Source organism: Schistocerca cancellata, chromosome 2, assembly GCF_023864275.1.
Source record: "Schistocerca cancellata isolate TAMUIC-IGC-003103 chromosome 2, iqSchCanc2.1, whole genome shotgun sequence".
Lineage (NCBI taxonomy): Eukaryota > Metazoa > Arthropoda > Insecta > Orthoptera > Acrididae > Schistocerca > Schistocerca cancellata.
The window spans coordinates 420,047,555-420,169,450 of record NC_064627.1 but is presented as its reverse complement, the minus strand read 5'-3'; the positions used below and the strand labels follow the sequence as shown (position 1 = coordinate 420,169,450).

Genomic DNA, 121,896 nt, shown 5'->3' with positions numbered 1-121,896 from the left:
ATATCGACAAAAAAATAATAACAATAATAGCTGAACGGTCAGTGCGTTGGATTGCCACGCAAGGGGTCTGGGTTCGATTCCCGGTTGGGGTGAGAGGTTTTCTCCCCTGAGGGACTGCGTGTTGTGCTGTCCTCATCATCATGTCATCCCCATTGTGGCGTCGCACTCAATAACGCTTGCACTTAGCGACCGAACTTCCCACCTGGGAACTTACGGCCACTGACACCATACGATAATTTCCATTACTTTTTTTTATACTGCATACAGGGAAAGCGAAACAACGTCATCCGCTGAGTTAAAACGTGGACGAAAGTGTATGGCGTGTGATTGTGACAGAAGGTCGTTGAAAACTGTGACGAAAAATAAGACAACGACAGACGCGAAAGTCACTGCAGAACTGAATATCACGCCCCCGAGTCCAGTCGGCACTAAGACAACACGAAGGGAGCTGAGGATTGTAGGGCTAGCTAGAACTCCAAAACCACTCATTAGTGATGCAAATGCCAATAACAGGAAAATCTGATGCTGAACCCATAAAACCTGGTTGGTTTAAATGGCTCTGAGCACTATGGGACTTAACATCTATGGTCATCAGTCCCCTAGAACTTAGAACTACTTAAACCTAACTAAACTAAAGACATCACACACATCCATGCCCGAGGCAGGATTCGACCCTGCAACCGTAGCGGTAACGCGGTTCCAGACTGAAGCGCCTAGAACCGCACGGCCTCGCCGGCCGGCCATAAAACCTGGACTTTGGAGCAATGAAATAAAGTTATTTGGTCGGATAAGTCTTGTATCATACTGTTTCCAACTTCTGGCTGAGATTACTTCCCAAGAGTGAAAGATGTCAGGGGCTCTGTGATGATTTGGGCAGCCACCTCGTGGTATTCCATGGGTCCCACGGTTACTCTGCGAGATCGCATTACTCCCAAGCATTGTGTAACCATGTTGGCTAATCAGATTCATCCCATGGTGCGATGTTTGTTCCCCAGTGATGATGATGTGTTCAAAGATAAGATCTCTGTTCACACAGTTCGCATCGTCCAGGAATGGTTTTGTGAGTACGAGGGTGAATTGTCACAAGACTGCATTAATTACAGCAAGCTCGGAGGAATTTGAAAAAAAAAACCGTTCTCTCCACGCACCACAAGAGAATTGCAGAGGAAAAAACACCAATAACTGGTGCTATGGAACATATCCTGTACCATGCACTTCACAGTGGTTTGCAGAGTATGAATGTAGAGGTAGAAAATCTGAGCCTTTAAAGTCTCACAACAGCACTTTCTTAAATGCTTCGATACCAAATGTGATTGTTCTTCATTGGATGAAACACGTGACATATGGATCTGTAAATCACTTATGAATCTACAAGAATGACTTACGCTAAAGCTACGAAATAAAAACCGTACGAGTCTATTTGCACGCATTCACATTGCTTTAGAACGGTCAACTCCAAAAGCAACATGCAAAAGGCCAGTAAGAAATAAGACTGTGCTTTAACGTACCCAGAACTTGCGAACAGACCCGAGCGTACTACCGTTGGCAATTCTTTTGTGCGCCTTTCCATATGAAAGGTAACTTTTCACCACCGTCTCGTAGTCAACATCATCGTAAACATTTTAGAATTATCTCTGACAGTTTAATAACAAACTTTGGACATCTTGGTGACGATTCAAAGATAATGATATATAATTTATCGACACATCGCTGATTTACGCAAATTAAAAAAAAAAAAAATTTTCACGTTGTTTAAAGCGTAAAGTACTTCTAAAATGGCATTTACGTCGGACCCGGAATGTAACGGAAAGTGTGTTTGGAACATGATAGTTAATACACGCCACAATACTCTCTAAGTTTATGATGCATTTAACTCACATTTTTAGACATTTCGCTCTTTTCTACCCGATTCACGTCCAATTTATTAACACTGAAACGTATGACGGTTTCTCTACAATAACAGCACAAAACTCCACAAGTAAGTAGTTCCTGTCTGTTGTGTGCAGTCAGTACGAAATATGAATAAAACTCTGCAATGGTACTGTGGTCGTTTGAAACCTTTTCCTTTGACTTATAACTAGCGGTAAGTATTCTTGCTGTCTCCGACGCACAATATTCATACACGCAACATATACCTTTTTATCAACTACGGTCCTAATTTACACATTTGTCGTCTATCAATTTCTATTGTTTATTTACTTGGCCTTTAGCATGAGTACACTATTTAGCAATTCAGATTAAAAGAAAGATTGAAATTCCTTTAACTTAGACATTGGCCACATACAAAAGTCGCCATTCAAGTGTTGATCGATTTGTGGTTTCTCAGAAACAAGCGACTGTTGTATAACTCAGGAAACTCTTTGAATCCATCAGTTCACCCATTGTCGCCGTCAATAGCAGTCGAGTGTGGAAATACCTCAAAATTTTTTGAAATTATTTTCTGCTTTTTGGCTGACATACAAATAACTTAGGAACTTGCATCCCTCTGTAAGTATTAGTTTCAAATATGTACATTATAGTGCAAGTGAAAGTTTGGCTGTTACCGCGTCCAAGATAGCCAAATCTATCCCTCCTTTGGCTAGACTGTGATCACAACAAATATCTCGTTCTCTTCATGTAAGCGCTTATTTATCAATTTTTGAATTTCGTTATCTAAGAGTATTTTGAATAACATTGACCACAGACAGTGTACATGAAGTCAACACAAGGAAACGTTTTCGCCTTTTACTTCGCATGTAAATGAATTTGAAATTATGATAATCAGGATTGGAGCATTAGTGCGTGATACATTGAAGTGACTCGTAAACCAGATTCATTATCTGACTTAGGTTTTGAACACTATTATCCGTCTCTGTTGATCCGTTGTGCATTTTTTTAGAACTTTTCATACAGTTTCGCGTAAATTTCTTTAATTTTATCCACAGTGTTTATAAAACCGTGACTTGTTTGCATTTTGCACCGGTACATAGAACACAGTTCAAAATGTGAATATGTGCTATAAAGAAGTGTAATATGTCAAATTTTGTTTCCACTATGTATATTGTCAGTACCTATGTACATCTTAAAAGAAACACCGGCGGTAACTGCCATGTACAGATAACGACGAAATCATGTTCAGTGTTATTCCTTTACATTTTACAAATTTCTTTCCTATCAGGACAACTATTTGTAATGTTTAGCATATGCCGTAATCAATTCTTATATGTTCCGTTGAAGTGATGAAACTAGGCTCGTACCGAGAACCCAAGTTTAAAAGTTTACACGAGGGACTTCTGAAGGAAGTAGCTGCATTACATTGCCTCTTTTGCCATTACCTTATTAAATATTTTTCTATTTCAGGAATATGGCGGCTCTTGTTGGTATTAACGGTTTTGGGCGCATTGGACGCCTAGTTCTACGTGCGTCTCTGGAAGCTGATGACGTGAAGGTAAGGATTTTAAAACGTCAATTAAACATTTTCTACTTTATTTTAAAAGCTCAATTAAACATTTTCTTCTAAATTTTCCACAGCGGAAATAATTAGAGGTTCTACGCTACTATCATAAGTAGCAGATTCACATAGCAGCATGATTCCACTGTTACGGACGTAACATTAGTACAATTGAAAGTGAATTATTAACATTAAAATAAAACCCAAAAGACGCAAATCTTTTATAGGTAGACATCGATATGATCCAGGTTTGATGAAGCAAGCTATGTACATTTGCCTCTAAAGAAATAACAAAATGTAGTGTTACACGTGCTCAGAACACCGAAGATATGCACGCGTGTTTGAAAGTCTTGTAATATATCTGAAATTCTTAAGTACAAAGAGAACCTTCAGGTATTTATATGAAGTACAAGAGACTGCTATGAAAATATATTTGATATCAAATAATTTACCAATGTAATAATAAAATAAGGCAAACATTACGGATATTGCCACTCGAATGTCAATAACGGCACATAGATATTTCGACTCCGTGCGCGTCCTCGGCCATGGAAGCGGATCGATTATATTTAATAATTAAGGTGGAGAAAATGAACCGTGTTGTGAATTCAAATGCACTCGGTTTACGTAGGGTATATCTGATGTTATTTTGACATAAAAATATTCAAAAAAACGAAGATCATAAATTTATCGGAATGTAATATTTTGCTTTGTTTCTCGCAGTCAGTTTTAAAGAAGTCGTGTAAACGACAACGGCACGTATTTATTGGGTCGTTTGAAATGACTTAAGGTCCAGGTGTCCTCATAAATGTAGGTATTCCTTTCAATAGTTGGAATCGTTCAGCCTTTCACATATTTAGCAGAAGACAGGTCGAACAACAATTGTTATACCCATTCAGCAACCGTAAACCGGCGGTGACGTCCAGGTTGCCATTCGAGTCTTGATAATCGTCAATTGTCTCTCAGAATTTTGATGCTTCCTACAGACTCACTGCGTGTAGAGTTAAAGAAGCTTTGTGAAATTGCTCTTTCAATTACAGACGACTGTTTTTGTTTGAGAGCTAGTGTCTACTGGGTCTATTGGCGAGTAGGTCGATTTATACGTTGTAACCAGAACTCTGGCGTAGGTAAACTTGGACGTGAACAGCTTACTCATGCGGAATGAAATTACTCAGCATTACTGTACGAGTGAGCAAGGACGGTTTGTACATGCGAGATCCAAAGTAACGGGCGCTATCAAATTTCAAGGGACTATTTAGCGTTTTTCTTTTTTTTTTTCGGTCAATTTAGGATAACGCACCGTCCCGTCATCCGCCAGAACCGACCGAACATCTGAGAAAAAGGGGGTTCCTGAAAGATGGTACAGTTAAAAGTGCGCGTAAAGTACTTGAGTGCAAGATAGGATCAAAAGATGACAAACATTACATTTTTGCTCCATTTAATGAATTGCGGTAAAATCAGCGCTATTGTAACGTTACTCGACGTGTCTTTATCGATTTTTGTCCCAAAAGGGCCGGAAGTACTTTCCTGCATATTATACATAATGTTAAGAGTTTGAACTTTGGCTCGTTTGTAACAAAAAAAGTACATATATATAGCCAATGATACTACGTGTGTAACTGCAGATCATTCACAACTGACTCAAGAGGTGAAATACGGGTTTCTTTTTCCTTTGTATACAATATAAAACTCCGTAGTAGCTTTTTTTCTATACAAGGTTAAATATGAACTCAATCTATGATATATACACAAGAACGGGCAAGGCAAACTCTAGATTGCGGTTTATTGGTAGAATCCTGAAGCGATGCAGTCCTTCAACAAAGGAAATTGCTTGCAATACGCTAGTTCGTCCAGTCTTAGACTATTGTTCGTCACTATGGGACCCTTACCAGTTGGGTCTGATTCAAGAGATTGAGAAGGTCCAAAGAAGAGTGGCAAGCTTCGTGACAGGCACATTTAGCCATCGTGAGAGCATTACAGATCTCATAGAAAGTTTGAAGTGGGACACACTTGCAGACGACACGCTAAATGGACGGGGCTGCTCACTAAATAAATGCGATCCTCGCCATAGAGCATATATTATTACCACCAATTTTCATACCGCGCAATGATCACCATTCAAAGATAAGGGAAATTAGAGCTCGTTCTGAGGTGTTCAGACAGTTGTTTTTCTCTCGCGCGATCCGGGAGTGGAACAGAGGGGGGATATGACTTTGGCGCGAATTGTGCCCTCCGCCACACACTGCTTGGTGGCTAGCGGAGCATATATGTAGATATGTACCTATGATCGCACATGCCCATGGCTGTAAGAAGGGTGTACTACCATCATCAGTTTTAAATAACAGAGCCCAAGAAAATTTTGGTTGAACAGCTTGAACTTCTGGGTGCTTCACATCAGTTTCTTATTGTTTTAGCCCTGTGGGATGTCATATACTTCCCACATCATGCTAGTGTCCATATGCAGCTGATGTACTCTATATTTATGATGCAAAATCGCAGTATTCTTGTCTGAGGAGTATCTGATCCACTCTATCATACTTTTATAATTACCTCTTTTTTTTCCCAAATCACACAGCATATTGCCACTGGAATATTGAGTCTTTTTGAATATACAGAACAGATCAGTTTTTCCATGAGTATTTCTGACTTATTAAATTCCCTCAGAAAAATGTTCCTATTGGAGCACAAAAAATGTGAACCCATAACTCATATGGAAAGAAATGTATTGGTCAGTAAAATTTAGTTTACTTATGTGAAATTGAAATAATGCAAAAGTAATTCTACATCTCAGACTGGATTTCGCACTGACAAATTATTGCATGTGTTTCAGTAGTACAACATGGGGTTCCCAGTGCTACATCACTTAAACTATGTTTTTGCCTCACACCAGATTCTACATGCATATTTTGTGTGTTCCAAGTAGTGTAACTAAAAATATAGAAATGAATAAAATTTTAAGTTTATTCAAGATCGGGATAGGAGGACATTGTAAAAATTAGAGACTTAATTTTGTATCCATAGCTGTCTCATAATCTGCAGCTGGGATTTGGTTTGCTGGTGACGATGAACCACCCATGAACTACAGATGCCTCCATAAGTCCCATTGAGCCCATGTTTACCACATCAAATGCAGAAAGAACCAACTGATTTGTTCTGTTTGCCTAAGCAGGAGGCAGTATGCAATATTCATACTTTGGCCATGTACTCTAGGGTATGATCCTCCCATTGGGTACTCGAATGATCCTTAGCTGAAGAACTATTCAAAGCAATGTATGAGCACCAAAAAATTCCATTTTTATGTGTGATATTTTTGGAGCATATTAGGTATGCATGCTGTCCCTTGCATACCTATAATGAAGTCAACCCCATTGCCAAGGATGTGCACAGAGTGGAAATATCCATGTGACACTGTTGCCACCTGAGTGGCAATATCCACTGCCAGAACATTAGTGTTAACAGAAGTAATACATCCATTTAACTTACAGTGAAAGACTGAAATTATGTGTGTACATAACAATCTTAAAATCAGTGTGTAGTGACATTTATGAATAGATGAAGAGCTTTAGGATAACATTTAAGAAATTTAATTTAAAAAGTTAATTTCATTTTAGGAAAAGCTAGCCTTTCCCAAGAACCTGCAGCAGGGTCTAGTTAATGTCGACTTTATTAGTGTCATTCTTGTTCGGCCATACATATTTATTCCTTACCGTCTTAAGGAATTTAAATGTTATTTTCACATTCTTCACTGGTTACTTGTTCAGCAAATTTGCACAAATATCTTTCAGATTGTAGTTTAACAATACCCCACTGACCAAAGGCAGGGAAAAGTTTTCACCATTGCATCCAGTTATGAAAGAATTTGGATGTTTCTTTATGAACACTGATCAGCAATAGGTTTGAAATGAGAGTCCCATCTTTCTACCTCTATATCTACAACTATATTCTGCAAACCATCTTGAGGTGCACGGCAGAGGGTGCATCCAGTTGCACTAGTTATTGAGATTTCTACCTGTTCCATTCATGTATGGAGTTTGGGGAAAATGATTGAATGCCTCTGTGTGTGCAGTCATTATTCTAATATTATACTCACGATCCCTACGTGAGTTATGCTTAGGGAGTTGTAGGATATTCCCAGGGTCACCATTTAAAGCTGGTTCTTGAAACTTCGCTAGTAAACTTTCTCAGGATACTTTACGTCCATCTTCAAGAGTCTTCCTTTTATTTCCTTCAGTATCTTTTGTGACACTCTCCTACGGATTAAATAAACCTGTGCCCATTTGTGCTGTCCTTCTCTGTATTCATTCAATATCTGGTACATGTCCCATACACTTAAGGAATATTCTAAAACCAGTCATACGAGTGATTTGTAAGCATCCCATGCACTTTAGCAATATTCTAGAATTGGTCGAACACTGCTTTAGCCACGTCTTACCCTATGTGATAATCCCATTTCATATTCCCAGAAGTGTTACACAGACGTATTTGTAAGAGACGACAGATTCCAGCAGTGACTCATTGATGCTGTAGTCATAGGATACTACGTTTTTTTCATTTTGTGAAGTGCAAAATTTTACATTCTTGAACATTTAAAACAAGGTTTTTTATAAATCACGATCTGACTGAATATTTATGCAGCTTGTTTCAGACAGTACTTCATCATTGATAAGTGCATCATCTGCAGACAGCCTGATTAATATTGCGTGCAAGGTTATTAACCCTTTGACTCCTGAAGGTGCACCACCTGCTTGGTGTGCTGAGGCACTGCGGCTTGTGCTGCATGCCTGTCTGTCCCTCGGAGCCACCGCCTGGACCGGAATGGTTCGCAGTGCCCAGCCCACCCTGTGCTGAATACTTCTGGACTTATTGCTACTCCTGCAGAGCCAGCACGAATTTTTGGTGACTTTGAGCTGTAATATCTTGGGCAATAGTTTTTGTAAAGAAATCAGATTTGGCCATCTTGTACAACTTTATGCGTTCTCTCAAGAATAGCACTGAAAAGAATTTTATGAACTGTACTGAACCAGGAAATGTAGGTAAAAACGGCCAAAAAAATAGGTGACCGAAAAAATTTTGAAGTTCGGCTTCTTGCATCTCCTGGACTAATGCTACGACAAACCTGAAACTTGGCATGCAGTAACTTAACAACGCAAGGTTCTCAAATACAAAGTTTTATTTGTGCAGCACCCTCCAGTACTGAATGAATTAAGCACAAAATTGAAGATTTTGTAAAAATGTCAAATATGCGGTATTTTCATTGTGACTTTGATAAAAAACCATGTTGTATAAAACATTCAAAGCTATATAATTGGAATGAAAGTTGGGTATGAAAACCAGGCCCGAAAACAGTGTAAACTTTGGATTCGCATATCTAATAGAGTGAACACATGATGAAAATGAAACTTAGAATGCAGTAGATTGATAGCACAAAGTTATGGAATAAATTTTTTTATTCCTCTACTATTTTCCAATAATCTACAAATCAGTGGAAAAGATGTTGATTTTTATGAAAAGATGAAAGTTGGGTATATTCGATACTTCTTTTACAAATACTGTTTTCTATTAATGCTTCAAAGCGAGTGTCATTCCTACAACCAATTTTAAGCCACACCCCCTCCCCAGATCAGTGAGTTTAATTTCCAATATTGGCTAACAAAGAGGCAAAGTAGACAGCAAAACTGCACAGAGAGCAGTCTTAACTTTGGCATGCTATTTCTTGTTGATCAAAGGTGTTTGAAATTAGTTATGCAAAACAGGTTTTGCACAAGTAAACTGAATGTGATCTACATTTTTACTACTAAGGATTAAGTATAACTGTCTATGTTTTACGTATTAAAAATTTAAATTTATCATACGTAGATTAATATGTGGGTTTCGTTACACTGACGCGGTGTACTCGACGAATTACATTTGCCATAGTACAGATACTGTAGAATTTTAGAACATGTCTTTTGCTCGAGTATCATGTCGTTTTTGGAAACTCAGAATCTACTATGTAGGAATCAACATGGATTCCGGAAACAGCGATCGTGTGAAACCCAACTCGCTTTATTTGTTCATGAGACCCAGAAAATATTAGATACAGGCTCCCAGGTAGATGCCATTTTCCTTGACTTCCGGAAGGCGTTTGATACAGTTCCGCACTGTCGCCTGATAAACAAAGTAAGAGCCTACGGAATATCAGACCAGCTGTGTGGCTGGATTGAAGAGTTTTTAGCAAACAGAACACAGCATGTTGTTCTCAATGGAGAGACATCTACAGACGTTAAAGTAACCTCTGGCGTGCCACAGGGGAGTGTTATGGGACCATTGCTTTTCACAATATATATAAATGACCTAGTAGATAGTGTCGGAAGTTCCATGCGGCTTTTCGCGGATGATGCTGTAGTATACAGAGAAGTTGCAGCATTAGAAAATTGTAGCGAAATGCAGGAAGATCTGCAGCGGATAGGCACTTGGTGCAGGGAGTGGCAACTGACCCTTAACATAGACAAATGTAATGTATTGCGAATACATAGAAAGAAGGATCCTTTATTGTATGATTATATGATAGCGGAACAAACACTGGTAGCAGTTACTTCTGTAAAATATCTGGGAGTATGCGTGCGGAACGATTTGAAGTGGAATGATCATATAAAATTAATTGTTGGTAAGGCGGGTACCAGGTTGAGATTCATTGGGAGAGTCCTTAGAAAATGTAGTCCATCAACAAAGGAGGTGGCTTACAAAACACTCGTTCGACCTATACTTGAGTATTGCTCATCAGTGTGGGATCTGTACCAGATCGGGTTGACGGAGGAGATAGAGAAGATCCAAAGAAGAGCGGCGCGTTTCGTCACAGGGTTATTTGGTAACCGTGATAGCGTTACGGAGATGTTTAACAAACTCAAGTGGCAGACTCTGCAAGAGAGGCGCTCTGCATCGCGGTGTAGCTTGCTCGCCAGGTTTCGAGAGGGTGCGTTTCTGGATGAGGTATCGAATATATTGCTTCCCCCTACTTATACCTCCCGAGGAGATCACGAATGTAAAATTAGAGAGATTAGAGCGCGCACAGAGGCTTTCAGACAGTCGTTCTTCCCGCGAACCATACGCGACTGGAACAGGAAAGGGAGATAATGACAGTGGCACGTAAAGTGCCCTCCGCCACACACCGTTGGGTGGCTTGCGGAGTATAAATGTAGATGTAGATGTAGATACTGCACTATCTCAATCACCAGTCCTTCATTTGCCAGCAAATTTCTACATATGAAGAAGTCGGGCACTGTCTGAATACTTTTACACCTGTTGCATGTATTTCCCATCTTTCTTTTTTATGCGAGCTTTGGACGGGCACTGACAAAGTTAAAAATAAATTTATATATTTTTTACAATTTTGCCTTCTTTTAGTAATTCATTTCAGAAGTGACAGTAAATTTTTTTCACATTTAGTGCCCAATCATTAGTAATGCTTCTTTGTGTGATAAGTCTCAAAGCAGGATACAACACATAATGGAAAGTTGCAAATTTTGCACTGGTATCTAGTTTCCCAGTGCAATTTTCTGTTTCATGCAAACCACACATCTACACATTACCGTAGTTTTCTGTGAATGTCCACTGACAATAACAGCCAGAAAATGTCTGCCTGTGAATCACAGAGGATTCTCGTCATCGTAGCGCCATCCAGTACCAGCTTTATTCTGTTCTGTAGCATATTTTTCTACAATCTCCTTTTGAGAGAAAGATGAAAGTCTGCGAGAGCTATTTTTCGCCCTGTTGCCGACCGGTGGACAGCATGAGCATTTAGAAAGCACAGCTCCAGAATGTGAAAAAAATAATTTCTTGTACCATTTCAGTCTTACGAACTGATCCCACTGAGCTCAGTAACATGTCACAACAGTCAACTGCACCCATACTCGAATTTTAATCTACAATATAGTGTGGTTTCTTTATTTTTCACCAGTATTTCTCTCAGTCTTCTTTGTTTCACCATTTGTGTTCTGTGACTTGTGGTCAACATGCGCACCTGTCTGTTATCGCACCACTTGATAGCAAGGATCTTGTCAGTGGACTTAAACTCAGTTTCTCCTCATTTTAATTTCTTCTACAGTTTTGGCATGTTGCACCTATTCTTATGAACAGTGTCACGTGTGGCTGTTCCATGACTGTGAAGCCAGAGGAACAGGTCATATAGAATATGACCCTGTTCCAAATACGGCCCCGTAAGATTTGCCACTTAATCACCGTTTTTCCTTAAATTTTGGAGCCCAATTTCTCTTGTTGTGCCTGTATATACAATAAAATCCAAAAAATACCCACACTGACAATCACACAGAAGAAATGTCTTTATTCTGATTCTGATTCTGCTTTGCGTGGTTGGAATAAATACCTTAAAAGATAATCATCCTATGAATAGCAAGAGACTTTCATCTATACAAAGATTGTGATGTGGACAAAATGAATTATGAAACGTCTTACAAACTTCGTCAACAATTGCCCTAATTTTAAATAGACTGTTGCCTCCAGTACTTGCAGAGTTTTCACTGAAGTGTAGCATGCTCGGAAGTAGACAAAAATGGTCTCTGGATATAATTTCACTGAAGCTGGTGTATTCAAAAGTATATCTCTGGACCAATAATTGCTTAATTTTAACTTCTCAACTTGCACCATTAGAAGGCAGATAGCTACAAAACAATAAATTTTCTCAAATCTACTGTCTTTCCACTTTGACAGTGTAGGATTCACAGATTCTGTAGTATTTTCTCTCGTGCAAACGTAGAAAGGATTTGTTTCGTCTGCAATAAATAGCGACAGTTCTTCAGACATAAATATCACAAAAAATGAAAGAATAATTGGGTCAGTATCTATTTGTCCTGAGCTTGTAATGGTTTAACAGCTGGAAATTGGCTTCTTTCTACTCAAATGTGTCATTTAAGTGTGCTCTTTTTTGAACCACTTCGCTGTCTTTCTGATTCTCGGATTCAGAGAAACTGCTGACTGTAATTCTTGCTCTCCCCTCGGACGTAAAGGGCTGAGGACCACAGCTTTGAGATTCTGTTGAAGACTCATCACTGCTAGCAACGTCAGATAATTCGCACTCGCTGTCTCTGTTAGTGAGCATATCCAGGATCTCTTTATCTGTGCAACCACAGTGACATGATATTTCTCCCGTTTCCAGGGCGGAGAGAGAGCTCTGCGTGTTTACACGTCTGTAGCACTCCGATAGCTGTGACTCAGAGTGCCTAAACTCGTCCCTAGCGATGCGAAGGCCGGTGACATGGTATGCAACAACACATCCTTAGCGCTGTAGGAAAGACCAAGGGCCGCGCTTAAATACGTCGGTTGCACCAGGGAAACGGTGAGGCATGATGAGTTAACATGTCCCCAGCAGTCAAAGGGTTAATATACAACATGAACAGCAAGTGTTCCAACACAGTTCCCTGTGGCACACCGGAAGTTATTTCTACATCTGGTGATGACTCTCCAGCCAAGATAAAATGCTGCATCCTCCTACCAAAAAGTCCTCAGTCTATCACAAATTTACCTTGGTACCCCATATGATAGTTTGACAGTAAGGGTAGGTGTGGTACTGAGTCAGATGCTTAGTTGAATGCTTTTCGGAAATCAAGAAATACTGCATCTACCTGACTGCTTTGATCCAAAGCTTTCAGTATGTCATGTGAGAAAAGTGCAAGTTGGGTTTCACATAAGTGTTTTCGAAATCCATGCTTTTGGCATTGAGGGAGGTCATTGGGTGGTAATTTTGTGAATCACTTGTACTACCCTTCTTGTAGACGCGTGTGACCTGTGTGTTTTTCCAATAACTGGGCACTGTTTTTTGTTCAAGAAATCTACAATAGATAGTTGGAAGAGGGGCTATCAGCTGGAAATTCAATGTAGAAGCTGACAGGGAGTTCCTTGAGCTCTGGAGCTTTGATCAGTTTTAACGATTTCACAGGTTTCTCAACTCCACTGACACTAATACTTATTTCATTCATCTTTTGAGTGGCACGAGGATTAAACTAGGGCAAATCTGCTGGGTTTTCCTTTGTAAAGGAACATTTGAAAATGGGGTTAAGCATTTCAGCTTTTGCTTTGCTGCCTTCAATTTCACTTCCTGCCGCATTCACCGGGACCGGACACTAACTTTGATGCCACTAACAGCCGTTACATACGACCAGAAATTCTTTGGGTTCTGTGGAAGATCACTTGACAGTATTCTGCTAAGGTAGTCACTGAAGGCATTACACATTGTTCTCTTGACAGCTAAACACATTTCATTCAGCATCTATCTGTAACCTTATGCTTTGCTTTATACCTATTATGCAGTAATCTCTGTTACCATATAGGTTTCTTTACAGTTGCTATCAGTTACTATACCACGAACCATTCTACTGGATACATTTCTATTCAGTGTTTGGTCAACTATTCTTTTAAACTTGAGCTAGAGTTCTTGCATGCTCCTGTTCCTCTGCTTAGCTGAGTGGTAACTTGTTTGCCTCCCATGCAGTGGGCCCGGGTTCGATTCCGGACCAGGTTGGAGATTTTTCTTCTCTCGTGGACTGGATGTTGTGTTGTCCTCATCATTTCATCCTCATCACCAGCAAGCAAGTTGCCCAATGTGGCATCGACTGAAATAAGACTTGCACTCGGTGGCCCAACTTCCCCGGATGGGGCCTCCCAGACATCAATGCCATATGCTCATTTCAATTCTACATGCTCCTGCCCTGTGCTGAAAGTTTCTTCCTCCTCATTGAGGTATGACACAACTGGTTTTTATCTACTTTACTGACCATGTGTATCTTTTTGTGTGTTTTAGTTGTCCTTTGTGCTTTGGTAACCATTGGTGCCACATACTGCAGTCATGGTCACTGATACGAGAAATATGGACATTCTCAAAGAGGTTAGGTCTATTTGTTGCTGTTACATCCAATATATTTCCTTCTTGAGTTGGGTTCCTGACTGTGTTCTAAGTAGTTTTCAGAGAAGGCATTTAATAAAATTTCCCAGGATGTCTTATCATGCTCACCACTTTTCAGACAGCAAACCTATTTTAACTGTATATTTTGCAATGGAGCAGACTGATGATTGCCTGGGAGAGATCTGATATCACTCCAGTCTGCCATAAATTGTCAGGGTGGCTTTTTACTTCTTCTATTGGAAATGCTATTATATTGACTATATCAGTTATGGATTTCACACGTTGTACAAAAGATAATCTGTCAGTAATGAAAGCTTGAGTAGTTTTTTATACACAGCCCCACATGGTGCTTCAGCATTCCTCCATCACCATCAACAGCTCTCTTTCCATGGGATGTACAAAATAAACACCAATTTAACGCAAGAGCATGATCGTCTTTGCTGAAAGTCACACTGGCTAATGTGCGGGTGAGAGTAGTACACAGTGAAACACTCCATTTCAGCTGTTTCTAGTAATGTTATTTCCTTCAGCTGATGTCACTATATGTTGACGTTAATTAAGGACGTCTTTGACCATAATCGTTGGAAAACTTGGGAGCAGATATACACTTTTAGCTAAATATTGACCAGTTTTTGATGTGGTGGATATGTAGGTTATTAATCCTAATAATTTTTTTCTGATTTGTGGTGTATTTAGTACACAGAGAGACACTTATATACAGTACACATTGAAACAGTGTAGACTCGTGGATGCTGAGAAATTAAAGCCTACGACAATTTATCAAGTTGTAGAGGGTGTTTGTGAATGTTTTCTTTAGGCAGTGACACCAATGAATGTAAATTCTGGGTTTAGAAAGTGTGGAATTTTTCCACTTTATGTGAGCATCTTCAATGAATTGAATTTCCTTATGTCGGTAATTTCAGACCTTTCTCTGAATTCTGGTGGTGAGCCTAATCCAGTAGATCCACTGGATTTAATCAGATGTGTGATCCCTCCAAACACTTTGGAATATATTGTACAAAATCTTTAGGCAGCCAGCTGCAGTTTATACACTGAACAACAGCACCACCAAATGATACATCTCACCAAATGAGTTTTGTGGTTACCCAAAAGTGCCTCCTAAAAAACAACTGTACACTTGAAAGGGAGAAGCACCATATTGACTGCAATGTCTGAGCAGTTATTGAAGAAAAAACATGAAGAAAAGTGTAAAGTCAGAAGAAAGAGAAAAGATGTTTGAGGGATCTAAGAAGCTGAAAACTAAGCAACTTGAAAATAAAAGGGCTTCAAGCAAAAATAATGAACAAAGCTGTGACTCAGTGGGAAGCCCATCACTTTGTGATGATTCTGCCCCCATTGTTGCCTGTAAAAAGTTATAACTGATTCACTGGTACATGGTACACAATGAAATATTTGCAATGTCCTTTTAAAATAAGTTCATTTGTTAATAGTTGCAAAATTACGTGTTTCATTCCAATTTCGTTAAAACTTTTACCATAGCTGCAGTCACATCTCAAAGGAACTTTGGCATAGTTTTAGATCAAGATGTGCTTTACTTTCTACACCAGAGCTATCAGCTTGGAGGTCAGCCAGCCAAAATGTGTGGTGTTGTGAAAAAAATCATCAAGTTTGTCAGACTGACTATTACAGTGAGAAATCTGCAAATTGGTGTTTCTACTCAACTTTTGGTCTAAGTTGAACATGGGCTATGTCAGTGAGGTAGCACATTTTCCTTAATTGCTGCTCAAAGTAGGTGAAAAAAAACCTCCAACCTAAAACATTTTTTTAATCAAATAAGGTGTGGAAGGTCATATAGTATATTAACTTTACCTTAAAAAATAACTGACTTTGGCACAGTAAGTGACTTAAGCAGATGTATGAGAATTTATTTTTTGTCATAAACAAAAAAATGATAATCCCATTGCCAAGGAGCCAGACCCAATTGTCAGAAGGTTAACAAAAACAGGTAAACCAAGCACTGCCTGAAAGGAAGCAAGGAAAATGTCATCGGGCCTCCCGGCAGTGACCACCCTACCGGGTGGCCTTTGCTGTGGCTGGGTGGTGCCTGTGAGGAGGGCCCCTGGTCGGAGTGGGTGGCATCAGGGTGGATGACACGCCATGAAGCGTAGTACATCATCTCTTGCTGGTGGTCCGCCGCCAGCTGTCTCTAAGCGGGCAAAGTCTAACTTAAATGCTAAGAAATATGACCCCAAGTCGTTCTCTCTGGCCGCACCATTGGAGGAACGCCAGACTAAGGATGGCAGTGAAGCTTATTCAACCTGGTACCTCGTATGTTCGAGAGTTGATGGGGAATCTTTCATATCCATGAAGCCTCAGTTTTTTGTGGTGCATTTGGAGGAAGAGTTTGGGGAGGTAGAGAGCTTGTCCAAAATGCACTCTGGGTCAGTATTGATAAAAACGGCATCCTCTGCCCAGTCACGGGCATTATTCGCTTGTGGAAAGTTAGGGAATGTTTCTGTTACCCTCACACCTCATAAGAGCTTAAATACAGTCCAGGGTATTATATTCCATAGGGACCTTCTTTTGCAGTCTAACGATGAGCCGCGTGCCAATTTAGAGAGGTGAGGTGTCCATTTCATCCAGCACATCCATCGGGATCCGAGGGATAACCAGGTGGCCTCCGATGCCCTCATCTTGGCCTTCAAGGGTGGCACACTGCCTGAGAAGTTCAAGGTGATTGTCTACCACTGTGACGTCAAGCCATATATACTTCCTTCGATGCGGTGCTTTAAGTGCTGGAAGTTCAGCCATGTCTTGCTGCTATACTGATAGCCCCACCTGTCGAGATTGTGGACATGCATCGCATCCCAATACTCCGTGCACCCTGCCTCCCACCTGTGTCAACTGCAGAGAGCATCATTCCCCTTGCTCACCAGACTGAGGGATTTTACAGAAAGAGAGGAAGATCATGGAATATACTGACTGACCTACACTGAGGCTAAGAGGAAATTTGTGTGCCTACATCCTGTGGCTATGACCTCCTCATATGCCGCCGCTACAAGAACAGTTATCGCTCCATCAGTTCCTCGAATTCCTGTTGCCTCTCAGAACTGGGAGAATACACCTGCCGCCTTGGTGGGGGGCCACTTCCCTCCCTGTTGCTCTCGCACCACCTACTTCGGGAGCAACACCTCCCCAACCATCAGGGATTTCAGTCCCCACTTCTGAGCCAGAGAAGTGTAAGGCTTTTCAGCTCCTCTCAGTAGGAAGGGGTCCCTTGGGTCACTCCCTTCCCAGGTTTCTGCTAGTGGGAAAGATTACACCTGCCAGTGGCAAAAGAGTACAAAAGCAGCTGGTCGTAGAGCTTCATACTCATCCTTAGTCCCAGAGACTGAGTCAGTGAAGTCCTCCCAGCCAGGGAAACCCAAGGAACAGCACGAGAAACCGAAAAAGAAGACTCCTAAGAACAAGGAACTTGCGGTGGCACCCACACCACCACTACCTTAAAGCTCTGCGTCTGAGGATGGGGTGGAGATTCTGGTGTCTGCTGAGGACCTGGATCTTTCTGGACCCTCAGACACAATGGATATACGAGGTGCGACAATAAAGTAATGAGACTGATGTGAAAAAAAATTTGCTTACTGTTTTATTCAAGTTTAGTGTTATCTCCTTCAAAGTAGTTCCCTTCTGATTGCACATACTTTTTCCAGTGCTTCTGCCATTTATGGTAACATTTCTGGAACTCATCTTTTGTAATATCCTCCAAGTCCCTTTTCACAGTTTTTTGTACATCTTGTGTTGTTTGAAAATGGTTCCCTTGACCGCCGTTTTGACTCTTGGAAATCGAACAAAGGCGCACGGAGCAATATCTGGTGAATAAAGTGGCTGTGATAGTACTGAAATTAGTTTTGAGGTTAAAAATTGCTGTACTGACAGGGCAGTATAAGATGGCACATTATCGTGTTGCAGAATCCAATTATCAGCAATGTTGGCACGGACATGAATAAAACTTTTACAAAGTCTTTCTAAAATTTCTTTGTAGTAATATTGGTTAACTGTTTGTCCAGGACGCACCCAATCTTTATGGACAATTCCCTTGGAATCAAAGAAGCACACAAGCATGCATTTCACTTTTGACTTTGACATGCGAGCATTTTTTGGTCTGGGTGATCCCTTTGAGCACCATTATGAACTTTGGAGTTTTGTCTCTGGATCATACTGAAAAAACCAACTTTCATCACCAATGATAACAGGGCTCAACAATTCTGGATTGAGTTCTGTTTGCTCTAACAGATCGGCTCCCACATTTTACCATGTTTCTAGCTGTTGTGGTAAGAGATTTTTGGGGACCATTTTTGCACAAACCTTTCTCATACCAATATCTTCAGTTATTATTAGACGAACTGTTTCTCTATTGACATTCATTTCTTCTGCAATCATTTTCATGGATAATCTTTGATCACATCATACGAGTTCATGCACCCTGGCCAAATTAACATCCGCCCGTAAGGTTGATCGTCGTCCACTGCGGTCTTCATCTTCAACATTCGTTCTGCCTTCAATAAACATTTTACGCCAACGAAAAACTTGAGCTCTTGACATAACCTCCTCTCCAAAAGCCTTCTGAAGCTTACCGTAAGTTGTCGCATTTTCATCCAATTTAAAGCAAAAGGAAATGGCATACCATTGCACAATATTATGCGGGTTCCATTTCCGTGTAGAGAGACACAAACACGTGTTAACTTATTACAGCACAACTCATGACTGAGCAGTTGCATCGATGTGCCGCTTGGACTAGAAGCAGCTTATAGACCAAAGTCAAAGATATTGTGCCTATGCCAGCTTGCAGGGTTGCCACATCTTGCAAAGAAAATCAGCCGCATTACTTTATTGTCGCACCTCGTAGACTGCTCAGGCAAAAAGTCGGTGGCAGCAGGTGACCCTGAGGCATAAACTGCCTCATTGAATGTTCCGTGCTTTCCTAGTCTCACAATGATGTCATGCTCCAGTGCAATTGCGGTGGTTTTTTCCATCACCTGGCTGAGCTACGGCAACTGTTAAAGATTTACACCCGCTTTCTGCATTGCCCTCCAGGAAACATGGTTCCCGGCGATGCAGACCCCCTGCCTTCCATGGCTATAAGGGATATTACAGGGACCGTAGTGACTATAATAGAGTGTCAAGTGGACTTTGCGTTTATGTCCTAAACTGTCTGTAGTGAACCTGTGCCCCTCCAACCTCCAAACCCCTCTGGAAGCTGTGGCTGTCAGAACACAGATGACACAGGAAATAACTGTCCGCAATGTATATCTTCCTCCAGATAATGCAGTACCCCTGAATTTATTAGCTGCACTGATTGATCAACTCCCTAAAGCTTTCCTACTTGTGGAAGATTTTAATGTCCATAACCCCTTGTGGGGTGACACTGTGCTTACTGGCCGAGGCAAAGATGTTGAAATGTTACTGTCTCAGTTCGACCTCTGCCTCTTAAATACTGGGGCCACCACACATTCGAGTGTGGCTCATGGCAGTTAATTGGCCATTGATTTATAAATTTGCAGCCCAGGACTTCTCCCATCTATCCACTGGGGAGCACATGACGACCTGTGTATTAGCGACCACTTCCCCATTTTCCTGTCACTACCCCGGCATCAGGCCCACGGACGCCTACCGAGATGGGCTTTAAACAAGGCGGCTGGGAAACTTTCACCTCTGATGTCACCATTGACTCTACCCCATATGGTAACATCAATGTGGGGTCATTCCATGCCAAGTGGTCTAGAGGCTCCCACATGACCCTCATGGATTTTGATGAAATTTTGTATGAACATTCACACATGTTCTCAATGAACACTGGTAAAGCTTCAGTTTCAGAAATTCAATACTTTCGGAGATACAGTCACTTATTTAAGACCATAGCACAGCTTTCTATAGTGTGTCCTTGAATTTTCAGCAACTTTGAGATATCTCTGTAAGTATTTGCATGAAAGAAACAAAACTTGGTAATTTTATACAACTTTTAGAGCTCTTTAAAGTAAAATATTAAGAAAAGGATTTCTGAGCAATTTTCATATAGATAATTTGAAGGAAAGTTGGGCGAAAAATGGCTGTTTAAAAAAAATGTGAACTTTAGTTTTTTATATCTCCAAAAGTAATTGTGGGATGTACATGAAAATTTGCACACCATAACTCACCAACACAAGGTCTTAGAATATAAAATTTCATTCTCCTATTGCTTTCCATTATTTTTCAAATCTAGGGTAAAGTTGACGATTTTTCAAAAAGTGCTAAAATGGGTATTTTTAGTCAAATTTTTCAAAAAAGTGTTTTCTCCAAACTCTTCTAAACTATGGTCATTAGAAAGAGCATATTCTAAACTATCTAGAAAAGTGGATTTGGTTTTGCAATGCAAGCATATAAGGCCCTAAAAAGTAGCATCATCAAAGAGGCGCACTGGAAGTTTGAACACATTTTTCTGGCACTCAAATTATACCTGAAATCTTTTATTTTGCCTTATACATGTTTATTAATATCTGGGATAAGTGAAATAAGAATTCCTGATGATGAATAGTACCTAGCTTATGTCCAAATAGCAAAAGAATAAAAATAGAACCCCCTCCCCTTGCTCTCTCTTCTCTCTCTTCTCTCTCTCTCTCTCACACACACACACACACACACACACACACACAATTATTATTAAGAATGAATGTAAATCGTAAAATTTATTTGCATAATCATCTAATTATTAGTTGTCTGTTTAATGAACAACACCAGCTTACTGATGGAAAAGAAGTGTATAAATGAGTTGCTATGGTGCATGGTGGCTTAACCACTGCTAGTTTCATTTCACCTGAGAAAACCAGCATTCCCATTGCCATAGGGGCCACACCCGATAACTTAGCAACAACAGCCTCGGGTAGGTTTCTTTACCACAGGATCCCAAGCCTGATAAGGGTTTCTTTACACAGGTTCCCAAGCCTGATAGTAAAATTATTTAAGTGACCTGTGTAAAATTAGAAGGCACTCTTGGGTTCCTTAGATTGTTTCCTCTAACCCATTTCAATTTTTGATATGCTACATTAATTTTCTGACGAATATCAAGAGGAATGGTGTATTGCCCACCAGACGAATTTACTGATGGAGCTGGAATAACTGCAATAATGTGGTGTTCCGGAACCCAGCACTTGTCACTCCTTGGTGGCCAATAAAATGAATTTGCTGGACCATGTGGGTGCATAAAGTTTATTAATGCATCCCTTAGCTCTGTGGAGGTTTCACAGATATTCCCAATCCACCACACGTTTTCATAGATGCATGCAACATATTGTCCTCGTTGGAGAGCAGACATTAATAAGCCTCCTTTATTACTGTGACCCATTTTAGCTAGAAAAGATGAACAATCATTTGAAACTCTGCTGACCTGAATTGTTGTTTCATCAATAGGTAAAAAGTGATGATTTTCTCTAGTGCCTGCTACAGTTTGTCCAAGTTTAAACCTCTCTTCTTGTGACACAATATTTTTTTTTCAATTTGATCTTTACTGATGAAAACAAATTTAATTCTATTAATGTTTTCAGAGCAGAAGCGAAACAGATCTAGGGGAGTAACAATTTGTCCATTAAGTGGCCGTTGCAAGCTTGCTCTTTATGCTAACCGCTTTGTTTGTACCTCCAATCCCATCACAAGGTGATTTCCCGAGACTAGTAGCAAAAAAATTCCATTTGGCTGTCATTCCAAAATCACTCTCATGATAGCACAAATTTAGGAAATTCCTGAAATTTTTATATTGAGCACTGGAGCCATCACTGAAATAATGAATGTGGGATATCTGTGCAAACCGTGCTTTTATATATTTGATGAGCTCCTTGATAAAAACGTGAACTGTAATAGTGTCATGCCGCAAACAATCACTGATAATGCAAAAACTTAGATTCTACTTTCTCATTTTGACGAAAGTAGATAACAAATGGATGAATTGTTACTTGACTATTGTCCCAGTGGAAGCCTTGCACAGCATCCTGAATAAAAGAATAATTTTCTGCAAAATCCATTAGGACAACAAGCTCTTCATCTTTCATATGACATTTAAGGCCTTTAAGATGCAAGCTTCGATGCTTGGCAATGTAATGATGGCATGACAGACTCCATATTTTATTTTTTACATCTTAAATAAATTCATCCACTACCATTTGCTTCGTGCCCAGTGTGGCCTGATCGGTATGTATCCATTGCTTAAACACAATAACGTCCTGTGGCTCATGATCTAGGAAATAGCTGGCAATTTCAGATGCTATAGCTTCGGGCCCAGGACACCTTTCACAGCGATGTAGCATGCACTGTTTAGAGTTCAAACTGCTTTGCTGAGAATCTCCTTATAATTTTCACGTATACCAGTTCCGCTAAGCATTTTGGTGAATTGCACAGATGCAAACTGCATGCATTCCAGCTGATCCTACTGTTACACACCATTTGGGTCTAAGTTCACAAAACTTTGAGAACCCTATTTCTGGACCATTTACATTCTTATAGATAACATACATTTCCCGTAAATTGCAAAGTAACAATCTTTTCTGCATGTATGCCTTTATATCAAAAAGTCTAACTGAAATACTATTTTTTTTTCCAGTGCACACCCTACTATACTCATCATCTTCAAAAAAATTTCGCACTCTACTAGCAACTTCTGCTGGTAATTTCCTGCTTTGCCAATTTTCGGGAAGTGCCAGAATGCCCTTCTCTGCCTTAAGCTTCTGAGCATTCTTCACTATTCTTTCGGACACGCTGAACTGAGCTGCTGTTTGTCTGACTGTCCAACTTACAGGTGCCAAGGTTAAAATTTGCATCTGCTCTTTATGGCTTTCAGTTCAGTCAGCAAATGTGCATAGTCAGCACAGTTTCCACATTCCTTAATTTCACTAGCATCTTCAATTTGTCGGTTTACTCCCATTGCATTTACAATTCTGGTTTTAATCACATTTTGAGCCTTTTGAATTTTCTTCTTCACATATTGGGGCTTATCTCTGTAGCTTACTGTTCTCTTCAGGGGTGAAATACAGATAGACAATAAGCTACTATGTAATTCTTCTTTTGGTGTAAAGTCCTCATCAGAATGTGATGAGGAGGCTGATAAAGCTTCGTTGAAGTGTTTAAGGTAGTCCTGCAAGCCGGACAAATTTTCTGACCTGGCTTTGTTATTAACAAGCTGCTTCTTCAACATATCAGAAGCCTTATTAGCTGTTTCAGTATCAAGAGTGCGAATTCCTGCCTTAACATTATGATTCACCTTCCAAAGGGATTGAAACATTTTTTGTAACCTCTCATTGTGTCAATAACAGGGCTTCATGGTGTAACCAAACTTGAGAGATATTGTCCAGCTTTGCTTCAGAACGTCAGACCAACAACTCTTTTTCCTCATCACTAAAATCCGCAAACCATTTTAAAGCAGCTTTTTTGGCAAAGAAAGTGACATGACACTTTGTTCCGCTATCTCCTTGCCCAATTGAGCAGGAAGGTATGCTGTTCCCTTCTGCATCCATCTCTAATCAGTAACTAAATAATGTATTGGGCCTCTTAAGTGCAAATTATAATCTGCTTAAATTTCAGACAAATTGCTACTGAATGAAATTATACACTATGTATAATACCAATGAAAAAATCTAATAAGAGATATATGCTACAAAAGACACAATCAAAACAATTTTTTGTAAATTAGATTACAAACTTTGATGGTCTTAAGAATCATTTAACAAGCCACACTCAGTCAAGAGAACCCACTCACTATGCTGCAAGCACACCACTGAAATACTGATTGTTCAAACAAGGCTCACAATAATGAAACAATCTGATTGTTAAAGTAATTGTTGCCATTATATTTTCTATAAACAGTGAATCTTGTGAATTTTCTCTGTGAAACTAGTGGTTACATATTTACCAAGGTAGTAGGCTACATTTAAGTGTGATTAAATACAAAATTAAAGCTCTTAGATGTTTAACCAACCAATTTCACATGTTTCTCTGATAACTTTAAGACAAAAATTCACAAGTTACAACACCTAGGTATTAAAATCTCTGCAATATTGATTGGATAATTTACATCACTTGATGCATGATTCAAGCAAACTGATTCTTTTTTAAGAAAATGTTTTATACATTTGAATCCAAAAATTAGGTCTTCAATTTCTACTTGTAAATATTTACAATTTTGAGAAGTACAAAAAATATGAAGCTATTATTCATTGAATTCTTTATGGTCTCTCTCTCTCTCTCTCTCTCTCTCTCTCTCTCTCTCTCTCTCTTTACAAATGAGAAGAGTTTTATGCAGATGAACACTTACAATAAAAGCAGAAGGGCTACTTCTCATAGTTTTCAAGTTTTTCTGACAGTCTCATTGCCTATTTACCAGATATTTTTATTTCAATTATTCAAGGCACTAATAAACATTTATTAGGCATAATAAAAGGTTTCAGGTATAATTTGAGTGCCAGAAAAATGTGTTCAAACTTCCAGTGCACCTCTTTGATGATGCTACTTTTTAGGGCCTTATATGCTTGCATTGCAAATCAAATCCACTTTTCTAGACAGTTTAGAATATGCTCTTTCTAATGACCATAGTTTAGAAGAGTTTGGAGAAAACACTTTTTTGAAAACTTTGACTAAAAATACCCATTTTTAGCACTTTTTGAAAAATCGTCAACTTTACCCTAGATTTGTGAAATAATGGAAAGCAATAGGAGAATGAAATTTTATATTCTAAGACCTTGTGTTGGTGAGTTATGGTGTGCAAAGTTTCATGTACATTCCACAATTACTTTTGGAGATATAAAAAACTAAAGTTCACATTTTTTTAAACAGCTATTTTTTCGCCCAACTTTCCTTCAAATTATCTATATGAAAATTACTCAGAAATCCTTTTCTAAATATTTTACTTTAAAGAGCTCTAAAAGTTGTATAAGATGGCCAAGTTCTGTTTCTTTCATGCAAATACTTAGAGATATCTCATCCCAAAGTTGCTGATAATTCAAGGATGCACTATTGGAAGCTGTGTTATGGTTTCAAACAAGTTACTATATCTCTGCAAGTATTGAATTTCTGAAACTGAAGCTTTACCAGTGTTCATTGAGAACATGTGTGAATGTTCATACAAAAATTTCATCAAAATCCATGATGGTCATGTGGGAACATTTCTCGATATTAGACCACTTGGCACGGAATGGCCCCTGTGATGGTTGAGCAGGTGACTACCACAATCATTTCTGTGGCAGAAAACGCAATCCGTCACTCTTTTGGGGTGCCCCCGGCAAAAGACAGTCCCTTGGTGGTCGCTCAAAGTCGCTGAGGCAATTACAGTGTGTCGGCAAGCTCTACAGTGACATAAGTGACAGCCTTCTCTAGAGCATCTGATAGCCCTTAAGCGGCTCCATGCCCGTGTACGCCAACTTATAAAACGACAGAAACAGGTGTGTTGGGAGAGGTACGTGTTGACCATTGGGTGCCATATGTCACCTTCCCAAGTCCGGATAAAGATCAGACGTCTTTTTGGGTACCAGACTCCAACAGGTGTCCCTGGCGTTACCATCAATGGCGTGCTATGTGCCAATGCAAACGCAATTGCCGAGCACTTTGTTGAGCACTGTGCTCGAGCCTCTGCATTGGAGAACTACCCCCTCAGTCTTTCGCACTCACGAACGATGGATGGAAAGGAAAGTCCTCTTAGACTACACACCACAGTGAACCCTATAACACCCCATTTATGGAGTGGGAGCTCCTCAGTGCACTTGCACATTGCCCCAACAGAACTCCTGGGCCAGATTGGATCCAGATTAAACATCTCTCATCTGACAACAAGCACCATCTCCTCGTCATCCTCAACTGGATCTGGTGCGATGGCATCTTTCCATCACAGTGGTGGGAGATCACCATCATCCCTGTGCTCAAACCCGGTAAAAACCCACTTGATGTGGATAGCTATCGGCCCATCAGCCTTACCAATGTTGTTTGTAAGCTGCTGGAACGTATGGTGTGTTAGCGGTTGGGTTGGGTCCTGGAGTCACGTGGCCTACTGGCTCCATGTCAGGGTGGCTTCGCCAGGGTCACTCTACCATTGATAATCTTGTGTCCCTCGAGTTTGTCATCTGAACAGCCTTTTCCAGACGGCAACATCTTGTTACCGTCTTTTTTTTATTTACACAAAGCGTATGTACCACCTAGCAACATCGTATCCTTGCCACACTATTCGGGTGGGGTCTCCGAGGCCCGCTCCAGATTTTTATCCAGAATTTCTTGTCGCTCCATACTTTCCATGTCCAAATTGGTGTCTCCTATAGCGCCCCCCCCCCCCCCCCCCCCCCTTCATCCAGGACAATGACGTCCCACAGGTCTCTGTATTGAGTGTATCAATATTTTTAGTGGCCATTAATGGTCTAGCAGCAGCTGTAGGGCCATCAGTCTCACCCTCTCTGTATGCGGACGACTTCTGCATTTCATACTGCTCCACCAGGTCTCGCCCACGGCTTCCAGTTTTCGGCTTCTAAGTCTTGTGTCATGCACTTCTGTCGGTGTCGTACCATTCATCTGAAACCAGCGCACTACCTTAATGACGATCCACCCACTGTAATGGAGACATATGGATTCTTAGGACTGGTTTTTGATGCCCGATTGACTTGGCTACCTCATGTTCGTCAGCTTAACTGGAATTGCTGGCAGCACCTCAATGCCCTACGCTGCCTGAGCAACACCAACTTGGCTGCAGATTGCTCTACTCTGCTGGAGCTCTACAAAGACCTTTTTCCATCCCGCCTTGACTATGGGAGTCTGGTTTATGGTTCAGCAGCACCCTCAGCATTGCATGTAGTTGACCACAGTGCACTACTGTGGCATTCGTCTAGTGACAGGAGCTTTTAGAACGAGTCCAGTGACCATTGTCCTGGTGGAGCTCGGAGTACCTCCATTGCAGATCCAACGTGCACAGCTACTTGCCAGTTATGCTGCACACATTCATAGTTCTCCTGAGCATCTGCTTACCATCTCCTTTTTCCACCCCCGGCAGTTCATCTCCCACTTCAGCAGCCCCGGTCAGGGCTAATGATTGTGGTTCACATGGGATCCCCTCTGTCTGAACTGGAGTCCTTACCTTTACCACCTCCCATCCAGGTCAATCTGCATACACCTCCGTGGTGTACACCTGGGCCGAAGATTTTTCTGGGACTTTCGTATGACCCTAAGAACTCAGTTACTCCTGCCGCTCTCCACTGTCACTTCCTCTTGATTCTTGACATGTTTCGGGACTCTGAAGTTGTTTATAGCAACGGCTCAATGACTGATGGTCATGTTGGCTTCACCTACATCCACAGAGGCCATTTTGAACATTCCTTGCCTGATAGCTGTAGTGTATTCACTGCAGAGCTGGTGGCCATCTCTCACACACTTCAGTATATCCGTTCATGCCCTGGGGAATCATTTCTTCTGTGTACTGACTCCTTGAGCAGCCTACAAACTATCAACCAGTGCTGCCCTCGCCATCCTTTGGTAGTGTCCATCCAGGAGTCCATCTATGCCCTGGACCGGTCCCGTCGTTCAGTGGGTTTGTGAGGACCTCAGGACACATCGACATTCCAGGCAACGAACTTGCCGACAGGCTGGCCAAACAGGCAAAGCGGAAACTGCTTCTGGAGATGGGCATCTCTGAACCTAATCTGTGTTGTGACGTACGCTGTAGGGTTTTTTGGCTTTAGGAGACAGAATGGTATAACAGTACACACAAAAAACTGTGTGTCATTAAGGAGACTACGAATGTGTGGAAGTTTTCCATGCGGGCCTCTCACAGGGAATCAGTTGTCCTCTGCCGGCTCTGTATTGGCCATGCTTGGGCGACCCACGATTACCTCCTACACCATGAAGACCCACCTGAGTGTCAGTGTGGCGTGCCCGATTGACAGTAACCCATATGCTGAAGCACTACTCCACTTTGACTGCCTCCCGATGAAATCTTTGGTTACCGGACTCGTTGCTGCTAATTTTATCTGACATCGCCTCATCGACTGATTTAGTTCTACATTTTATTTACAAGTGTGGGTTTTATCATTTGATTTAAGTTTTAGCGCATGTACTTTGTCCCTCTGTGTCCTCGTCCTCAGTGCTTCTAAGGTGGAGGTTTTAATGTGTTGCAGAGTGTCTGGCTTCTCCTTTTTTATTCTCATGCTCAGCCAGCCATGGTAATCTGCTTTGTTGTTTTAATCTCTTCATCTCGTTTCTTGCGATTCTGTGGTTTTCTTGTTCCATTTTGTCCACTTACATGTTTGTTGCCCTTCATCGTTCTTGTGATTTTTCTTTTCATTCCGTTTTGAGTTGTCGTCTCATTTGTTTTATTCTCACATTTGTGGCATTGGTTTATTCAGAGTAGGGGACTGATGACCTCGTAGTTTGGTCCCTTTCCCCCTCTTTTAATCCAACCACCCATGAAATATGAAGTTATGAATGCAGGAAAACTTTTTCCATTTAATTCATTACATCTGTAATAGTAAAGAAATATTATTTGAAATGGTGTAGAGATGTCTAAATGATTTAAATACAATGAAATGGCAAATTAATGCATTTTGTATAAAAATATAATGTACCAAAAGTCCCTTAGTCTGGGCTAGATGGTAGCAGTTGATGAGTAAATCTTTACCAGTTCTTCTTCAATAAAAATATAATATACATCAATTTCAGAAGTTATAAAGTCTGACTTCCAAATTTATGTACAGTAAGGCAATCTATTGGCTTTCAGAATTTTCCATTAGTGTTTCACTTTTTGTGGAATTACCAACCAGTAGTAGTAGTAGTAGTAGTAGTAGTAGTAGTAGTAAGTTCTGCTGTTTGAACATTATTGGTGCATTGGTCATAATTTCTTAGGTTCCTAGTGGTTTTGATCTGCCAACGGCAAGGCATAATTTGTATCTTTTTAGTCCTGAACTCCATTCACCATTTTAGTGCATAATCCTTTCCCATCCATTTTGTTTTCTTCAAAATTGTTGACAAATTCATCTTTGTGAAAAATAAATACTACTACTTTGTTGAATCTTTCTAAAAGGGATATCACTTTTAGAACCATTGCTTCATCATCGTTGGACTATTCTGATCCATTACACACTTTTATAGTACTGTACTCATCAAGTAAATGCAATTAATGTATATGTACTGTATGACATTACCATTCACATTAATGAAAATAAACTAAGAAAAACATTCATAAAGAAATATTTAGGTTACGTATGTAGTTAATCACTCACATTCAGAAAGCCTTCAAATTGTTCCTTGTAGGCTGTTACTGTCGTCTGCACGATAGAATTGGCAGTTTGTGTTTCTGCAGCATACTCATGTTTTGGAGCCACATTTAGCTTCCATTTATACATTGAATCCACACATTTTCCGTAATTAGTTCTAATTCAGTTTAGAATTACCCAGGATTTTCTTGGGAGGTCAAAGTCAGTCGGTTTTTCAGAGATATATTGGAACAGGGTTGCCACAAGTTCTGGAAATCAGGGAGTACCAGGGAATTTCAAACAACCGGGGAAATATGAGGGAAATTTGAAGGGGGGGGGGGGGGGACACTGGAAAAATTTAGTTTCTGTCTCAGTAGATGATATGGTTTGTTTACTGAGATGTCGTGCATCATCACTGGCTGGGTGCAGCAGAGTACATGAGCCCCTTCCCTACTCCCTCATTCTTATTGCTTCTTCCCTTTCTGCCACTCCCCTCAGCTTTGTCAGTGCTGCCACCACTTCTGGCTGCTGACCTAGCAGCTGCCGACAAGAGGCAGGGAGGTGTGAGGAGAGGTCTGTTTGGATCTGATTCTCAGAGACCATTGTGCAGCAGCCAGAGATAGCAGTCGTGTGCGTGAGTTATCTGAATGATTGTGTGAATGCATGTGTGCTCTCATGTTCTGACAAAGGCTATGGCCAAAAATTTAGTTGTGAGAGTGTGATTGTCTTTTCTATGTGCCTGTCTGCAGCTCAGTTCACATTGAATGAAGCAGTATGAGCATGAAGACAGCGGAGCATGAGACTGTTGTTGTAACGTGGACTGTCATCATGATCTACAGTTATCTATACAATGCTGAGACAACTGCTGGAATGCTGTAATAGCATCTATGTTCCCTTGCAAACTGACTGAATGCAGGAAGGGGTGAGAGGAACTGTTTTCTGAAACTTCTGACCAGGCTTCTGTCTGACAAACTGCAGATGACTGAGCCATATTCAGTTTTTCTGTGAGTGTAAGATTTTTGCACTGTAGAGCTCACTCTCAAACTTCCCCATCAGGAAGCAGTGTTGCTGCACAAGGCTGCTATGTGTAAGGTACAGATATCAGTACTCGAGAAGTAACCTAGCTGTACCTTAAAATACTGAACTAGCAGTGCACCTGCATACATAATGAATAAATTTGTATGAAAGATAATAATGCCCATACTCCACCCATGATCATAATAGAAATTTTATTATGGTCTTAACCTGCCTGTTTTGTGTGGCATTATGAAAAATGAAAACTCATTTGTGCCATATATGTTTCTTGAAAAAGTACCACTTTTTTCAAATGTTTTGTCACTTTTTTTTCAAGTGGCTCCTCACTCTGTACATGATAGCTTTTTGAATGGTAAATGCAGGTGACACGTAGATTGTCTCTTAGGTTTCTCAAAAGTGCTGGACACTGTACCACAGTGTCAACTACAAACCAGGTTACAATCAATGTCTTGAATATTTGATTAATAGAACCCTTTTTGTTATATTGGAGGCCGACTGTTGGACAGAAATGAAAGAAACCTTAGGTATATCCCAAGAAAGCTCAGTAGGACCTCTTTCACTCTGAATAAAGCCTACAGAAACAATTGATCAGATAGGATCAGCAACACTATAAGACTGTTTGCTAACAGTGCATTTACCTATAGGAAAGCATTTTAAGGAAATGAACAACATGTACAAGATTTTCACTTGAGGTAATGAATCACAGCTTTCTTTAAATTTGGTTTAGTGCAAGATAATGACAATAAAAAGAGACGGAACCTTACAACATCTACGGTAAGTGGGAAAGTCCTTGAGCACATAGCACTGTATAATTATTTGGGATTATTACTAAGACATCCCCCCCATGAACCATGGACCTTGCCGCTGGTGGGGAGGCTTGCGTGCCTCAGCAATACAGATGGCCGTACCGTAGGTGCAACCACAACGGAGGGGTATCTGTTGAGAGGCCAGACAAACATGTGGTTCCTGAAGAGGGGCAGCAGCCTTTTCAGTAGTTGCAGGGGCAACAGTCTGGATGATTGACTGATCTGGCCTTGTAAAATTAACCAAAACGGCCTTGCTGTGCTGGTACTGCGAACGGCTGAAAGCAAGGGGAAACTACAGCCGTAATTTTTCCCGAGGACATGCAGCTCTACTGTATGATTAAATGATGATGGCATCCTCTTGGGTAAAATATTCCGGAGGTAAAATAGTCCCCCATTCGGATCTCCGGGCGGGGACTACTCAGGAGGACGCCGTTATCAGGAGAAAGAAAACTGGCGTTCTACGGATCGGAGCGTGGAATGTCAGATCCCTTAATCGGGCAGGTAGGTTAGAAAATTTAAAAAGGGAAATGGATAGGTTAAAGTTACATATAGTGGGAATTAGTGAAGTTCGGTGGCAGGAGGAACAAGACTTTTGGTCAGGTGAATACAGGGTTATAAATACAAAATCAAATAACAGTAATGCAGGAGTAGGTTTAATAATGAATAAAAAAATAGGAGTGCGGGTTAGCTACTACAAACAGCATAGTGAACGCATTATTGTGGCCAAGATAGACACAAAGCCCATGCCTACTACAGTAGTACAAGTTTATATGCCAACTACCTCTGCAGATGATGAAGAAATAGATGAAATGTATGACGAGATAAAAGAAATTATTCAGGTAGTGAAAGGAGACGAAAATTTAAGTCATGGGTGACTGGAATTCGTCAGTAGGAAAAGGGAGAGAAGGAAACATAGTAGGTGAATATGGATTGGGGGGAAGGAATGAAAGAGGAAGCCGCCTTGTAGAATTTTGCACAGAGCATAACTTAATCATAGCCAACACTTGGTTCAAGAATCATAAAAGAAGGTTGTATACCTGGAAGAATCCTGGAGATACTAGTAGGTATCAGATAGATTATATAATGGTAAGACAGAGATTTAGGAACCAGGTTTTAAATTGTAAGACATTTCCAGGGGCAGATGTGGATTCTGACCACAATCTATTGGTTATGAACTGCAGATTGAAACTGAAGAAACTGCAAAAAGGTGGGAATTTAAGGAGATGGGACCTGGATAAACTGAAAGAACCAGAGGTTGTAGAGAGTTTCAGGGAGAGCATAAGGGAACAATTGACAGGAATGGGGGAAAGAAATACAGTAGAAGAAGAATGGGTAGCTCTGAGGGATGAAGTAGTGAAGGCAGCAGAGGATCAAGTAGGTAAAAAGACGAGGGCTAATAGAAATCCTTGGGTAACAGAAGAAATATTGAATTTAATTGATGAAAGGATAAAATACAAAAATGCAGTAAATGAAACAGGCAAAAAGGAATACAGACGTCTCAAAAATGATATCGACAGGAAGTGCAAAATGGCTAAGCAGGGATGTCTAGAGGACAAATGTAAGGATGTAGAGGCTTGTCTCACTAGGGGTAAGATAGATACTGCCTACAGGAAAATTAAAGAGACCTTTGGAGAGAAGAGAACCACTTGTATGAATATCAAGAGCTCAGATGGCAACCCAGTTCTAAGCAAAGAAGGGAAGGCAGAAAGGTGGAAGGAGTATATAGAGGGTTTATACAAGGGCGATGTACTTGAGGACAATATTATGGAAATGGAAGAGGATGTAGATGAAGACGGAATGGGAGATAAGATACTGCGTGAAGAGTTTGACAGAGCACTGAAAGACCTGAGTTGAAACAAGGCCCCGGGAGTAGACAACATTCCATTTGAACTACTGATGGCCTCGGGAGAGCCAGTCATGACAAAACTCTACCATCTGGTGAGCACGATGTATGAGACAGGCGAAATACCCTCAGACTTCAAGAAGAATATAGTAATTCCAATCCCAAAGAAAGCAGGTGTTGACAGATGTGAAAATTACCGAACTATCAGTTTAATAAGTCACAGCTGCAAAATACTATCGCGAATTCTTTACAGACGAATGGAAAAACTGGTAGAAGCCGACCTCGGGGAAGATCAGTTTGGATTCTGTAGAAATGTTGGAACACGTGAGGCAATACTGACCTTACGACTTATCTTAGAAGAAAGATTAAGAAAAGGCAAACCTACGTTTCTAGCATTTGTAGACTTAGAGAAAGCTTTTGACAATGTTAACTGGAATACTCTCTTTCAAATTCTGAAGGTGGCAGGGGTAAAATACAGGGAGCGAAAGGCTATTTACAGTTTGTACAGAAACCAGATGGCAGTTATAAGAGTCGAGGGGCATGAAAGGGAAGCAGTGGTTGGGAAAGGTGTAAGACAGGGTTGTAGCCTCTCCCCGATGTTATTCAATCTGTATATTGAGCAAGCAGTAAAGGAAACAAAAGAAAAATTCGGAGTAGGTATTAAAATTCATGGAGAAGAAGTAAAAACTTTGAGGTTCGCCGATGACATTGTAATTCTGTCAGAGACAGCAAAGGACTTGGAAGAGCAGTTGAACGGAATGGACAGTGTCTTGAAAGGAGGATATAAGATGAACATCAACAAAAGCAAAACAAGGATAATGGAATGTAGTTGAATTAAGTCGGGTGATGTTGAGGGAATTAGATTAGGAAATGAGACACTTAAAGTAGTAAAGGAGTTTTGCTATGTAGGGAGTAAAATAACCGATGATGGTCGAAGTAGAGAGGATATAAAATGTAGACTGGCAATGGCAAGGAAAGCGTTTCTCAAGAAGAGGAATTTGTTAACATCGAGTATAGATTTAAGTGTCAGGAAGTCATTTCTGAAAGTATTTGTATGGAGTGTAGCCATGTATGGAAGTGAAACATGGACGATAACTAGTTTGGACAAGAAGAGAATAGAAGCTTTCGAAATGTGGTGCTACAGAATAATGCTGAAGATAAGGTGGGTAGATCACGTAACTAATGAGGAGGTATTGTATAGGATTGGGGAGAAGAGAAGTTTGTGGCACAACTTGACTAGAAGAAGGGATCGGTTGGTAGGACATGTTTTGAGGCATCAAGGGATCACAAATTTAGCATTGGAGGGCAGTGTGGAGGGTAAAAATCGTAGAGGGAGACAAAGAGATGAATACACTAAGCAGATTCAGAAGGATGTAGGTTGCAGTAGATACTGGGAGATGAAGCTTGCACAGGATAGAGTAGCATGGAGAGCTGCATCAAACCAGTCTCAGGACTGAAGACCACAACAACAACAACATACTAAGACATGATGTGACATGGGTACAGCATATAAAATCAGTGTTAGGTAAGGCTAATGTGAGGCTATATTATATTTGAAGGGTTATCAAAAAGTGTGGTGCATCTTTAAAAGAAATTGTGTTGTGCAGTGTGCTAGCATGACCGATTCTGAAATATTGTTCCAGCAGTTGAAGTCCTATTAAAGTAGGGTGTAAGAGAAAGGCCCAGAGAACTTAAATGGGAATCCTTAAAAGAAACCCACTCAGTTCTTGTGACAAGAACCTGTGTTTCAGGAAGGCTATGCAGCTATTTTACTGCCACCACTTTATATCTGATTTAGTGATCATGAGAACAAGGTGAGAGAGATTAGAATGAGGAAAGGTGCATGTAGACATCCATTGTTCTCTTGCTCAATTTTCTAATCACACGACTAAAAATTGCTGCTAGTAGTATGAAGCACACTCTGCCATGCACTGTTCAGGTGCTTGCAGAGTAAGCACGCAGATGTAGAGTTTTACCATTTGAAATAGTAAATATTCAATAATTTTTTGTGTACTGTGCTAATTGTTGTGTAAACAGTTTGCCATCTGCAGAATAAATTGCGCATCTTCAGTGAAAGATATTTTTTCTTTGGTACTTGATATTAAATTCTATAAACTGATCTTAATTCAGGTACTTTTCATGAGGAAAAAGTCTTTCCTCATATGTTTATCTTGTGTCAGTTATTCTGCCTATTTTTATTTTTAACAGGTCGTTGCTGTCAATGACCCTTTCTTAGACCCTGAGTACATGGCTTATTTGTTCAAATATGATTCCACACATGGTATATACAAGGGAGATGTGGCAGCAACAGGAGACAGTCTCATTGTAAATGGTGAGTCCTTACCACTTTCTCTTGTGTGAAGTTGTTATTGAAAGATTCTCTGATTTTGAAAAGCTCATTTACTTTTAGCCATTGTGGATTTTTAAAAACTAGAACTGGCTGAGTGTTAAAAAAATTGTCAGAACTACGATCAACATACTTACAACCTGCCTCGCAGTAGTCCACTTTGCTGAAATGAACTGCACACCCTCCACTTAGATAGTGGAAGGTGTAATGAAAAGGAAAACTAATGAGTGACTGGTGTAACGTGACATGTTGAAGCCTGGTCGGAAACTTTTTATACAGAGAGAGTATACCAAAATAAATGCTTCATCAAAACTTTTAGTTGTCAGGACAGACTGCAAGCATTCAAAATCAGTTTAATTAGACAACTTGCAAATGAGCAGAAGCAGCTTTGACATTAGAGCATAACATCAGGTAACGTGAGAACTGTAAGAGAACTTGAAGCACTTAAATTTGGGTTATTTCATATCAAATTGTGCAGAAATGTTAGGAAATGACCCACACCATCACACAAAACTTTCAAATTTTGTGAACTTGAAGTTTACCTGGATATATGAGCATTTCCAAAATGTAAATGTTGTGGGTTAAGTACGTTTTCAGTTGCAATTTAAAGAAATTATATGGATTCAAGAACTCAGGGTTCATAGGAGAGTTGAATTAAATTGAAGAGGTCAGAATGATTAAAGCTTAAGCCACAAGAAGCAAATTTTACAGGAGAGTGAGATAAAGATTTGGAAAAGTCTGTAAATCAAGTTAATAAGTCTTAATGATTTAAAATATGCTTACATTACTGCACTATTTGTTGAAAATGTATTGCTATCCTGTCTCCACCCTGTCCCTGCATGCTACTGCAAGCAGTACTATGTCTTCCTCCAGCCCTACTCTGCTATTCTCTCCCTCTCTGCTGCAGCCTCCTCCTTACCTGCACCGGACTATTTCTCCCATCACACCCATGTCCACAATCTGGTCACTGTGGCCAGAGATGTGGTTGTGTGTGGTTGTGTGTGTGTGTGTGTGTGTGTGTGTGTGTGTGTGTGTGTGTGTGAGAGAGAGAGAGAGAGAGAGAGAGAGAGAGAGAGAGAGAGAGAGAGTTGTAGCTATGCGAATGTGTGAGATTTCTATTTCAGAGGAATGCCTTTTGCCCAAAAGTTTAATGTATCACATTATCATTGGTCATAAATTTAGTTGTTACAATTTTTCGGTTATTGGCTTTCAAAACAGAAGTAAGCATTATGTATTGAAAATATTAACAATAGTATTAAAATAATATGAAATTCTTTTCTAATGAAACAATGGAATAGAATGATTTTGTCACTATTTAATTGCTTTGTACAAACATTTAAAACCGAGTAAATTGACCCCAAATTGAGAAAAATTGGTGCATATTGAACAGCCTTTTTTTAAAATTCTGTGCTATGGCATATTTTAGACCAAATTTTGGTTTTAAAGCCATTGATGAGCCCGGAACCACAAAAAATTGGAATTCACAAAACCACCAAAAGCAGATTACCGAGATCCCATATTTTGTAGTGACCAAGTAATTTGATTTTCTATTTCTAAAAAACTTGTCTGAAGGCATTAAAGGTCATTCACAAACAACATTTTCACCTTTTCTTCTTTGTTCCTGGAATATTTGGCTGGTCACGTTCTTCTTCGGTATCCTAATCGTTGGTGACTTAAGATTGTAGTACAGGTTCCGGTTCTACTTCAGGACACAATGCCTTTTTATTCCTCTTTGATATAGGTTTTGATGTTTTAAAAAGATAATAGTTTCATTGGCTTGTCATCCCTGCTGGAATTACTGCACCAGAAAACCCAATCGCCCATTTTATTTTGGAAGGATCCTGTGCACAAAGTCATTTCCATCAATTTCCATTTTGCAATGTACACTACCTTTGTGGTTAATGATGAACTCAAAATGGGCAGCTTGATGCAATAATTAACCAACAGCCATATGTATTGTAGAAATTTATTTTATTTTATGAACTTCTATGTGCTGCCAGTTTTGGCATTACATTGATGCCATCTTCAGGCCCCACTTGTCATAGTTGTAAATCGCTATACACGGAAGGAGCCATATAACTGGATCTGTGAATCAAATTGTCCTGCAACAACTCTTGGTGGCCAGGCAACACAGACTGTTCATGCCAGCCTTCGTCCCACGATCCATAATGGATAAACAAAGAGGACCAAAATGGGCAGGGTCTATATTAAGTTATGTGAGGTACCTTTTTAGCATTACTATTCAAGACAGTTTTAGCAAGTCCTATGTATTCACAGCAGCTTCACATGTTTCATTGCTACCAACAACACCAGAGTTAACACTTGTTGCAGGTGAAGGTTTTTGTTGCTATAGTAATGTAAGCAGTCAGCAGGTGTCTTAGGGCTGCCAACTGCAAATTGGTTACATATGTTGGAATTTATAACTGTTGTGTAAAAAGGGATCACTTGTCTTGTTTAGCTTATTATATCCACAAAATATTCTCCTTTTATACAAATTTATTCTGCACTCCTTAAAAGGCCTGTAAAGTTTAGGAGATAGTATTTTGTGAAACATTGGATACACTGCTGTGAGATTTAGAAAATCAGCCTTTTTCAGACCATAAGGCCAATGTTATTTCCCCATAATGGCAAGATGGCCAACATTGCTTGCTTTTAGTGATATTATTCACCCCTGTTGGATTCATACATCTTTCAAATCAATGCAATTGTGTACAGAATGAAGTAAATTACTACACTGCACAAAAAAACAAAAATAGATGTTTTTTGACATTATCGAACATTTTCTCTTAATAATCAACAGCCTCAGTTGCACCATTTACCTAGAATTTATCTAGGTTTCAGTCGGGATAACCCAACCTTTTTCAGAATAACAGTAACTACCATTTGTCCATAGTGGACATCGTCAAGCTAAAACTACAAATCCATAAATTATTGTCAGACTATAAAACTTATCTGGAACTGCCTCAGCCCCACTTCACGACTGCGATGTGGCAGCCACGATTGCTGCACTGGTTCCAGTTTAAAAGTTTGCAAAGACTATACAAAGGTCATGTTGTTACTGTGTCATGGGTATTTGAACTCTGGCCAGAGAACATATATGGCATTTGAATTCTCCTTTAGTTTCAAAAGAGGAAACTAATATTTTCTTTTTCCACACTTTAAAGTGCAAAAATGATTCCTAGAACACTATCTATGCATCACATTGTACCATATCACCACCCAAGATCAGAGTGAAAAGGATAAACTGTGATACTGATTTTAGTATCCACGATTTCTCTGCACTTCCACCGTTTATGCCAGATTGCTCTGTGCATATGCATATGACCCTTTCTAGTGTTTGGGGAAGGAAATGTTACATTGAGGTACAAGTATCCTCATGGACCATCCCTGTTCTTCTATTGACCCTATAATGATGCTTGTGACTTACTGTTCTCTGATATTGTATGTGAAGTTAATCACCACAACAATAGGCCACACTTCTTCTTTAAGCAAAGAGTTTTCAAGGAAGCTGGGCCTCATACAAAAAATGTTAAATTTGAATCATTAAAGCATCTTGTCACTTGTAGTTCCAGATGAACTTTAATTCAGTTTGCAGCATCAGCATTTTGTGTAATGTTGACTTCGTCAAAAGTGTTGAACTACTACAGACAAAAGTCTATGTATCATTGTACTGAGTTAATTCAGTCATGACACAGAAGTTACATAAAGTATGAGTACATTTTGTATTTTGTAGTTTTGTTTTATTTTGGTATTTGTACGCTCATCCGTATGTTTAAATTTCTTGGGTGCTGAACAGTGTTTCTCTCAAGGATATTGTGGGAATGTTAATGGCTGAATGAAAATATTCTAAAATTTCATAACTTCTTCTTTTGCTATTCATTTCTCAACTCTGCTTTTTATGATGAAACTTGGTTTACTTTATGATTTTTTCATTGATTTTCAGAGGGTACACGTGTTCATTTCTTTTAATTTAATGAAAGAATTAAATTAATTTAATTCGCAAAATCTTATCTGGCCAGTTCTTTCATGTTTTTGTAAACTATGTGTCAAAGTAAATTAAGGAAAAAATTGTTGGCTTGCTTTCTTCCATTTAAAAACTGCACCCAGTTTCTAAAGTTTCACAGTTTGCTTTGAAATAGGGCATTGCATCAAGCTTTCTGCAATTGCTATCAACAGATTGTATATAAAGCAATAAGAATTGGCAAAGGTTAATGAAATTAGGTACAATAGCAGTGCACACAGTCTCAGTTCTCAACTAGATAGTAGATGTGTTACAACCTGGATGATTTGACATGGAATGGCCCATTCTTTAACCAGAAAAAATATCACATTAATTTTTTGAGTAACTTCTGGTTCTCATGCCTGAAAAATGCTTTCCACTTTTGAAAGAAATCTTTACCTACAGTGTGTACGGTGAGAGAAGAGCTCTGACAGTTGACACAGCCTTGGTGCATGTGCTTCACACATCCACGATGGCCAATCAGATCATGAGCTTTTGTTTACATTACCGTGACAACCCCCCAGTGTTGCCGTAGTGCTGGGTGACCGCTGCTGGCTCGCTATCTGTCTGCTTTGAATACTGGCAACTGTGCTGCCAGCTGTCGGAGCTCTTCTCTCGATGTACGAAATATAGTGATTCAGTGACATTAGTTGTTCTGGAAGTAATCCACATTATATCAACAGTATTTCTCTAAATGAATAGAGATGTTCTGAAGTTCACACAGAGTAGGCTCTCTGTGTGAACTTAACAACACCTGTTGATATAATGTGGATTACTTCCAGAACAACTAATGTCATTGAATCACTATATTTCGTACATCGAGAGAAGAGCTCCGACAGCTGGCAGCACAGTTGCCAGTATTCAAAGCGGACAGATAGCGAGCCAGCAGCGGTCACCCAGCACTACGGCAACACTGGGGGGTTGTCACGGTAAGGACACATCTCTAATTAAGTATTGAAAAGTTTTCTTTCCTATTTTTCCAGGTATTGATACATTGATTACAAAATTTTTGCAAGTAAACAGCCATTTTTTGTCATAATTTTCCTTGAGGTTCGTAATTAATAAAACAAAGATGTGGAAATATTAATCGACTCACACTGGTGTTATGATATACAAGTGTGTCGCAATACCCATCAAATGTATAACTTGCTGTCTCTATCTATTCCTCACCATAAAATAATGTATGGTTTGCTTGCAGTTTTTTTAGTGTTGTACACAGTGGTTCCGTGAATAACAGCAGCAAGCTCTGTCTTCACATTAACTACAAATTCCTCGATTGTATTATTAATTAATTGCTTCCCCTCTACATGTATATTTAAAGTTAGATTGTAATTTTACAGCATCCTATACTGTATGATTTCTGGATTCACTTGAAGCCTGGAAATTATCTTTGTCCCTGTCAGTTGCTGTTCAGTGGGTCTGGTCTGGTAGATATCCCTCAGTAATGGTGTATTGACTTATGCACAGTTCTAAATCTTTCAAATAGTTTCTCTTGTACATTTTCCCAAGTTTCGTTTTAGCATGCATTTATTTCTTTGTGTAATTTTTTCCTCCATTTATATAATTCACATTCAGCTTATACAAATGTAACTGACTTTGTGCAGTGCCTACCTTTAAGAAGTTTTTTCCTTCTTCATTTAACCAAAACAGTTTCTTTAGGCTACAAAGGCAGTATTGTTCTGGATTCTTATTAGTACAGTTATTGTTGCTCAATTCCTGAATCACTAGAACTATTTGACATTTCTTTAAATATTCCCACAGTTCGTCAAAATGTCAACAGAGTTCAAATGAATATGCAAGATAATGACAAGAAAATTACACGTATCTAGCTTTGTAAGAAAATTAAGAAGTATCAATGGCAAGATTGAAAAAAGTAATTAGTGTCCACGTTACTGTGGAATTCTAGAACCTGTGCAAAGACAGATTTTGTTAGCAGGAATATGCGAAGAAAAGACAATGCTTATTCATTGTTTTATATCTACTGTTAACACTTAGGAATTTTGCAAAAGGAACCGGTAACTATTGTTATTTGTGAATATTAAATGAGTTACATATCCAAGAGAATTGTAATCGTCTACAGTTGTGTCTGTGGAGACTAATATTCACCTAACAAACTACAGTCAAGTTGTGTTGTATTACCTATTTACTGACATGCCATAAGCCAAATCTGTGCACCAACTGTGTTGTGCATACAACTCTGCAAGGAATGTACGGTACATTTCTTCAGCCACCTGTTGAGCAATATTTCAACAAATTCAGTGCATCTACTAGATAAAAAGAAAGGATGAGAGGGCAAATACCAACATGTTAAACAGGACCACTCCCGTGTAAAGTGAAGGAATCAGAGGTGAAACTCCAGGGTATCCAATTACACACAACCTCTAGCATAGATAATACCACAATAAATGTTGATACTTCTGAAAAGGAACCAAATGACCCATTGTGGCCCATCTTAATACACCTTTGAGTTCTTGTCAAGGCATAGAATTAAAAGAAAAGTTCACAAATAAATGGCCGCATACTCCAATCCCTAGATCAATATAAATGAACTATGGCTGTCGATATACGTAGGATACATATGGGTCATTCCATGTCAAGTGGCCTAAATTTAGACGAGCTCCCCGCTCAACCATCTCTAATTTTGTTGAAAATTTTACAGGATGTACATACAGACATTACACAAAGCACTGCCAAATTACAGCTTCATAAATAGTATGGTGGGGCCACTAGCCACCTTTTCGTAAAGGCTCGTTTTTTTGACATTGCGACTGAAATGAATAAATGAGGGACTATGTTTTACCACTGTTCAGGATCTAAGAGACCTGTCATACTGAAACTTTGTGATCCTGTTCAACTTTTTGGGTACAATATCTTGGCTGTAAAACAAAAAGGTCGAACTATGGTAAATTCATTATAGTGTGCTATCAAAGTGGCCCATAAATCTTGTCGTACCAAATGAACTTAGGTTTATATTACTTTAAAAAATACATCTACCAGTCTTAATCTTTATGGGTCCCAAGCCAAATACTTCAGTTCTTATTAATTCATTTGCTGAAATTTGTTACTAATAGCAATTACAGTTGATTCTAACAAGCTATAATGTCGGCCGATTCTTGTTGCTGATGAAGCTTGAATGACAAAAATAATGTGTTGGTATTGAATCCAACAAGCGTCCTGCCTAGCTGGGCAATAGAATGAATTTGCAGGTCCATTGGGGTGCATGACACTGACTAAAAGCTCATTTTCTCCTTCTTCTGAAACTTCAGACACATTACCAATCCACCATTTTCCATCATGTATACAGGCAATGTATTGGCCTGGTTGTAAGGCTGTAATTATTTCTGAATGAAACTGTTGCTTGACTTTGGTCAACATTTGCCACAAAAAATTTGTATCATTGGATACTCTTCTAATACAAACTTGCTTTTCATTTAATGGCACAGAATGGTGATTTCTTGTTCCTGATACTGTGCAGCCATTTTTGAACCTTGCTTCCTGCTCAGTTTTTAGTGTTTAATTTCTTCTCTTGAAACAAAAATGAATTGGATTCCTCTGATATTCTTTGTACAGTATCTAAACAAATCAGTTGGTGTCAAAATCTGGTCCTCAGTTGGTCTTTGAAGGCTTGTTCTTGCTGCCAGGTGCTTTACAGGTCCTCCAATTCCACCACATAGAGATTTTCCATGGCTTGTAGCAAAAAAGTTCCATTCAGCTGAGATGCCAAAGTCATTTTGATGGTGGCAGAGATTCAGAAAATTTTTGAAGTTTTTATACTGTGCTGCTGACCCATCACTAAAGTAGTAAATGTGTGTGATTTTTCCAAGGATACACTTTAAATCTTCTATTAATTTCGCTATAAAAGCATGTACAGTGATTGCATCATGTTTCAGGCTGTCGCTTATTATACAGTAGCTGATGCTGCTGACGCCCAAGTTATTTCTGAAGTACACAACACATGTGTGTAAAATTGCTTGGCTATTATTCCAATGAAAACCTGGAGCTGCATCCTAGATAATGAAGGAATAATTTTCAGCAAAGTCCATTAATATGATCAGTTCAATTGACTTACAGCTTTCTTTTGTGCATTTTAGGTGCTTGCTCTGGTGCTTTGCAACATAATGTCGAGAGGAAAGTTTGTCAGTTTTTTAAATCAGATCTTCAGTAAAATCCTCAGTGGTTTCTAATGTATCTCTATCAGTGTGCACCCACTGTTTGAACTCAGTGGTATCATCTGGCTCACTGTATTGAAAACTACTTTCTAAAAACTGTTCCAGTAGTTCTTTTCCCGGACTGATTTCACAGCGATTCCAAATCACACACTGTTTTAGCAATCAGACTCTTATAATCTTCTTTAATTGGAGTCTTTGCAAGCATCAGTTTCACATTTTGGTGTAAAGTGCGAACGCAGACTGAGTGGGTTCCTGCAGCACCCACAGTGATGCACCATTTTGGCCTCAATTCGCAAAATTTGGAAAATCCATTTTCAGGCCCATGCTGAAGTCTATATATACAGCAAACATTTCTTTCAAATTATTCAGAAGAATGTATTTTTTGCATCAAAACTGTCTTTCCTTCTATTCTAATTGATAGTCCTTTTTACCTGGACAAATTTGGCAAAATTCATCATTCTGAAAAAATGTTACCACTCTTTCTTTTACAGCATCTGGAATCTTCTTGCCACACTTGTTCTTCGGCAGAGCTAATACACCATTTTCTGCCTGTAACTTCCTAACTGCTTTTACTATTCTCTCTGAAACACCAAATTCTTGCATTGTCTCTTTTATAGTCCAGCTTTGTGGTACTAATGTTAGTATTTGCAATTTTTCAGGCTGCCTTGACAATTGCAACTTCTCTTACAATTCTTTAATCAGCTGCTTATAGTCTTCACAATCAGGACATGTCTTGCTTGTACTAGGTGTTTGAAGATCTTTTGGGGTGAATCCTCCAGCAGTAGCAATGTTATTTGCAATTGCCTCTTGACCTTCACTTATTTTTCGTTTTGTGTAACCTTTCACATCTCTTTTTAATACTCTGAAATTTTAGTTTAATACCTGAAATTTTAGTTTAATACTCTGAAATTTTAGAGGGGAGACCCCAAAAGCAGTTAGACTTGAATCGATTGATACTTCTGGATATGCTTAATCTTCTGCCTGGTTTTGAAGTTGACTGTGATTTTTCTGCTTTCTTTGCTAAAAATTGTTTTCCGCAAATTGGACATCTTCTGACCAGGTTTCACATTGCTCTTAGTCACAGCTTGCAATTGTTTTGCTGTTTCCACATTGACAATCCATAAACCCTTTTTAAGAGAATGGTTCTTTGCAAAAAAAGGATTACAACAAGACCTTTGTAGAAAACTCATATTTGTCCACAAGTATTGCTTTGTGATGAAAGAATATTTGTGCATTTTCAGTAAGACATATCTCACTTCTGTGGTTTATTAATTCCCGTTGCTCTACTGAAAATTCTTTGATTGGAATGAAGCCTTGCTGATGAGTGTGTTTTCAGATGACATGCAGAATTATCTGCAAGGCCAATGACGCATAGTATTGAAACCTCGTTGATATCCATTACATTAAAATTAAATTTATTCTTCCAATTGCCATTTCTTTAAATATATAATAAAGTAGTAATGGTGTATATTTTCAACTGAAAAATATTAAACAATCATAGATAATGGGAACTTCCTTGAGAATACAACAGAAAAAAATCAAATAACCTGATGAACATTTCTGAAGAGTCACCCCTTACGTTAAAATAATTTTTACTAACCAAAAAAAGATGTTTATCCAGTAATGACAACACACTTTACATCATTTAAAAAGACACACACAACATATGAACACTCTTCACAACAGTGTGCTTCAGACTGATTGTTGAAGCATATTACCAAATTCCATCGTTGACACTAAACTGGCCTGTCTCCAAAATAAAAACAACTTTTTCTGATCGGACAAAGTGAGCTCAGATAACTCAGTTATTATTTGAGCAATCTGGATGCCACTTGCAGAGCTTTGACATGTCGACAGGTTGCAGATAACTAAAGTATCAGCTTCCGAAAGTTATTCTTTCAGTAGATACAAGGCAATAAAGTATAGTCAAAATTTGGTACGACAAGATTTATGAGCCACTTTGATAGCACATTATGATGAATTTACCTTGGTTTGACCTATTGTTTTACAGCTAAGATATTGTACCCAAAAAGTTGAACAGGATAGCAAAGTTTCAGCACGACAGGCCTCTTAGATCCTGAACAATGGTAAAACATAGTTCATCATTTATTCATTTCAGTCGCAATGTCAAAAAACAAGACTTTACAAAAAGGTGGCTAGTGTCCCCACTATACTACTAATGAAGCATTAACTTGGCAGTGCTAGGTCTATATGTACATCCTGTAAAAATTTCATCAAAACTGGAGATGGTAGAGTGGAGAGACCCTTAGGCCACTTGCCATGGAATGACCCATATGTTTTTGTCTCAAGCCTGAATTGAAAGACATGCATATGAAGGACCACTTCAGTGAAGAGGAATCTATAGGTTCATTTGTTTACAACAAATATTACTCGTCATCTCTCTCCATCCACATTAATTTGCACAGTTGTATAATCCACATACCGTATAGGTGACAATATGTTCATTATACCTGGCCTCTAGAATTGAAACCTTTCTACACATGTAACATGATTATTTCTCCATTGTGGATACTTTAACACACAGACAAAGACAATGCCAAAAGTAAGGTCTCCAAAGCACTAGGGTTGCAGAGAAACTTTGTGTGGCTGTTGGCCACTTGCCAGTGATTGGTGCTTCCCCCACTCCCAAATAAACACGTCCATGCTTCCCTTGGATATCTGTCTTAACTTGGCAGCCATTAAAAATGGAGTTTCCACTTAACACTACCACCACGTGTGCAGTTACTTGATTTTTGATTGTGAAAGGTGTTAAACTGGTTGACATTAATGGCCAGTTGATGTAAGTGTATGGAGAGACAGTCATGGATGTCAAAAATGTTCTCAGTTGGTGTAGTGTGTTTACTACTGGTCATACTGAAATTCACAATAAGGTAAGGAGCGGTAGGCCATGCAGTTGCGAAGGTTGAGGAAATCATGTGTAAAGATTGGAGGTTTCCTGAAGCACAGCACACAGGATTTTAACGGAAAAGATGCAATATCAGAAGATATGTGCAAGATGGACCATATATGCTGACAGAAGACCACAAACAGCAATGAGTTGATTGTTCTTGCAAATTTCTTCGTCACTGCGCAGATGGAAAGAATACATCCTTGGACTCGATTGTCATTGGTAATGAAATCTGGGCATTCCACTTTACACCTGAGACAAAGCAACAGTCATGTGAAGGACAGCATCCCTCTTCTGCCTAGTTGCAAAAATTTGAATGCAGTCTACCAGTATAGTTATGGCAGCTGTGTTTTGGGACCAGGAGGGGGTACTGTTGGTTGCGTTTTTGCCTCCTGGGACAACAATAATCACTGACAGGTACTGTGAAACACTGAAAAACTCAGAAGGGCAATTCAGAACTGGAGAAGAGGGCATAAGCATTCTTCATGACAATACTCACTCACATGTCGTCCGTCAAACTGTCAATCTCCTGCAAAACTTTGGGTGGAACATCATCAGCCACCCTTGCCCTTAGTCTGGACTTGGCATTGAGCAACTACCATCTGTTCTCTAAGTTGAAGGAACATTTGTCTAATGACAGTTAAGTTCAGATGATGACATGGAAGGTGAGATTCAGCGCTTCCTGCACAATACGGCAGTAAGCTGGTATTACACAGGTATTGTAAAACTGCCACTTTGTATTCAAAAATGTTTCAGCTGAAATGGCAATTATGTGGAAGTACAAAACATTCTTCCACCTTTAAAATAATGCAACTATCACAGAAAATAAATGGTTGTTCATATTTTCAAAAATATAGAAGACATTACTTTTGGGTGTTTGTGTTGTCCTTGTCATTTCATCATCATTCATGAAAGTTGCGAGATTGGGCTGAGCAAAGGTTGGGAATTTGTACGGGCACTGATGACCACACAGTTGAGTGCCCAACAAACCAATCATCATCATCATTACTTTTGGGATTGCCCGTGTAATATGCTGTGGAGCTTTGATAACACATTTTGCCTGGATAGAGCTCCTTGAAGCTTCATGTAAACACATTATGTCTACTGGGACATAGTATACACTTCAGCACCACCTTAGTATCATTTTCTGCCTTCCATTTCTCAACATGATTCCTCAATCTCACAGGAATTTTTCAGTGGTAAATAATACATGTTATGCATTCCAGTGACCAATCTTGATTTTGATACTTCAACAGATTAAGCAGTGCCCAAAGGGGAGTTGCTGAAATGGACACTCAGCTAGGCTTCGTAGTCAGTGTGCAGTTAGAATGTTGTTTTTTATTATTATTATAATAGCATCTAATATTGATGGCCTACATTACGAACAGGATCCATCAGTGCATGTTGCATCCAGCATGAATTGTCAGGTCACATACATCATAGCGCAGTGATAAATGCAACTCTGAAAGGTCAAGAATATTGTTTTGCAACTGTTAAAATGCTGACCAACTATAGACATTCACAGCTTCTCAGTAATGTGGGTGAAATGCCAGCAAATTATTAAGGCTAATAAGATAGGATTGTGGTATGAATTGGTGAACTCTACACTAATTCAACAAAAAGTTCACATTAGTTTGGGATACTATCAGGTGTGAGAGTGTTACATGAGTGAGAGATTTGCCTAGAGTGACACTGTGTCATTGACATTGATAATTGGTGAGTGTTAGTGAGATTTCTCTTATTCTCTTTATTATAGTGATACTTATTTTGATTGGTTTGATATGTTTGCTCTTTGGAAGTACTATTAATTTCTACTTGTATGGGTGGGAAGTTCTGCAGTGGAAGCCAGTTTCCAACAGAGACCACATTTGTTGCATTCACATTCATGTCTAACATGCATTTCTAGCAATCACGTTAGAATAAGCCATCAAGTTGGTTAATATTTACAAGCTCTCTGGATGACATGTTTGTCAGCCCTCGTAAAAGTGTGCACAGGTTACTTTGCATAGCTGTAGAGCATAGATGGTGTGGAACTGTTGCATGTAGACGTATGATCCTCCACCACTAACGTAAGTCCTGGCAAGAACGTGATGTGTATGTGCCAGTCAGTAGTATGGAATCAGCTCAATAAGGTGAGAAGACATGGGGATGTGACAATGATAGAAAGGAGCTATCATGTTGGCTGTGCTCAGGATTGTACTTCTAATGAAGTTCCCCAATTTGTTGGTGTATCAATGCAGCCTTTCCAACATAATGACAAGGATTAGTGTATAACTCAACCCTGTAACATGGCATAAGAACAGTAGTCATAAAAAGATCCTAGCCAATTAAAGGCATGTTTTGTCAATGGCAATTGATTTCAGACCCATCAGGAACTCCTGTTGTCAGTTTCTGAGTAAACATTACAAAGGAACTGTATGCAGTGGACACTTAAGAGTTGGGTGACTTGAAAAAGGCCACAGCATATAAAACTGCACATTTTCAGTGGACCAGACAGCACAAACTGGTGGTGCGTAGTGTGGTTCAACTAATTGATGTTGCCTCTTTTTAAATAATGGACATAAAGTACACAGCAGCCCAATGAATCTTTTAACTTGCTGTGCATGGTAGGTATATCTCAGACTGGAGGTGGATCTGTGATGTTTTGGGGTATTTTCTATGGAATAACTAGGATCCACTCATTTAGGTTACCATGGTTATTTCAACATTCATCTACATCTTCACAATGATTATACCATCTTCCTCACTGAGGCCATTATCAAGAATGGGCATAATGGTAGTGAGATCAAGTAATTTTTTGACCAGAGTGCTCTTGTTCAAATCATTTCTGCACCGTGGATAAATCTGCTTTCAAATTACAGGACATTGAAGAGAGATTGCATGAGTTGACTTCCTGCCACCACATATTCTCAGCACCTGCTTAGTTTTAACTTGATTAGATTGGATTTGATGATAATGCTTGTCAAACTACTCTGGCTCTTTCTCTTTCATTTCATACTTTTATAAAGTTCATACACTTGACTGCCACAGCCTCAAAACTGTCCACACAGTACATATTAGTATTTCTGAGCTCAGCTAATAATATGCTACAACTATGTGGCTACCTTTTAGGATTATATTGATGGAAATCGCTAGTTCTGACACTTGCATTACTATCAGGTACACAATAAATCTTACTAGTGTTTGAGTAAATTATGTGCATACTACATTGAAGATATATTGATTTCTTCAGATAATGTTAATGTCATCCAATCACTAACAACACACACTATATCGAAATTTGATCAGTTGTTCAAACCCATTGTCAATGCCCAGAAGTGAACAGCCATGTATTCATACATGTGAATGATATCTGCTATACAGAAACTACAATAAAACCTCGTTTTTACATCCCACATTTTACATTTCCCGCATTTTAATTAATTAATTAGTTTATTTATTTATTTTTGTGTCAGTCCCAACAGAAGTCCAATTTCCCTGATAACGATGCTTTCTTGTCATTAGTGATTCTGTGTTACATCATCTCCCATCCTTTAAGTTTTCTTTGACATTATTATGACCTTCAACATTGATTTTTCATGCAGATTTCTGCAAAAAGTGAATTGTATTTGTGTTTGTTGTCACCCTTGGAAGAAAGCAGAAAACACAAGACATACACAGAGCTATTGATCACGTAACATAGCTTTAGCGTAGTAAGCAAGATTTTCATTTTTGGCACTTTAGGTCATGGTTGCTAGTATTATATGTTCCCAGTGTTTGGAAGAATGGGGAAGTAAGCTGAATGATTGTCTTAATGATTATCACAAACTGAGGATAGTGACTCCAGTAGCAACCTTTCTTCTGCTCATTGTGTTGTATTGCAACAGCTTTAATTTAATTTGTCACTTATACAAATAAACAGCACTTTTGAAGGTGGCCACCTTTATAATGGGCTTTCACAAATTGTTGTTACTTCCACATGAAATACACTAATCCGTACTAGGCACGCAGTCTTAGGTTGGTACGACATGATGTCAGATACAAACATAGCTCCTAACATGTTGACAATTTCCTCCCTTTCTCACCCAGGACGTCCCTGAACTGAGTGACTTCCTTATCAGCAACAAGCTATAGATTTCATGCCTGTTCTCTGTTTAAGTAGACTGCCAAGTTCAGTGTTTTGATGAATATTCTGTTAAGTTTTATTGTAATTTTAGAATGATTATTAATAATAAGTCTCTCACTAAAACATGACTATCTTTTTAACATGGCTTTAAAAAAAGACTTTGCTTCTGTGTTTTATTTACACCATTGGACATGATCAGAACAAAGAAGGAAATTCGTGAGTGTGTGTGTTAGCACCCAGTGACTGCTTTCATGATAATCACAAAAGCAGTTCCTATACTTAATGCACACATTAAATACAAGTACCCATAAAATTGCAAAGTTTGAGCCATAATATGTAGCCGTAGCATGTTTTTGAATGAAGAAATCACCTGTTTTATCTGCTAAATGATCATCACAAGCGATTAGCGTATTTTGGAAGTTCTAGACTTAGACAATGCTATGCTGCAAATAATGTATAAAAACATCGTAAAGATGCTATAAAGAATCAACAAACAAAATTGCCACTTAAGGGACACAATCCTGTGTTAATATGATACATGAAGGAGAGACTAGTGTGCCGCCCACAGTGCCACATCAGCACTGCAACAGTCACTCTATAAACATGTACTGGCATTGTCAGGAGAGTTGTAACTGCTGTCCCAATGGATATGCAATATGAGTTAATATTGACAATATGTCGGCAAAAAAAGTAATGAAGAAAGCTGACAGGAAGTGGACAGAGAATGAAGTTATGTATCTAGTTTGTATGAGGAAAGACCAGCATTATGAAATATACAGTTACTGGACTAAAAGAACTGAGATAAAAAGTTTGTTGGCTGAAATTGCTACAGTTTCTAAAATCTCCACTGGAGAAAATACCAGAATATCCTCAATTAAAGCAACCAGGCAAAGTAGTTTTATAACACATATTAATTAATGTAGAGAAACAAGTAAAGTTATGTGTGAAAGTAATCATTTTGGAAATCTGAAAATGGCCATTTAACAAGTAATACAGCTGTATGATTTTATATGGTATGGTATTTGTTGATTATACTGTGATATTGGGTGTTGAACACATCTTAATTTGAGTTGTTCCTCAAGTCAATACTAGTAAAAATATGAAGTAGATGTATTTCCAGAAATGCTTCATTTATCAGATATCCATTGTATTTAGTCCTTGAATATCTACAGGTGGAAAGATGAAATTGGTTTAAATGTTATTTCATTGTGATTGTTAATTTACCAAATAAAGAGAATAAGCATAGCTAATGCTAGAAATATTAGTGTCACAAGCAGTCTCACTTCAATACTAATGTAGATTGGCAAATTTGGGTCCAATTATGAAGAGTATTTCTTCCACCTCTGTTGCTGTCATTCACGTAAAAGTTTGATATTGTTGTGGATTTTCCATCACAAGTTCTACAATCACATTCTTTTAAGCTCTAACATCAACCGGCTGTCTACTTCAACAAGAATATGGTCGTTTACATTTTTATTTACCACTAAAAGCATTAAAAGTGCAGTGCAGGCTACAGCCCGATGCTCTACCATTGCAACACCTTCCTCCACACACAGAACTATGACAGAAAAATCTTGCAGAGAGTGATGTTTCAGCTCTCACAGACACTTTCATACTGCTTTGTGTAAACACTCCCAACATCTGCTCTTACAAGATTCTCACACACTTACAGGAAGTACTCGCAAGGAACTGTCAGACAACTACCACTGAAAATTCACCCTGTTATTAACTATTCTGCGAGTACTATCTTAGTGTACTGCTAAACTATCTGAGAACAAAAAAACTCACATGTATCTCAGCCCTTAGAACTGATTAGTTTTGAGTCAACAAATAACAAATTGAAAACAATGAATTTTGCTTTCATGTGCTACACATAAAACACTAACGAGATGTGAAGATATTGTGAGATAAAAGCAAAGACAAACTGCAAATATTCTTTGTAAGAACCAACCAATGAAGAAATATCACCACAGAAATCACTGAGTCATTGATAAAAATAAATAAATTTGTCCTTTTACATATTTTCTGACACTCCTATTTAAAATGCATACTCAAGAGCTATGGGCACTTGTTCATATCTACTGCTGTGAGACAATTTCCTCTATTGAATAAGTGCTGATATCTCTTGAGGTATCCATTTTAGAGCCTATGCTTATGAGACATTTTTTGTTGTTTTGTCCATAGTACCCACTCCTCATAATATGGAAAGCAAACAACTAGCTGTAGAAAAAATATATTTCATGGTGCTGAAGATGAACAAGCACTCATAACTCTTAAGGTATGCATTTTGAACCCCAAGTTTGGTAGATATTTTTTCTCTTTTTGGTGTAAGGCACCTGAACCCAAAGTTTGTAGAAGTATTTTTTAAATAACTCGTATGTGGGCCCTAGTACCAGTATCTTATTTTATTCAAAGGATAAGTGAAATGAAAAACATGAATATATAATAATATGGCACCAGTCACCAGTAAGTTCGTAAACACTGCACAAAGTGTTCAGAATATTCATTATGGAATGTGTCTTACCTGTGGTTTGTTGTTAGCTGTCAGTAGCTATTTGTAGCATGCCCATCTTGCTGTAATCTGGTTTTATAACTAGTTTTTAACTGGTTTTATAACTAGTTGTTAAATAATGTACTCAACATAGCATTTAGTTAAACTTGATTGGGTTTTACATATATTATCACCCTTGAAAACACAACTGGTTCGTTAATAAGACTTCATATAGAATGTTAATCACAGGTCACACTTGCAATAAACTCTGAAGCATTCTGACATTGGCAATAGTTTTACAATGATTTTTCACAAGCAAATTCTGACTGATGAATATCACAAAGTTGTTTTTGATTGCATAGTCACTGAAAGCAATAGATTTCCTGATAACTGATTGTAATAAAAAACTTTTCATGATACTGATACAGAAAAATTAATGAAATGAGTGGGACATAGTTTGTTAGCGACTGCAGACTATTATTGGCTGTGATGTGCAAACTGACATTTAGATGCTAACAGGGTGATGACTTAGGTGCAGGCTTTCATACATTCTCTTCTTTCATTCAAGTTGTGCCACAAATTTATTTTCTCCCTAATTCTATTGAGTACCTCTTCATTAGTTAGACCGTCTACCCATCTGATCTTCAGCAGCCTTCTGTAGCAACCTATTTCAAAATTCTTGTCAAATATCTTGTCTAAAATGTTTATCATCCATGTTTCAATTCTATAATTCCTAATCTAATTCCCTCAGTATCAGTTGATTAAATTTCATTACATTCCATTACCCTGTTTTGTTTTTGATGTTCATCTTATATCTTTGTTTAAAGGCAATATCCATTTCATTCACTTGTTGTACCAAGTCTTTTGCTGTCTCGGGCTAAATTACAATGTCATCGGCAAACTCTGAGGTTTTTATTTCTTCTCCCTTTCTTTACCAAATTTTTCCTTGATTTCCTGTACTGCTTGCCCAGTGTACAGATTGAGTAACATTGGGGAGAAGCTACAACCGTGCGTCACTCCCTTCTCAACTGCTGTTTCCCTTTCATGCCGTTTGACTCATGCTCCCATCTGGTTTCTGTACAAGTTGTATATAATCTTTCACTGCTTGCATTTTCTGCCTGCTACCTCCAGAATTTCAAAGAGAGTATTCCAGTTGACATTGACAAAAGCTTCCTCAAAATCTATGAAGGCTACAAACATAGATTTGCCTTTCCTTAACCTATCTTCTAAGAGAAGTTGTAGGGTCAGTAGCCTTGTGTGTTCCTGCATTTCTCAGGAATCCTAACTGATCTTCCTAGAGGCTGACTTCAACAAATTTCTTCATTCTTTTGTAATTAATTTGGGACAGTATTTCACAACCATGACGTATTAAACTGATAGTTTGGAAATGTTCACATCTGTCAGCCCCTCTATATTCCATCCACCTTTCAGCTTTCCCTTCTTTGCTTAGTACTGATTTTCCATCTGAGCTTTTTATATTCATCCAGCTGCTTCTCTTTTCTCCAAAGATTTCTGTAATTTTCCTGTAGGTGGTATCTACACTATGTGATCAAAAGTATCTGGATACCTGGCTGAAAATGACCTAAAAGTTTGTGGCACCCTCCATTGGTAATTCTGGAATTCAGCATGGTGTTGGCCCACCCTTAACCTTGATGACAGCTTCCACTCTCGCAGGTATACACACGTTCATTCAGGTGCTGGAAGGTTTCTTGGGGAACAGCAGCCCATTCTTCAGAGTGCTGCACTGAGGAGAGGTATCGATGTTGGTCAGTGAGGCCTGGCATGAAGTCAGCATTCCAAAACATTCCAAAGGTGTTCTACAGGATTCAGGTCAGGACTCTGTGCAGGAAAGTTCATTTCAGCGATGTTATTGTCATGTAACCACTCTGCCACAGGTCATGCATTATGAACAGGTACCTCGGTTGTGTTGAAAGATGCAGTTGCCATCCCCAAATTGCTCTTAAACAATGGGAAGCAAGAAGGTGCTTAAAACATCAATGTAGGCCTGTACTGTGATAGTGCCACACAAAACAAGGGGTGCAAGCCCCCTCCATGAAAAACATGACCACACCATAACACCACCGCTTCTGAATTTTACTGTTGGCACTACACATGTTGGCAGATGATGTTCACCGGGCATTTGACATACCCACACCCTGCCATCGGATCACCGCATTGTGTACCATGATTCGTCACTCCCCACAACGTTTTTCCACTTTTCCAATGTTTGTGCTCCTTACATCAAGTGAGTCGTCATTTGGCATTTTCCAGTGTGATGTCTGGCGTATGAGCAGCCGTTTGACCATGAAATCCAAATTTTTCTCACCTAACGCCTAACTGTCATAGAACTTGCAGTGGATCCTGATGCAGTTTGATGTTCCTGTGCGATGGTCTGGATATACGTCTGCCTATTACACATTGCGACCCTCTTCAGCTGTCTGAAGTCTATGTCAACAGACGCTTCACTGTAACATTGGAAACTGTGGACCGAGGAATGTTTAGCAGTGTTGAAATCTCACGTACAGACATATGACACAATTGACACCCAATCACCTGACCGTGTTCGAAGTCCGTGAGATCCGTGGAGCACACCATTCTGCTCTCCCACAATGTCTAATGACTACTGAGATTGCTGAAATGGACTACCTGGCAGTAGGTGGCAGCACAATGGACCTAATATGAAAATTGTATGTTTTATGGTGTGCCTGGGTACTTGTGATCACATCAGACTTGCTATGCAAGCACGTGTGGTCACCTGCCAAGATCATCTCCACAGCCTTGAAGCTGATCCAGAATTTTCCCATAGTTACCTTACCTTACTACAGGGTTTGTATAAAAAGTAATGAGACTGATTTTTTGCTAATGCGACTGTACTTTGCAGCACGCGCTTGCCGGGGGGGGGTTGGTGGTGGTGGTGGTGGTGGTGGTGGGAGAGAGAGAGGGAGGGGGGGGGGGTCTGGCCGAAAATGTGTGGCGTGCCAGTCGCCTGCGGTCTCTTGTTTAGGCAGCACTGTGGGTTGAGTGGACACATCGCAAAGTCGTCGGACGTGGCGCAACATGCAGCCATCAATCAAGCAACGTTACACCATCAAGTTTTGTGTGAAACTAGGAAAATAAGGTACAGAAATGTTGGATGTGAGTCAGCAAGCCTATGGCAATGATTGACTGTCAAAAGCCCAGTATTTCAGGTGGGTGAAGAGCTTTCAAGAGGGCCAGGACAGCGTTGAGTAAGATGTCCACTCCAGACACCCATCAATCAGCAAAACTGACAAAATCGTCGACCATGTGTGCATTTTATTGAACACTGACTGTTGGATGAGTGTCAGGATGATAGGAGATGGCCTCGGACTTAATAAAATGACAGTGCACGACATCATCACCAAAGAATTGTCGACACGGAAGATCTGCCCCAAGGTGATGATGAAGATTTTGTTAGAAGTTTAAATCAAGTACGTGTGGTCGCCTGCCAAGACAATCTCCACAGCCTTGAAGCTGATACGGAATTTTCAGATAACTTTATCACTGGAGACAAAACCTGGGTGTTTCAGTATGACACATAGACAAAGCACATGAGTGCCGAATGGCACTCTGCAGCATCCCCATGTCCAAAAAAGGCTCGCATGAGCAAATCGAAGGTGAAAGGCACGCTGATTGTGTTTTTCGACGTCAGGGGAATGGCTCATCATGAGTTTGTGTCCCAACACCAAACTGTTAATGGAGCTTTTTATTGCGAAGTGCTCAAGAGACTGAAAGCCAGGGTCCATTGCGTGAGGCCAGCCATTGCAATTGTTGGAAGCTGCATCATGTCAACACACAGGCATACCTGCTTCACGGTGGCCAGTTGCCTGGCCAAGAGAGGTATTCCAACAATTCTGCAGCCCCCCTACAGTCTCACTGTGGCCCTGCCAGAGGCCCCCCCCCCAACTAAAAACTTCCCTGAAAGGACACCGTCTGGGCCTCTGGGGAGGTCCAAGCCACAGCAACGAGGGCTTTGAAAGCCATCCTGGCAGCATTTGATGCATGGAAATCTCTCATGCAGCAGGTTGTTGACTCTGAAGTGTCATACATTGAAGAGTACTAAGTGGTTGTAGCAATATCAACAATAAATTTTGCTTCGCAAGCTCAGTCTCATTACTTTTTATGGAAACCATGTGTGCTTCTATATCCTTACATTTATCCTGTAGTTATTCTTACTTTCCTGTAAATCTCATATTTTATAGTCATTCTCGCTTTCCTGTAAATCTTATTTTTTAGACTTTTTTGTTCCCTGTTGACTGTTTTATTTTGCAGCATTCTTGTATATTCTTCGATCCTCTGCTGCCTTCACTATTTCATCTCTCAAAGGTACCCATTCTTTTTATACTGTATTCTTTTATCCTGTTTCGGCCCATTGTTGCCTAATGCTTCCTCTGAATCTCTCAACAATCTTGCATTACTTCAAACTTAACCAGGTCACCTCCAAAATAACCTACATCTTCGGAATTTCTTTTGCTTTAGTCTCAAACTCACAGCCAATAAATTGTGGTCAGAGTCCATATCTGCTCCTGGAAAGTGTTGCAGTTTAGAATCTAGTTCCAAAATCTGTCTTATCATTATGTAATCAGTCCAAAACCTTCAAGGTCTCTAGCATATATACAACCTTTTTTCATGATTCTTAAACCAAGGGTTGGCAACAGTTAATTATGCTCTGTGTCAAATTCTACAATGTGGCTACCTTTTTCATTGCCCAGCCCATATTCACCTATTGTTTTTCCTTCCCTTCCTTTTCCTACTATTGAACTCCAGTCCCTCATCACAATTAAATATTCCTCTCCCTTAATCATCTGAATAATTTCTTTATCCCACTGTACAATTTTTCAATCTCATCAACATCTCTGGAACTAGTTGGTGTATACTTGAAGGTGGGTGTTGGCTTCCTGTCTTCCTTGGCTGTGATAATGCATTCACTATATTGTTCATAGTAACTTACCCGCATTCATGTTTTCTTATTCACTCACAGTGCCATGACTCGGTCCTTGATTAGAGAATTATTAGTCTTTAACAAAAGTATGGAGGAGTAGCATTGAAGTGCCATAGTGTTGTGTAAACAGTCGCAGGTCGGTAGCCACAAGTGTAAGACAACCAACATGCCAATGAAGTGTGCACTGAGGATAGTCGTGCTCAGCAATAAGTAGTGTTGCATAACTGTAACCATGTAGCGAGTATGGTGATGTCACCAAACCAGGGCAAGTCCCTTGTTTTGGTATCATGGCTAGACGTCAGGTTTTAGTGAAACAAATGGGCACTGGAGGCATATAAATAAGCCTCGATTGTAAGGCAAGGATCGCTTGTTATCGCCAGAAATCGGTACCACAACACCACCAGAATGATGCTGGACAGTGAGACAACTGTGCTCCACCACCTGTAGTCGTGGGTTAGAGACTAGGGTGCAGATGCTATCCGCACTAAGTCCTTCACAGAACTGCTGATCTGCTGTCCATGCCTGCCAACTTCCATGCTGAGAAGGACTCCGTACTATAACAACAGCTGCTAGCCAACTACTGTCCAAAGTCAAGAGTTGTACCCCATGCACAGATTCATGTCCCAAAAGAGTTGCATGAGAGGACTTTAGGGCCTATCACAGCAAAACATGATGTGATGCTGATGTTAATGCCCATGGTCTGTAAGAGGCTGCTAGCCTCGGTAGCACAAGGTGCCAGCCAATCAATGCCAAGTTGAAGCCACTACAGTTGATTGGCCCCAAGCAGTCAGTGACAAGAGGCATGCCTGAGATCAATAACATTCTTTGTAGCTGTTGACAGTGTTTGCCCACAGACACCCCTCTGATGCTGGACAGTGGTGTCAGGAGGGCCGTCGTCACTGCAATCGACAGCAGAGCAAGCCACCCCACACTGCATCGTCTTGACACAGCCTGCAATATTGTTGTTGGGATGAGTAAGACTAGTTTTTTGTTGTTGTGTGGTTATAGCAATGGGGTCAAAGTTTATGGAATGTCGATAAAATTCTTCTAGGTTTGTGACCGTATTGTCAAATTATCAGTATGTAAAACTACCAATGTTACGGTCACTGTTGCGAGTGACCTTCAGGGTGTTTTTGTTAACTGCTCAATGAGGAAATTTGGTTTCCTATATATGTGCAGACCTGGATGTTATCTAACTCTGATAGGCCATTAATGATGAAGGAAAGGGATGTTAGAAGTTCTCTATTGGTATTTCTGTTATTTCTTTTCATTGGTGGAAACCCAACGTTTTGATTGGTGGAAATCGACGAATGGAAAACTAGGGGATAGTTGTGACATGGCATTGTTTTCCTGCTTTCTAGAGCCGGCTGAGGCATGCCGGCACTCTATGTACCTGTGGCCTGTGCAGTCTCGCGTGTGCCTGTGTGTATTGCTTCATGTGAGCTGTCATCCCGTAGCGGTGTTATGGCTTGCAGCCAAGATGTTGGAAGTCAGTACCAGTCTTATCTGTTCAGGTTGGCAGGTTGCTTGGATATTTCTGTTGCCTCTCTAATCGTCCTGATAGTAAGAGGCTTATTTCACCAGTATGTGAGCTTCATGAAAATCAATCTGTTTGCTGCCCTCTTCCTGGTGTTCTGCTACTGCTGACTTGACATGTTGTCTTAGTTGGATATATCTTTTGTATTCAGATATCCATGTTCTGATGGGTTGCCCTGTCTTGCCTACATACACTAATGCACATTCGTGGCTGATTTCATAAACTCTAGCAGCATGTAGTTTGTCAACTGCATCTTTCGTGTTGCAAAGAACGTCTTTGACAGTTTTGCCCACCTGTTCAGTGACACCTTGAACATACGGTAATAAAGCTATGTTTTTTGCTTCCTTCTGCCCTCCTCTATTGCAGTCATTCTTTGTCACCATTCCATAACCATTGGGTCGGTAGTTTTACAGATTGACAGTTGGACAATGTGGTCACAAACCCAGAAGAATTTTATTGACTGTGACAATGGCTACGGAAGGCTAAGTTTATATTTGGGGGATGTAATTATACGGGGTGACCTTTACAAGACCATAGGAGCTGGATGACATAATCATGGTTTAAGGGGAATGCTAGAGATGAGTGTTTGGTGCCTGTGTGTTGTACTCAATGTAATTTGCTTGTGTGCTCTACCCCTTGTGCTGTATCAGTGGGAGTGATTTGCTTTATATGTAATTGTTTTGGGTACACAACTAAACCATTTAGGGAGTCCACGTGGCTCTTGAAAGGCAGAATAAATGCGTTGATAGAGACCTCTGCAACGACCTGTTCTGTCTTTGTTAATTTTGTTATTTCTCTGTTTTTTAGTCCTGAAAAAGAATTAAGTTCAAGGCAGAGGCAAAGTCAGAGACACAAGATGTCACCAGTGAGAAGGCTTTGCAGTCTTCAGTGAATCAAGTAGCTCAGCTGAGAGTGCTTGTTGAGGTCTGAGGTTCTAGGGGTGAATCCAGCTGTTACTAACCTTGGTTTCTCCCTTCTCTGTTAGGGTGTCTGAGAACGTAGTAGGGTTTGCAGATCATCTCAAGTCACTGGCTAACTTTCAGGGTTGGTCAGATAAGCAGCTGTTGCAGATTGTGAAGTTACATTTGACGGGGCAAGTGAAGGTGCACAGAAATGTTATGTAATGCAGAGACTTTTGATCAACTGAGATTGGGGGGCTGGAACAGTTGTACAGGAAGAAGAATAGTGCACTTCTTTCAGAAGCAGTTGGGTACTGTGTTCAGAAGGTATAATGAGAGTGGAGTATTTCACAGATAGGATGAGAAAGTTTAATGTTAACACACAAGAATTATCGCAGAATGATGAGATGAACAAAATGGTGCTGCAGGTGGCTGAGCAGTAAACACTCGATGCTTTGTTACAGGTTTGGCACCAGAGATGTCTAGGAGAGTATGTACTGGGGCAGTTAAAGATCTCCATGCTGGGATTGGGTTAGTGCTGGAATACAAGGAAATTGATAGATCGACAGAGGTGAGGGGATCAAAGACATTTATTTGCATTGAATATAAAGCATTTTAATTGTGATTGAACAGGACATGCATGGAACCACTGCTACCAGCCACAAAGGAGTGATGGGATTAGTGGAGATGGTCAGCAGTTTGATGAGAATGATAGTAGTGAAGGTGTAGCTCACTGACAAGGATATAGGGATGGTGATAGAGGTGGTCTTGGGAGAAGCAACTTAGCAGAGAACCCAATCATTAAATTAATTTTCGTACTACAACCAGCAATTCTGCCTTTTATAAATCATACAGAACCGTTGCACCTTTCCTCACGGATTCCAGCACCCATGCATCACATGCCTGGTCTATGCCCCTACCACCTGACTCCCCTTCATACCTAGCTAGCAGTATGGTTACCTCCCTCTGACAATCCATCCTCCTGCCTCCCTCTCCCTTGACCCACCATTCCAACACAATCCCCACACAGAGTCCACCTGCCAAACTGTGATCACATTGATGTGAATACTATGGCAGCACTTAAATTTTACAAAAAACATGGTACTTTTTATTACCTGGATATTCAAATTTTTTTCTTCTTCTCAGAACAGTAACAACACAAAAACTCCCTTTACATGCTTCACAGATTGATAGAATATTGAAGGAAACTACATTGGGGTGATAGGAAAAAGCATCAAGTAGATTATTGGCAAGTACGTATTGTACGTGAATTCAAAACTGGGACTAATGCCAGAAAAGAAAAAGGTCCATGAAAATGGTTACATCAAATTTCTGTGCTGCTTCTGCGAGTGGTCCAGGAATACCTGCAAATAATTCTGTTAAAATTTCTGTCTCATTCTCTGAAAAATTCTTTTGCAAGTGCATAATTATAAAACAAAAATTAGTAAACAAATTACTGTATTCCTGTATAACACGTTACTTTTGTTGCAGGCCAAACTATAAAAGTTTCCAATGAAAAGGATCCCAAATCCATTCCGTGGGGTGCAAACAGTGTGGTATATGTAGTTGAAAGTACTGGTGTATTCACCACAATAGAGAAAGCTAGTGTAAGTTATCATTTTTTTTAAATGTTGAAAAAAATCTTGTCATGCCTCTGTTATGTACTCTTGGGAGCTTAATTTTCTTTCATTACATTTAGTCTTGTCATTCCATGCCAAGTGGCCTAGAGGTTACCACATCAGCGTCACGGATTTTGTTGAAATTTTATGTGAACATTTGCACATGTAAGTTTTAGTTTCTCCAATATAATACTTGCAGAGACATTGTCATTTGTTTGGCCCCATTACACAGCTTTCAGTGGTGCACCTCTGAGTTTTCAGCAACTTTGAGATATAGTATCTCTGGCAATATATTCTTGAAACAAACAAAATTTAGTCATCTTTTACAAATATTTGCACCCTAAAGGGGGAGAAAAAAAGGCAAAGTTGGCTGAAAAAATAGACACTTTAAGAAAAAAATCCTGGAAGGATTGTGGGATGGATCTGAAACTTTGCTCATAACTCACTAATACAAGTTATGCTTTGTATTAGTTTATAAATTGAGAGCGAAGTTGACAATTTTTGTAAAAGCACCAAAAATGGGTGTTTTTTAGCTCACTTTTATAATGAGTTTTCTGCAGACTCCTTTAACCCATTTTCATTAGGAAGACAGTTTTCTAATCTGCCTAAAAACTAGATGTGGTCTTGCAATGTGAGCATATAAGGCCCTAAAAAGAATGAAACGGTGGAGGTGCATTGAAAATGTGTCAATATTCCATTCGTTGGTACTCAAATTTAATCTGACTTACGTTCTACAATTGCTTAGTACTCTCTGGGAAAGGTAATATCAAATGCCCTGATGACTGGGAACTGAGTTGGAGTCGGAATAACTTAAAATTTTTTTAAAAAAAGTGTCTTTTGTCATGACTCATCATGGCATATTTCAACCTGTTTTTCTACTATAACAACTACAGAATCAAACTGGTTATAGACTTCAAAATTTTAACTGTGCGTTACGGAGGCACTGGAGATCATGGTAGTAAAACTGTTGCATAGCAGCTGCAGCACACGTTTATAAATTGCATTCAAGCTGTACACCATTGTCAGTTGTGTAGATTTTGCTGAATTCCATAGCTGTCTGCGTTTTTTTTTAAAGTATTTGTGTTGTAGAGAACTTGGAATATGTCTTCTTATTATGCAGTGCTATTGATGTGCTAATTTAATTCTGGTCTAAAGTACAGTGTATTATGTGTTCACATAATTTGTGGTTATGTCAAAAATTAGTGTACTGATGAAAAGTTGTATAAATATGTTGTTATGATCTATGGTTGCTTAACTACTGCTGGTTTCTTTTAAAGTGGGAAAACCAGAATACCCACTCCCATATGACTGATGTCTGATAGCTGTGCAACGGCAGCCATGGGCGGGTATTTTGCCACAGGTTCCTTAGTGTGATGATTCATTGTCAGTGTCAGAGGCCAAAGCTAGAAGAGGCTTCTTACAGGAGCTCAGGCTCATACTTCATTCAAGATAGTGAATTTTTTATGAATTTCATTAATTTGCTGCTGAATGCCATGAGGAAATCTATGCTGCTAACCAGATAATGTGGCTGATGGAGCTGGAATAACTGCAATAATGTGCTGTTGTGGAACCCAGCTTTTTTTTCTGTCATTGATAGCCAGTAAAGTGTATTTGCTGGGCTATGTATCTCCTTCACTACTGTCATTAATTTTGTCCAGAAAAGATGATTCATCATTTGAAACTCTGCTGGCCCAAATTGCTTAGTCATCTGGCAAAAAACTGTGATTTTTCTCTAGTTCTTGCTAGAGTATGCCCATGTTCCATTTCTTCTTTGCCATTGAAAGTAAATTTAGTGCATTTTTCCCCATTGATGAAACAGCAGTTAAAGTCAGCAGAGTTTCAAATGATGCATTATCTTTTGTGGCCAAAATTAGTGGCAGTAGTGAAGGAAATACATTAATGTCAGATCTCCCCCCCCAGGACAGTATGCTGCATGCCTTTATGAAAAAGAGTAGTGGATTGGGAATATTTCTGAGACTTCTGCTGAGCAGAACGGTGCTTTAATAAGCTTTATGCACCCACGTGGCCCACTAAATTCATTTACTTGGCCATCAAGGAGTGACACATGCTGGGTTCTGGAACAGCATGTTATTGCAGTTATTTCAGCACCATAAGTGACATTCTCTGGTTGGCAGTATAATTTATCTCGTGACATTCAACAGCAGACTAACGAAACCTGTAAAAAATACAACAAACCTGTGGTAAAGAAAATTCTCTACTGCATGAATCCTTTCCAAAAAATGGCAGGCAGACTGCTATGAAATTCACCAAAATTTATGCAGTTGACAATTGTGTAAAACTAGAAGGCAGTTTTTACAATGGTGTTGCAGCTGCTATACAACAATTTTATTACCATGATCTCCAGGGTGTTTGTAATGCACAGTCAAATTTTGAAGTCTGTAACCAGTTTGATTCTGTAGTTATAATAGCAGAAAAACAGGTTGAAATATGCAATGATGAGTCATGACAAAAGACAATTTTTTTAAAGTTCTTCTGACTCCACCTCAGTTCCTAGTTATATTGATGTTTGATATTACCTTTCCCAGAGGGTACTAAACAATTGTAGAACATAATAAAAGTCCAATTTAATTTGAGTGCCAATGAACAGAACATGGACACATTTTCAATGCACCTCCACCTTTTCATTCTTTTCCTGGTCTTATATGCTCACATTGCAAAACCAAATCTAGTTTTTAGGTGGATTAGAAAATTATCTTCTTAATGAAAATGGGTTAAAGGAGTCTGCAGAAAACTCATTATAAAAGTGAGCTAAAAAATACCTGTTTTTTTTTGTTTTTACAAAAATGGTCAACTTTGCTCTGTTCGTAAACTAACACAAAGCAGTAGAAAATGAAATTTCATTTTCTAGGACCTTACATTGGTAAGCTATGTGCAAAATCAGAGGTTCCTCCTGCAATCCTTCCAGGGATATAAACAGCTAAACCTCACATTTTTTCAAGTGCCTATTTATTTTATTTTTTTTTTTTTTTAGCCAACTTCACTTCAAATTTCAAATTATCTGTTTGAAAATTGCTCAAGAAATCTGTTTTTGCTTAAAAATGCAAAATGTTGTAAATGATGGCCAAGTTTTTTTTATATAGAAAATATTGCCACAGAAATATATCTCAAAGTTGCTGAAAACTCAAGGGTGTACCACTGAATGCTGCACTTAAGAGTTCAAACAATGGGACTATCTCTGCAAGTATTATATTATCAAAGTAAAACATTGCCTATGCTCATTGGGAACACAAAATTTCAGAAAAATCTTTGACAGTCATGTTGGAACTTTTTCTGAAATATGCGGCTTGGCACAGGATAGCCATCTGTATGACATTTAATCTGTAACCATATCATCTAACAAACTGACATTAAATTCTCTTTTTGATGAGTTTCAATGACATATGCAAAATATATTGTGTGTTGGTAAACTATAACAATTATCTAAAGTGTGACACTTGGAATTACCCATTCATATACTTGAAATTTCATGCCATAGATTTGGAAGCTGGAAATTGTACAACCTCTAGTTTTAATCAGCACAGAACCATTTGCAGAATACCAGAAACCATCTCAATTATACAGATTCTCTCCCCTTACAAGCTTTTCAAAATTCTAAGTATAATATTAAAAGAAGTTACGGGTGGCTAATTTTCAGCCTCATTCTTTTTGTTTAGAGGCATCATTTATCTTTCCTGTAGTCAGTTTGAAATTTTCAATGTGTGTAATTTGTGAAATATGTCACTATCTCTCTTTGTGTTTAACATATTTAATGGCCCAGAAGCCATTGAAGTCCCTACAAAATAAATGTAAGTAATATTTCTATATTTTCTGGATTTATGTAGCTTCACCTGGATGGAGGCGCTAAGAAGGTCGTAATCTCTGCTCCCAGTGCAGATGCACCAATGTTTGTGTGTGGTGTCAATTTGGATATGTATGATAGCAGTATGAATGTAGTGTCAAATGCTTCTTGCACTACAAATTGCCTTGCTCCTTTAGCAAAGGTTGTCCATGACAATTTTGAAATTATAGAAGGTCTGATGACAACAGTTCATGCCACCACAGCAACACAGAAGACAGTTGACGGACCATCGGGAAAGGTAAGTAGAAAGAAAAATTTGGCTTATTCTTTTTCCATTATGTGTGCTATGTATGGTCACATGGATGATGATAGTAGTAATGATTGTCAACAAATGTGGTTAGTATTAACAATAACAAAATACAGAAAGGCTATATTGATGGGATCTGGGTAAAATAAGCACATCATCAAAAATTACGAGATATATGTTTGGAGAGTTTTAATTTCTCCTTTGGAAGGAAGTATGATCTGATAAATAATGTAATTATTGCCAAACTCCACACAATGTTTTTCATAGTTTCTAGACACATTCTTGCAAAAAAGGATTGCATTTGGTTTGCATTATGAGCGGTATTTAAAGTGAAGTTTCTCTTTGTTGGCTGTAAAACCTTTGGCTTTGCATATATTTGCTTAAGATGTTTGTTATGAATTTGGTATGTGACAAAAAGATATGTGTTTGTGAGAGACATGGCAAAAGCTTTTGCTAAACAGATGATTGCACAAAAATAACTGTCCAGTGAATAGTACAGATCCCATTTCACTTACTTCAATTAAATTTAAAAAATGCTAGTTCCGTATATACTCGAATAATTTGCACCTTTTTTTCCCCGAATTTTAGGACGAAAAACTGGGGTGCGCGGATTATTCGAAACATTGTTGGTACTGCTCCGCCACCAACAATACATCCCATTACACTATTGCATTGTTGCGGCGTCAGTCTGTGATGCATCAGTAGCACGTTAGGAGTGAAGTATTAACGTCTTCAAACTTGTTAATTATGGCTACAAGTTCTCGTTATCGCTCGTACACTGCTAAAGGAAAAGTGAAAATTATTGAAGAAGCCGAGAATATTGGAAACCGTGCAGCTGGAAGAAAGTACGACGTGAGTGAGAGTTGTATTCGCGACTGACGAAAGAATAAAACGCAGCTTCAAGAAACTAACAGTAATCGCCGGGCATTTCGCAGCCAAAAAGCGAAGCATCCGGAAATCGAGAAAAGGCTCTGCGATTCTGTATATGAGAAGCGACAATACGGATGCACGGTGACTAGTGGAATGTGCCAACTTAAAGCATTGTCTCTAGCCAAAGAACTAGGCATTACTAGTTTCAAAGCTAGCCGGGGCTGGCTGTCAAGATTTTTCAACCGAAATGGTTTAGGATTCTGGAGGAAAACTACTATCACTCAGCGGCTTCCAGGCGATTACAAGGAAAGAAGTAGTGAATTTTCATCGTTATGTGATAAATCTGTGCCGTAAACAGTCCTATATACTATCGCAAAATGGTAATGCGGATCAAACGCCAGTCTATTTTGAGATGCCGCTCGACAACACAGTGAACAGGAGGAGAATCCAGCATCATGATACGAACTGGCTGCAGTGAGAAACAAAGATGTACAGTGATGTGTGTAACTGGCGATGTACAGAAGCTAAAACCTTACGTGATATTTAAAAGGAAAACTATTCCAAAAATATCAGTAAAAGGCATACCGGTATTAGTGAGAGTGAATCCAAAAGGGTGGATGGACAATGAACTTATAATTGACTGGGTGACACATGTTTGGCAACGTCGTCCTGGTGCGTTACTGAATTTACGCAACATGTTGGTCCTGGACAGCTTCCGCGGACACACAACAAAGGACAAATTACAAAAAGGGAAAAATGACTTGGTCATTATCCCTGGAGGCCTAACATCCATCCTACAACCACTAGATGTGTGTATAAATCGGCCATTCAAAACTGCACTTGTTGTTGTTGTTGTTGTTGTTGTTGTGGTCTTCAGTCCTGAGACTGGTTTGATGCAGCTCTCCATGCTACTCTATCCTGTGCAAGCTTCTTCATCTCCCAGTACCTACTGCAACCTACATCCTTCTGAATCTGCTTAGTGTATTCATCTCTTGGTCTCCCCCTACGATTTTTACCCTCCACGCTGGCCTCCAATACTAAATTGGTGATCCCTTGATGCCTCAGAACATGTCCTACCAACTGATCCCTTCTTCTGGTCAAGTTGTGCCACAAACTTCTCTTCTCCCCAATCCTATTCAATACTTCCTCATTAGTTACGTGATCTACCCATCTAATCTTCAGCATTCTTCTGTAGCACCACATTTCGAAAGCTTCTATTCTCTTCTTGTCCAAACTATTTACCGTCCATGTTTCGCTTCCATACATGGCTACACTCCATACAAATACTTTCAGAAATGACTTCCTGACACTTAAATCTATACTCGATGTTAACAAATTCCTCTTCTTGAGAAACGCTTTCCTTGCCATTGCCAGTCTACATTTTATATCCTCTCTACTTCGACCATCATCAGTTATTTTGCTCCCCAAATAGCAAAACTCCTTTACTACTTTAAGTGTCTAATTTCCTAATCTAATACCCTCAACATCACCCAACTTAATTAGACTACATTCCATTATCCTCGTTTTGCTTTTGGTGATGTTCATCTTATATCCTCCTTTCAAGACACTGTCCATTCTGTTCAACTGCTCTTCCAGGTCCTTTGCTGTTTCTGACAGAATTACAATGTCGTCAGTGAACCTCAAAGTTTTTATTTCTTCTCCATCGATTTTAATACCTACTCCAAATTTTTCTTTTGTTTCCTTTACTGCTTGCTCAATATACAGATTGAATAACATCGGGGAGAGGCTACAACCCTGTCTTACTCCCTTCCCAACCACTGCTTCCCTTTCATGTCCCTCGACTCTTATAACTGCCATCTGGTTTCTGTACAAATTGTAAATAGCCTTTCGCTCCCTGTATTTTACCCCTGCCACCTTTAGAATTTGAAAGAGAATATTCCAGTCAACATTGTCAAAAGCTTTCTCTAAGTCTACAAATGCTAGAAACGTAGGTTTGCCTTCTCTTAATCTTTCTTCTAAGATAAGTCGTAAGGTCAGTATTGCCTCACGTGTTCCAGTATTTCTATGGAATCCAAACTGATCTTCCCCGAGGTCGGCTTCTACTAGTTTTTCCATTCGTCTGTAAAGAATTCGTGTTAGTATTTTGCAGCTGTGGCTTATTAAACTGATTGTTCGGTAATTTTCACATCTGTCAACACCTGCTTTCTTTGGGATTGGAATTATTATATTCTTCTTGAAGTCTGAGGGTATTTCGCCTGTTTCATACATCTTGCTCACCAGATGGTAGAGTTTTGTCAGGACTGGCTCTCCCAAGGCCGTCAGTAGTTTCAATGGAATGTTGTCTACTCCGGGGGCCTTGTTTCTACTCAGATCTTTCAGTGCTCTGTCAAACTCTTCACGCAGTATCGTATCTCCTATTTCATCTTCATCTACATCCTCTTCCATTTCCATAATATTGTCCTCAAGTACATCGTACTTGTATAGACCCTCTATATACTCCTTCCACCTTTCTGCCTTCCCTTCTTTGCTTAGAACTGGGTTTCCATCTGAGCTCTTGATGTTCATACAAGTGGTTCTCTTATCTCCAAAGGTCTCTTTAATTTTCCTGTAGGCAGTATCTATCTTACCCCTATTGAGATAAGCCTCTACATCCTTACATTTGTCCTCTAACCATCCCTGCTTAGCCATTTTGCACTTCCTGTCGATCTCATTTTTGAGACGTTTATATTCCTTTTTGCCTGCTTCATTTACTGCATTTTTATATTTCCTCCTTTCATCAATTAAATTCAATATTTCTTCTGTTACCCAAGGATTTCTACTAGCCCTCGTCTTTTTACCTACTTGATCCTCTGCTGCCTTCACTACTTCATCCCTCAAAGCTACCCATTCTTCTTCTACTGTATTTCTTTCTCCCATTCCTGTCAATTGTTCCCTTATGCTCTTCCTGAAACTCTGTACAACCTCTGGTTCTTTCAGTTCATCCAGGTCCCATCTCCTTAAATTCCCACCTTTTTGCAGTTTCTTCAGTTTTAATCTACAGGTCATAACCAATAGAGTCCACATCTGCCCTGGAAATGTCTTACAATTTAAAACCTGGTTCCTAAATCTCTGTCTTACCATTATATAATCTATCTGATACCTTTTAGTATCTCCAGGGTTCTTCCATGTATACAACCTTCTATCATGATTCTTAAACCAAGTGTTAGCTATGATTAAGTTGTGCTCTGTGCAAAATTCTACCAGTTGGCTTCCTCTTTCATTTCTTAGCCCTAATCCATATTCACCTACTATGTTTCCTTCTCTCCCTTTTCCTACACTTGAATTCCAGTCACCCATGACTATTAAATTTTCGTCTCCCTTAACTATCTGAATAATTTCTTTTATTTCATCATACATTTCTTCAATTTCTTCGTCATCTGCAGAGCTAGTTGGCATATAAACTTGTACTACTGTAGTAGGTGTGGGCTTCGTATCTATCTTGGCCACAATAATGCGTTCACTATGCTGTTTGTAGTAGCTTACCCGCATTCCTATTTTCCTATTCATTATTAAACCTACTCCTGCATTACCCCTATTTGACTTTGTGCTTATAACCCTGTAGTCACCTGACCAGAAGTCTTGTTCCTCCTGCCACGGAACTTCACTAATTCCCACTATATCTAACTTTCACCTATCCATTTCTCTTTTTAAATTTTCTAACCTGCCTGCCCGATTAAGTGATCTGACATTCCACGCTCCAATCCGTAGAACGCCAGTTTTCTTTCTCCTGATAACGACGTCCTCTTGAGTAGTCCCCGTCCGGAGATCCGAATGGGGGACTATTTTACCTCCGGAATATTTTACCCAAGAGGACGCCATTATCATTTAATCATACAGTAAAGCTGCATGCCCTCGGGAAAAATTACGGCCGTAGTTTCCCCTTGCTTTCAGCCGTTCGCAGTACCAGCACAGCAAGGCTGTTTTGGTTATTGTTACAAGGCCAGATCAGTCAATCATCCAGACTGTTGCCCTTGCAACTACTGAAAAGGCTGCTGCCCCTCTTCAGGAACCACACGTTTGTCTGGCCTCTCAACAGATACCCCTCCGTTGTGGTTGTACCTACGGTACAGCTATCTGTATCGCTGAGGCACGCAAGCCTCCCCACCAACGGCAAGGTCCGTGGTTCATGGGGGGAAGAAAAAAACTGCACTTAAACAGCGATATACGCAATGGATGATGAAAACCAAAAGTTCACACCTAGTGGAAAAATCAAACGGCCGGATTTGTCCCAGATTTGTGAATGGGTGAAAAGTGCATGGGACTCCATCCCGCAACCACTGGTGGAAAAATCGTTCAAAAAATGTGGAATCACAAATTCACTGGATGGAACAGAGGACGACGCTCTATGGGAAGATGGTGAAGACGACAATGATTCTCGTGAAGACGACTATGATTCTCCCGCTAGTGATGACCATGAAAGTGATGAATAGACTGGTAAGAGAGGAAACGTACCGGTATTAACGAAAATATGTTATTAACAAATTCTTAAACAAGCCACCCGCCCATCTAATGGGGCAGCCGGCCAGCTGCACGCAGTTGCATTTCAACGATGTATCAACCTGTACAGTAGCGTTGCTTCAAACCAGTAGTTATTATACATACTTTTGAACACATCATAACGTTGGAACAATTTTTTTTTTCTTGTAAGTAAAACAAATTAAAGCAAAAATAATTTTTTTTCCTCTTCCTCAAAATTGGGGTGCGCGGATTATTAGAGTATATACGGTAATTATAATTCATCATAGTCATTAGCCATATTTGTTGCAGTAAGCATGTTAACAAAATTTGAATAGGAAGATTGATGTATTTTACACCATAGTGTCTCTGAGTTATAAGGTTAATTATGGGAGTTAATTAATTTTTTTTACTACAATGAGTGCAAGCTTAATTTCAATATAAATAATAAACATACCCTAATTTTGTGTAACAAGCACTGTAAGTTAGGAAGAGTTTCACAGCAAGGTGTTTGTAGAAGAATGTCTTATAGGCTTAAAATAATTTCATTATTGTGCTGTAGTAATAAATCAATAACAACTTAAAAGAAATTAACATCTGTTAAAAGAAATTAACATCTGTGGATCTACAGAAAATTAAGCAAGACATTGTTTAAACTTATTTACTGACAATCTGGGGTGCTGGTTCTCAGTATCATAATAATAACTTTCTCACTGTGCTCAATTGCATACAAATTTAAAATGCAGCGTATCAAACTGGTGTAATAACATGGACCATGACACTTAAGCAAGTAGCTGTGTTTTCCTATGGAAGGAGGGTTACCTCCCTCCTTCCATGCTTGTGATAAATCACAATCTGATGTTTAGTTACAGGAATGAAGTTTGGGAGTTTCTGATGTGCATCCTGTAGTGGTGATTGCGAAAATTGCCATGATAGAAGTGTGTCTTTCACAATCATTTTTCTTCATATACAATGTCTTCATTACATAGAATATCCTGTATCACTGTTACTTTCAGATACACATCAAAATGATAACAACAGTCTCACATATTGAGAGAGGAATACGTTAAAAATTTCTGTTGACCAATGTTGAAGGTAGTTTTACATTGAATTCTTTTATTTTTTCTGATTTGACATGTTCCTTCTCAGGCAAGCTTTATTAATAAAGTTGGACATACTTGTGCTGTAACTAAACAACCATTGCTGTACTATACACTCATAACATGAAAGAAATATAAGTGGATGCACTTTCTTTTCTGGATGTCTTGTAGATAGTTTGCAGATCATCTCCCACTCATTGTCTGTAGGGATGGGTTTCTTATCATACTGATTGAAGTACTTTTCACCATTTTAATTCGTGAATAACATAATTTTTAATGCAAATCTTATCCGAAGACCTGAACTTCTGAATACATCAAAAACATATAATTGACTAAAACCTCATACAGTCTAACTGAGCTGCAGTTGCTGCACTTCGTGCTTATTTATAACCTAGCTGTTTGCGCCAGAACTTCTTGAAGACTACAGCTCTTTAAGTACTGCAGTATCCTAGTTAAAACATAAGTGTCAGCAAAAGTATACATTTTTCGGAAACTACTGTTTCAGTGTTACAAAAGGATAGTATTAAATCCGTGTCAGCAAAAGTATACATTTTTCGGAAACTACTGTTTCAGTGTTACAAAAGGACAGTATTAAATCAATTTCAAATTTGTATTTGAAGTTTTGGAATTCTAAAATTTCTTTTGTAAACAATATTTTTGAAAGAAATATTTTTTTATTAAAATAAGTTACTCTTATGTCAGTTCATACCAAAATATTTCCATTAAAGTGTGTGACACTGTATCTTCTATTTCCAATACGATTCTTCTGGAAAACCTGGAAATCTCAGGGAATTCTGCATTTGTAATCTGTTATTGAGATTGAACTTTGAGTTTTACAAATCAAAAATTTTAAATTATTTAATATCTCAGTGTTTAAATTATATGAATATTATTCTGAATAAATTATCAATGTTTAAAACCTGTGATCAAACGACTGCTTGTGGCTCATATATAGCTCAGCTGAGAGGAAAGAAAAGTCATTGTGGTATGCTGCCCCCATCTCCATCTGCATCCTGCCTCTTCCTTTCACGTTTAATTTACCAGGAGCTTCTTGACACCACCTTCCTCTTCAACACCCAGAATTCTCAGAATTTTTTCCCCAAGTTTTAGCAACCACTGAATTACTTGTTTGCAGAAATTTTGCCTTTTCAGAGCCACAAGGGCTGAACAGCGCATCAACAAATAGGCAGACAAAAAAAGATAAAGAAAACAATTGTCATTTGTTCAGGCATGAGTTGTATACAATTAGGAAAAGGTGTTTTCCTTTTGCCTGATAAAACCTAAATAAGTTCTGAAATTCAGACCTCATTCTGTGACCTTAAAAGCACTTGTAGCACAACTTCTAGATGTCCCTTCAACTGTCAACTAGTGTCTCATTTTAAACATTGGCAGAAGTTTCAAAAGTTCCTGTGCATCTGTAGTGTGTAAGCATTCTATGCACTGTTTATTGCTTTTATAGTTGGTTATTACTTGCTGCAGTCTGTCTAGTCGGAAAACTAGGCATCAGACATTCATAGGTAGCCAATTTTTTTGAAGGTACAAAGTTACTCCTAAGGAACATACTCTAATAACTAAAGTTCTGGCTCCAAGCCTACAATGCAAGCCTTATCTCATTTCCCACACTGTTCCTACAATGAAAGCCTTATCTCACCTCCCACACTTCTGTAATTCATTCTCTTCCAAAATATTCTACAAACAGTGATGTTGTAACACATGAACATTTTTGTTCCAAACAACTGGTTTATTCCACTTTGAATTAAAATAACATATCCATACTTTTTCTGAGTACACTCACACTACAATGAAAACATTCCCCCGATATGGAATTAGTCTTGAGCTTTGAAACTCTAAATGATTTCCATGCGCCAATCTGTACCTCCTAGAATGTGGGACATCCCCATCAGCAGTGTTCTTGTGCTGTAGCAAAGAAGCGTAAGGATAGATTCAATCCTTAAAGTATAGGCTCAATATCTGTACCAAATATACCAAATTGCAAATATACAATTATAAAGGAAATATTAAAACACGAATAGTACAAAATATTAACTATTACGAGCTAATCTTAAGAAAGATATGTCCTTGTGATTCTGTCTTAAATAATAATAGCACAATGTATCAGAATTATTCGGAGCATACAGTGAAACCCCTATTTTATGTGTTTGTGTGGCTGATTATTAAAAAATGCAAAATTGAGTAAGATGTAGTATCAAGGAGAATAACAAACTCCAACAGTGAGCAGAAATATATGTAATTGGCAGATATGAATTAAAATCATAGTTCTCTCCAATACATTGTATAAAATCTGTATAAGTGGAGGAAATTAAATGTTCAATACAATGTTTATACAATAATTTGTGGTAATGAATTTCCTCAGTTCTTACAAAACCACAGATGTGTGACAACAAGTAAAAACTTGTCAAAAAATTGGGATTGGTATTTGCTTACAAGGTGACCAAGCTATGTCCGACATGCTATGACCACAAATTAAATGTCAAAACATGCATTTATGAGAGATCTTTCCATTGTATCACCTCTGCTTAATGAGAAACTTTGTCACCATTGCTGTTATTGTACAATGCTTTTCTTGTGAGCCGCACTTAATATGCTCCACCCCATTAAAGTATTACTTTAGGCTTGGTGATAGAAGAACAGACATGGAAAAAGGAGTTTATTTCCCAATAGACCATGTTAAAAAAAGAGCTCAAGTGCTACAGTTTCGCTTGATGCCTTCTATTACTGTTGCCAGTCTTTATGATCAGCATTGTTTGGTGCAAATTATATGCTTGAGTATTGTATGTAGTTACTGCAATTGTATCGTGTCAGCTTTGAGCATGAAAGTCTTTAAAATGTGCTATTGCAAAACCCGTGTTCTATTTCAGTGTGACATCTCAGCCATAGCGAAAGACCTGCACGAGAAGCATATTTTCAGCACTTCACAAAATATTTACACCCCTACCTGCACTCACACATTTGAAAGGCCACTCCCCCTCTCTACCCACCCATCAGGTGAGCTCATTTTGTGTGTGACAGTCTGGTATGTTGGCTCCTCTGGCTGTTGGGTGATGTGTCAAGTTGCCAGCCAATAAGAGCTCACTTGCTGGAAATGGCCAATGCTTCCTTGATATATATACTGAGCATATTCTTCAAGACTGTGTTTGAATTTAAAAAGTCGATGATTAATATTGCTGTCAAATACAGTACATCAGAAATTCATGCAAAAAGACGAGACTGAGTTACAAGTGCCCCAAGAAAAGGTGGCAGCTGGGCCCCTTTCACTTACTGGCTCGATCTGGAACACTTTACGTCGACTGTCCTATTTTTCCATTGCTGCCACAACATAACGGCAGTTGTAGCATAATTGCACAGTGAAGCTAAATGTTGCAAGTCGTGTTGGCAACACAGATCATGGATTACAGCAGTATTTGCTCACTCATGTCCCTCATCTCCAAAATGGCCTAAAATATTCTCTTAACTCTGCGACCACCCGCAGTGCGGACCGTCTGTCTTTTGTGCCACTTATTACTTATTCAGTCACACCAAATGTCAGTGTCAATAGAGACATTGAATAAGAACTTAGAATTAAGGTAAATCTTACTAGGAAGAATCGTAAAATCAGGGAATCTCTAGCATTAATCTTGTGGATTTTTCACAGTTCCTATGGCACAGAATTGCAAAATTGGGGAACATAAAATTGAAGTTCCACTGTAATGCTGTATGTTTAATCAGTACAGAGGTTTGTTCTCAACATTAGACTGCAACCACACAAAACTCGGTGACAGAAGGCTCATTATTCCTCTGTATTCCAACCATTGCATCTCTCCTTGTGGTATTACCAGTCTATTAAATTCACATTTTATTATGTGGTTAACATCCAAAACAACCATTGCTATTCTATAAAACCCCACCACAAAGTTATTACAGCATGAATATTCCGTCGTATGCCATCCTGTGATTTATTTACCCACACTTCTTTTTTTAGAGACATCAGGATAGAGTAGGGGAGACGTGAAAGGTTATTTATTTCAAATTAACATTCTTTCAGAGGTAAAGCTTCTTTACTCCCACCTAAAGATCTATTTTGGTCTTTTATCTTTATTGTAGTTCTCCTCTTCTAAGTAATTACTCCATTAGAACCAAACAATAGGTTGTCTTTCATCCTAATGAATGATGTGTTTAAGACACTGGAATCACATTTTGCCAAGAGCAGGGTTCTAGCAATAGTCCAGCCATCTTTATTTAGGTTTTCTATGATTTCCTTAAATCACTTCAAATACCAACAGGTTCATTTAGAAGTTTCACCAGTAACTAACCTCAACCCCGGCTTATTTAAAGAATCAAGTTCCCATATATGAAATGTCACATCTGACATGATTGTGTAGGTAGTATTTGCATATACTTGCACTGTGTGTTGCAAATAGTTATTAATAAAGAAGTAATTAATTAAAATGTCACACCTGATCATTTTTGTGAGGGGTATCAACAAAAAGTTTTGCTAAGACTTGAAATTGTGTAAAATTTATTGCAAATCACTAAGTTCTCTCATTTTCAAATACGAGATGTATATAGTCTGGGTAATTTGTGGGCAGTGAGTTATGCTGTCTGAACAAATTTACAGTTTGTATCTGTAATACTTATCATGTTAAACCTATAACAAAAGATTATACCTCTTAATGATTAGATTATGACAGCATTTTTAAGTTTTTAAATTTCAGTCAATTATGTATGAAATATTGAAAATAATTTTTCCCCCCCGGAAGCCGTAGGGTAGGCAAACTGGATACAAGCACTGTTGTTGTAGTGTAGATGGTCAGTTCTCTACTCCATCATTTACTTTCTTAGTTTATGCTCTGTTTCTAATAACGATGGTATTGATAAGAAGTTAAACTCTTTAACAGCCCATCCTTTTTCTTCAATTTAACAACAATTCCTTACTGTTTATTGTCTTTAGCTATCTGAAAGTTGAAAATTTTCTTATTCCGTCAGAGGCACTCTCCATCCAATTGAATGGGTCTATTTATTCACTGTAAGCACACTGGATGAAGTCATTAGTCATCCATAAGAGAAATCATGCTAATACAGTATAACACCACGTCTATCTTCGATAATAGCCTCAGTTATGTGAGCAACAGAATCCACAAGTTTCTTAAAGTATACCATATCCAGCTGAAACCACTCATTGACTATTGGATTGCTATGAAATTTTGTAGTTTGTTGATTGCTATTATTACTGGCTCTTCCAAATTATTGAAAACGTTTCTTTTGGAATAACGACTGGGTAACTTAGTGGGCCAGTTGAAGTGTGAGAGGCTGCCTGAGTGTCAAGCCAGAAATGTATGTACACAGATCAGTGAACACAGTTTTTGTCATCTTGGGAAGACCAAGGTGTTCACAGTACACACATGTGAAAATGTGGTAGAAAGATCACAACTTGGTTTCCAAGAATCTTCATCCTGTTTCATGTGTGTGGTAAACTTGGAGTGAATGCAAGCCATGGTACAGACAATAGCCCAAAATGTCATAGAACCACCTACCACACTCTGGGTTGAAAGCCTCATTGGTCTGTTGGTGTACTTGATGCCTGGCATAATTTGAAAAAGGGACAAAATCCCAAATTGTCAGACCACTACATTTTAAAGTCAGCTACAGTTCAGTTCATTGTTTGGCCCATTGAAGATGTGAAGCCTTACAAGCAGGTGTGAGCAGTGGTTTTTAACAGGTACCCAACTCCATGTTTCCATTGCATGCAGTTACCTTTGCGATGCTCACTCTGAAACTGGTTGAGCTAGGCCTCCTTTCACCAACAACAGACATTCCTGTTGGGTTTTAAATCAGTTGTCATTGACAAATCCTGACACCTGTCAGTTATGATCTTAATATGACAACTTTTCTTATGCCATCTTACATGGTTGTCGGTACATCAGTCCTTGTAGAGATGTTGGACAGCCTGCACTGATTCACAAACAAATCAGGAAACTTCATCCATGGTATGACCATGGGAACATACTGCAATGTTCAAACACAATAGCTCCTTCTGCCATTCTCTTTCGTCCACCCAACTTACGGTGCTGATCGCATGCAACTGACAGGCATATACATGCCATTTCACTGCTATGACTGAATGTTCCAGGCAGGGGCAAGTTGATAATATTAATCGCTACTCAGCATCTTGAGAGGGAAGTGAGTGGTGAAGGAAATGAATATGAAACTGAAATAATACTTCATTACAACAAAACCTGAGATGCCATAGATAACAGAGAAAAACTTGCAGAGGACAGCTGAGTTAGAGGAACCAAGTGGTGTCCACTAAAAATTTCACTGGCAATGGTAGATACTGCAACACTGTACTCTGTACACACACAGATTTTCTGCATCACATGGTAATAATTGGAGCTGTGGAAACTCTTCATGATTGAGTTGGCATTTGGACTCAGAAAAGGCTGAAAAACTATTTCTGTACTAAATAAAGTTATTCATTGAAAATATCAGAATAAAAACAAATGTTACACTAAATCCCAGAATTGTTTTGAGGTAGCAAAAACACCTCTCTGTTAAAATAAAGATGTCAAAAAGCTTGGCAACAGAACGGTTAAGGGAATGATATACTCGCTGACATTTCAGCGAGTTGAGTTGTAGGGGCCAGCCACCATTCAGTCATAATTGCATTCTAAAGTGCCACGTGCTCCCTGAGTTGCCTGTTTTGTATGTACATACAGCACCTTCTGATGTGTGACTGGCTGCAGGCTGGCAAAACCTACCTCCCCCCCTCCCCCTTGCAGTGCAATCTGTCAGTCACAAAGTAATTGATCTACAGAACTTCCCACAGGTCACCTGTGTCTACCACCCGAATCTTAAAATGTAGAGACACTTACTCATAGGCAATTATGTATTCAACACCTTTCGTCTCTGTAATGGGTACTTTTGATACTGGTGGACCGATAGTCACCTTATCTCAGTACATGTCAAAAATGTTCCATATGTTTGCTGATTTGACTTCTGTAGTCCACAGATACCAAACGTCCCCCTAAATACTTATATCACTACTTCGGTCGGACAGCATTTTCTGATTACACTTCTCTTTTTGTTCAGATTTTTATACCCAATTTTTCACCTATAGGCCTCTGGCTCTTAGTCATACACTTAGTTTTTGAGTGTGTAGTGTGAGAGGACTCTCTCCTCGCAGTTTCCACTCAAAGTGAAGGAAACAAGAACATATTTTATGTCAAAATCACCTTAATTGAATCCAAGAGAACTGATTACACCAGCCTCACACTATTGTGTGACTAGCTGCTGAATCATTACCCAGTGCCTGTTGCCTCTATGCTACCTCCCCTGGTAGATATGTGCTCATCTTCAACAAAGGGGCTGCTGCTCCTGATAGGAAGTGCCTGACAGGTTGATGACCAGTTGCAAAAACAACCCTAGAAGTTACAAAGAGAAGCAGAAGTGAGAGGCCTCAGTAATGTTGATAAATATATTAATCAAACAATGGAAACTCCAGGTAGGAATATAAAAAATGTAGGAAAAGACAGATCGCTACTTACCGTAAGGAGACATGTCAAGTTGCAGGTAGACACAATTAAAACATATGGGTTTCGGCCACAGCCTTTGTCAGTAAGCAGGGATGCAACATCACGTGGGATGAAAGCAGCAATCTGGATATGGTGGGGAAGGGGAAGGGATAGTGATAATAGTGTATGGGTGGCATGACAGATTATTAACACTGTTGGGTGGAGTGTGCAGAGACTAGATTGCCAACAGGCGCAGTGTCGCCGAAAGCTATATGTGACTATTTTTTAATTGTGCCTTTCTGCAACTTGATACATCTTCTTTACGGTAAGTAGGAATCTGTCTTTTCCTACATTGTTGATATTCCTACTGTGGCGCGGCACGTTTCTTTTTTACCGCTCTGCCAGTGTCCAGCAATGTTCATTTGACTAGCTAAAAGCTGTAGTAGAAAATCCTAGACCACTACTGTCTCCTGCAGGTCGCAACATACATAGAATTGTCCGGTAAACGGGATGTGGCCAGCTACTGAAATAAAAGTTTTAACTTGGCAATGTAAATTTTCAGGTGTATTTTTACGATGAAGATCACAGTTAATACTGCCAAGTGGCTACAAAATGTAAAGTTCCCACGCACACCACAATCACACACGTAGCCACTTCATGGTATTTACATCCATTACCGAAGTTAATAGAGTTCACTAGATCGTTTAGTTATGAAAATGCTCACTCAGATGTTGTGCACTCTGCTCTACACGTAACACCTGTTCCAGTCTTAGATCACACAACACGCCACGCAGTTTTTACTAACAGTCAAAAGCAATAATTTTGATATTCCGTCCGAAATTCCACACGACTTCCACTATACCGTTCACTTAAATACACTTTGTACTACTTCGCGAACTCGTAATTAGCATTTTTCTGTGATTTTACAGTACTTTCGTCGGAGTTGTTTTCAATGAGATATTACTCGTTCGAACCCTCAGCCCCGACTTCCCTAGAGCACACCAAAGGCTTTGTTCCCAGCATAGATTGGCGCGAGCCTGCATTTTTCTGATTGGCTGATATCACAAACAGCAAATCAGGTTGCAGTATTATCCCGTGCTAACCCGCGCTTTACTTCAATGACCAATCATAGTAAAACATTTCTTTCTATGGCAACTGCTAAATAAATAAATTTAGAAAAGAATCAAATATAAAATTACTCCATCTGAAATTACCGATTAATTTGTGTTCTACTCACGATTTATTAGTACCATAAACTGACTGTACATTTAATTATAGTAAATCCCCTGTATAGTTTAACTGGTACTTCGTGAATAAACGAAACAATTTTCATTTACTTCTGTTCTTCTTCACTCGTACAACATTCACACTGCTAATTACTACACATATAAAACAATTATAATTATGCAAATACATTAAATATTAGTCAAACATAACTTTACAACATTGTTTTGACTAAGACTGCTAGCACTGTCCGTCAACTGCTGACCTCTGCCGCCTACTAGTACAACTACGTGCCGCTCTGTAACTCAGGTTCATGTCAGCTGGTGACATTTGTCGATGACTCATGCCTATAACGATATCATCCTAAGAAGTGACAGGAGTGAGAAATGATGTCAAAGAATATTTGTTTAGTGCTGTGCTATACTCACTTTATAACGGAAACTGTTGTGGTCCATCAGACAAAAAATTTTGATGTGTCCTTGTTATATTGCAAATTCCTTATCAAGTTCCAGTATGGTCAACAGTGAGGTTTATAGATTCAATGAAAGTGGAAGCGTTAGAATAAAGATGTACATGTGGGATGAATTGTTAGATTTCTATCATGGTGAACTTAAAATAAATGTGAGGACTGAATTGGGACAAATTGAGTACTGAAAGTCAGATTCATTTGTTAAAAGAATTCTCTTGGCCATGTGGAATGTACTTCTAGGATGAATAAGAACCTTCACATTCTAAAGTATGTGTGTGATGAAATGTCTCGACTATGTTTTCCCTAATCAGTAAATTAGTTACTTTCACCTGGCTTCCAAGATCCAGACATAGCAACATTATATTCCATACTGTATATTGTTAGCAATACACAAAAAATGAGAAACTTCCCAAAAATTATAGGAATAATTTTAATTTTAGTGGAGCTAGTAAATTACTCTATGATTTATTTATTGATATTTACAGTTATGGCGTGATGGTCGAGGAGCTGGTCAGAATATCATCCCAGCTGCTACTGGTGCAGCCAAAGCTGTCACTAAAGTTATTCCATCATTAGTTGGTTGCCTGACTGGAATGGCTTTCCGTGTCCCTGTACCTGATGTGTCAGTAGTTGATCTCACATGCAGGTATGTTATAAAGAGTAATATTCAATTTCTGATCAAATCTTTTTACTAATTGAAATTCTAAGCATTGACAAATGGAAATGCATAAACAACTGAAGTCAAAGCTGCAAATGTGCCTATTGAAAAGTGAATAATAATCTCTAATTTGGCAAAGATGTTTTTAACAGTGTACTGGGTGTTCACTAGATGATAGTATCATGTAGATGTGCAAACACTGATAAAAACATTGCTTGAGTGCCACACTAGTAATTTGCACAACGGATGCTCAATTTTATCAGATTCCTATGTAGTGAAGTTGCGAACCTCATTTGGAATTCATTGCAAAGTGTAGGTCCAGTATAGTTAACACATACTTGGCATGGCAGCAAATCTATGGATGGTGTCAGAATTTCAAAAATTGTGTGACACTGGTGGTTGACACTCCTTGTACAGCTCAACTTGTGACGAACCTGGCCACATATCAGTTTGTAGTTCCTCCATGGCAGTGATCACAGTGAAAAACTGTAAATATGGGTGGCTGCAGCACTATCTACATCCAATAGTGTGGTCTACACACGTTTGGCTTTACGGGTTGTATTTCCATAAACGTCAGACTTCCTCATTGAATTAGTTATGACCAGTTCATGTTTTAATTACCTAGTTAATACCCATTTACCAGGTTCGCGCAAACTGTACCTTCTAATTATATGACAATAGTCACTATGCAGTATAGCATAAACAAACAATAACAGTCTCACTCAGATGAAGAGTACATGTGACACTTTTATATAAAAGTTAATAGCAGTCTGTGTTAATTGTCCTACATCACTGTCCGTCTTCTGTTTCGCAACTACACATAATTGGAATCATGACATTATTACGGCTCAGATTGACGTTGGTTCCACTTGAAATCTAGGCAATGAGTGTTTTTCGTATTCAGGTTCATCAGCATACATTATTAACAGTTCTAATTCACGGTCTGGTTTCATATTAAGTTAAACACATTACTGCACAAATACATTATGGCTGTTTTGACTAACAGTGGTTCAGTGTTCAAAATCTTGTAACAGACTGAGTTTAAAATGGCTTTAGGCCAAGTGTTCATACAACTTTGTAAAAATGGATACTAAAGTTTCACATTGTTAACTACATGATTTAGATAATCAGAACTATCTGAAATTAATTGAATAGTGCGGAAAAATTGGTTTTGGTCTGAGCATTATAGCGATAAGAGTTTAGACTGTGATAATCCTTCTTGATGACAAAACTGTAAAAACAGCTAAATAAACAATATCATACACAAAAGTGGTAATTATCTGGAAACTAATTGAGTGCTGACTTTCCTAACATATTCTGGAAATTAGCTACATGAATACTTTATGCATTCGTATGAATTATTTTCCTAACTGTATCAGTAATATAGTAATTAAATCTGTTTACATGTCAGCAGTGTCCCTGTAATAAGAAATAATTACTGTCAGTTAATTGAACTGAGCTTTATTTATTTATTTATTTATTTATTTATTGTCCTCTGAATCAATACTGTACATGACATGTACATGGTGATGAACAAACGTACATTTGATGTTGGACATTATGATAATTTACTGGCATGAAGTTATATGCCAAAAGTTTACACAAACATGAGTTTACATACATATTTTCTGAGAAATCAACAACACACAAATTACATAGTCACACGTTTGTATTTTAGTGCTGTATTCCTCTTACACACATACACAACGGTACCTGGTTGGATATTCTTTCTGCACTTAATTTGCTTAGTAGCAGATGATATAGATGCAAGATTTTTGCACATACTTCCATTAATGATTTACTCTTTACAAAATTCTTTGCTACAATTTGTTTCATGTTTCTTTCCACCCATGTGGAGCAGAAATTCACTTGCACTGTAGAAACAATGATCAAGTAGGAATGATTTTAATTTTTTTATTAAATACAGTCAGGGACTTACTGGTTTTTGTTTCTGATGGCAGGCTGTTGTATATTTTAATGCCTTTGTTGAAGGAAGAGTTTTTAAAGGCAGTGTGTGCATTTCTTTAACTTGGAGTTTCATTTTCTGCCTAGTACCATAGTCATGGACATTTACGTTTTTATTAAATTTTGTAATATTACTTTTTACAAATTTGCGTAGTTCTAGTATATACAGGCTGCCAAGGGGTAGGAAGAAAGGTCTGCAGCTATCAGTCGGCTTTGCCTTATTCATTATTCGTGTAGCTTACTTTTGGGTGAGGAGAATATTAGGGCTATGTGTAGAGTCTCCACAGCATACAACACCATACTGCATTACACTGTGGAATTGTGCACAGTAGGCTGTGTGAACAGTTTCTAGGCTTGTGCAGTATGCAGGGATTCGTAGGGCATAGCCTCACTTTGTTTAGCCAACTATTAGTTTTATTAATGTGTGTTTGCCATTTTAGGTTATCCTGGATCCATAGGCCTAGAAATCTTGTTTCTGTATTTGGAGATATTTGGGAACTGTAATTTCATATCAGGCATAGTTTTATTTGTTCTTAGGTGGAAGTTTAGGTAAGTGGTTTTCTTTGTGTTAACTATGAGCTATTTTTTTCTCAAGCCAATCACGAAGTTGGTCTGTATTTCCATTTATGGCCTCTTGGAGTTCACGTTCATTTTTGCTTGTAATGAGAATACTGGTATCATCTGCAAAGAGTGTACTGGTGCTGTCATTGACGTTTGATGGTAGGTCGTTTATGTACACAAGGAAGAACACTGGTCCAAGTATTTTGCCTTGGGGCACACGTTGTGTAATATTGCAATAGTCAGAGTAGTATGTTTCAATATGTCCTTGATTGTTATGTTTTATTGACACTGTTTGATTCCTATTTGTCAGGTATGAGCTGAACCAGTTTAGTGGGGTGCCTCTGTCATTTGAATCCAGTTTGTTGAGAAGAATCTTGTGGTCTATGACATCAAATGCCTTAAACAAATCTTGGAAGATCCCAACTGCAGATCTCTCTTCCTTCTGCAGGAAATCTTTATACCAGTTGTTATCAATGGCTTCTTACTGGGGTCTTTTGATGTAGTGCATTTAAGAGGAAAGGCAATATTGAAGTGATATAGAAATGTGTTTAGGAATGATTCCATTTTGTTGTCTTTATCGTCTGCTTCATATACTTTGTTCCATGTTTATGCTGCTAAGGAATCATTGAAGATTTTCATATTTTTATTGCTGTAACTCCTTACTTTAATTGTGTATTTGGTGTTCCAGTCTAAGGGGAGAACATTTGCAAGGTTGGCAACAGTGATCACTATAGCCTGTGTCCAGAGGTTCGACTTCCTGGTAGGGACAGTTTACAAATTTCTGGTAAAGTGTGGTTTTGGTGTTGTTTTTGCACCTTTTGGGGAATGTTACTGTGGGATTCAGACTGAATGAGTTAGTGAGATTCAGTAGGGATTCTTTCACATGCCCTGTAGACTGGAAATCAGCGTTGAAATCACCACATAAAATGAGTACCTTTTTGTTTGGGTGAAGTTTGTTTAGGAGTATTTCAGGGTTGTTTAGGAAGACACATAGATCGCCTGTTGGACAACAATAGCTACATGTTATGATTATATTTGCTTCCAGAATTTCGATTACAGCTGCTTCAAAATCGTTTTATTTATTTAAGTGGTCAAAACTTTTATAGCTTATGGAATTTTTTATAAATATGGCAGCACCTCCACCTTTCTGGCTTTTCCTGCAATAGTGGGAAGCCAATGTGTAACCAGGTATGCTAGCTGAAATAATTTGGTCTGGTTTCACTGTTCTGTAATGCGAATGACATTTACATATTGTAGGTCTGTTGTGAATAGGAGTTCGATTTCTGCATGCTTGTTTGTTATTGACTGCACATTTTGGTGGTATATGGAGAAGTTGTATGTATATGGACACTGACTGCTCTTTTTTATTGCCTCTGTGGAGGTAGGGGGCGTGTCATAAATATTTTTCTAGACTAAACATCCTACCTCGTTGGTGTAACCTGTATGGTTCACACTGGTTTTGTCTTTGGGTGCAAGGATTTTTACAGTTATGTTTTGTACCTTAAATGTGAGGGGTATTATAGGACCAGTGTAGCGTTCTCTGCAAAATTTGCTAGCTTGTGAGTTTGTGTTTGTTACATCTGTGTTTACATGCGACCTGTTTGGAAGGCCGTGTCTAAATGGTCCGTCCGCTAGGAACACTTTCTTTGATGAAATGCACGATAGTTTGTTTCTTAGTGTTTTTAGTAGATTCTGGCTGTTGTTGCAGGCGACGTCATTTGTTCCTGCTGCAATTACAACACTGTCAGAGGTGCATGTTTTTGGAGAGTTTTGATCAGTGTTTTTTAGGACAACACTTGCATTTGCTTGGGGATTGACGTCACCCGAATGTGGTCACCTTCATTTAGAAATTTTGATATATTGCAGTCTTGGCTGTCACCCAAGATGATTGCCTTGTATTTTTTTGTTTTCATGGAATTTCGTACCACTTCCACTTTGTTTTGGGGATCATTGGTGGGTAAACATGAGTTTGTAAGATGTGTTTGTGTCGTTTTCAGACGTATGTTTGTCTTACCTGATATTAGAATTGATTCTCTTTACCTATTGAGCTGCGGGTGCAACGTACATCATTACTGGTGTGATTGATTGAAGCACTAAAATCACATTCCTTATTTCCAATAACAAGCTTGTTATTTCCGGTATTCCCCGTCGCACGTGAGTCACACGAACACAATACACAAGTATTTTGTTGATCACTTTCCACTGTAGCCATTTTCTTCTTTATTTCTTCATGTTCTGAGCATCCTGCAGCCATTTCTTCCCTTAAAGCATCGTTTTTCCCTTCCTGGGACGCCAACATAATCTCGAGATTGCTGACTGTTATGTACTCGGCAGACAGTTTCTCCTTCAGTATTTTGAGTTTGTTCAAGAGATCCTTGTGTTTAAAGTGTATTGCAACTAGTTCGTTTTTTAATGTTTAATTTCCACTTCTTGAAGAGTTATGGAGACTTTTAAATTGTTTTCTGCTAAACATTGGCACAGGTACGGCATTGCCACTGGTCTCCATCGTTTATGAATCTCAGATATTAATTTTGACGCACTTATTGTGATACCAACACACAAATTCCATGCACAGAATGTTTCTTGACCCTTTTTCTAGCATATGTTGCATATGGAATGGTCACATAGTAATGAAACCAGGAGACAATCTTTTTCACTACCCTTCCATAGTACCATGACACCCAAAGAGTTAGCAAAACTAGTTATTTGAAATGGTTCAAACTAATTAGGAGATTATTTTGACTAATGTAATTTAGCAAAGTTAGTCCTAATCTTATACTCAGAATTACAGAACGACATCTTTATCTTATGGCACATCTCTCACTAACACTAATGATAATTACGAAAAAAAATCATTTAAGGAGGCATATAACAAAACAGAATTGAAATGGGTCACAGCTTGCTCTGCTGCAAGCTTCAGAATACTGTCACCATTGAAGACATTGTATAGGGAAACTGCCAAGTGACACCATATGACACTGCAGCAACTATGAACACTAATAACGATCTTCCCCACAAGTCATGTCACTAGAGAAATACTTGGGTCAACTTCCGTCAACCAGAAATGAAAAGTGTTGCTAAGGAATGATGAGTTTCATCATTGTCCTAGCCAAAGAAGTTCTGAACCCAACCATCATCAGAGGATGAATTGGACATTATCTTTTAAAAACTATACACTACCAATACTGCATCATAAGACCTCATAGATAATCACCACTGGCCTGCAAGCAAATTGAAATGTGTGTTGCTGGCTGCCGATATGTTTTTACAACATAACAATACATGGTTCTGTATAATCCATCTGCTACTTGCAACAGTAACAGATGTTACACTCACAAAATCTTCCTGCATGTGATTCCCATATGTTTGTCTGAGATTTCAAACAAACATTGGACAGTAAGATATTCTGTTCCGATCACTAGCAGTTGCATAGGTGTTTTCCTTGTCTAAGAGATTTCAAGCACTTGGTAGGTGGTGGCACACTTGGACTAATTGTACCAGAGTTTATTTTGAAGAATATCAAGTAAATAATTTACTAGGACAGATTATCAAAACTGGAATACAAATTGTGAATGGAGTGTTATCAAACTGTAATACAGATCTGAGAACATCTGGAAAGTAATTCAATGTGAATCATCCTTCAGAGCTGCCAGAATCATTGTAGCAATGATGTACACTCCATATATATCACAGGTATCACAGCGTAAATAGTGCTTCATCAGATTGGTTCGAAAATAAGGACTGGAGCAAGTAAATCTGAACCTACAACTTGCGGGTGTAATTCCATGAAAACTGTAATGGATGGTGGTGCTTAAAACATTGAAACGGACAAGGTTGAAATGTTGTCAGTCAGTCAAACATATCATCTTAAATGAAAGCTGAATATTTTGTCAGTATTGAAAATACAACATAAATAATTTTAGGAAAGATTTGTCCTATAGTGATGTAACATAAATGGAAATAAGTCAACCACAGAATGAATGGTCTGATGAGCATTTTACTGAGGTAAGAAATACAGGGTATTTGAAAAAGAACTCCCTAGTTTCAAGTATAAATTTAATGTATTATGTAAATAATAATGATAAATTAAGTATAAATTTAATGATGAAATAAATGAAAAAATAAATCGATGAGTACATATCATGAAAGAGGATTCCTTCAAGTTTTGTTTAATGTTAATAGATGTCAACATGGATCCATTTGTTGCCCTCCACACTTAAAGACTATATTCCACATCTCGCCATGTATTCGCCAACATTTCAGGTATAACTGTCCCAACTGCCACGACAATTCTTTCTTGTAAATGATTGATGTTTCTGATTCTTTTCACTGTACACATTTTTTATGTGACCCCAAAAGAGTAAGTCCAGTGGGGTTAAGTCTGGGCTTCGTGGTGGCCAAGGTATTGGGCCTGCCCTGCCTATCCACCTTCCTGGAAAGCAAGTGTCAAGAGCCACATGCCTGTGGTTACTGTAATGAGATGTGGCGCCATGTTGTTGGAAAAAAACGCAAGCTCCGAACACACGAAACACGGATTGTTCAGCAACTTCTTTAGAAGGTATCGGTCTAACTGGTGATTTTGTTTTTAAAATACTACTGGTTTCCTTGAAAGACTTTAGCCAATGATGGATAGTTTTTGCTGTAGGTGGTTCACCGCCATACTGACATCTGAAATTACTTTCCACTGTTATAAATGACTCAGTTTTCACAAGCCAAATAACACAGTGTGCTTTCCATTGTGGAGTACATATGGTTGCTGAGTTGCTCTGCACTGCACTGCACTGCACACATTGCCTGGACTGATCTGAGGGAACAGAGGAAAAAAATGGCACTGGTGCCATCTCAAGGTCAAGCAGACCTGCCAACTGCAGGACAGTCTAACTTGGGGAGTTGATGAATCACATACCACAAAATAGAACAGTGTATGTCACTGTGTACAGATTCTAGGACACATTAAAACTAGAGAGTTCTTTTTCAAACACACTGTATAATGGAAAGAGTGAATGAGTGAGAAGCCTGTAGATCTTACACGAAAGCCCACCGATTATTGTATTGTTTTTCCTCGCTAGGCACTGTTTCAACAATGGTACTACAGTATACATAAGTAGCACTATTGATAATGGAGTTCAGGTATCTTTGAGTGAGTATAAATATCTTGCAATTAACAACTGTTTCAACTTGCCCTTAAAAAGATTTCTATAAAGTTGCTTTATTTTATTTGAATACCTGTATAGAATTTTCATCCAGCTGGAGGCGCACCTCTTTTGTTACCCACTATCCTGTAATATCACATCTGGATCATGTATTGTAATTACAGTGAGTGACATGGAAAATGCTATGTATAATACCTGATGTGTAATCAGCTACTTAATGATTGTTTATTGCACTAGCTGTAGTTGTTATTTCATGCACAACTTCAAAAACGCAACACTAAATGTGACACAGTAATATTTTTCTAGTGTTGTAGCACTTACTGTTGCACCCTGTATTGTTTCCCTTTCAGCTGGACATGTTTCCCTTTCAGTTGGATTTGTTTGTAAAATGTTTCTGTGATTATCATCATCTTTGTAGAGTAAACATACTGTTAAGCCCTGAAGGTGCTGCAGAAACTGGAGCTTTAATGGAAAATGATCTCAGCAAGCATTTTGTTATTGAAGTGTGGAGAACTATATCATATATGATATACAGAACCATAAGGTGGTATTGGGAAACTGAAGTCTATGCAAGGAAACCAAGATCAGGCCTGAGAGGAGCCATATTACCAAAAGAGAGAATCACTTCTTACAACTTCAAGTTGAAGCACAAAGTCAATACCATGAAGTTCAAGGGGTCAATGCTAATAGCAGAACCATCTGGAAAGGACTGGAAGAAGCCATTCTTCAGTCCCAAAGATAGGTCCAGAAATCACTAGATAACATCTGTGTGTCACATGAGATCACAGGTAGAGAATACAACAAGGGAAGTGAGTGGTGTTTACCGATCAGACACGGTTGGACCTATGATCACCTGTTAGTAAAGGGCGTGTCTGGAGAAGGCCTACATAAATATATTCCCCTTGAACATTCTTATCCAGCTTGACTTTTCAGGAAGGTTCTCTGACTGTGGGCAGGAATCAGTATGAGTGAGTGCAAGTGTGGATTTGATCTTCATGGAGCATGGGTACCTTACAGCACATCAGTACATGGCAGAAGTCCTTTTGGAGCATGTTGTGCCTTTTTGCCCCATGTATTGGTGATTTTTTACACTACTGCATGACAATGCATGGCCACATGTTGCGACAATTGTGCAAGAGTTCTTGGATGAAATGGAGATTCCTGCTACAGCTGGGCCTGCTTGAAGTACTGATGTAAATACTATTGAGCATGTATGGGTCCAGTTGGAGAAAAAGGCCTGTCAGCACTGTTCAGAGATCCTACAGGACCTACATATACATACATTACTCAACAAACCAATACATGGAGTATGGCGTTGGTTACCACATACCACTAACAGTCATTTCCATTCCTGTTACACACGCAAATAGAGTGAGGGAAAAATGGTTGTGTGTAAGCCCCCGTATGAGTCCAGATTTCTCTCATACTTGTTGTCCTTAACATACAATGTTTATTGGTGACAGTAGAATTGTGCTGCAGTTGGCTTCACATGTCAGCTCTGTAAATTTCGTCAACAGTGCCTCCCAAACAATTGTCTTCTTCCCTCCAGATACTTCCATTTGATTTCACAAAGTATCTCTGTAATACTTACATGCTGATTGAAGCTACCAGTAACAAATCTAGCAGCATGCCTCTGATGACGACTTCCTTTAATCCAACCTGTTAGGGATCCCAACACTCAAGTGGACCCAAGAGTGGGCCACACTAGCATGCTATATGTTGGCTCCTTTACAGATCAGGAATACTTTCCCAAAATTCCCTCAGTAATATGAAGTTGATCATTCACCTTCCCTACTACCAATGTAATGTGCTCATTCCATTTCATATCACTTTGAAATATTATTCCTAGATATTTAATTGGTGTGACTGTCAAGCAGTATACTACCAGTGCTGTATTCAAATGTTATGATTTTTCCTACTTGTCCACATTAACTTACATTTTTCTATATCTAGTGCAAGCTGCCATTCATCGCACCAACCAGAAATCCAATCCAAGTCATCTCATATCTCCTACAGTCGCTCGTCAACACTATCCCAAATACCACAGTGTCATCCGCAAACAGCACTAAATTGTTCCTCGTGCTTCCATCAGATCATTTATGTATATAATGAATTAAGAGTGGCACTATCACACTTCCCTGGTGCACTCCTGATGATACTGTTGTCTCCGATGAATACTCACCATCGAGTAAAACATGCTAGGTTCCATTAAATAACAAGTCTTCAAGCTACACGCAAATCTGGGAACCTGATCTATATGCTTAGACCATCGACAATCTGCAGTGAGGTACTGTTTCAATCGCTTCCCAGAAATCTAAGAATATGAAATTTGCCTGTTGCCCTCTAGCCTTGGTTTGTAGGATATCACATGAGAAATGGAGAAGTTGAGTTTCTCAGGAGCAATGCTTTCTAAATCCGTGCTGATTTGAGGACAGAAGCTTTTCTGTCTTAAGGAAGTTTATTATAGTCAAACTTGAAATGTGTTTAAGAATTCTGCAGCAACCAGATGTTAAGGATATTGGTTTGTAATTATGCTGGTTCATTCTCTTAAATTTCTTACATCCATAAGTCACCTGTGCATTTTTCCAGTAGCTTGAGACTTAGTGCTGGGTGAGAAATTAGCAATAATGCAAGCTAAGTGAGGGACCAGTGACACACTATAAAATTGAATTGGAATTCCATCTGGACCTGACAACTTACTTTTTTCCTGATCTTTCAGTTGCTTCTCTGTGCCAGGGATTTTGAATTCTATACCATTCACGTGGGAGTCTGTGTGACAGTCAAGCAATAGTGTGTTTGTACGAGTCTGAATGATGGTCTAAAAGATAAACATGTGACATAAACTTTCAATTTGCTGTCTTCTATTGCCACCCCTGGCTGGTCAATGAGTGTTGTGGAAGTTGTGTGCTTGTTAGAAGTTAAAGTTTAACACACACATTTAGGAACGACACAACAACACATATAAGTCACAGAGTCAGTTGACATGTGTACTCATTCGCATTCGAATAAGCACTGTCTCTTAGTCTAGCGGCCGCTGCTCGGCTGGCCGCTTAGGTGGCGCAGCTGCTGCACGGCTGGCAGACAGCGCCGCACGTAGAGCACACGCGTAATTGCGCGGCGGCACTTTGAACGATCGGCGAGTCACAAAGTCACAACACTTTTCCCCCCTTCGAAATTATTGCACTGGTCTTGATGGAGGTGTCCTGGAGATGGCTAACATCCATAGGCGTCGTTTGACTCGCCGTAAAGTCTCGAGGAGGCGGCTTCCCGTACGGACGGAAGTGTCCCCGATGATAACGGGTCGAGATGACAGGAGACGTAGGGGTCGAATCTGCTGGGGTCCCCTGCACCAATCTGCCCATTGTGGCAAGGCCAGTTGATATGACAGGAGACATGGGCGATGTGTCGGCGTCCATTGGAGGAGGAGGCGAGTAGATTCGCTCAGACAGAGGATGGTCCTCCGGTTCCTGCATAGTAACGTCTCCTGGTGGCGTCCGTTCTGGTGCTGGCATCGCGATGACGGTGAGAGGGCTGTGTTGTGAGTATTGAGAGATGCCAAGATCCTGAGCATCAGGTAGAGCCAAAGGTGGAGTGGCGGCATTCGGAACAGGCATTGCTGGCACCCGAGGCCGAAGCTGGTCCGAATGATGCACTGCAACACCCGTGTCCGTCTGGATTTCATACAGGCGTCTGCCACGGTGTCTTAAGATGCGGCCCGGGCTCCATTTTGGCCGCCTGCCATATCCCCGTACCCAGACGAGGTCGTCGGCGGTGAACCAGCCAAGTGAAGGCACCCGTGGCCGTGAGGCGGGAGGCCGCAGAAGATGAAGTAGCGTTCGGGGCTGTCGGCCATGTAAGAGCTCAGCCGGGCTGTGGTCGCCCATGGGGGTGAAACGGTAAGACGCCAGAAACTGGAGAAGCGCCTCATCAGTAGCAGAAGAAGTCAGAAGTTTCCGCACCTGAGCCTTAAATTTGCGGACCAGTCGTTCAGCCTCACCGTTGCATTGTGGATGGAACGGCGGGGCCATGACATGCATAAATCCGCAAATTCGGAAGAGGCAAATTGCGGACCATTATCAGTAACAAGAGTAGAGGGGAGGCCTTCCAAAGAAAAATTGCGGGCGAGAGCACTGGTGGTTGCCGCTGTGGTAGGTGACGTGCAATGTATCATGAAAAGAAAGTTAGAGTAGGCGTCAATTACGAGGAGCCAATAAGTACCTAAAAAGGGTCCCGCAAAGTCAGCATGAATGCGCTCCCAGGGCTTCTCAGGCGAAGGCCACGGTGACAAAGATGACTTCGGGGCAGCGGCCTGTGACGCAAAAGGGCCGCAGGCAGCGACCATGTGTGCTATTTCAGTCGATGCCAGGCCAGTACACATGACGGTGCGCCAGAGATTTTGTGCGAGACACACCCCAGTGCCCTTGGTGAAGGAGGCGCAAGACTGAAGCACGCAAAGATGCAGGTACCACAACACGTGGCGAAGCATTGTCAGTGGAGAGGAGGATAACACCATCCCTAGCCGTGAGGCGGTAGCACAAAGTGTAGTAGTTCCGCAACGGATCAGAGGTCTTAGCGGATGGGCGATCTGGCCAACCCTTCTGAATACAGCGTAAAACCCGGGAGAGGGTAGGGTCAGAACCCGTAGCAGCCGCCAGCCTGTCCCCAGTGATGGGGAATCCGTCCACAACCCGCTGCTCGGCAACATCCAGGTGGAAACACAAAAGTTCGTCCCTATCGAATGCCTGATCAGGACCCATGGGAAGGCGAGACAGAGCATCAGCATTCACATGTTGAGCTGTTGGCCGGAAATGAATATCATAATTGAAACGGGACAAGTAAAGAGCCCAACGCTGGAGGCGGTGTGCAGCCTTGTTGGGAAGTGACGTTGATGGATGAAACAAGGAAACAAGTGGTTTGTGATCCGTAACAAGATGAAATTTGGAGCCATAGAGAAAAACACCAAACTTATGAAGAGCATAAATGATGGCCAAAGCTTCTTTCTCAATTTGAGAATACTTTTGTTGGGCATCCGTGAGCGTTTTGGAGGCATAAGCAATGGGTTGTTCCGAACCGTCAGAAAAACGGTGCGCAAGGACTGCACCGACCCCGTATTGAGAGGCGTCTGTGGCAAGAACAAGATGTTGCCCAGGTCGATAAGTAGCCAGGCACGGGGCCTGTTTCAGCATAGTCTTCAATTTCTGGAAAGCCGCGTCACATGACGCGGACCAGTGAAAAGGCACGTTTTTATGCAACAGGCGATGCAAAGGCTGAGCCACCGACGCCGCAGACGGTAAAAATTGTGATAGTATGCTATTTTCCCCAAGAAGGCCTGCACTTCCTTAACAGATGTAGGGCGAGGAAGGGCATCGATCGCAGCGACAGTTTGTTGAAGTGGACGAATACCATCCCGAGAGAGAGTTGAAACCCCAAGTACGTGATAGAGGCCTGAAAAAATTGTGATTTCTGAAGATTACACTTAAGACCGGCAGTCTGTAAGACTTTAAAAAGTGTGCGGAGATTTTGAAGATGTTCTTCAGCGCTGGAGCCAGTGACAACAATGTCGTCCATGTAATTGATACACCCAGGGACAGGGAGCAACAATAGTTCCAAGAATTGCTGAAAGAGAGCAGGGGCGCTAGCAACCCCGAATGGCAAGTGTTGGTATTGATAGAGGCTGAAAGGCGTGTTGAGGACCAGAAACTGCCGGGAAGCAGCGTCGAGAGGAAGTTGATGATAAGCTTCTGACAGGTCAATTTTAGAAAAATACTGTCCTCCAGCGAGTTTAGTGAACAGTTGTTCAGGACGGGGCATAGGGTAAGTGTCGATGAGGCATTGAGAATTTACAGTGGCTTTGAAATCGCCACAGAGACGAATATCACCATTGGGCGTAGCAACTACAACGACAGGAGAGGACCACTCACTGGAAGTGACAGGAAGCAAGACCCCTGAAGTAATGAGACGATCCAACTCCCGTTTTACCCGATCACGAAGGGCCACAGGAATGGGCCGAGCCCGAAATAACTTAGGCCGAGCAGTAGGTTTGAGCGTGATATGAGCTTCAAAGTCGTTTGCACGGCCTAACCCAGGAGAAAAAAGGGACGAAAATGTCGTCGACAAGGAATCCAGTTGAGCATAAGGAATAGCGTCAGAGGCAATATTGACAGAATCATCTATGGAGAACCCAAAAATGCGAAAGGCATCGAAACAAAAAGATTTTCTCCGTTGCTCTGGTCGACCACAAATATGTGAACAGTGTGAACGACGGATTTGTAAGATACCTCCGCATTAAACTGTCCCAAGAGAGAAATCTTCTGTTTATTGTATGTCCGTAATTGCCGAGTGACAGGGGACAGGAGTGGAGAACCCAGCTGAAGATATGTCTGAGAATTAATTATAGTGGCAGCAGAACCGGTATCCACTTGCATGCGAACATCTTGACCAAGGATTTGGACAGTGAGGAATAACTTCCCTGAAAGGGAAGAAGTGCAGTTGACAGACAACACAGAATCAGAATCAGCGTCATGTTCATGAACATCATGTATGCGGTTGGATTTACAAACGGAAGACACATGACCTTTCTTTTTGCAATTGTGACACACAGCCCAAGGTTGGGGACAATCCTCGTGTGAATATTTCGTAAAACACCGCGGACATGAAGGAAGTTGCCGGGGATTTTGCTGCAGTTTCTTAGAGGGTTGTTTACGCCCAGGCCGAGGCTGCGCGTGGGAGCGCACTGCGGCCACGTCGGCTGGTGGGGACGCGCCGCACGCGTTGTCAACAGCGCACAGAGGTTGTATTTCCCCGACATCACCCCACGCTTCTATTTGCGCCCCAGCGGCGCGAGAAATTTCAAAAGACTGCGCAATGGAGAGAACTTCATCTAGAGTCGGATTCGCCAACTGAAGGGCACGTTGCCAAACTTCTTTGTCGGTCGCCGACCGGATAATAGCATCCCGTACCATGGAATCGGCATAGGATTCTTTGTGAACGTCAGTAACAAATTGACACTTTCGACTGAGGCCGTGAAGTTCAGCAGCCCAAGCGCGATAGGATTGATTTGGTTGTTTTTGACAACGATAAAAAGCAACACGAGAGGCTACCACATGCGTTTGCTTTTGAAAATAGACAGACAGAAGTGAGCACATTTCAGCAAAGGACAAAGACCCAGGATCCTTCAAAGGATCCAATTGCGACAACAGCCGATACATTTGAGGTGAAACCCAGGAAAGGAACAGAGACTTACATGGTTGTTCGTCCGCGACATGAAATGCCAAGAATTCTATTGAAGACGTTTTTCATAACCAGACCAGTCTTCTGCCGTCTCGTCGTAAGGAGGAAAAGGAGGTACAGCCAACGACGAGAAGCGCCCCGCATTTGACGCCGGGACGAAATCGCGAATCGCCGCTGTGAGAAGCGTTTGCTGTTCAAGGAGATTTTGCAAGAGTTGCTCGACAGTAGCCATGGAACCCTGTGAGTCAATGGTGAAAAGGAAAAATCCCATCCTAGTCACCAACAATTTTCGTAGATGGCAGTAAGTTCAAGAACTTGGTTATGAAGGCTTCGACAATCTACTGTTAAAATTCTGACAGTCAAACTGTGTACTTTGTATGCTCTCTGATTTCACCTTTTGTGTATCAACTGGCGAGCATTCATCAGAGGACCTCAAACTACCACCTTGCTGGGAGGGGGGTGGGGGGGAGCTGTGCACTCCACAAGTACTCTGCTACGTAAGTAACTGCTTCCTTTGTGGAGTGCACTGCTGACCTACCAAGGGGAGTCCTACAACCCTCCACCTCATAACGGAGGTTTAGAAATCTGCAGCCATGACTGTCACAGAATCAACGGAGCCTCTGGTTGATACCCTCCACTTGGCTCCAAACTGAAGGATCCCGATCAGCTCTAGGTAAAATGGTGCAAATTGTGAGCTCTGTTTGCACCCCACAAGTGAAGCCAGCTGTCTACCCCACTTAACGCCAGCTGCCCATAGGAACTGAGGATGGCCTCAGAACCCAAGCAACTGGTGTCATTGGTGCTGACATGAACAACAACTTGCAGCCTATTTCCTTCTGAAACTATTCTTAAAAACATTCTCTTTAAAACATGTGCTGCTAAAACAGTTTTTATACAAACTTCTTTTCTAAAAAAGTTTGATCTTAAACTCGGCTAGACTTGAATACTTTGTGGATGCGTGACTAAGTGGGTGACCTAACATCTGAACTGAAGTGAGATTGTTATTTCATTGTGTGCACCAAAAGTCCATGGAAGATTACCTTCTTTCAATTACAACAATTTTCTAATCAAAGTGAAAATTGTAAGAAAAGTACGTATTTGTGGCGACAACAGTCTAAACCAATTGATGGCTTTAAGCACAGCTGGTTTGAATCGTATTTAACAAATAGAAGGCAAAATGTTGTGCTGAATAATTCAAACAATATTTGAAGGGTAGAAAATTTGAAGACTGGGGAGAAAACCCCCAAAACAAGTCCCACAGGGTTCAGTTAGGATGCACTCATATTCTGTGTATATGTGAATACCTTCCACTTAACATTCAGTGAGCAGAATTTGCGCTTTGCAGGTGATACTAGTGCTATCCCATTAGAGGGAAATTAACAGGAGAGATGGTTAATTATATTTTCCAAAGAATTATAAAGTGGTTCTAAGAAAATGGACCTTCTCTAAATTTTGGAGAAGAAACCACACATTATATTTTATTCTGTACAGCAAATAGTCATATCAACAATTGATGTACCACTTGAGCAGGAATGATTAAATAGGCTAGAATGCTTCAAATTTTTGGGTGTACATATTAATGAAAACCTGAAATAGAAGTGTATTACTGAGCTTCTCAAACAACTGAGTCTGGCTAAATTTGTTCTTTGTATAATTGTTAATTTTGGAAAATAAAAAATCAGCCTCCTGGCATTTTGTATATTTCCATGCAATTATATATTTTATTGAATAATTATCCGAGGTAACTCATCGCTCGTGAAGAAAGTATGGATTGCACAAAATAAGGTAGTAAGAATAATATTTGGTGCTCACCGACGGACATTGTATTGTTACCTCTGCAAGGAGTTAGGCATAATGATAATTTTGTCATTAATGTTAATGTTGATCATGTACACATATGCTGTAAACTGACTTGTTCCACGTCATTTCAAATAAAAGAAGCATTCAGATGATCTATGGAACATGTAACTAATCAACCTAAAAAAGTTCTCAAGTTTGCATGTTTGTTTGCTTTATAATTTTTATGAATTTTTCTTTAACTCTTAACTCCTCTGATCCTCTTGTCACACTATGTCTGACATTACAATTTTACTCTACAGCTCCGATGTCGAACAGTATCCAACACATTTCCATTGTTCCTTCCATCTGTTCTGTTGTTGGAATTCGCTAGGCATATGGCAGCACTTAGCAGGAAGATCTGATAACGCCAAATGTGTTACATTCACGTGTTTCTTGAATGATAATGGCTGCTAGAAAATGTGATGGTGTTACTGCCAGGCAGCTTCTCGAAGACATGGAGGATGGAGGTGAATTTAGTGATGAGAGTGATTGGGAAGAAACTTCCACGATGTGCAGTGATATAAGTTATAGCCAAGCAGAATCTACTTTGGAGGGGAAAGTGGTACCTGGACAGTTTATTATAATGGCAACAGTGATCTCCTGAAGTTTTCTTTCTTTGTCATGCAACAGGGTAGTGAGTTTTAACCATCCCTCATGGTGTTTGACCAAAATCTGAACTTATATTTTCAGCTCTTCTTCATTGATGATCTTATTAGTGAAACTGTGAATGCTGCAAATATACATGCTAAAGGAAATATACAGAAAGTCACTCCACTTACAAAACACTCAGTGTGGGACTTCATTGGGGGATGTTTTATTAGAACAACTGAAGGCTTTTTTTGTTGTAATATTGAGCATAGCATTGCATTTTAAGGCAGAACTAGTTGACTATATTCACCATTAGACTGGCTAGAACTCAATTTTTCAAGGAAGTTTCACATCTTTTTCTTTATTCCCCTCCCCCCAAATATCTTGGTTGGGCTCACAGCTCAGGGGTGTCACTGTACAAGAGGGAGCAATGTGAAGGAGGTTATTGAGTATATTAACATTAAATGCAAAGAACTCTGTACCAGAACGAAATGTGGATACAGATGATAGCATAGTAGGCATCAAAAGAGGAATTTAAAAGTGCTACAATCCAAAGAAGTTTACGAAGTGTGGTTTATGAGTTTTCTTCTGTGTGATTCAAAAAGTCGTTATGTTTTGAATTATGTGAGATGAAAATTGTGGTTTTCATTCCATGACGAGAGTTCAGTGACAATATTGAGTACATTCTTTGGTCCTCAGACCCAACTGATCACTGGTTATAAGAAGAAAGAATCAGTTCAGTTCCTGAAACCCACTGTTATTTTAGAATACATGAAGTTTATGGGAGGTGTGGACAGGGATGATCCCACTGTTATTGCTATGGCTTTACAAGGCAGTCATACAGGTTGTAGAAAAATATGATTCTTCTGGTTGATAGAAACTGCAGTAGTGAAAAGTTATATTCTTCACTAAATAGACAAAAAATAAATGTGGAGAACAACTGGAGACTCAGATTTCCTACGGAAGAAATCTAATCAGCCAGCCAGGTGAGAAATACAAATTAAAGAAAGGAAAGAAAAAGAGGAAGATCTCTGTTGTCTGACACAGGGGAGAGAGTAAACAGGAAGATGCATTTTATAATGGAAAAGAAAAAAAGTCAGCAAAGGATTGCATGTTTTGCAGCAAATACAAGGAGAAAGAAGAGACACAATTTTGTACTGTGAAACATGCAAGAGCAAACTAGGACTAAACTGGGAGAATATTGTAAGAAATACTACAAAGAAAAAAAAATTATGAACAACCATAAACAAAAAGAAAATAAACTTGTCAGCTGACCTCACATTGCAGTTTTTCAAAACAGTAGCCTAATAACCTGTAGAGCCTTACATCATTACACACATAAAATAGTGTTGGGGAGAATGCAGAGAGTGGAAAAATTGGATTGGAAAGGGTTAAAGGCCACCCCCCCCCCCCCCCCAAAAAAAAAGTATTAGGTTTGTTCAAAAATTCTGAATCATTTGTAATTTCGCGCCAATGGTGTGTTGGAGTGGTTGGCACCCCTGCAAATGCCCATGATTAATGTGTAACTGCCAGAAGTTTCATTGTTTTATGTCTGTTAGTTATTGTCCAGTACTGTATCGAGTAGAATGCTTTGTTGCACAGTTTGTGAATTTTGAGATGGCACAGTTAGAGTAGGAACATGTCTGCATTATATTTTTCACAACACTTGAGAGAACTTGTACAAGACACACCAAATGACACAGGAAGCCTGTGGTGATGAGTGCTTGAGCCATACTTGGTGCTAAGAGTGATCCAGTCCAAGGACTGATTTGATGCAGCTCTCATTGCTACTCTGTCTTCATCTCCGAGTAACTACTGCAACATACGGTCTCTCTCTACAATTTTTACCTCCCATGTTTCCCTCCAGTACTAAATTGGTGATCCCTTGATGTCTCAGAATGTGTCCTACCAACTGATCCCTTCTTCTAGGCAGGTTGTACCACAAATTTCTCCTCCCTTGAATTCTGTTCAGTACTTCCTTATTAGTTAGATGGTCTACCCATCTAATCTTCTGTAGCATTGCATTTCAAACGCTCCTAGTCTCTTCTTTTCTAAACTGTTTATTGCCCATGTTTCACTTCCATACAAATACTTCCTGAAAGGACTTCCTGACACTAAATACACTCAATGTTAACAAATTTCTCTTCTTCACGAACGATTTTCTTGTCATTGCCAGTGTATATTTTATATCCTCCCTCCTTCGGCCATCAGCAGTTTTTTTGCTGCCCAAATAGCAAAACTCATCTACTACTTTAAGTGTCTCAGTTCCTAACCTAATGCCCTCAGCATGACCTGATTTAATTTGCCTACATTCCATTATCCTCATTTTGCTTTTGTTAATGTTTCTTTATATCCTCCTCTCATGACACTGTCCTTTCCATTCAGCTGCTTATCCAAGTCCTTTGCTGTCTCTGATAGAATTAGTGTCATTGACAAACTTCAAAGTTTTTATTTCTTATCTCTGGACTTTAATTCTTACTCCAAATTTTTATTTTGTTTCCTTTACTGCTTGCTTAATATACAGATTGAATGACATCAGGGATAAGCTACAACCACCACCACCTAGAGACAAGGCCGCGGCGCGAAATTCATAGCAGGCCGTGACGTCACTCTAAGTGGACCACCATGTTGTGTTTCGAAGCGTTTGTTTATCTACACGTTTGTTGGATCGAGTGCTATATTCGTGCTTAAAACTAGCGATTACAGTGTTTACGTGTAGTGAAGCTACTGTGAACATGGTTTACAAGTGTTGTGTGCCAAGGTGTCGTGGGAATTACGGAACTCGACCGAAAGTAATGTTGTTTTCCTTTCCGAAAGATGCGAATCTGCGTTGGAAATGTCTTTCAGCGATTCATTGGAACAATTTCCAACCCACTGAGCACACGAAGGTATGTAAAAACTATATACCTAGTACAATTATTTTTTTCTGGTGGAATATCTTGCATTTTTGGATACATTTGACTAAAATTGTGAGCAAAAGTTCGCAGTAAATAGGCCTAGTATTCATTATCAAGTGGCTTTATTTCGATTTTGAAAACGAAATATAAATTTGTGGCTCGTGTTACTTTTTATTCGTATTTAAATTTCTCTGCAGTTCGTATTTTGTTACGCATTACCAATACATTTTATTCTCTATTTGTGAGTGGGTGTTGTTTTTCACTCTCGCATTAGTTAGCATGAGTGCTAACGAATGTTGAAACTGCTGTTTTCATGTTTAAAAAGCGATCTCTCTGTATGAAGCATATCTGTTTTATTTTTCGATGTGTCAAACAATGGAACAAATTAATCTAGAAATAGGTTAAATTTATTATTGATGTTTTTAGCTTGACACATTCTCATTCCAACTGCTGCAAATGTCTGCTGAAGGTTTGTAGATTTTCACTGTTGACTTATGCTCAAAATCTGCCATATTTTTACAGGAAAGAAAATTTACATTACAATAACAACGCATAATTGTTTTTGTGAGGTGAGTTAAAAGTGATTGTTTGCTTGGGGAATGTACTCAGCTTTCCTGAGGGAGCTCTATAAACAGCTACACAATATTTATTTAGGATACTAAAGGCAGAGGAATTTAATATTATACACTGTATTAGTGCAGACTTTTTCAAGTGACTGTAAATAATAGTTGTCTGGTCCAGAAAGAATGTACTTTCACAGTGCATTTTTCACAAATGTACCTTGTTTTATCATGTATATCGCAATATTATTTACATCCCGCACTCGCCCGTTTTCACTGGCTATTGATAAGTCTTATGCAATTACATTACCGGTAAAAAAGAATTATAAACTATAGTTTCTGCTATATCGCGATTGGTAAAGTTACTTATTTTAACCATTCGGCAAAGTACTCTCCTTTTTGCGTGGTATCATTTGCCAAGATCTCGTTTCGTTATCTCCAGCGGTTTACGAGATATGACAGGCGTTATGAATATTTCATTCCCGCGCGTTGTGATCGGAAGTGAAGTTGCTGCAGATGCTCAATTTTTTCGAGATTGGAAGCAGATATTGATCCAAAGTTTTACGAAAATTTCAAAACCTCATCTGTATTTCATACTCAGCAATAGAATGTGTAATATGCATCAAACACAAATTCATAGCGACCTCTATTTTTGATGGCAACGTTCTCAAATTTGATACTCATCTGTGAAATACCACAATAGTTATGACCATTATCGAAATGATTGGCACTTCATCATGAAGCTGCCATATAAAGCTAAAAGTATTTCAGAAATTAATTATTTTTTACGGAATAGGTTCTGTAAAACCGTTTGACAAAGATTTGCAGGCCGTGCGTCTCGATTCCTTAAGCGCAGCGCCAAGCCAACCCTGGCCCGCTTTGCGTGACGTCACAAGAGCGCGCCGCGGCCTTCTCTTTAGGTGGTGGTGCTACAACCCTGTCCCACTCCCTTCTCAACCACTGCTTCCTTCTCGTGCCCCTTATCTCTTATAACTGCCATCTGATTTCTGTACAAATTGTAAACAGCCTTCCACACTCTGTATTTTACCCCTGCCACCTTTACAATTTGAAAGAGTATTCCAGTCAACATTGTCAGAATCTTTCTCTAAGTCTACAAATGCTATAAATGTAGGTTTGAGTTTCCTTAAAATTTCTTTTAAGATAGGCCGTACAGTTAGTATTGGAATGCATGTTCCTACATTTCTCCGCAATCCAAACTGATCTTCCCCAAGGTTGGCTTCTACCAGTTTTGTTTTTTTTTTTTTTTCATTTTTCTGCAAAGAATTCATGTTAGTATTATGCAAATATGACTTATTAAACTCATAGCTTGGCAATTTTCACACAGGTCAGCACCTGCTTTTTTTGGAATTGGAATTATTCCATTCTTCTTGAAGTCTGAGGGTATTTCGCCTGTCACATACATCTTGCTCACCAGATGGAAGAGTTTTGTCATGGCTACCAGTATATCTGATGGAATATCCAGCCCTGAGGCCTTGTTTCAACTTATGTCTTTCAGTGCTTTGTTAAATTCTTCACACAGTATCATATCTCCCTCATTGTCATCATCATCGTCTACGTCCTCTTCCATTTCCATAATATTGCCTTCAAATACGTATCCCTTGTATAGACCCACCGTATACCACTTCCACGTTTCTGCTTTCCCTTCATTGCCTAGGACTGGTTTTCCATATGAGCTCTTCTCTTTTCTCCAAAGGTCTAATTTTCCTGTAGGTAGCATCTATCTTACCCCTAGCGATACATGCTCCTGCATTCTTATGTTTGTCCTCTATAGCCATTCCTACTTAGCCATTTTGCACTTCCTTTTGATTTCATTTTTTTATTTGTTTGTATTCCCTTTCTCCTGCTTCATTTTTTACGTTTTCATATTTTCTCCTTTCATTGGTTCAAATGGCTCTGAGCACTATGGGACTTAACATCTGTGGTCATCAGTCTCCTAGAATTTAGAACTACTTAAACCTAACTAACCTAAGGACATCACACACATCCATGCCCGAGGCAGGATTTGAACCTGCGACCGTAGCGGTCGCGCGGTTACGGACTGAGCGGCTAGATCTCCTTTCATTGATTAAATTCAATATCTATTGTCTTACCCAAGTATTTATACTAGCCTTTGTCATTTTACCTACTTGGTCATGTGCTGCATTCACTATTTCATCTCTCAAGCTACCCATTCTTCTTCTACTGTATTCCTTTCCTCCGTTCTTGTCAATCGCTCTCTGATGATCCCTGTGAAACACTCGGCTCTTTCAGTTTATCTAGTTTCCATTTCTTTAAATTCCTGCTTTTTTGCAGTTTCTTCAGTTTTTATCTGCAGTCTGCAACCAATAAATTATGGTCAGAGTCCACATCGGCCCCTGGAAATGTCTTACAATTTAAAATATGGTTCCGAAATCTGTCTTACCATTATATAATGAATATGAAACAATCTAGTGTCTGCACGTCTCTTCCACATATACAACCTTCTATCATGATTTTTAAACGAAGTGTTAGCTATGATTAAATTATGTTCTGTGCAGAATTCTTCCAGGTGACTTTCTCTTTCATCCCTTTCCCCCATTCTATATTAGCCTACCATTTTTCCTTTCTTCCTTTTCCTTCTATAGAGTTCCAGTCCCCCATGAATATTAAACTTTCATCTCCCTTAACTATCTGAATAATTTCTTGTATCTTATCATATATTTCCTCTATCCCCTCCTCATCTGTGAAGCTAGTTCGCATATAAACGTGTACTACTATGCTGACTGTGGGATTCACATCTATCTTGGCTACAACAATGTGTTAACTATGCTGACCACTGTAGCTTATCTGCATTCCTATTTTCTTATTTATTATTAAATCTACTCGTGCATTACCCCTATTTGCTTTTGTATTTATAATCCTGTATTCACCTAACCAGAAGTCCTATTCCTCCTGCCACCAAACTTCACTGATTCCCAGTATATCTAACTTTAACCTATCCATTTCTGTTTTTAAATCTGACTAATGGATCTGAAATTCCGTGCTTCAATCCGTAGAATGCCAGTGTTGCTTCTCCTCATGACATCTTACTGAGCAGTCCCCACCCGGAGAACCAAATGGGGGATTATTTTACCCAAGAGGACACCATCATCATTTAACCATACAGTAGAGCTGCATGCCTCCGGGAAAAATTATGGCTCTGGTTTCCCTTTCAGCTGTTCACAGTACAAGCACAGCAAGGCCGTTTTCGTTGATGTTACAAGACCAGATCAGTCAACAGATTTGTGAGTATTGCACAAAAAAGAAATCACTGTGCTGCCTCATCGTCAATACTCTCCAGACGTTGCCCTTGTGGACTTAATTTCTAAAGTTTAAAACTCCACTGAAAGGACAAAGATTTGCAACAATAGACAAGATCAAAGAAAATTCACATGCTGTGCTTTGTGGAATCCAGTAGGCGATGAACCAAGATTGCTTCTGGAAGTGGAAACAGCATTGGGAATGATGTATCAATTGTGGAGAAGGGTATTTCAAAGGAGACCATGCACAATAAGTAAAAGGTAAACGGATTAAAACTTTATGGACAAAGTTCCAAAATGTTTTGAGCAGACCTTGTATAAGTGATACCTACATTTTGAATAATAAATCTCAAGTCTAGATTATTAATTTTCAAAATTTCATACATTGGTTTGTTTTTCATTACAAATATAACAGGCTGCATTGTACAAAGATGTAGATTAAACAGTTGTTTCAAAGTTTATATCTCTAATTGCTTTTTATGTTTCAAAGTGATCAGTGAGATGACAAACCTTATTGCAATATGTTATACATACTGGTTGTGCATGTCAGTAACCAAAAGGAAATGTTGCTGTTAATCGCAATCCATTCTACGTAAACTGTTACTTTTAAGTGGCCAGCTGTATCATGTCTCATACACATGTACACTTATATTGGCCCGATCACCATCCCCCACAGACACATTGAAGCTGTAGGCAGTTATGCATTATTTATTTTCACCTGAGATTGGTGGTAATTTAACAAAAGCTTCATCAGAATAGTCTTTTACTTACTCAGTGTAATTTTATTCATGACTGAACTGATCACAGAATATCTCAAGTTCTCATAAACAACAACAATACCATATATAGGAGACATTGAATCACAGATAGGCGTAATAAAAAGACTGTTATACCGTTTGGCTTTCACTCAAAAGGCCTTCTGAAGTAGGAAACAGAAAGCAAAAATTTCTAAACATGACCTCAGTCTCTGGCCACTGACGCCTCAGCAGACAGTGGTCATGTGAGGTTTTTGCTTGTGTGAATGCATGTGTTTAAGATTACAGAATCAAAATAACAACTGAAGCTGCTATACCATTGGTACATTGTTTGAACTTAGCTGCTGCTTCTTCTTTTTCTTTTTTTTTTTTTTTTTTTTTTTTCTTCTATCCTCTAGGAGAATATCCAGAATAATAATCTTATGGAATGAGATACAAACTGCTAAACACAAGTGAATTAAAGTTTATCATTATATTTTATGAGCTCACAATTTAAATGCCATCAAATATTATTGTAGGATTACACTTATTGAGAGTACGTGACATGATTTAGTTCTGGTCTGCTACATTGTTTCATAGACGTAGGTCAATTTTTAATTTCTTAAAAGTAAAGGAAAAGCCTTTTGTCTAAAGAGTGCTAGCATTTATGCAGGCGCGCCTACACGCATGCTGCCCCCTTACACACACACACACACACACACACACACACACACACACACACACACACACACACACAGGTTTTGTGCCCCAAGTTCAAAACTACAGTTGTATGCAGGCATTTTGGTGTATGTAATTAGTAAAATGTAAACAGTTTATTTTAAGGCACTAAATAACAGCATATCTGCTCTGTGAAAATTATGCTATGAAATCCAGTAGCCTTAAAAGCTGACTTCCTAACAGCAGTGAAAGTTACTCAGGGAAGTACTTATCAAGACGTTTTTGCATATGGATGGAGCATAATTTTGAAACAAGATTAAAAGGGGAAGCCTAAATAAATCGGTTCAGATCTGTAAGGAAAGAAAAGTCCCCATTTTGTGGGCTCTGGGCTGGAGGACAGATGTGGGCAATATCTTTTTGATTGTTAAAATTTATTCTCATTCTTGATTTGGAAGTAATTTAAAGAGTAGTTTTAAGAGCAAAGTAACTTTCAATTTTTTTTTTAATTCAGGATAGGCAAAGGTGCAACTTACGATGAAATAAAACAGAAAGTGAAAGAAGCTGCTGAGGGTCCCCTCTGTGGAATATTGTCCTACACTGAAGATGAAGTTGTTTCGTCAGATTTTATAGGGAATGCAAACTCATCTATTTTTGATGCAAAAGCTGGCATGTCACTCAACAGCAATTTCGTCAAACTTATTTCCTGGTCAGTATTACCATTTTTTCAATTGTTTCTCAGTTTTAGTAGTGAGATGAAAATCATTGGTGTACAAATCATATCATAAAAATGATTCTGAGATTCACAAATAATAGAGAATGGTGCTGTAGTGCAAACAAAACTATGAGACTGTGGTTAATCTGTTTTAACTGTGTTAATTCTCATGTTGTATCTACTTCTCCAATCATTATATTTTCTATTCCAGGTATGATAACGAATGTGGTTACTCTCATAGAGTGTGTGATTTGATTCGTCATATGCACAAAGTTGGGTAACTATGAAAAGTGTGCTGATTGTGGAAATAGAAGCAGCAATTAATTATTGTATGCTTTGTCTTTTTGCGCTAGATGTTTTGAGGTATTATGATTACTGTTTTTCTGTATGTTGTCAATGAAACAAGAAATATTAAATAAAAATTATTGTAGGTAATTATCCAGTAATACCTTCATTTTCTTTTGATATGCATACATTATTAAGAACCTGAGTAATAAATTGACTGACTAATCAATTATTTGTGTTTTTTTTTTTACTATTTTAACTCCAGAAGAATATATTTTGACTAATTTTCAGTCACATGCTAATGTAATTAACAATAGATTTCTGTATGTAACAGCAATAATAGGATTAAATGGTTCAGTTTGAGTAGCAAGAAAAGATATTAAAAATGCCATTCCACAAAACTTTAAGCAACTACAACTAACACTAACATTCATCACTGAAATTAATATAATTATAAAAATTTTAGACAATGGAAGTTCATACAGTTTTTTTTGGAATTTTAAACAGAATTCTGAAAAGTTGTAACTTAATAAGTAATGTCCTTAGGGATGCATCACTAGCACAGGCAATTTTTCCAGGCAGATTAAAATATGCTATTGTTAAACTTCCCCCCAAAAACTGTGGCCAGAAGTACTCAAATAATTATCGTCCAACTTCTTTACTACCTACTTTTTTTCAAAATATTCGAAAGAGTAATGCACTCTTGAGGTGTCTCACATTTAAGTAGAAGCCGATGTCCTGCTAGCACCGGACGCTTCTCCGTAGATTTCACTGCTAGGAAGGGGAAATTTTCACTCTCACGCTCTCTCTTCTTATGTAAAAAAATACGCTACTCTTGGAATATCCTTCAATGCACCAGAACATATTTATTTCCACTTTCTACAAAAAAACAACTAAACTTTATGACTTAAGCCCACACATTACTGGGCACTCAGAATCAGTTAATTACACATTTTTGAACACAATTAATACATAAGCTTTTATCGTTGCTGACTATCCATGTCCAGTCCACGTACTCTCAACAGCAGTTCAACGTCTAATAAACAGTCACTATTTTGAGTCCCTCCATTTGTTTTTTAACAATACAATGCTACATCACTCTTTGCAGCCGGCCATGGAACTTCCAGGCCGTATTTGTTTATAACACGTGTTTGAAACGGCTGGAACACAAGTGTCTCCAGACTTTTCTAAAATTCCGGGGGCACTACAATGTGTATCTGTTTTGTACGAGCTGTAAATAAATAGTTGCCACTATTAAGGTTCCAACCCTCATATGTACACGTGGTAAACAAAAATGAAGAATGTTAGTAACATTTGTTCTATTTAAAAGCTTTAATTTGAATTTTCGCATAAAAAATTTGGAGGCATTACTTTCCAGCACACCCTCATATTTGTCAAGGAAGAACCAACTCTGTGCACTATGACAACTATTGAAACTTCCTGGCAGATTAAAACTGTGTGCCAGGCCAAGACTCGAACTCGGGACCTTTGCCTTTCACAGGCAAGTGCTCTACCAACTGAGCTACCCAAGCACAACTCGCACCCTGTCCTCACAGCTTTTCTTCTTCCTGTACCTTGTCTCCTACCTTCTATGACAACTACTGTTATGCAGAGAGTATTTATGGCTGATGAAATGGTGTTTTTTGATACAAGTGGATCCCATGATCAAAAAATGCCTGTGGCAGTCTCAAGAAAATTACATACTTATGTTTCAATTTGCAAAAATTATTTAGAGTAGACTTGCCAGACACTTCTTCAACCAAAAATAGTTAAGACAGATGAGAGCAGCGTAGAAAGAAATGCCTTACAAGCTGTAATTTCGAATGGCAGATTACTTCCCTGCACATTTCATCTTACTCAAGCTCTTTGGCATTGGTTGTGGCTAAGTGATTAGGAAGTTATAAGCAGCTAAAAGGACATTCCAAACTCTAATGTATGTTAATACAATGAAAGAAGCAAATCCAGTATGCCTGAGGAAGAGATGGTGAAGAAAAGTAAAAAGCTGGAAAAAACACCGAACAAACCTTTGGGGACAGCATGAGTAGTAGTTCTTACCATATTATGCCAATACCCTAAAATGAGGTAATATGCAAATAATTACTATAAATCCTCAATATGAATTTTTAAAGATGTAGTACTGTGAAGTTTTTAATATGTGTGTGTTAGCAGACTCTGACAAAGTCCTTTGGAGCATATCACAGTAAAAGCTTGATTCAGATTTCCAGTGGGAGAGCAAGAAATCGAGTAGCAATATTATAGTACCCATGAATGGTCAGAGGAAGGCAACGGCAAACCATCTCCGCTAGAACCTCGCCTAGTCGGCGGTGCAGGTCTTCCGCATCATCCCCTACACTCCTCGGAGTATGGGATCTCATCATCACCACCCATGAATGGCAACATGTGATTGTCCATATGGAGCGGTAAACCAATTTTTTTACTCTTATAAACAATTTCCAAAATGCGCTCTTGTTCAACTATTTTCAGCATCATTCTCTGAAGGGATTACAGGTGAATACAGTACAAATGAAGAAAGCAGTCAAACTGACACTTATTATATCAGACACATTTAACCTTCTGATAAATAAGGAAGAAAGCGGTTTAACTATCAATATTGAAATATTAAAGCCCAGTGGCAAAGAATTACTGATATCTGGGAAAGGAATTCAAATGCTGAATATATAAACTTTCCCATGAAGTTTGGATCTAATTTCTCAAAGCTAGAGACTCCATCAAGTATTATATCATACATTACGGAAAAAGATAATCGGTGAAGATCTTGAAAAATTGATGAACAATCTACATTGAATGCTTGCCACAAAGAAAGGGGTCTAACAAGTGGCATCAGGAGGATTCAATGAGGATGACCAGTCAAGTCTGAATAATTAATGAAATGGAAATGTGTTCACAAAATTGCATCAAATACTGATGCTAATGAACTTCCTGCCAAGAAACATTCCATATACATCTTTGACTAAAGTTTTATTTTTATCCTGTTTCATAAAAAATACTTGAAGACTTATCATTTTATTGCCCTACATCACATACAGAAAAATACCCCTAACATGGATTTGTAGCACTCAGAGTGCGTGGTGATGCATGATTGGATGAGCTTTACATTGTAAATTTGTGTAACAAACCAGTGCCTGTTTCAAGGTAGGAATGCCTCCTGCTGAACAAACAAAAGGAAATGTGCACCCTCATAACAGCACCAGGCAGGTAGCTCACCAGCATTCTGTAGGCCTGCCACTATACATATTATTTATAATGTATGTGAATCTTGTTACCTACTGACTTTCCTCCATGGTGACAATTTTTTTGTTGGTTTGTTGCATGGGTGACCATGGTGTTTGAATTTTTCATCCATCCTATGAGGGGCAGTATCATCAACCTGCTTCACAGGACACAACTGTCAACTGTGGACAATCCCCATGGTATGATGCCAGTGAACCATCAACACCAGTTGTCTCATTGTATGGGTGGGGATTATCGATTACTACCACTTGGGGACAGTCAACATTCCACATCATCTTGCAGGTGAGGCACATATGCATTCCCTGTGAGTGACCCTGCCTCCCCTGCTGAGGAAAAGCCTTTGGTGGTACAAGGTATAATTTTCACGTGTTAAGTGCTCCAGCATACTTCCATATTTCTGCTAGGAGGCATCCAACATCCTTTACCCCAGCCAGTGGATTGGATGAAGTGACCTAATTGCATGACTTGCCCAGTTGCCAAATGTCAGCTCTTTAGGTTTCTACGTTTGGGGCACCTTTATGAGGTTGTGTATGAACAATACATTTGTATGCTTTCTGTAACTATCTGGTTGGAGCATAGCAGATTTGAATGTGTGTGCCAGTCACTGCCATGCTTGCACATGCTTAAAGACCTGTGGGGGCCACTTCAAACACATTTGTAATGGTGTGCTTGTCACAGTATATCGTGCACAGCATTTGCTGTACAGGTTTGATAAATTAATAAATATCCTGTAGCGTAGACATCTTGCATTTTTGCCCATATGTCTGAAATTTTTTGCTCCTTATTCTCAATATTTTCTGCAGTTTGTGCATTTTTAGCAGAATCACTCTGTATATAATATGAACATAATTACACTTATTAATATGCAATGGCTCGAGTATAAAAATTCAATGGAAATGTAATATACTTCTCAGTTTTCCACTTATAGTTATTCACATTTTGCAAATATTTCTTTTCTTCCTTTCCATTTATGTGAATAAAACTTTTTGCAGTGTTCCCTTGCCTTATTACCTATGTTGCTCCATTTAGTGCCCTTAACTATATTGATATTTTAATTTTGGCATCAGTGAAGTGCTAAAAATAACATTGTAATTTACCAAAGTGTAACAATAATCCAAAGAAACTATGTTCATAGTCATGCCCAGATTGTTTTTAATATAAAATGATGCTTGATAATTCTGTATTCTATTCTGATTCTGCCTCTAGTTTATGCCCCACCTTGATGTAAGTTTGATCTATTTGATGTTAATAAACTCAAAGTAAAATAAGCATTGACTTTCACTCAAGCAGTCTGAGGACCGCGAATCACAATGTTCTCAAACTGAATATAAATAGTGGTGGCCTCAGTAATTGTAGTAACTGATGCTTGTGTGGATGATCAGTCAGCTCTCTTGACTGACTGCAATTTCAGTGTCTACAAACAAGGTCCTGGCTTGATTCATTAGTAACATACAAATTCCGATGCTTTGAAGGAAGTACAGTGCAGAATTTATTTATGTATTTCAGGGCAGTCTTAATACAACCACAAAGAGCCGATGATGTTACAGTAACTTTAGTTTGAACCTAATTCAAAGGAATAGCAGAGACTAATGCATATAAAATTCTAATTATCATAATTTACTTCATAAAAGAAGCTTCATTTAAATGACAGAGTTATTTTCACTTCCATTGTTTAGCAAGGCAGAGATCATACATACTAACAATAATATTTTTTCAGTTAGAGAATATAACTTTTTCTCATATAGTATTACTGAAGGCATTTCTAAATATTGTTGCATTTCATTTATGTAGGTTATGTGGGCATAAATTATGGGCCATAGTGCAAAGCTTTTTCAAAGAGAAGAGGGTTCTAACTAGTGTTAAGCTATTGAAATAATTATCCATGTAAATATGATATAATAATAATAATGTCATGTGACTTGGGCCTCCCGTCAAGTAGACTGTTCGCCTGATGCAAGTCTTTCAATTTGACGCCAATTCGGCGACTTGCGCGTCAAGGAGGATGAAATGGTGATGATTAGGACAACACAACACCCAGTCCCTGAGCGGAGAAAATCTCCAACCCAGCCGGGAATGGAACCCGGGCCCTTAGGATTGACATTCTGTCTTGCTGACCACTCAGCTACCGATGATGACAAACCCACATGTTTTCATCATCTAGTTCAAGATGCCCTATACAACATGATCTTAGTTTCCATAATGTCATGCATCCCTAAAATGTACAGTGCACTCTGAGATATTTATTGATGTCCTGTCACATTCAACATCACTTAGATATCTCAGGGTGGTTGCATCACAATCTCTTTGTATGGATGCCAGGGAGCAGTAGCTTACGTAATGTTTCGATCAAGTGTACTTTAAGTATCTCATTTTGCCAAACAAAGTTATGCTACCTTCTTTCCCAAGATCGCACCTAATCGCACACAAGTATATATATCGCAAGATTATTTCAGCTGAAGTGTGTGTTCCAAAAGAATGGCTGTGTGTCACGTAATATGAAATCAGCATTCTCCAAGAAAAGGAAATGTGAAAACATTGAACAGTAATGTGATGAGCCACTGATTACATTCTTTTGTTTCTGCAGCACCTCATCCAGTAAAATAGGCTGAGGCCTGGGAAGACGACCTCCTAAGAAAGTAAGGGAGATGCTATGCCCTATTAAGGACAGCCTGGGCCTCAGGATCCCTGGGATTTACATCATTCCTTGTGAGAGTGGAAGCAGCTACATTAGTCAGTCCATCCACATCATTTCCAGCTGCTGTGCAGAATATCAACAGCATATTAGAAATCAACAACTGGAGAAAATGCAGTTGCTGACCACAGCCTCACAACAAACATAAATTACTAACAAGAGTTTTGCACTAGGCTTCTACATACTGGGGTTCTGTAATTAAAGAGGCTGCAGAAATAAGAATATATGACAAGATCTTCAACTGTGACAGCAGATATAATCTTAGCAGTGTATTGATGCGAGCTCTGAATGCAGGAAAGAGCCAGTTATATTTATCGCAATGTTTACGCTTGGCCTGAGTGATGGTGCCACCAGCGCAGACATTGACACCATCTGCAATGGCATTATGTAATTACCGACTAATCAAACTGTTGTGGGCTATATAAGGCCACCAGAGCAGCAGTTTTGACAGTGAGTTGCTCCTGACGAAGATGATGGAGGTAATTGTCAAAAGCTCTAGGTTTTACCCTGAACTGATGCGGCAAGAAGTATGAGAATGTTTTATACAACAGTACCATCACGAAAGACTTTGTTCTCATTCCTTCTATCAGTTTATTTCAGTTATTATGCTGACCAAGGATTACTGTTAATACATTTTCTGGAGGTGGTGCCCTACAGCTCTTATGTATTTAAATGTACCATTACTGCCTTGAGCTGCTGATGAAATATTTTATATGTGCAACAAGTTTCAGTTATTTTATCATCATCAGGTTCCTATGTACTAAATAAAATAATACATAAGTAACATTGCAAGCTTAAACCATTATGAATCTGTTAACCAATGTAAATTTTAACACCAGCACACAAGTAATGGAATACTGCTTGCTTACATTAGTGTACACAGCATCATGTTAGACAACATATAAAATCATTATCATCAAGTGATAAAACCATGAATAATACACTGATAATAAAAGCATACCATAACGCAGTCATGTAATGTTACTGATTACGAAAACCACACACTGTACCATTAAAACGTAACTGGCTCATGTTTGTACAGAGTTACCTGTTCTCACATAGTAATATAAATTACATTGTCAATCTATAAAAACTGTTAGGAAGTGTACACATTCTTGTTAAAGCTGTAAATGGCATAAATGCTGTGGACAGTTTCATACCACACAGAAGAATTTGAACAGACTACTTTCACGTGATTAGTTGAAATACATGTGTTAGCGAGTGTGGCTATTAGAGACTAGCTATTACAGAACTGAGCATATATCATTTTAGTTTTCATTTTGAAACACATTTACATTGTTTAAATAATGTAGGCCATAGCATCTAAGGAAAGCTTCAAGCTTCTTAGACGCAGCCATCGGCTCTTTGAAGGTTACGTCCATTAATGTAAAGATTCCGGGCAAGGTGCTGTGATAACTGAAACAGTAAATAGTCCTGTATAACCACAACTCATTTATAAAACCACTTGTATTTTTCATTATTTATACCCTGACTCCATTCTCATTCCTTTTATTTAACACATCTCCCTCCAAAACTACATTAGTCAGTGTATTGATATATAGTGGTCTTTGTACATTGATTCACCACAGTTTGGGTGTATGAGCTCTGTGGCTATAGTAAATTTGACTGAAAGTGTGCAACCATTATCATCACATAATTACTGTGGTTGCAATTATGCATCTACTGAGTGCCAGGGTGAAAGCTCTCAATTACAGTTACAGGATGGACACTATTGTCAGTTTCAGGTGTGCACACCGTGCAGCTGTTAGTACCTGTAAGGTAACAAAGGGTTGCTTTATGGGAACCAATATCAATGAACCACCCACTGAATTATGCTGCAACAGTGTGAAAAGTCCAAGTCTAGTCCTCATGACTAAATGCGCTATTGACAACACAAAGACTGACAACTAAATGGGGATATTGAATGGAGAACTGGGGGTTCTGGTGATATGTGGTCTAGGCCGAAACTACTCTGAGAATATGTTTTCTGAGGTTTTGCGATGTTCGCATGTCATATCAACCTTTCAGAGTGACATGGATTGTTGCAGGCATAACTGATGTGCTGGTTCCTGGTATGTCTGTATTCCAGCTTTAGAATGTCAGACCAAGAGAATTCAAGCACTGATATGAGACCACTGTGGTACATTCAGTTACTGCTATGTATACACCTTTCTACATGAAGTTTGGCTAAATAGATAATGACATGTGCCATAAAATAGAAATCAAGCAGTATACAGTAGGCTTAGTAGAGGTGCAGGGCAAAATTGAAGCCCAAGTTGAATTAAAATTAGGTTATTTGTATTACTACAGAGAGGAAGTTCAGGTGTACACTTCATTACAACATATAAATTAGAAACAGTATAGCAGATATTGATAGAATCTCTGAGAGAATAGTGAAGTTTTGTACATGGAATTTGTTGAGAGAATAGTAAAGTTTTGTACATGGAATTTGTTGAGAAGAAAAGTGTGTTTGTTCTTAAGACTGCTATGGCTTGATTCAGACTGATCATACGTATGTGTTGAGAGGCTGAAACTGGAAAAAAGGACCAAGTGAGCTAAAAGATATTAACATTCAGAGTTTTAGTGTAAGGGGAAAGAAGTAGGTAATTCAGTGGTGGCTCATATGGCCACAAGAGGGCAGAGCGAACATGAAACCACCAAAAATAAGCAGAAATATGCAGCAGTGTCCGAAAGCAAATGGATGTGTGCCTTTGGATGAAAGAGTTAAACATTCTTTAAAACAGATGCAACTCAATAATACCTCCACAACTTTATTTAGAATCAAATAAGGAGTTGAGGTTATCAGGGTACTACAGCCACAGAGACATGAAGAAAACTTACTTGCCTGAAAAAAATACAATCTTTTTATTGAGTTTCATTGTAGCACGTCTGTGTCTGATGGCACATACCAAATGATTTTCAAGACAAAATTTAATATTTCATTTGTGTATCCTCGTGCAGGCACTTAAGGTGTGTGCAATACATTCACAGTGAAAATAAAGCTATTAACAGCAGAGAAGCATGCAGACTCACTAGTTAACAACAATGAACATTCTTCATAAGAATAAAGCTTAAGTGTTTTACAGTTTTAATACTAGTGTCAAACTGAAGGCAGGGAAAAATAAAAAGAAGCAAATATCTTGCAAAACCTGTATCCCTGCAAAATATAGTGGCAATTTTTGATGTACTCGTCCAATATCCACATTCTTGCAACTGGCGGATCCTTTTTTTTATATTTATTCTGAATATGGTACCAATGAACTGGCATCATTCTGTTTCATTTAATCACTCATGTGTTGGAAGGGGGACATTGGAGAGCTGTATATACATTGTGATTCAGCTGGTGGTCCAACTTAAATCTTGACTGTCTTCTGTTTCATTCACTACGTAACTCTGTCAGATTAACGACCTGAAGATGATAAAAATTGCATTCCCTCTGTGTAGCCATTCATACTTAAATTGTGACAATGTTGGATTATGGAATACATAGGCACTGATGGAGATAACTCAAGAACTCAAGGAAATGACAGAAGCATCCAGGTGTAAACAACCCCTTTTAATTGTGGTCAGTATTAATCAAGAAACTGTTTTAGACCAGAAAACACTGTTGGACTCATTCACTGTAAGATGTCCTTTCAGAACGCAGCCTGTTAAAAAAAAATATCACCTGAATCCAGCCACTGCCAAAAGGTGAAACATAAAGATGACTTACCACAGAGGAATGCAAACTGGCAACACAAGGACAGCCTGAAAATGTCAACCAATAGATGGGCTGTTTGGACTGCCAATGTCTGCATATAATGTGGTATGTTTGATTTCAGAATTCCTTGCTTGTTTAGTGCACAATGGCTTTGTAGTTATATTCTGTTCTCTGTAATATAGCTCGAATAATTCAATTCTTTGCTCTAGGGTTCTTCCCAATTGCCAGGCTATAGTACAAATATTTGCAAAGAATTATGAAATTTTGTTATCCTGGTGCTGTGAAGTTCTTCAGTCTGTTCTCCCACAGCTAAAATGTACATGCCATGAGAACTGTCGCTGTAACGCCACAACCAGAAATTCTTTTAGTTGTGATTATTATGGCATTATTGCGTTTGTTTTGCTTGATTTACTTCTTTCTTTCCCCTTACAGAATGGCATTTGATTGCTTTTTGGGTAATTATTTCATTCAGGGAACAAACTGTACATTAATAATGCTGTACCACATTAGATGCACATAAGATGTTTATTTTGAGAAATAAACAGTATTGTATGTACTTATAAATTCATATAATCACAGTTTGAACATCAAAATCACTCTTTCTTCAAGTTGCATAATAACTGACTTACCTGTTTTTTCCCCCCTGACCCTACATATAGAAGGTGTTAAAAAAAGTGTGGAATACTTTGAGAAATTGCAGCACTCATCAAAACAAGAAAAATAAGTCCAATAAACATGGGTCCAGAAACAAGTTACTTTCCGAGACAAACATGTGTTTAGAAGAAGAACTGCTTGGTTGCAGATATTAGCACAGTTGTTGCATTGGTGTTCCATCTAAAGTGTCAGCTGTGTTTACTATTATTGCACTGCAAATGGTGTAGTACATTTACATTTTCTCTCATTCACCCCTTGTTAGCAACTCAACCCTACCACTCGACAAGTGAAATGGCGGATATGGTATTCTGTTGTGGTGTAGTAAATGTACATAGCATGTGCCCTCTATGCTAAAAAATATCCACAGCATGGAATGTCTTCTGATAAGAAGTACGGCAGACTATTCCAGCATTTGAGTGACACAGGTAACCCTGGCACCTCGGAAGACTGACAGCAGAAGAATGCGCGCATTCCACATGCCTGACATGGTAGAATGTGTGCTACATTCAGTGTAAGAAAGCTCTGGGACCAGTGTGTGATGATTAGTAGCATCAGCAGCAGAAGGCATATCTCACACACTTATCTGGGGAAGTGGGGAGTACTTCAACAACAATTGCTGTACCCATATCATCTACGGCGCATTCAAGCCCTGAGGCTGTGAAGTTCCCTGGCAGCACACACACTATTAATAAATCGAAATGACATTTAATTGTACTATGTACGCCACTATGAAGCAATTCGTATGTACTGTAATTGTTTAACAAAGAAAAATATTATTTAATTTTGTATAAAGGACATTCGTTATTATTGTAATATTTTATGTAATAATATTCTCGATGTATTTATGATTGTAATATTTCTATACTCATAATTTAATTACGAAATATGTTAATATCTGTGATAAACAAAATGTAAAATACAGCCACAGAGGAAAATAATGTTGTAAGATTACAAAGAGACATTCACAATCAGCAGGAGTATAAATAGGAATACATAAAGTGCATTCTTTGTCATCTTCCTCGAGAGCTGAGAGAGAGAGGAACCTGTGACATAGCATTTTATGAATGAGTAGACTTCTTCTGTCTGTATCTATCTTTAGCCGCCATTAGAGTAGAAATTACAAAGTAATGTAAGTTTAATTATTGTTGTGGTCTAAATACATTATAATTTATCAAAATTGTGTATTACTAATGTAAATTAGCTTGCCCATGTCATCTATAATATTTCTTTAGAGAATTTTCAGCATTTTTAGCGATTATCGTTGGTGTTGCTGGGCTGTGCCGCGACCGAACGATTTGCAGCGGCGGCACATTTAAAAAATTGTTCCGCTAAAAAAAATTAACCAAACCCGTAAATCGGGAGCAGATAAAATTAGCAGTGAATTAAGAAATATTTTTCTTTTACAGTGATCCTGAGGCTGACAATTTATTACTGGTTTTACATTTGTGCATTCATAGGCGGATAATTAACGTTGAAGTTGTTAATCTGTTGGTTCTTTCAATTTCTAAAGCAAATAACTTAAACATATAGTGAAGTGTGTTTTGTCAATGATAATTAAACGTTCAGGTCGGTTTGGCAATATTTAACCATTTTATGCTAACAGAGACAGTCTTGTGTTCCATAGCTAACGCCGGGAAAGAATTCAGTAACTATTTTAGAAAAACCACTGCATTTAGAAAATGTGTGCCAAGGCCGAAATGCGTAAAAAAATTGATTTATACAATTTTCAAATAAATGTTATTAATCAGTTAGTAAGAATTTATCAGCATGAGAGGGTTGCTAAGGTTCACGTAATTTTAAATGTGCTTAATTCTGTCTAAATGAATTTTTATTACCACACGTAAATAAGGGGTTCTACAACAAAGTTCGTACTGAAAGAGCAAATAACAAAAATATTTAAATCCATTCTTTTTTTACATAAAATATATATATATATATATATATATATATATATATATATATATATATATATATATATATATATATATATATATATATATATATATAATTTATTTTTTTTTAATTTTTTTTTATTTTTTTATTTTTATTTCATCAAAAGGCCACAGGGTCATCATGGCAGATCGCAGTTCTGTCAATGGCTGTTGCAGAAGTGTGCTGCAGATCCACTGTTCCACTGTTCACATGCAATATTTTATTTACAGATGAGGCAGGGTTCACAAGAGATGGTGGTGTGAATTTCTGTAACCATCATGTATGGGCAGATGTAAATCACCAAGCAGTTCAGGGAAGAGTGTATCAACACTGATTCTCAACATGTGAGCAGGCATACTTGGCAATATATTAATAGGCTACCGCAATATATTAATAGGCTATATTAATAGTGCTACTGCAAAGATTAAAGTCTGTGGTGCATAATCTCTACTTTCCCATTAATGTATTGCCTACCTTGCTGGAAGCTGTGCCATTCCAGAATCGAATTAAAATGTGGTTCATGCATGATGATGGCGCACCAGCACGCTTTCAT

General features: G+C 39.0%; 1 protein-coding gene across 1 annotated transcript; it reads left to right on the top strand.

The window, feature by feature from the left end:
• Nucleotides 1-3,343: 3,343 nt before the first annotated feature.
• Nucleotides 3,344-109,228, top strand: LOC126161870 (glyceraldehyde-3-phosphate dehydrogenase 2-like). Its single transcript, XM_049917996.1, has 7 exons — nucleotides 3,344-3,427; nucleotides 35,417-35,540; nucleotides 62,116-62,231; nucleotides 66,086-66,340; nucleotides 82,461-82,621; nucleotides 108,628-108,822; nucleotides 109,040-109,228. The coding sequence occupies exons 1-7, from the start codon at nucleotides 3,344-3,346 to the stop codon at nucleotides 109,107-109,109; spliced, it is 1,005 nt and encodes a 334-aa protein (XP_049773953.1). The 3' UTR covers nucleotides 109,110-109,228.
• Nucleotides 109,229-121,896: the final 12,668 nt, after the last annotated feature.

Excerpts from the sequence above, each read along its gene's own strand:
- LOC126161870 (XM_049917996.1), top strand. The coding sequence starts at position 3,344 with ATGGCGGCTCTTGTTGGTATTAACGGTTTTGGGCGCATTGGACGCCTA. Across the intron at positions 3,428-35,416 it reads TGGAAGCTGATGACGTGAAG|GTCGTTGCTGTCAATGACCC; the intron begins GTAAGGATTTTA and ends TATTTTTAACAG. Across the intron at positions 108,823-109,039 it reads TTCGTCAAACTTATTTCCTG|GTATGATAACGAATGTGGTT; the intron begins GTCAGTATTACC and ends TTTCTATTCCAG.